Source organism: Crinia signifera, unplaced genomic scaffold, assembly GCF_055691185.1.
Source record: "Crinia signifera unplaced genomic scaffold, ASM5569118v1 HAP2_SCAFFOLD_121, whole genome shotgun sequence".
Classification (NCBI taxonomy): domain Eukaryota; kingdom Metazoa; phylum Chordata; class Amphibia; order Anura; family Myobatrachidae; genus Crinia; species Crinia signifera.
Genome location: NW_028142014.1, coordinates 5193 through 149371, shown reverse-complemented (window position 1 = coordinate 149371; position 144179 = coordinate 5193).

Sequence of the window (144179 nt, the reverse complement as noted above, 5' to 3'; positions counted from 1 at the left end):
CATCAGCATTGCAGTCTGGTCACTGATTGCCAATAGGCGGAGAAGCAGCAGTCCCCCAACAACACAAGTGTAGGATGTATGTGCTCAGTCCGGCACTAGACCAAGATCGTTTATGTGTTATTGCTAAATAAACATGTAATGATTTTACAATTGTAAAAAAAAATTAATGATTTTACAATTGTTTCTTTTTGTTTTTTTTCTAGGGAGTTCCCCATGAGCCGGAGCAGCAGTCTGGATCAGTGGCGGAGGTGGCGGGCCCTACGGAGAAGAGCAGTCCACCAGCTCCCCCGAGGAGGCGCAGGAGGAGACAGCGACCAGCACTGCTGCCAGTGCTGCACTAGATCAAGATCCTTTATGTGTTATTGCTAAATAAACATGTAATGGTTTTACAATTGTAAATAAAATGTAATGATTTTACAATTGTTTCTTTTTGTGTTTTTCTAGGGAGTTCCCCCTGAGCCGGAGCAGAAGTCTCGTTCAGTGGCGGAGGTGGCGGGCCCTACGGAGAAGAGCAGTCCACCAGCTCCCCCGAGGAGGCGCAGGAGGAGACAGCGACCAGCACTGCTGCCAGTGCTGCACTAGATCAAGATCCTTTATGTGTTATTGCTAAATAAACATGTAATGATTTTACAATTGTAAATAAAATGTAATGATTTTACAATTGTTTCTTTTTGTGTTTTTCTAGGGAGTTCCCCCTGAGACGGAGCAGAAGTCTGGTTCAGTGGCGGAGGTGGCGGGCCCTACGGAGAAGAGCAGTCCACCAGCTCCCCCGAGGAGGCGCAGGAGGAGACAGCGACCAGCACTGCTGCCAGTGCTGCACTAGATCAAGATCCTTTATGTGTTATTGTTAAATAAACATCTCATGATTTTACAATTGTAAATAAAATGTAATGATTTTACAATTGTTTCTTTTTGTTTTTTTTCTAGGGAGTTCCCCCTCAGCCGGAGCAGAAGTCTGGATCAGTGGCGGAGGTGGCGGGCCCTACGGAGAAGAGCAGTCCACCAGCTCCCCCGAGGAGGTGCAGGAGGAGACAGCGACCAGCACTGCTGCCAGTGCTGCACTAGATCAAGATCCTTTATGTGTTATTGCTAAATAAACATGTGATGATTTTACAATTGTAAATAAAATGTAATGATTTTACAATTGTTTATTTTTGTTTTTTTTCTAGGGAGATCCCCCTGAGCCGGAGCAGAAGTCTGGATCAGTGGCGTAGGTGGCGGGCCCTACGGAGAAGAGCAGACCACCAGCTCCCCCGAGGAGGCGCAGGAGGAGACAGCGACCAGCACTGCTGCCAGTGCTGCACTAGATCAAGATCCTTTATGTGTTATTGCTAAATAAACATGTGATGATTTTACAATTGTAAATAAAATGTAATGATTTTACAATTGTTTATTTTTGTTTTTTTTCTAGGGAGATCCCCCTGAGCCGGAGCAGAAGTCTGGATCAGTGGCGGAGGTGGGGGGCCCTACGGAGAAGAGCAGTCCACCAGCTCCCCCGAGGAGGCGCAGGAGGAGACAGCGACCAGCACTGCTGACAGTGCTGCACTAGATCAAGATCCTTTATGTGTTATTGCTAAATAAACATCTAATGATTTTACAATTTTAAATAAAATGTAATGATTTTACAATTGTTTCTTTTTGTTTTTTTTCTAGGGAGTTCCCCCTCAGCCGGAGCAGAAGTCTGGATTAGTGGCGGAGGTGGCGGGCTCTACGGAGAAGAGCAGTCCACCAGCTCCCCCGAGGAGGCGCAGGAGGAGACAGCGACCAGCACTGCTGCCAGTGCTGCACTAGATCAAGATCCTTTATGTGTTATTGCTAAATAAACATGTAATGATTTTACAATTGTAAATAAAATGTAATGATTTTACAATTGTTTCTTTTTGTTTTTTTCTAGGGAGTTCCCCCTCAGCCGGAGCAGAAGTCTGGATTAGTGGCGGAGGTGGCGGGCTCTACGGAGAAGAGCAGTCCACCAGCTCCCCCGAGGAGGCGCAGGAGGAGACAGCGACCAGCACTGCTGCCAGTGCTGCACTAGATCAAGATCCTTTATGTGTTATTGCTAAATAAACATGTAATGATTTTACAATTGTAAATAAAATGAAATGATTTTACAATTGTTCCTTTTTGTTTTTTTCTAGGGAGTTCCCCCTGAGCCGGAGCAGAAGTCTGGTTCAGTGGCGGAGGTGGCGGGCCCTACGGAGAAGAGCAGTCCACCAGCTCCCCCGAGGAGGCACAGGAGGAGACAGCGACCAGCACTGCTGCCAGTGCTGCACTAGATCAAGATCCTTTATGTGTTATTGCTAAATAAACATCTAATGATTTTACAATTTTAAATAAAATGTAATGATTTTACAATTGTTTCTTTTTGTTTTTTTCTAGGGAGTTCCCCCTCAGCCGGAGCAGAAGTCTGGATTAGTGGCGGAGGTGGCGGGCTCTACTGAGAAGAGCAGTCCACCAGCTCCCCCGAGGAGGCGCAGGAGGAGACAGCGACCAGCACTGCTGCCAGTGCTGCACTAGATCAAGATCCTTTATGTGTTATTGCTAAATAAACATGTAATGATTTTACAATTGTAAATAAAATGTAATGATTTTACAATTGTTTCTTTTTGTTTTTTTCTAGGGAGTTCCCCCTCAGCCGGAGCAGAAGTCTGGATTAGTGGCGGAGGTGGCGGGCTCTACGGAGAAGAGCAGTCCACCAGCTCCCCCGAGGAGGCGCAGGAGGAGACAGCGACCAGCACTGCTGCCAGTGCTGCACTAGATCAAGATCCTTTATGTGTTATTGCTAAATAAACATGTAATGATTTTACAATTGTAAATAAAATGAAATGATTTTACAATTGTTCCTTTTTGTTTTTTTCTAGGGAGTTCCCCCTGAGCCGGAGCAGAAGTCTGGTTCAGTGGCGGAGGTGGCGGGCCCTACGGAGAAGAGCAGTCCACCAGCTCCCCCGAGGAGGCACAGGAGGAGACAGCGACCAGCACTGCTGCCAGTGCTGCACTAGATCAAGATCCATTATGTGTTATTGCTAAATAAACATCTAATGATTTTACAATTTTAAATAAAATGTAATGATTTTACAATTGTTTCTTTTTGTTTTTTTCTAGGGAGTTCCCCCTCAGCCGGAGCAAAAGTCTGGATTAGTGGCGGAGGTGGCGGGCTCTACGGAGAAGAGCAGTCCACCAGCTCCCCCGAGTAGGCGCAGGAGGAGACAGCGACCAGCACTGCTGCCAGTGCTGCACTAGATCAAGATCCTTTATGTGTTATTGCTAAATAAACATGTAATGATTTTACAATTGTAAATAAAATGTAATAATTTTACAATTGTTTTTATTTTATTTTTTTTCTAGGGAGTTCCCCCTGAGCCGGAGCAGAAGTCTGGTTCAGTGGCGGACCCTACGGAGAAGAGCAGTCCACCAGCTCCCCCGAGGAGGCGCAGGAGGAGACAGCGACCAGCACTGCTGCCAGTGGCTTATCTTTTAATTTTAACATATATACAGGCATGTATATGTTACACATCCTAACAACTTAACATGCTGAAAGAACTTGTGACTCTCCTAATAACTGGTCTCAATACATGAAAATGCAATACTGGTATTTCGTTATTTAAAAGACTTGGCCACAAGCCCAGCTCTGGTATTTTTGTATATATGTAGCACTAGTAAAACTTCCTTTATTGTATTTAAGCTGCAATATATCCTGATAATGCTCTATACTTCCCTCTATGTTCTCAATAAGTATATGTTGTCTTTGCAGTAGCCACTGGATACGGCTAACTGTGCATCCTATAGTGTAGAGGTGCACTAATTAAAGTCATGTAGCTCACCAGGGTCTAGCAGCATTGGCGGATGTGGCTGGGAGGCAGATTTATTAAGCTTGGAGAAGAGATAAACTGGAGATAAAGTGGAGAAAAGTTAAAAGGAGATAAAGCACCAGCCAATCAACTCCCAACTGTCTTTTTCAAACACAGCTGATTGGCTGGTGCTTTATCTCCTTTTACCTTTTCACCGCTTTATCTCCAGTTTATCTCTTCTCCAAGCTTAATAAATCTGCCCCTATGTGATCTGTCTCTTTCTATTATTTTCCTTCCTGCTCTTTCACTTTACTCAGCTGCCTTAAATGACTGTGTCTGTCCCTGTGTTTTTCCTCTCTCTCTGTGGCTACTCTGGCTTGGGTCTGCCTGTCCTCTTTCTTCAGCCTACTGTGACGACCTGCCACTCTATCACACCACCTCCCATCTCCTGCAGGGTACTGTTGTTAATACAGACAGTCCCTGGGTGTGGAGGGGCACGACTGGGCTCTGCTATCCTACTGCCAATGCTAGCAGTGGGCGGCAGCAGCGAGCGATAACAGTGGGAGGCAACAGTGTTCTTCCCCAGCTGAATGACACTGGTGGTGGGCGGTGCTTCCTGACAGCAGCTGGATGGTTTCTTCCTTACAGACCAATCCTCCTCTCGTCTCCCGCAGGGTGCCACTGCTTACAAGTGGACCCATGGTGTGGAGGGGAATGATTGCGCGCTTTTCTGTGTTTGTGGGGGCTGCAAATCAGGAGTGCTACTCCAACGGGCAGCCCTGTGTCTTGTATTTTGTACTTGTGACTCTCCTAATAACTGGTCTCAATCTGAGGATCTACTATCATTTTGTCACCTACAACGGCTATTTTAATATACTGACAGTGACTTCCATCAGCATTGCAGTCTGGTCACTGATTGCCAATAGGCGGAGAAGCAGCAGTACACCCAAAAAAACACAAGTGTAGGATGTATGTGCTCAGTCAGGCACTAGATCAAGATCCTTTATGTGTTATTGCTAAATAAACATGTAATGATTTTACAATTGTAAATAAAATGTAATGATTTTACAATTGTTTCTTTTTGTTTTTTTCTAGGGAGTTCCCCCTCAGCCGGAGCAGAAGTCTGGATTAGTGGCGGAGGTGGCGGGCTCTACGGAGAAGAGCAGTCCACCAGCTCCCCCGAGGAGGCGCAGGAGGAGACAGCGACCAGCACTGCTGCCAGTGCTGCACTAGATCAAGATCCTTTATGTGTTATTGCTAAATAAACATGTAATGATTTTACAATTGTAAATAAAATGAAATGATTTTACAATTGTTCCTTTTTGTTTTTTTTCTAGGGAGTTCCCCCTGAGCCGGAGCAGAAGTCTGGTTCAGTGGCGGAGGTGGCGGGCCCTACGGAGAAGAGCAGTCCACCAGCTCCCCCGAGGAGGCACAGGAGGAGACAGTGACCAGCACTGCTGCCAGTGCTGCACTAGATCAAGATCCTTTATGTGTTATTGCTAAATAAACATCTAATGATTTTACAATTTTAAATAAAATGTAATGATTTTACAATTGTTTCTTTTTGTTTTTTTCTAGGGAGTTCCCCCTCAGCCGGAGCATAAGTCTGGATTAGTGGTGGAGGTGGCGGGCTCTACGGAGAAGAGCAGTCCACCAGCTCCCCCGAGGAGGCGCAGGAGGAGACAGCGACCAGCACTGCTGCCAGTGCTGCACTAGATCAAGATCCTTTATGTGTTATTGCTAAATAAACATGTAATGATTTTACAATTGTAAATAAAATGTAATGATTTTACAATTGTTTCTTTTTGTTTTTTTTCTAGGGAGTTCCCCCTCAGCCGGAGCAGAAGTCTGGATTAGTGGCGGAGGTGGCGGGCTCTACGGAGAAGAGCAGTCCACCAGCTCCCCCGAGGAGGCGCAGGAGGAGACAGCGACCAGCACTGCTGCCAGTGCTGCACTAGATCAAGATCCTTTATGTGTTATTGCTAAATAAACATGTAATGATTTTACAATTGTAAATAAAATGAAATGATTTTACAATTGTTCCTTTTTGTTTTTTTTCTAGGGAGTTCCCCCTGAGCCGGAGCAGAAGTCTGGTTCAGTGGCGGAGGTGGCGGGCCCTACGGAGAAGAGCAGTCCACCAGCTCCCCCGAGGAGGCACAGGAGGAGACAGTGACCAGCACTGCTGCCAGTGCTGCACTAGATCAAGATCCTTTATGTGTTATTGCTAAATAAACATCTAATGATTTTACAATTTTAAATAAAATGTAATGATTTTACAATTGTTTCTTTTTGTTTTTTTCTAGGGAGTTCCCCCTCAGCCGGAGCAGAAGTCTGGATTAGTGGCGGAGGTGGCGGGCTCTACGGAGAAGAGCAGTCCACCAGCTCCCCCGAGGAGGCGCAGGAGGAGACAGCGACCAGCACTGCTGCCAGTGCTGCACTAGATCAAGATCCTTTATGTGTTATTGCTAAATAAACATGTAATGATTTTACAATTGTAAATAAAATGTAATGATTTTACAGTTGTTTCTTTTTGTTTTTTTCTAGGGAGTTCCCCCTGAGCCGGAGCAGAAGTCTGGATCAGTGGCGGAGGTGGCGGGCCCTACGGAGAAGAGCAGTCCACCAGCTCCCCCGAGGAGGCGCAGGAGGAGACAGCGACCAGCACTGCTGCCAGTGCTGCACTAGATCAAGATCCTTTATGTGTTATTGCTAAATAAACATGTGATGATTTTACAATTGTAAATAAAATGTAATGATTTTACAATTGTTTCTTTTTGTTTTTTTCTAGGGAGTTCCCCCTGAGCCGGAGCAGAAGTCTGGATCAGTGGCGGGCCCTACGGAGAAGAGCAGTCCACCAGCTTCCCCGAGGTGGCGCAGGAGGAGACAGCGACAAGCACTGCTGCCAGTGCTGCACTAGATCAAGATCCTTTATGTGTTATTGCTAAATAAACGTGATGATTTTACAATTGTAAATACAATGTAATGATTTTACAATTGTTTCTTTTTGTTTTTTTCTAGGGAGTTCCCCCTGAGCCGGAGCAGAAGTCTGGATCAGTGGCGGGCTCTACGGAGAAGAGCAGTCCACCAGCTCCCCCGAGGTGGCGCAGGAGGAGACAGCGACAAGCACTGCTGCCAGTGCTGCACTAGATCAAGATCCTTTATGTGTTATTGCTAAATAAACATGTGATGATTTTACAATTGTAAATAAAATCTAATGATTTTACAATTGTTTATTTTTGGTTTTTTTTCTAGGGAGTTCCCCCTGAACCGGAGCAGCAGTCTGGATCAGTGGCGGAGGTGGCGAGCCCTACGGAGAAGAGCAGTCCACCAGCTCCCCCGAGGAGGCACAGGAGGAGACAGCGACCAGCACTGCTGCCAGTGCTGCACTAGATCAAGATCCTTTATGTGTTATTGCTAAATAAACATGTAATGATTTTACAATTGTAAATAAAATGTAATGATTTTACAATTGTTTCTTTTTGTTTTTTTCCTAGGGAGTTCCCCCTGAGCCGGAGCAGAAGTCTGGATCAGTGGCGGAGGTGGCGGGCCCTACAAAGAAGAGCAGTCCACCAGCTCCCCCGAGGAGGCGCAGGAGGAGACAGCGACCAGCACTGCTGCCAGTGCTGCACTAGATCAAGATCCTTTATGTGTTATTGCTAAATAAACATGTGATTATTTTACAATTGTAAATAAAATGTAATGATTTTACAATTGTTTCTTTTTGTTTTTTTTCTAGGGAGTACCCCCTGAGCCGGAGCAGCAGTCTGGATCAGTGGCGGAGGTGGCGAGCCCAACGGAGAAGAGCAGTCCACCAGCTCCCCCGAGGAGGCGCAGGAGGAGACAGCGACCAGCACTGCTGCCAGTGGCTTATCCTTTATTGTATTTAAGCTGCAATATATCCTGATAACGCTCTATACTTTCCTCTCTGTTCTCAATAAGTACATGTTGTCTTTGCAGTAGCCACTGGATACGGCTAACTGTGCTTCCTATACTGTAGAGGTGCATTAATTAAAGTCATGGAGCTCACCAGGGTCTAGCAGCTTTGGCGGATATGGCTAAGCGATCTGCCTCTTTCTATTATTTTCCTTTCTGCTCTTTCACTTTACTCAGCTGCCTTAAATGACTGTCTCTGTCCCTTTGCTTTTCCTCTCTCTCTGTGGCTACTCTGGCTTGGGTCTGCCTGTCCTCTTTCTTCAGCCTACTGTGACGACCTGCCACTCTATCACACCACCTCCCATCTCCCGCAGGGTACTGTTGTTAATACAGACAGTCCCTGGGTGTGGAGGGGCACGACTGGGCTCTGCTATCCTACTGCCAATGCAGTGGGCGGCAGCAGCGAGCGACAACAGTGGGAGGCAACAGAGTTCTTTCCCAGCTGAATGACACTGGTGGTGGGCGGTGCTTCCTGACAGCAGCTGGACGGTTTCTTCCTTACAGACCAATCCTCCTCCCGTCTCCCGCAGGGTGCCACTGCTTACAAGTGGACCCAGGGTGTGGAGGGGAATGACTGCGCGCTTTTCTGTGTTTGTGGGGGCTGCAAATCAGGAGCGCTACTCCCGACGGGGCAGCCCTGTGTCTTGTATTTTGTACTTGTGACTCTCCTAATAACTGGTCTCAATCTGAGGATCTACTATCAGTTTGTCGCCTACAACGGCTATTTTAATATACTGACAGTGACTTCCATCAGCATTGCAGTCTGGTCACTGATTGCCAATAGGCGGAGAAGCAGCAGTCCCCCAACAACACAAGTGTAGGAAGTATGTGCTCAGTCAGGCGCTAGATCAAGATCCTTTATGTGTTATTGCTAAATAAACAGGTACTTGTGAGTTATCCGGGCGTCCGATTTTTAAATCGGGTCGGATCGGGACATCGCATCGCATGCGACCATCGGATGCGATGCGATGACCCGATTTTTCCATAGGAATCAATGTTAAAATGGACTGAGTCCATTTTAACATGGAATTCAATGGGAAAAAGGGGTCCTTTTCATACCCCTACTATCCAAGTGGGCATGGAGTTGGATATAAACCTGTGGCGAGCGTAGCGAGCCACCGAGCCCGAAGCGTGGCGAGCGGACACGGAATACCGTCCCCTCGCGGGGCTCGCCACGCTTCGGGCTCGGTGGCTCGCTACGCTCGCCACAGGTTTATATCCAACTCCATGCCCACTTGGATAGTAGGGGTATGAAAAGGACCCCTTTTTCCCATTGAATTCCATGTTAAAATGGACTCAGTCCATTTTAACATTGATTCCTATGGAAAAATCGGGTCATCGCATCCGATGGTCGCATGCGATGCGATATCGTATCGCATCGCATCTGATTGTATGCCTTAACTTAAGGCATACAATCAAAAAATCGGACGCCCAGATAACTCACAAGTACCAATAAACATGTAATGATTTTACAATTGTAAATAAATTGTGATGATTTTACAATTGTTTCTTTTTTGTTTTTTTTCTATGGAGTTCCCCCTGAGCCGGAGCAGCAGTCTGGATCAGTGGCGGAGGTGGCGGGCCCTACGAAGGAGAGCAGTCCACCAGCTCCCCCGAGGAGGTGCAGGAGGAGACAGCGACCAGCACTGCTGCCAGTGGCTTATGTTTTAATTTTAACATATATACAGGCATGTATATGTTACACATCTTAACAACTTAACATGCTGAAAGAACTTGTGACTCTCCTAATAACTGGTCTCAATCTGAGGATCTTCGATCAGTTTGTCGCCTACAACGGCTATTTTAATATACTGACAGTGACTTCCATCAGCATTGCAGTCTGGTCACTGATTGCCAATAGGCGGAGAAGCAGCAGTCCCCCAACAACACAAGTGTAGGATGTACGTGCTCAGTCAGGCACTAGATCAAGATCCTTTATGTGTTATTGCTAAATAAACACAAATTGACATTAAAAAAATGCTAGCGTCACTCACATTTGTTATTATATAAATTCAAATAAGAAATGTTGTATAAAAAAGATTATATTTCCTATATAAGTAATTTTATTTTTGGGTGTCCGCACAGACCACTATATTTCCTATTTAGTTATTAGTCATTTCCTATTGTTATGCTGTTCTGGTGAATAAAGTTACATTCACCAAAAATCTTGGAATTATTCCCAGGAATATTAAATACTGGTACAAAGCAAAAGAAGGGAAAAACTATTCCTTTTGTGGGACACTCGTACGGCTAAGATTCAACTGTCTTGTAAATTCTTTATGGACTTTGAAAATGTTGGTGAAAAAAAGATTATATTTCGTATATAAGGTAAACATTACAGTCATTATGGTGAATACAAATGTTTGCTTGACAATTTTCACAACACTTTCGACAAATTCACTTGGCACTTAAGCATAGGTTGATTTTATTTAAGCAAGGTGAAAATTTGGGGAGTGGCTAGGATCAGAATGGAGTAAGCAGCCAGGAGCTGCATCTCCTCTCTAAAAACTACGGCATTTATCCGATGCCCTGGGACCAGCTGCGGGTAAACTTTGTGGATACCTGGTGGGGGGGCACCCCCGGACGCAGTGGAAGAGGTGTTCTGGGTTCCGTATCGCTGGGCAAGCTGTGGAGCCAAGGCGGGAGCCAGGACTGATAGCAGCTGGATTGATGGACGCGATGCACCTGGCTACTTCCGGCCGCGAGTATCCGCTTAGCTGCTGTTTGGGCTGACTGACTGCTGCCCCAGGAGCCGCTGGAACAGGGAAAGCGGCAGGAGGATCTTTTTCAAGCCGCGGACACTACAAGGGGACAAATGCTAAGGCTGGGTAAGCGCCTTGTGGACATAGCGTGTATCTGGATATCCTTGTTTAATAACTGCTTGTTGCTAAAGGGCTGCTACAAGGTTCTAATCCTGAATATAAAGGGCTGTGAATACAGCCAAGTAATGTGAGGAAGTGGTATAAACTTTTATAAGCTATACATAAAAGCCCATTGGGAGAAATAGATCGCAGAGGCAATTGTTAAAAACCCCGCTTCCACTTCTCCCCCTCCATTCTACTTTTTGCAAGGAGCTGCAGAGTGGGAGATAAAATAGGCTCAAATTAGTGGCACATGAGCAACTGTTTTTTCTCTTCTCCATAGGAAAAGACACTTCCATCAGTTTATTGGAATTGGGCCCATGTTTCAGTCTGTATAATATAAAATTGGAAATATTTGGACTCTATATATCAGAAAATGGTGAAGGGGCAGCGGCAGCAGCTGTAGCATAATTAGATCGTTCATAATTAGATCGTTCAGCACAATCCTCCACTAAACATGGAGATACCAGCCTCTCAACCTCTGTAACGGAGGAAGACACTTCTAAATCTACTGACGCAGCACAATCTACCCAACAAATTCTGCAGGCTATCTCTACTTCAGAGTAGAGAGTCACAGAAAAAAATTGGGCAGGTGCAAGTAGATGTTACAACTCCAATGCAAGTTTAAGATGACGGATATGTCCTCTCAGATGGCAAATATGCAAGCTAAACTGTCAGATATCGAAGGGCGTCTGAGACGTAATAATATTAGATTCATTGGGCTCCCTGAAAAGGTGGAAGGTTCTACTCCAGGGAATTTTTTTGAGAACTGGCTTATTCAATTGTTTGGTAAAGAAGCATTTACCCCTCAATTCTCTATAGAGCGGGCACATAGGCTTCCAACTCGCCCATTACCACCTGGTGCACCCCCCAGAACCCTAATTGCATGTTTTTTACACTTTAGGATCATGATAGTGTTCTCCAGTTGGCACGTGCAAAGGGTCCTCTGCAGTTGGATGGACAGAATGTATTTGTTTTACCAGACTTTGCTCAGAAGAGTCGCTCGCAGTTTGTACAAGTAAAAAAAAGCTCCGCGATAGTAGTATTCAATACTCAATGTTATTCCCAGCTAGATTGCGGGTTGTGTACAATAATACTACACATTTCTTTACCTCTTCTAAAGAAGCTGAGAACTGGCTTGAGAGACAGTCATGTATTAAACATTGACTATTGTTTGGAATAGGGTGCTGCCCATTATTATTGGGGGCACCTTTTACAATTACTCTTATATATTGTTTTTCTGATGGCAGGTGTACATGGCTGGATGGTCATAATGTCTTTGTGCTTTTGGGCTCTATCTATACAGTGGATAGAACTTAAAGACAGCAATATTCAAAATGTAATGCTATTTCTCGGCCAAATTATGGGCCGCTCTATTATATATATCTTACAATTTATTTATTTTGTAATAATAATAATAATAATTATAAGGGAGGTGGTGCAAACTCAAGGATGTGCGGATGTGAGTCATGATCATAATGGATTATAATATATCTTGAGGGTGGTTATCCACTATTAATATTTCGTTTTAATCCTTGTTTCATAATTTACCGCAGCAGGACCAGGGTTTAATATATTAACGGTATAGGGAGGAGATCCTAATGAAGATAGTGTAGGGGATCTTCTTTTTCTAATATCCCGTAATCTAAGATCTTTGTTTTTTTTCTCTTTTTTTCTTTATGGGGTATAGGTATACCTTAAGATTCCAGGGTGGGTAAGGGTAGGGTTGTTTTTTTGTATGTTTAATATGGGAGAATTTTCCTTTTTTGTGCATGTCCTTTTGTTTTCATTACAAAGGTTATTATATGCAAGATCTTGGCCATAGGTGTAAACTCTATAGAAATATACAGAGAATGTTATTTGCTATAAGAATACAAGGGTATTATGTTGGAGGATATTGTCTACTCCTTTTTTTTGTCTCATTCTTTTCTTCTAAAAATGTTCTATTCTTTTACTAAATAGCTACCGGTTTAGGTGAAATTCATCTGCTCGGCTGGAATGTTAGGGGATTAAGTGACAGGGTCAAGAGGTCATTGGTTCTGTCACAGATTAAAAAATACAGAGCAGATATTATATGTTTATCTGAAACACATATATATATGGTAGTAAAGTATTATCGCTGAAGAAGCCATGGGTTAGTCATATGTTTCATTCCACATTCTCCAGTAATGCAAGAGGGGTATCTATCATTATTAGGAAAATGGTACAGTTCCATTTGGAACAGAGTGAGATAGATGTATATGGCAGATATGTTTTCCTTCGTGCATATATCAACCGTAAATTAGTACATATACTTGCTATATATGTCCCTCCCCCGTATACTAATGAAGTTTTACGCCAAGCAGTTAAATTTATTGCTAATTCACCAACGACCCCTACAGTATGTATAGGAGACTTTAATAATTTTATGGATGCAGGCATAGACAGATGGTGGGAGATAGTATTAAATAACAACAGCGCACAAACTTCCCTCCCACTTCATTTGCACGATTTGTGTCAGAAATGGGATTAGTAGACGTCTGGAGGCAAAGGAATGTGGCCTTTTATTCTGCAACCTTTAATACTCTTTCACGTATAGATTTAGTCTTATTATCCCCGGAATTAATGCCAGATGTAGTTATGGTAGATTATCTTTCAAGAGGTATCTCATACCACTCTCTGCTCTCCATTGCTATCAGGGTAAATGCAGATCAGGGTATGAAATTATGGAAGTTCAACCCATTCTGGGTTACCCTGATGGGGGAGGACTTAGATATGGTATCATCCTGGGAGTAATTCTAAATAGATAATGCAACATATACAGATCTTACAATTAGGCATCTGAATAAACAGAACCCTTAATGAATACTCCTAGGGTTCCAGGAATTTTAAGGAGACCAAAGACCATATTCGTAAAGAACTTTCTTTTAAAGTCTTCACAATGTAATGTAAAATAATTGCCCACCATGTATTTATTGCAATGCTGTGTATGGTGTTAAAAGATAACTAAATATTTGTTTTTTTTTATACCACAATAAAAAAAAATACTGAAGATGTAACAGGTAAGTAGATAGGTATGAACTACAGATGGGTCATTGTACATCCTTGCTGGCGAGTCGCCAGAACGTACGCGCTGGCGACCCGCCAGCAGCCTCGCCAGCGAGGAGACTGAGACGCGCGTGCGTCTCACGCGCACGCGCGTCTCAGTCTCCGTCGCTAGCGTGGCGGAAACCCTGTCCGTCTCCGCCTCAGGGAGACGGACGGGGTTAGGGGGGGGTTAGGGGGGATGCGGGCAGGCGGCGGGGACCCCGGGTTACCGCCGGCAAGCCGGCGGGGACCCGGGGAAACGTTTGGAAGCGCCGTCGGAAGGGGGCGCGCGCGCCTCTCGTGCGCGCGCGCCCCCTTCTCACGATCGCCATGGCGCTGGCGGGGGATGGCGGCTGGCGACGCCAGCGCCATCCCCAGCAAAGATGGACCGTGACCCATCTGTACCTCTATGCTGAACTCCTCTAAATGATATTAACACTGTAGAAAGTCTAGGTGGAATACTGTCTATGCCAAATGTTAAAGCTGCTGTCCGAAATAGATTTACTTTTCCTTTGTAGAAAGAAACTGTCTATCCTGTCCTTGGATGATCCTAGCTGCAATTACTACAGATAGTTTTAGGTAAATAGCTGCCCAGCAGAATTATAGTTGCAGTTATTTAAAAGACTTGGCCACAAGCCCAGCTCTGGTATTCTTGTATATATGTAGCACTACTAAAACTTCCTTTATTGTATTTAAGCTGCAATATATCCTGATAACGCTCTGTACTTCCCTCTCTGTTCTCAATAAGTATATGTTGTCTTTGCAGTAGCCACTGGATACAGCTAACTGTGCATCCTATAGTGTAGAGGTGCATTAATTAAAGTCATGTAGCTCACCAGGGTCTAGCAGCATTGGCGGATATGGCTAAGCGATCTGTCTCTTTCTATTCTATTCTTTTCCTTCCTGCTCTTTTACTTTACTCAGCTGCCTTAAATGACTGTCTCTGTCCCTGTGCTTTTCCTCTCTCTCTGTGGCTACTCTGGCTTGGGTCTGCCTGTCCTCTTTCTTCAGCCTACTGTGACGACCTGCCACTCTATCACACCACCTCCCATCTCCCGCAGGGTACTGTTGTTAATACAGACAGCCCCTGGGTGTGTAGGGGCGCGACTGGGCTCTGCTATCCTACTGCCAATGCTAGCAGTGGGCGACAGCAGTGAGTGATAACAGTGGGAGGCAACAGAGTTCTTCCCCAGCTGAATGACACTGGTAGTGGGCGGTGCTTCCTGACAGCAGCTGGACGGTTTCTTCCTTACAGACCAATCCTCCTCCCGTCTCCCGCAGGGTGCCACTGCTTACAAGTGGACCCAGGGTGTGGAGGGGAATGACTGTGCGCTTTTCTGTGTTTGTGGGGGCTGCAAATCAGGAGCGCTACTCCGACGGGGCAGCCCTGTGTCTTGTATTTTGTACTTGTGACTCTCCTAATAACTGGTCTCAATCTGAGGATCTACTGTCAGTTTGTCACCTACAACGGCTATTTTAATATACTGACAGTGACTACCATCAGCATTGCAGTCTGGTCACTGATTGCCAATAGGCGGAGAAGCAGCAGTCCCCCAACAACACAAGTGTAGGATGTACGTGTTCAGTCAGGCACTAGATCAAGATCCTTTATGTGTTATTGCTAAATAAACATGTAATGATTTTACAATTGTTTCTATTTGTTTTTTTTCTAGGGAGTTCCCCCTGAGCCGGAGCAGCAGTCTGGATCAGTGGCGGAGGTGGCGGCCCCTACGGAGGAGAGCACTCCACCAGCTTCCCCGAGGAGGCGCAGGAGGAGACAGCGACCAGCACTGCTGCCAGTGGCTTATCTTTTAATTTTAACATATATACAGGCATGTATATGTTACACATCTTAACAACTTAACTTGCTGAAAGAACTTGTGACTCTCCTAATAACTGGTCTCAATCTGGGGATCTACAATCAGTTTGTCACCTGCAACTGCTATTTTATTATACTGACAGTGACTTCCATCAGCATTGCAGTCTGGTCACTGACTGCCAATAGGCGGAGAAGCAGCAGTCCCCCAGCAACACAAGTGTAGGATGTATGTGCTCAGTCAGGCACTAGATTAAGATCCTTTATGTGTTATTGCTAAATAAACACAATTAAAAAAATGTTAGTGTCGCTCACATTTGTTATTATATAAATTCAAATAAGAAATGTTGTGTAAAAAAGATTATATTTCCTATATAGGTAATTTTATTTTGAGATGTCCGCACAGACCACTATATTTCCTATTTAGTTATTAGCCATTTCCTATTGTTATGCTGTTCTGGTGAATAAAGTTACATTCACCAAAAATCTTGGAAATACTCCCTGGAATATTAAATAGTGGTACAAAGCTAGAGAAGGGGAAAACTGTTCCTTTTGTGGGGCACTCGTAGGGCTAAGATTCAACTGTCTTGTAAATTCTTTATGGACTTTGAAAACGTTGGTGAAAAAAAGATTCTATTTCCTACATAAGGTAAACATTACAATACAAATGTTTGCTTGACAATTTTCACAACACTTGCGACAAATTCACTTGGCACTCAAAGGGTTAAGCATAGGTTGATTTCATTTAAGCAAGGTGAAAACTTGGGGAGTGGCTAGGATCAGAATGGAGTTCGCCCAATCTCACTACTTAACACGGATTATAAAATCCTGACTAAAATCATTTCAAATACATTGAAGCTGATAATGCCTTCCCTGATCCACCCGGATGAAACTGGATTCATATGGGGAAGAAAATCAATTACCAACATATGCAAGGTCCTGGCAGTACAGCAATGGCTGGAACTCAGTAAGACCAAATACTCCAATATAATTCTATCCCTTGACGCAGAAAAGGCTTTTGACCTGGTAGCTTGGGATCACCTTTTTAACACATTACAAAAGTTTGGGGCATCGCCAGAATTTATCAGTCTACTTCAAAATCTTTATTTGGACCCCAAAACTCAAATAATAGGTACTTATCCTACCCATTTGATATAGGGAGAGGCACCTGCCAGGGTTGCCCCCTGTCCCCTTTGCTGTTTTCTCTGGCGCTGGAACCCCTGGCGGTGGCCCTGCATAACCTTACCACATTTGAGGGTATTCGAATTGGCAAGACCCAATGTAAAATTGCATTATTTGCTGACGACATGTTGTTGCTTGTATCAAACCCCATGAAATCAGTGCCTGCCATAGTAGAAATAATAGAAGAATTTGGCTCATTTGCTGGATACAGGGTAAACTATTCAAAATCAGAGATACTCCCACTTAGTGGGAGGACCGAGGAATTTAGCTCTCACCCAATAATGTCCCAGTTCCACGTTGCACAAGTGGCAATAAAGTACTTGGGAATTTATATTCCACTAACACTGGATAAAATATACGAACAAAATGTAGTGCCAGTAATAACACCAGTTATGAAGATTCTAACTAATTGGAAGGATTACCCCCTATCCACAATGGGCAGAGTAACAGTACTAAAATCAATAATTTTTCCAAAAATATCTTATGTTCTCCAGATGCTTCCCATATCCCTGTCTATATGCGAAACTAAAATTACCTAAGCAAGATGGAGGTCTTGCAGTCCCTGACCCCAATGGCTTTGGTAGGACTACACATTTCAGAAACATCACGGATTGGACATGGAGACGATTTGTGAATTATGATTTAGAACTAAAACTATACCCCTTCTCACCAATTGCATTGCTTCATACTCCAAGGAAACAATTACCACCAAAGGTTTTACAAAATGTTTTATTTAAATACACATATACAGCTTGGGTGAAGACCAATAAAAAACTGAAAATAAATTTCTCCTCATCCTCCGTCACTACGTTTTGGGGAAACCCCCAATTCATCCCGGGCCTGCATAATGTAGCATTTATCGCATGGAGAGAGCTAGGAATAAGCTCGATCAGGGATGTGTTCGATCCAGGGGGAGGGATGACTTCTTTTGAAATCCTAAAATAAAAATTTAAGGTTACTAATAGCCAGTTTTTAATTTATCTACAGGCAAGACATTTTGTGCAGACTATGCCAGTAGCCGTATCACCACCAGCTACGAATGATTCAATACACTCATTAATCCTTATGTAAAATTCCTGTACATTTAGATTAAAATACTATTCTATGTTGATAAATCAAACTGACAGCATGGGGTTGTGGAAACATATGCTCTCGATATGGCAACGAGACATTCCAGTATTAATTGATGTACAGTCGCTGATAAAGCACAGTCAGGAGGTGTCTTAGTATTTGCATTCGGCCTCCTTGCAAGAAACGTACTTTAAACTTCTTCATAGAGCTCATGTGTCGCAGGCACAAAGAGCACATACTGTATGGTGCCGGACGAGACAGGAGCATGCCCGAAATGTTCAGCAAGAGAGGCCCATTATTTTCACAACTTCTGGCAGTGCCGAAAGGCGGCTACATTTTGGAATAAAATTGTTAACTTTCTAAATAAAACATTTATGATATCAGTTACAAAACACCCCATAGCCTGCCTCCTTGCAAATTTCACTGTATGGGAGTTGGAATATTGGAAACGAGAGATCATACCGGCTCTTACGGTTATTATCACGATAGCACAAAAATGTATACTGAGACACTGGATAAAAAAATCTACACCTAGAGTGTTACAGGTAACCAATATGATTTTGAAAACAGTGTATTATGATAGACAAGCGACTCTCCAAAGATCGAAAAAGGAGTAGAAAGATTTCATTAAAAATGGGGCATGTACTTAGAGTCCTTAGATAAAAACATGAGCACGCATATATATAAGCTATTCGAAAACACAACCTGGTCTTTACTGGGAGCGATTGCAGACAATAGAGATTAAAGTGATCCCCATTTCCATGCTTGATTGAGGATGGCGGAAAAAAACAATACTTGCCCTCACCCTGGAGATTAAGTATTAGCAGATGTGATTATGATAATATATGGAATTTGGAACTCTGGATTTTAACCCCTTTTATATGTGTATCCAAGACCCTTCCCCCCCTACCCCTCATGCTAATGCCCCACTGTCTTGTGTGTTTCTGTAATCTAATTTATGTTTTTCATACATGTAATGGATAGTAAAGATTTGTTTGCACAGGATTTGTTTAAACAGGGAATATAATCATGAAACAATGAAACAATGGCTTATATGGAAAATAAGGATATTTAGAGTTCTAAGGATAGAGAGCAATACTTGTATTGATACTCATTACTAATCATTCCTATACTGACAATGGAATGTAACAACCATGAGATGTAATGATGATGTAAATAGATAGTGATGGTATAACCGGACTACGGTATGTTTGGACATCACACAATATTCCCTGTATTGTATGCTTTGGTACTTGTTTCCTAGCGCGGCGCCACCAATATTTATTATGTCTGTTCACTTAAATCGATAAAATCGCATTGCATCTGGCAAATTTGTGCGTGAAAAGATGCTTGCGATGCGATGATGCGCGTTTTTGTTATCGGCCTTGGAATGTTGGAGTAGACTTTGTTGTCATGTTGTTGATGCAGATTGTTGTGTTATGTTTTTATAACTATAGTGGTGGAACAGACTGCAGTGTCACTTTTTTCAAATGTATGAATGTTATTCCATCATTTTGTGTCACCACCAGTGTCAACGCCACCCCTACTAATCAACACCATCCCGAAGTGTGGCAAGGGGCGGCGGTACGGGTCCTCCGACCTTTTCCTACCCCCACTATCCACGTCGGCGTGGAGTTGATTTTATATAGTGTGGCAAGCTCAGTGAGCCACCGAGCCCGGAGCGTAGCGAGCCCGGCGGAATACCTATGAAGTAATCCGCAGGGGTAGGAAAAGGTCGGAGTACGCATACCTCCGCCCCTCGCGGGGCTCGCTCGTGTTACATCTCATTGTAAGTATCCATCACATGTTATGGCATGGGTGCTTGTAGAATGAAATATTGTATTGCACCATATCCCATTTGCTGGCATGCGATCCTATGCGATATTTCATTGCAAAAGCACTCCTGTGCATTTAATATGGAGACGTTCTAGGAAACAACTACCCTTTTAATTGTACTGGTTGTATTAGCATGTACTTAAATGTGATTAATATTGTACTTGATTTTTAATATTATAGTAGCATGTAATTTCTCTGCCTAAGGTAAATATTAGTGGAGCTATATTGCATATTAATCATTAACTTTACAGTGCATTGTATTTTAAAGGGAGTATAGCCTTCAATTATTCATCAATGGTTTTTTTTGTTTTATATTTTTCATAAATGCCTAAAACACTGGATCACCATTTTTGGGGGAAGATAATTTATCTGTACAAGGAAAATAGCTGCCTGTGGAACACTACACACAAGGATTATTACAACCAGACGAAGAGGAATGAGGCATACCGCAAATTGGTTAATTATGGTAGAACACGTGCCAGTGATGTGGACATTGCATGGGTTCGGAGGAAGATCGCAAATATGCGTACAGTGGTGGTGAAGGAGTACAATCGGGTCCAGGAGTCGCAAGTTTCAGGAGCTGATACTGATGACCTATACACGCCAAAATTGTGGTACTATGAGCGGATGAAGTTCATCGTGGAGCAAAGAGCAAGGAGAGGAACAGAGGGAACTCAGACGGATGATGGCTCTTCGTCCAGTCAATTGGAGAGTACGGACATAGTAAGTTTTTGGTGTGACATGTCTTGCATTTAACCGACTGTAAAATGTAATGATTTTACAATTGTTTCTTTTTTTTTTCTAGGGAGTTCCCCCTGAGCCGGAGCAGCAGTCTGGATCAGTGGCGGAGGTGGCGGCCCCTACGGAGGAGAGCACTCCACCAGCTCCCCCGAGGAGGCGCAGGAGGAGACAGAGACCAGCACTGCTGCCAGTGGCTTATCTTTTAATTTTAACATATATACAGGCATGTATATGTTACACATCTTAACAACTTAACATGCTGAAATAACTTGTGACTCTCCTAATAACTGGTCTCAATCTGAGGATCTACGATCAGTTTGTCACCTACAACTGCTATTTTAATATACTGACAGTGACTTCCATCAGCATTGCATTCTGGTCACTGATTGCCAATAGGCGGAGAAGCAGCAGTCCCCCAACAACACAAGTGTAGGATGTATGTGCTCAGTCAGGCACTAGATCAAGATCCTTTATGTGTATTTGCTAAATAAACATGTAATGATTTTACAATTGTAAATAAAATGTAACGATTTTACAATTGTTTCTTTTTGGGGTTTTTTCTAGGGAATTCCCCCTGAGCCGGAGCAGCAGTCTGGATCAGTGGTGGAGGTGGCGGGCCCTACGGAGGAGAGCAGTCCACCAACTCCCCCGAGGAGGCGCAGGAGGAGACAGCAACCAGCACTGCTGCCAGTGGCTTATCTTTTAATTTTAACATATATACAGGCATGTATATGTTACACATCTTAAAAACTTAACATGCTGAAAGAACTTGTGACTCTCCTAATAACTGGTCTCAATCTGAGGATCTACGATCAATTTGTCGCCTACAACTGCTATTTTAATATACTGACAGTGACTTCCATCAGCATTGCAGTCTGGTCACTGACTGCCAATAGGCTGAGAAGCAGCAGTCCCCCAACAACACAAGTGTAGGATGTATGTGCTCAGTCAGGCACTAGATCAAGATCCTTTATGTGTATTATATGATATTTAGAGTTCTAAGGATGGAGAGCAATACTTGTATTGATACTCATAACTAATCATTCCTATACTGACAATGGAATGTAACAACCATGAGATGTAATGATGATGTAAATAGATAGTGATGGCATAACCGGACTACGGTATGTTTGGACATCACACAATATTCCCTGTATTGTATGCTTTGGTACTTGTTTCCTAGCACGGCGCCACCAATATTTATTATGTCTGTTCACTTAAATCGATAAAATCGCATTGCATCTGGCAAATTTGTGCGTGAAAAGATGCTTGCGATGAGATGATGCGCGTTTTTGTTATCGGCCTTGGAATGTTGGAGTAGACTTTGTTGTCATGTTGTTGATGCAGATTGTTGTGTTATGTTTTTATAACTATAGTGGTGGAACAGACTGCAGTGTCACTTTTTTCAAATGTATGAATGTTATTCCATCATTTTGTGTCACCACCAGTGTCAACGCCACCCCTAGTAATCAACACCATCCCGAAGTGTGGCAAGGGGCGGCGGTACGCGTCCTCCGACCTTTTCCTACCCCCACTATCCACGTCGGCGTGGAGTTGATTTTATATAGTGTGGCAAGCTCAGTGAGCCACCGAGCCCGGAGCGTAGCGAGCCCGGCGGAATACCTATGAAGTAATCCGCAGGGGTAGGAAAAGGTCGGAGTACGCATACCTCCGCCCCTCGCGGGGCTCGCTCGTGTTACATCTCATTGTAAGTATCCATCACATGTTATGGCATGGGTGCTTGTAGAATGAAATATTGTATTGCATCATATCCCATTTGCTGGCATGCGATCCTATGCGATATTTCATTGCAAAAGCACTCCTGTGCATTTAATATGGAGACGTTCTAGGAAACAACTACCCTTTTAATTATATTGGTTGTATTAGCATGTACTTAAATGTGATTAATATTGTACTTCATTTTTAATATTATAGTAGCATGTAATTTCTCTGCCTAAGGTAAATATTAGTGGAGCTATATTGCATATTAATCATTAACTTTACAGTGCATTGTATTTTAAAGGGAGTATAGCCTTCAATTATTCATCAATGTTTTTTTTTGTTTTATATTTTTCATAAATGCCTAAAACACTGGATCACCATTTTTGGGGGAAGATAATTTATCTGTACAAGGAAAATAGCTGCCTGTGGAACACTACACACAAGGATTATTACTACGGAGGAGAGCACTCCACCAGCTCCCCCGAGGAGGCGCAGGAGGAGACAGAGACCAGCACTGCTGCCAGTGGCTTATCTTTTAATTTTAACATATATACAGGCATGTATATGTTACACATCTTAACAACTTAACATGCTGAAATAACTTGTGACTCTCCTAATAACTGGTCTCAATCTGAGGATCTACGATCAGTTTGTCACCTACAACTGCTATTTTAATATACTGACAGTGACTTCCATCAGCATTGCATTCTGGTCACTGATTGCCAATAGGCGGAGAAGCAGCAGTCCCCCAACAACACAAGTGTAGGATGTATGTGCTCAGTCAGGCACTAGATCAAGATCCTTTATGTGTATTTGCTAAATAAACATGTAATGATTTTACAATTGTAAATAAAATGTAACGATTTTACAATTGTTTCTTTTTGGGTTTTTTTCTAGGGAATTCCCCCTGAGCCGGAGCAGCAGTCTGGATCAGTGGTGGAGGTGGCGGGCCCTACGGAGGAGAGCAGTCCACCAACTCCCCCGAGGAGGCGCAGGAGGAGACAGCAACCAGCACTGCTGCCAGTGGCTTATCTTTTAATTTTAACATATATACAGGCATGTATATGTTACACATCTTAAAAACTTAACATGCTGAAAGAACTTGTGACTCTCCTAATAACTGGTCTCAATCTGAGGATCTACGATCAATTTGTCGCCTACAACTGCTATTTTAATATAATGACAGTGACTTCCATCAGCATTGCAGTCTGGTCACTGACTGCCAATAGGCTGAGAAGCAGCAGTCCCCCAACAACACAAGTGTAGGATGTATGTGCTCAGTCAGGCACTAGATCAAGATCCTTTATGTGTATTATATGATATTTAGAGTTCTAAGGATAGAGAGCAATACTTGTATTGATACTCATAACTAATCATTCCTATACTGACAATGGAATGTAACAACCATGAGATGTAATGATGATGTAAATAGATAGTAATGGCATAACCGGACTACGGTATGTTTGGACATCACACAATATTCCCTGTATTGTATGCTTTGGTACTTGTTTCCTAGCACGGCGCCACCAATATTTATTATGTCTGTTCACGTAAATCGATAAAATCGCATTGCATCTGGCAAATTTGTGCGTGAAAAGATGCTTGCGATGAGATGATGCGCGTTTTTGTTATCGGCCTTGGAATGTTGGAGTAGACTTTGTTGTCATGTTGTTGATGCAGATTGTTGTGTTATGTTTTTATAACTATAGTGGTGGAACAGACTGCAGTGTCACTTTTTTCAAATGTATGAATGTTATTCCATCATTTTGTGTCACCACCAGTGTCAACGCCACCCCTAGTAATCAACACCATCCCGAAGTGTGGCAAGGGGCGGCGGTACGCGTCCTCCGACCTTTTCCTACCCCCACTATCCACGTCGGCGTGGAGTTGATTTTATATAGTGTGGCAAGCTCAGTGAGCCACCGAGCCCGGAGCGTAGCGAGCCCGGCGGAATACCTATGAAGTAATCCGCAGGGGTAGGAAAAGGTCGGAGTACGCATACCTCCGCCCCTCGCGGGGCTCGCTCGTGTTACATCTCATTGTAAGTATCCATCACATGTTATGGCATGGGTGCTTGTAGAATGAAATATTGTATTGCATCATATCCCATTTGCTGGCATGCGATCCTATGCGATATTTCATTGCAAAAGCACTCCTGTGCATTTAATATGGAGACGTTCTAGGAAACAACTACCCTTTTAATTGTACTGGTTGTATTAGCATGTACTTAAATGTGATTAATATTGTACTTGATTTTTAATATTATAGTAGCATGTAATTTCTCTGCCTAAGGTAAATATTAGTGGAGCTATATTGCATATTAATCATTAACTTTACAGTGCATTGTATTTTAAAGGGAGTATAGCCTTCAATTATTCATCAATGTTTTTTTTTGTTTTATATTTTTCATAAATGCCTAAAACACTGGATCACCATTTTTGGGGGAAGATAATTTATCTGTACAAGGAAAATAGCTGCCTGTGGAACACTACACACAAGGATTATTACAACCAGACGAAGAGGAATGAGGCATACCGCAAATTGGTTAATTATGGTAGAACACGTGCCAGTGATGTGGACATTGCGTGGGTTCGGAGGAAGATCGCAAATATGCGTACAGTGGTGGTGAAGGAGTACAATCGGGTCCAGGAGTCGCAAGTTTCAGGAGCTGATACTGATGACCTATACACGCCAAAATTGTGGTACTATGAGCGGATGAAGTTCATCATGGAGCAAAGAGCAAGGAGAGGAACAGAGGGGACTCAGACGGATGATGGCTCTTCATCCAGTCAATTGGAGAGTACGGACATAGTAAGTTTTTGGTGTGACATGTCTTGCATTTAACCGACTGTAAAATGTAATGATTTTACAATTGTTTCTTTTTTTTTTCTAGGGAGTTCCCCCTGAGCCGGAGCAGCAGTCTGGATCAGTGGCGGAGGTGGCGGCCCCTACGGAGGAGAGCACTCCACCAGCTCCCCCGAGGAGGCGCAGGAGGAGACAGAGACCAGCACTGCTGCCAGTGGCTTATCTTTTAATTTTAACATATATACAGGCATGTATATGTTACACATCTTAACAACTTAACATGCTGAAAGAACTTGTGACTCTCCTAATAACTGGTCTCAATCTGAGGATCTACGATCAGTTTGTCACCTACAACTGCTATTTTAATATACTGACAGTGACTTCCATCAGCATTGCATTCTGGTCACTGATTGCCAATAGGCGGAGAAGCAGCAGTCCCCCAACAACACAAGTGTAGGATGTATGTGCTCAGTCAGGCACTAGATCAAGATCCTTTATGTGTATTTGCTAAATAAACATGTAATGATTTTACAATTGTAAATAAAATGTAACGATTTTACAATTGTTTCTTTTTGTTTTTTTTTCTAGGGAATTCCCCCTGAGCCGGAGCAGCAGTCTGGATCAGTGGTGGAGGTGGCGGGCCCTACGGAGGAGAGCAGTCCACCAACTCCCCCGAGGAGGCGCAGGAGGAGACAGCAACCAGCACTGCTGCCAGTGGCTTATCTTTTAATTTTAACATATATACAGGCATGTATATGTTACACATCTTAAAAACTTAACATGCTGAAAGAACTTGTGACTCTCCTAATAACTGGTCTCAATCTGAGGATCTACGATCAATTTGTCGCCTACAACTGCTATTTTAATATACTGACAGTGACTTCCATCAGCATTGCAGTCTGGTCACTGACTGCCAATAGGCTGAGAAGCAGCAGTCCCCCAACAACACAAGTGTAGGATGTATGTGCTCAGTCAGGCACTAGATCAAGATCCTTTATGTGTATTATATGATATTTAGAGTTCTAAGGATAGAGAGCAATACTTGTATTGATACTCATAACTAATCATTCCTATACTGACAATGGAATGTAACAACCATGAGATGTAATGATGATGTAAATAGATAGTGATGGCATAACCGGACTACGGTATGTTTGGACATCACACAATATTCCCTGTATTGTATGCTTTGGTACTTGTTTCCTAGCACGGCGCCACCAATATTTATTATGTCTGTTCACTTAAATCGATAAAATCGCATTGCATCTGGCAAATTTGTGCGTGAAAAGATGCTTGCGATGAGATGATGCGCGTTTTTGTTATCGGCCTTGGAATGTTGGAGTAGACTTTGTTGTCATGTTGTTGATGCAGATTGTTGTGTTATGTTTTTATAACTATAGTGGTGGAACAGACTGCAGTGTCACTTTTTTCAAATGTATGAATGTTATTCCATCATTTTGTGTCACCACCAGTGTCAACGCCACCCCTAGTAATCAACACCATCCCGAAGTGTGGCAAGGGGCGGCGGTACGCGTCCTCCGACCTTTTCCTACCCCCACTATCCACGTCGGCGTGGAGTTGATTTTATATAGTGTGGCAAGCTCAGTGAGCCACCGAGCCCGGAGCGTAGCGAGCCCGGCGGAATACCTATGAAGTAATCCGCAGGGGTAGGAAAAGGTCGGAGTACGCATACCTCCGCCCCTCGCGGGGCTCGCTCGTGTTACATCTCATTGTAAGTATCCATCACATGTTATGGCATGGGTGCTTGTAGAATGAAATATTGTATTGCATCATATCCCATTTGCTGGCATGCGATCCTATGCGATATTTCATTGCAAAAGCACTCCTGTGCATTTAATATGGAGACGTTCTAGGAAACAACTACCCTTTTAATTGTACTGGTTGTATTAGCATGTACTTAAATGTGATTAATATTGTACTTGATTTTTAATATTATAGTAGCATGTAATTTCTCTGCCTAAGGTAAATATTAGTGGAGCTATATTGCATATTAATCATTAACTTTACAGTGCATTGTATTTTAAAGGGAGTATAGCCTTCAATTATTCATCAATGTTTTTTTTTTTGTTTTATATTTTTCATAAATGCCTAAAACACTGGATCACCATTTTTGGGGGAAGATAATTTATCTGTACAAGGAAAATAGCTGCCTGTGGAACACTACACACAAGGATTATTACAACCAGACGAAGAGGAATGAGGCATACCGCAAATTGGTTAATTATGGTAGAACACGTGCCAGTGATGTGGGCATTGCGTGGGTTCGGAGGAAGATCGCAAATATGCGTACAGTGGTGGTGAAGGAGTACAATCGGGTCCAGGAGTCGCAAGTTTCAGGAGCTGATACTGATGACCTATACACGCCAAAATTGTGGTACTTTGAGCGGATGAAGTTCATCGTGGAGCAAAGAGCAAGGAGAGGAACAGAGGGAACTCAGACGGATGATGGCTCTTCGTCCAGTCAATTGGAGAGTACGGACATAGTAAGTTTTTGGTGTGACATGTCTTGCATTTAACCGACTGTAAAATGTAATGATTTTACAATTGTTTCTTTTTTTTTTCTAGGGAGTTCCCCCTGAGCCGGAGCAGCAGTCTGGATCAGTGGCGGAGGTGGCGGCCCCTACGGAGGAGAGCACTCCACCAGCTCCCCCGAGGAGGCGCAGGAGGAGACAGAGACCAGCACTGCTGCCAGTGGCTTATCTTTTAATTTTAACATATATACAGGCATGTATATGTTACACATCTTAACAACTTAACATGCTGAAAGAACTTGTGACTCTCCTAATAACTGGTCTCAATCTGAGGATCTACGATCAGTTTGTCACCTACAACTGCTATTTTAATATACTGACAGTGACTTCCATCAGCATTGCATTCTGGTCACTGATTGCCAATAGGCGGAGAAGCAGCAGTCCCCCAACAACACAAGTGTAGGATGTATGTGCTCAGTCAGGCACTAGATCAAGATCCTTTATGTGTATTTGCTAAATAAACATGTAATGATTTTACAATTGTAAATAAAATGTAACGATTTTACAATTGTTTCTTTTTGGGTTTTTTTCTAGGGAATTCCCCCTGAGCCGGAGCAGCAGTCTGAATCAGTGGTGGAGGTGGCGGGCCCTACGGAGGAGAGCAGTCCACCAACTCCCCCGAGGAGGCGCAGGAGGAGACAGCAACCAGCACTGCTGCCAGTGGCTTATCTTTTAATTTTAACATATATACAGGCATGTATATGTTACACATCTTAAAAACTTAACATGCTGAAAGAACTTGTGACTCTCCTAATAACTGGTCTCAATCTGAGGATCTACGATCAATTTGTCGCCTACAACTGCTATTTTAATATACTGACAGTGACTTCCATCAGCATTGCAGTCTGGTCACTGACTGCCAATAGGCTGAGAAGCAGCAGTCCCCCAACAACACAAGTGTAGGATGTATGTGCTCAGTCAGGCACTAGATCAAGATCCTTTATGTGTATTATATGATATTTAGAGTTCTAAGGATAGAGAGCAATACTTGTATTGATACTCATAACTAATCATTCCTATACTGACAATGGAATGTAACAACCATGAGATGTAATGATGATGTAAATAGATAGTGATGGCATAACCGGACTACGGTATGTTTGGACATCACACAATATTCCCTGTATTGTATGCTTTGGTACTTGTTTCCTAGCACGGCGCCACCAATATTTATTATGTCTGTTCACTTAAATCGATAAAATCGCATTGCATCTGGCAAATTTGTGCGTGAAAAGATGCTTGCGATGAGATGATGCGCGTTTTTGTTATCGGCCTTGGAATGTTGGAGTAGACTTTGTTGTCATGTTGTTGATGCAGATTGTTGTGTTATGTTTTTATAACTATAGTGGTGGAACAGACTGCAGTGTCACTTTTTTCAAATGTATGAATGTTATTCCATCATTTTGTGTCACCACCAGTGTCAACGCCACCCCTAGTAATCAACACCATCCCGAAGTGTGGCAAGGGGCGGCGGTACGCGTCCTCCGACCTTTTCCTACCCCCACTATCCACGTCGGCGTGGAGTTGATTTTATATAGTGTGGCAAGCTCAGTGAGCCACCGAGCCCGGAGCGTAGCGAGCCCGGCGGAATACCTATGAAGTAATCCGCAGGGGTAGGAAAAGGTCGGAGTACGCATACCTCCGCCCCTCGCGGGGCTCGCTCGTGTTACATCTCATTGTAAGTATCCATCACATGTTATGGCATGGGTGCTTGTAGAATGAAATATTGTATTGCATCATATCCCATTTGCTGGCATGCGATCCTATGCGATATTTCATTGCAAAAGCACTCCTGTGCATTTAATATGGAGACGTTCTAGGAAACAACTACCCTTTTAATTGTACTGGTTGTATTAGCATGTACTTAAATGTGATTAATATTGTACTTGATTTTTAATATTATAGTAGCATGTAATTTCTCTGCCTAAGGTAAATATTAGTGGAGCTATATTGCATATTAATCATTAACTTTACAGTGCATTGTATTTTAAAGGGAGTATAGCCTTCAATTATTCATCAATGTTTTTTTTTTTGTTTTATATTTTTCATAAATGCCTAAAACACTGGATCACCATTTTTGGGGGAAGATAATTTATCTGTACAAGGAAAATAGCTGCCTGTGGAACACTACACACAAGGATTATTACAACCAGACGAAGAGGAATGAGGCATACCGCAAATTGGTTAATTATGGTAGAACACGTGCCAGTGATGTGGGCATTGCGTGGGTTCGGAGGAAGATCGCAAATATGCGTACAGTGGTGGTGAAGGAGTACAATCGGGTCCAGGAGTCGCAAGTTTCAGGAGCTGATACTGATGACCTATACACGCCAAAATTGTGGTACTTTGAGCGGATGAAGTTCATCGTGGAGCAAAGAGCAAGGAGAGGAACAGAGGGAACTCAGACGGATGATGGCTCTTCGTCCAGTCAATTGGAGAGTACGGACATAGTAAGTTTTTGGTGTGACATGTCTTGCATTTAACCGACTGTAAAATGTAATGATTTTACAATTGTTTCTTTTTTTTTCTAGGGAGTTCCCCCTGAGCCGGAGCAGCAGTCTGGATCAGTGGCGGAGGTGGCGGCCCCTACGGAGGAGAGCACTCCACCAGCTCCCCCGAGGAGGCGCAGGAGGAGACAGAGACCAGCACTGCTGCCAGTGGCTTATCTTTTAATTTTAACATATATACAGGCATGTATATGTTACACATCTTAACAACTTAACATGCTGAAAGAACTTGTGACTCTCCTAATAACTGGTCTCAATCTGAGGATCTACGATCAGTTTGTCACCTACAACTGCTATTTTAATATACTGACAGTGACTTCCATCAGCATTGCATTCTGGTCACTGATTGCCAATAGGCGGAGAAGCAGCAGTCCCCCAACAACACAAGTGTAGGATGTATGTGCTCAGTCAGGCACTAGATCAAGATCCTTTATGTGTATTTGCTAAATAAACATGTAATGATTTTACAATTGTAAATAAAATGTAACGATTTTACAATTGTTTCTTTTTGGTTTTTTTTCTAGGGAATTCCCCCTGAGCCGGAGCAGCAGTCTGAATCAGTGGTGGAGGTGGCGGGCCCTACGGAGGAGAGCAGTCCACCAACTCCCCCGAGGAGGCGCAGGAGGAGACAGCAACCAGCACTGCTGCCAGTGGCTTATCTTTTAATTTTAACATATATACAGGCATGTATATGTTACACATCTTAAAAACTTAACATGCTGAAAGAACTTGTGACTCTCCTAATAACTGGTCTCAATCTGAGGATCTACGATCAATTTGTCGCCTACAACTGCTATTTTAATATACTGACAGTGACTTCCATCAGCATTGCAGTCTGGTCACTGACTGCCAATAGGCTGAGAAGCAGCAGTCCCCCAACAACACAAGTGTAGGATGTATGTGCTCAGTCAGGCACTAGATCAAGATCCTTTATGTGTATTATATGATATTTAGAGTTCTAAGGATAGAGAGCAATACTTGTATTGATACTCATAACTAATCATTCCTATACTGACAATGGAATGTAACAACCATGAGATGTAATGATGATGTAAATAGATAGTGATGGCATAACCGGACTACGGTATGTTTGGACATCACACAATATTCCCTGTATTGTATGCTTTGGTACTTGTTTCCTAGCACGGCGCCACCAATATTTATTATGTCTGTTCACTTAAATCGATAAAATCGCATTGCATCTGGCAAATTTGTGCGTGAAAAGATGCTTGCGATGAGATGATGCGCGTTTTTGTTATCGGCCTTGGAATGTTGGAGTAGACTTTGTTGTCATGTTGTTGATGCAGATTGTTGTGTTATGTTTTTATAACTATAGTGGTGGAACAGACTGCAGTGTCACTTTTTTCAAATGTATGAATGTTATTCCATCATTTTGTGTCACCACCAGTGTCAACGCCACCCCTAGTAATCAACACCATCCCGAAGTGTGGCAAGGGGCGGCGGTACGCGTCCTCCGACCTTTTCCTACCCCCACTATCCACGTCGGCGTGGAGTTGATTTTATATAGTGTGGCAAGCTCAGTGAGCCACCGAGCCCGGAGCGTAGCGAGCCCGGCGGAATACCTATGAAGTAATCCGCAGGGGTAGGAAAAGGTCGGAGTACGCATACCTCCGCCCCTCGCGGGGCTCGCTCGTGTTACATCTCATTGTAAGTATCCATCACATGTTATGGCATGGGTGCTTGTAGAATGAAATATTGTATTGCATCATATCCCATTTGCTGGCATGCGATCCTATGCGATATTTCATTGCAAAAGCACTCCTGTGCATTTAATATGGAGACGTTCTAGGAAACAACTACCCTTTTAATTGTACTGGTTGTATTAGCATGTACTTAAATGTGATTAATATTGTACTTGATTTTTAATATTATAGTAGCATGTAATTTCTCTGCCTAAGGTAAATATTAGTGGAGCTATATTGCATATTAATCATTAACTTTACAGTGCATTGTATTTTAAAGGGAGTATAGCCTTCAATTATTCATCAATGTTTTTTTTTTTGTTTTATATTTTTCATAAATGCCTAAAACACTGGATCACCATTTTTGGGGGAAGATAATTTATCTGTACAAGGAAAATAGCTGCCTGTGGAACACTACACACAAGGATTATTACAACCAGACGAAGAGGAATGAGGCATACCGCAAATTGGTTAATTATGGTAGAACACGTGCCAGTGATGTGGGCATTGCGTGGGTTCGGAGGAAGATCGCAAATATGCGTACAGTGGTGGTGAAGGAGTACAATCGGGTCCAGGAGTCGCAAGTTTCAGGAGCTGATACTGATGACCTATACACGCCAAAATTGTGGTACTTTGAGCGGATGAAGTTCATCGTGGAGCAAAGAGCAAGGAGAGGAACAGAGGGAACTCAGACGGATGATGGCTCTTCGTCCAGTCAATTGGAGAGTACGGACATAGTAAGTTTTTGGTGTGACATGTCTTGCATTTAACCGACTGTAAAATGTAATGATTTTACAATTGTTTCTTTTTTTTTCTAGGGAGTTCCCCCTGAGCCGGAGCAGCAGTCTGGATCAGTGGCGGAGGTGGCGGCCCCTACGGAGGAGAGCACTCCACCAGCTCCCCCGAGGAGGCGCAGGAGGAGACAGAGACCAGCACTGCTGCCAGTGGCTTATCTTTTAATTTTAACATATATACAGGCATGTATATGTTACACATCTTAACAACTTAACATGCTGAAAGAACTTGTGACTCTCCTAATAACTGGTCTCAATCTGAGGATCTACGATCAGTTTGTCACCTACAACTGCTATTTTAATATACTGACAGTGACTTCCATCAGCATTGCATTCTGGTCACTGATTGCCAATAGGCGGAGAAGCAGCAGTCCCCCAACAACACAAGTGTAGGATGTATGTGCTCAGTCAGGCACTAGATCAAGATCCTTTATGTGTATTTGCTAAATAAACATGTAATGATTTTACAATTGTAAATAAAATGTAACGATTTTACAATTGTTTCTTTTTGGGTTTTTTTCTAGGGAATTCCCCCTGAGCCGGAGCAGCAGTCTGGATCAGTGGTGGAGGTGGCGGGCCCTACGGAGGAGAGCAGTCCACCAACTCCCCCGAGGAGGCGCAGGAGGAGACAGCAACCAGCACTGCTGCCAGTGGCTTATCTTTTAATTTTAACATATATACAGGCATGTATATGTTACACATCTTAAAAACTTAACATGCTGAAAGAACTTGTGACTCTCCTAATAACTGGTCTCAATCTGAGGATCTACGATCAATTTGTCGCCTACAACTGCTATTTTAATATACTGACAGTGACTTCCATCAGCATTGCAGTCTGGTCACTGACTGCCAATAGGCTGAGAAGCAGCAGTCCCCCAACAACACAAGTGTAGGATGTATGTGCTCAGTCAGGCACTAGATCAAGATCCTTCATGTGTATTATATGATATTTAGAGTTCTAAGGATAGAGAGCAATACTTGTATTGATACTCATAACTAATCATTCCTATACTGACAATGGAATGTAACAACAATGAGATGTAATGATGATGTAAATAGATAGTGATGGCATAACCGGACTACGGTATGTTTGGACATCACACAATATTCCCTGTATTGTATGCTTTGGTACTTGTTTCCTAGCACGGCGCCACCAATATTTATTATGTCTGTTCACTTAAATCGATAAAATCGCATTGCATCTGGCAAATTTGTGCGTGAAAAGATGCTTGCGATGAGATGATGCGCGTTTTTGTTATCGGCCTTGGAATGTTGGAGTAGACTTTGTTGTCATGTTGTTGATGCAGATTGTTGTGTTATGTTTTTATAACTATAGTGGTGGAACAGACTGCAGTGTCACTTTTTTCAAATGTATGAATGTTATTCCATCATTTTGTGTCACCACCAGTGTCAACGCCACCCCTAGTAATCAACACCATCCCGAAGTGTGGCAAGGGGCGGCGGTACGCGTCCTCCGACCTTTTCCTACCCCCACTATCCACGTCGGCGTGGAGTTGATTTTATATAGTGTGGCAAGCTCAGTGAGCCACCGAGCCCGGAGCGTAGCGAGCCCGGCGGAATACCTATGAAGTAATCCGCAGGGGTAGGAAAAGGTCGGAGTACGCATACCTCTGCCCCTCGCGGGGCTCGCTCGTGCTACATCTCATTGTAAGTATCCATCACATGTTATGGCATGGGTGCTTGTAGAATGAAATATTGTATTGCATCATATCCCATTTGCTGGCATGCGATCCTATGCGATATTTCATTGCAAAAGCACTCCTGTGCATTTAATATGGAGACGTTCTAGGAAACAACTACCCTTTTAATTGTACTGGTTGTATAAGCATGTACTTAAATGTGATTAATATTGTACTTGATTTTTAATATTATAGTAGCATGTAATTTCTCTGCCTAAGGTAAATATTAGTGGAGCTATATTGCATATTAATCATTAACTTTACAGTGCATTGTATTTTAAAGGGAGTATAGCCTTCAATTATTCATCAATGTTTTTTTTTGTTTTATATTTTTCATAAATGCCTAAAACACTGGATCACCATTTTTGGGGGAAGATAATTTATCTGTACAAGTAAAATAGCTGCCTGTGAAACACTACACACAAGGATTATTACAACCAGACGAAGAGGAATGAGGCATACCGCAAATTGGTAATTATGGTAGAACACGTGCCAGTGATGTGGACATTGCGTGGGTTCGGAGGAAGATCGCAAATATGCGTACAGTGGTGGTGAAGGAGTACAATCGGGTCCAGGAGTCGCAAGTTTCAGGAGCTGATACTGATGACCTATACACGCCAAAATTGTGGTACTTTGAGCGGATGAAGTTCATCGTGGAGCAAAGAGCAAGGAGAGGAACAGAGGGAACTCAGACGGATGATGGCTCTTCGTCCAGTCAATTGGAGAGTACGGACATAGTAAGTTTTTGGTGCGACATGTCTTGCATTTAACCGACTGTAAAATGTAATGATTTTACAATTGTTTCTTTTTTTTTTCTAGGGAGTTCCCCCTGAGCCGGAGCAGCAGTCTGGATCAGTGGCGGAGGTGGCGGCCCCTACGGAGGAGAGCACTCCACCAGCTCCCCCGAGGAGGCGCAGGAGGAGACAGAGACCAGCACTGCTGCCAGTGGCTTATCTTTTAATTTTAACATATATACAGGCATGTATATGTTACACATCTTAACAACTTAACATGCTGAAAGAACTTGTGACTCTCCTAATAACTGGTCTCAATCTGAGGATCTACGATCAGTTTGTCACCTACAACTGCTATTTTAATATACTGACAGTGACTTCCATCAGCATTGCATTCTGGTCACTGATTGCCAATAGGCGGAGAAGCAGCAGTCCCCCAACAACACAAGTGTAGGATGTATGTGCTCAGTCAGGCACTAGATCAAGATCCTTTATGTGTATTTGCTAAATAAACATGTAATGATTTTACAATTGTAAATAAAATGTAACGATTTTACAATTGTTTCTTTTTGTTTTTTTTTCTAGGGAATTCCCCCTGAGCCGGAGCAGCAGTCTGGATCAGTGGTGGAGGTGGCGGGCCCTACGGAGGAGAGCAGTCCACCAACTCCCCCGAGGAGGCGCAGGAGGAGACAGCAACCAGCACTGCTGCCAGTGGCTTATCTTTTAATTTTAACATATATACAGGCATGTATATGTTACACATCTTAAAAACTTAACATGCTGAAAGAACTTGTGACTCTCCTAATAACTGGTCTCAATCTGAGGATCTACGATCAATTTGTCGCCTACAACTGCTATTTTAATATACTGACAGTGACTTCCATCAGCATTGCAGTCTGGTCACTGACTGCCAATAGGCTGAGAAGCAGCAGTCCCCCAACAACACAAGTGTAGGATGTATGTGCTCAGTCAGGCACTAGATCAAGATCCTTTATGTGTATTATATGATATTTAGAGTTCTAAGGATAGAGAGCAATACTTGTATTGATACTCATAACTAATCATTCCTATACTGACAATGGAATGTAACAACCATGAGATGTAATGATGATGTAAATAGATAGTGATGGCATAACCGGACTACGGTATGTTTGGACATCACACAATATTCCCTGTATTGTATGCTTTGGTACTTGTTTCCTAGCACGGCGCCACCAATATTTATTATGTCTGTTCACTTAAATCGATAAAATCGCATTGCATCTGGCAAATTTGTGCGTGAAAAGATGCTTGCGATGAGATGATGCGCGTTTTTGTTATCGGCCTTGGAATGTTGGAGTAGACTTTGTTGTCATGTTGTTGATGCAGATTGTTGTGTTATGTTTTTATAACTATAGTGGTGGAACAGACTGCAGTGTCACTTTTTTCAAATGTATGAATGTTATTCCATCATTTTGTGTCACCACCAGTGTCAACGCCACCCCTAGTAATCAACACCATCCCGAAGTGTGGCAAGGGGCGGCGGTACGCGTCCTCCGACCTTTTCCTACCCCCACTATCCACGTCGGCGTGGAGTTGATTTTATATAGTGTGGCAAGCTCAGTGAGCCACCGAGCCCGGAGCGTAGCGAGCCCGGCGGAATACCTATGAAGTAATCCGCAGGGGTAGGAAAAGGTCGGAGTACGCATACCTCCGCCCCTCGCGGGGCTCGCTCGTGTTACATCTCATTGTAAGTATCCATCACATGTTATGGCATGGGTGCTTGTAGAATGAAATATTGTATTGCATCATATCCCATTTGCTGGCATGCGATCCTATGCGATATTTCATTGCAAAAGCACTCCTGTGCATTTAATATGGAGACGTTCTAGGAAACAACTACCCTTTTAATTGTACTGGTTGTATTAGCATGTACTTAAATGTGATTAATATTGTACTTGATTTTTAATATTATAGTAGCATGTAATTTCTCTGCCTAAGGTAAATATTAGTGGAGCTATATTGCATATTAATCATTAACTTTACAGTGCATTGTATTTTAAAGGGAGTATAGCCTTCAATTATTCATCAATGTTTTTTTTTTTGTTTTATATTTTTCATAAATGCCTAAAACACTGGATCACCATTTTTGGGGGAAGATAATTTATCTGTACAAGGAAAATAGCTGCCTGTGGAACACTACACACAAGGATTATTACAACCAGACGAAGAGGAATGAGGCATACCGCAAATTGGTTAATTATGGTAGAACACGTGCCAGTGATGTGGGCATTGCGTGGGTTCGGAGGAAGATCGCAAATATGCGTACAGTGGTGGTGAAGGAGTACAATCGGGTCCAGGAGTCGCAAGTTTCAGGAGCTGATACTGATGACCTATACACGCCAAAATTGTGGTACTTTGAGCGGATGAAGTTCATCGTGGAGCAAAGAGCAAGGAGAGGAACAGAGGGAACTCAGACGGATGATGGCTCTTCGTCCAGTCAATTGGAGAGTACGGACATAGTAAGTTTTTGGTGTGACATGTCTTGCATTTAACCGACTGTAAAATGTAATGATTTTACAATTGTTTCTTTTTTTTTTCTAGGGAGTTCCCCCTGAGCCGGAGCAGCAGTCTGGATCAGTGGCGGAGGTGGCGGCCCCTACGGAGGAGAGCACTCCACCAGCTCCCCCGAGGAGGCGCAGGAGGAGACAGAGACCAGCACTGCTGCCAGTGGCTTATCTTTTAATTTTAACATATATACAGGCATGTATATGTTACACATCTTAACAACTTAACATGCTGAAAGAACTTGTGACTCTCCTAATAACTGGTCTCAATCTGAGGATCTACGATCAGTTTGTCACCTACAACTGCTATTTTAATATACTGACAGTGACTTCCATCAGCATTGCATTCTGGTCACTGATTGCCAATAGGCGGAGAAGCAGCAGTCCCCCAACAACACAAGTGTAGGATGTATGTGCTCAGTCAGGCACTAGATCAAGATCCTTTATGTGTATTTGCTAAATAAACATGTAATGATTTTACAATTGTAAATAAAATGTAACGATTTTACAATTGTTTCTTTTTGGGTTTTTTTCTAGGGAATTCCCCCTGAGCCGGAGCAGCAGTCTGAATCAGTGGTGGAGGTGGCGGGCCCTACGGAGGAGAGCAGTCCACCAACTCCCCCGAGGAGGCGCAGGAGGAGACAGCAACCAGCACTGCTGCCAGTGGCTTATCTTTTAATTTTAACATATATACAGGCATGTATATGTTACACATCTTAAAAACTTAACATGCTGAAAGAACTTGTGACTCTCCTAATAACTGGTCTCAATCTGAGGATCTACGATCAATTTGTCGCCTACAACTGCTATTTTAATATACTGACAGTGACTTCCATCAGCATTGCAGTCTGGTCACTGACTGCCAATAGGCTGAGAAGCAGCAGTCCCCCAACAACACAAGTGTAGGATGTATGTGCTCAGTCAGGCACTAGATCAAGATCCTTTATGTGTATTATATGATATTTAGAGTTCTAAGGATAGAGAGCAATACTTGTATTGATACTCATAACTAATCATTCCTATACTGACAATGGAATGTAACAACCATGAGATGTAATGATGATGTAAATAGATAGTGATGGCATAACCGGACTACGGTATGTTTGGACATCACACAATATTCCCTGTATTGTATGCTTTGGTACTTGTTTCCTAGCACGGCGCCACCAATATTTATTATGTCTGTTCACTTAAATCGATAAAATCGCATTGCATCTGGCAAATTTGTGCGTGAAAAGATGCTTGCGATGAGATGATGCGCGTTTTTGTTATCGGCCTTGGAATGTTGGAGTAGACTTTGTTGTCATGTTGTTGATGCAGATTGTTGTGTTATGTTTTTATAACTATAGTGGTGGAACAGACTGCAGTGTCACTTTTTTCAAATGTATGAATGTTATTCCATCATTTTGTGTCACCACCAGTGTCAACGCCACCCCTAGTAATCAACACCATCCCGAAGTGTGGCAAGGGGCGGCGGTACGCGTCCTCCGACCTTTTCCTACCCCCACTATCCACGTCGGCGTGGAGTTGATTTTATATAGTGTGGCAAGCTCAGTGAGCCACCGAGCCCGGAGCGTAGCGAGCCCGGCGGAATACCTATGAAGTAATCCGCAGGGGTAGGAAAAGGTCGGAGTACGCATACCTCCGCCCCTCGCGGGGCTCGCTCGTGTTACATCTCATTGTAAGTATCCATCACATGTTATGGCATGGGTGCTTGTAGAATGAAATATTGTATTGCATCATATCCCATTTGCTGGCATGCGATCCTATGCGATATTTCATTGCAAAAGCACTCCTGTGCATTTAATATGGAGACGTTCTAGGAAACAACTACCCTTTTAATTGTACTGGTTGTATTAGCATGTACTTAAATGTGATTAATATTGTACTTGATTTTTAATATTATAGTAGCATGTAATTTCTCTGCCTAAGGTAAATATTAGTGGAGCTATATTGCATATTAATCATTAACTTTACAGTGCATTGTATTTTAAAGGGAGTATAGCCTTCAATTATTCATCAATGTTTTTTTTTTTGTTTTATATTTTTCATAAATGCCTAAAACACTGGATCACCATTTTTGGGGGAAGATAATTTATCTGTACAAGGAAAATAGCTGCCTGTGGAACACTACACACAAGGATTATTACAACCAGACGAAGAGGAATGAGGCATACCGCAAATTGGTTAATTATGGTAGAACACGTGCCAGTGATGTGGGCATTGCGTGGGTTCGGAGGAAGATCGCAAATATGCGTACAGTGGTGGTGAAGGAGTACAATCGGGTCCAGGAGTCGCAAGTTTCAGGAGCTGATACTGATGACCTATACACGCCAAAATTGTGGTACTTTGAGCGGATGAAGTTCATCGTGGAGCAAAGAGCAAGGAGAGGAACAGAGGGAACTCAGACGGATGATGGCTCTTCGTCCAGTCAATTGGAGAGTACGGACATAGTAAGTTTTTGGTGTGACATGTCTTGCATTTAACCGACTGTAAAATGTAATGATTTTACAATTGTTTCTTTTTTTTTCTAGGGAGTTCCCCCTGAGCCGGAGCAGCAGTCTGGATCAGTGGCGGAGGTGGCGGCCCCTACGGAGGAGAGCACTCCACCAGCTCCCCCGAGGAGGCGCAGGAGGAGACAGAGACCAGCACTGCTGCCAGTGGCTTATCTTTTAATTTTAACATATATACAGGCATGTATATGTTACACATCTTAACAACTTAACATGCTGAAAGAACTTGTGACTCTCCTAATAACTGGTCTCAATCTGAGGATCTACGATCAGTTTGTCACCTACAACTGCTATTTTAATATACTGACAGTGACTTCCATCAGCATTGCATTCTGGTCACTGATTGCCAATAGGCGGAGAAGCAGCAGTCCCCCAACAACACAAGTGTAGGATGTATGTGCTCAGTCAGGCACTAGATCAAGATCCTTTATGTGTATTTGCTAAATAAACATGTAATGATTTTACAATTGTAAATAAAATGTAACGATTTTACAATTGTTTCTTTTTGGTTTTTTTTCTAGGGAATTCCCCCTGAGCCGGAGCAGCAGTCTGAATCAGTGGTGGAGGTGGCGGGCCCTACGGAGGAGAGCAGTCCACCAACTCCCCCGAGGAGGCGCAGGAGGAGACAGCAACCAGCACTGCTGCCAGTGGCTTATCTTTTAATTTTAACATATATACAGGCATGTATATGTTACACATCTTAAAAACTTAACATGCTGAAAGAACTTGTGACTCTCCTAATAACTGGTCTCAATCTGAGGATCTACGATCAATTTGTCGCCTACAACTGCTATTTTAATATACTGACAGTGACTTCCATCAGCATTGCAGTCTGGTCACTGACTGCCAATAGGCTGAGAAGCAGCAGTCCCCCAACAACACAAGTGTAGGATGTATGTGCTCAGTCAGGCACTAGATCAAGATCCTTTATGTGTATTATATGATATTTAGAGTTCTAAGGATAGAGAGCAATACTTGTATTGATACTCATAACTAATCATTCCTATACTGACAATGGAATGTAACAACCATGAGATGTAATGATGATGTAAATAGATAGTGATGGCATAACCGGACTACGGTATGTTTGGACATCACACAATATTCCCTGTATTGTATGCTTTGGTACTTGTTTCCTAGCACGGCGCCACCAATATTTATTATGTCTGTTCACTTAAATCGATAAAATCGCATTGCATCTGGCAAATTTGTGCGTGAAAAGATGCTTGCGATGAGATGATGCGCGTTTTTGTTATCGGCCTTGGAATGTTGGAGTAGACTTTGTTGTCATGTTGTTGATGCAGATTGTTGTGTTATGTTTTTATAACTATAGTGGTGGAACAGACTGCAGTGTCACTTTTTTCAAATGTATGAATGTTATTCCATCATTTTGTGTCACCACCAGTGTCAACGCCACCCCTAGTAATCAACACCATCCCGAAGTGTGGCAAGGGGCGGCGGTACGCGTCCTCCGACCTTTTCCTACCCCCACTATCCACGTCGGCGTGGAGTTGATTTTATATAGTGTGGCAAGCTCAGTGAGCCACCGAGCCCGGAGCGTAGCGAGCCCGGCGGAATACCTATGAAGTAATCCGCAGGGGTAGGAAAAGGTCGGAGTACGCATACCTCCGCCCCTCGCGGGGCTCGCTCGTGTTACATCTCATTGTAAGTATCCATCACATGTTATGGCATGGGTGCTTGTAGAATGAAATATTGTATTGCATCATATCCCATTTGCTGGCATGCGATCCTATGCGATATTTCATTGCAAAAGCACTCCTGTGCATTTAATATGGAGACGTTCTAGGAAACAACTACCCTTTTAATTGTACTGGTTGTATTAGCATGTACTTAAATGTGATTAATATTGTACTTGATTTTTAATATTATAGTAGCATGTAATTTCTCTGCCTAAGGTAAATATTAGTGGAGCTATATTGCATATTAATCATTAACTTTACAGTGCATTGTATTTTAAAGGGAGTATAGCCTTCAATTATTCATCAATGTTTTTTTTTTTGTTTTATATTTTTCATAAATGCCTAAAACACTGGATCACCATTTTTGGGGGAAGATAATTTATCTGTACAAGGAAAATAGCTGCCTGTGGAACACTACACACAAGGATTATTACAACCAGACGAAGAGGAATGAGGCATACCGCAAATTGGTTAATTATGGTAGAACACGTGCCAGTGATGTGGGCATTGCGTGGGTTCGGAGGAAGATCGCAAATATGCGTACAGTGGTGGTGAAGGAGTACAATCGGGTCCAGGAGTCGCAAGTTTCAGGAGCTGATACTGATGACCTATACACGCCAAAATTGTGGTACTTTGAGCGGATGAAGTTCATCGTGGAGCAAAGAGCAAGGAGAGGAACAGAGGGAACTCAGACGGATGATGGCTCTTCGTCCAGTCAATTGGAGAGTACGGACATAGTAAGTTTTTGGTGTGACATGTCTTGCATTTAACCGACTGTAAAATGTAATGATTTTACAATTGTTTCTTTTTTTTTCTAGGGAGTTCCCCCTGAGCCGGAGCAGCAGTCTGGATCAGTGGCGGAGGTGGCGGCCCCTACGGAGGAGAGCACTCCACCAGCTCCCCCGAGGAGGCGCAGGAGGAGACAGAGACCAGCACTGCTGCCAGTGGCTTATCTTTTAATTTTAACATATATACAGGCATGTATATGTTACACATCTTAACAACTTAACATGCTGAAAGAACTTGTGACTCTCCTAATAACTGGTCTCAATCTGAGGATCTACGATCAGTTTGTCACCTACAACTGCTATTTTAATATACTGACAGTGACTTCCATCAGCATTGCATTCTGGTCACTGATTGCCAATAGGCGGAGAAGCAGCAGTCCCCCAACAACACAAGTGTAGGATGTATGTGCTCAGTCAGGCACTAGATCAAGATCCTTTATGTGTATTTGCTAAATAAACATGTAATGATTTTACAATTGTAAATAAAATGTAACGATTTTACAATTGTTTCTTTTTGGGTTTTTTTCTAGGGAATTCCCCCTGAGCCGGAGCAGCAGTCTGGATCAGTGGTGGAGGTGGCGGGCCCTACGGAGGAGAGCAGTCCACCAACTCCCCCGAGGAGGCGCAGGAGGAGACAGCAACCAGCACTGCTGCCAGTGGCTTATCTTTTAATTTTAACATATATACAGGCATGTATATGTTACACATCTTAAAAACTTAACATGCTGAAAGAACTTGTGACTCTCCTAATAACTGGTCTCAATCTGAGGATCTACGATCAATTTGTCGCCTACAACTGCTATTTTAATATACTGACAGTGACTTCCATCAGCATTGCAGTCTGGTCACTGACTGCCAATAGGCTGAGAAGCAGCAGTCCCCCAACAACACAAGTGTAGGATGTATGTGCTCAGTCAGGCACTAGATCAAGATCCTTCATGTGTATTATATGATATTTAGAGTTCTAAGGATAGAGAGCAATACTTGTATTGATACTCATAACTAATCATTCCTATACTGACAATGGAATGTAACAACAATGAGATGTAATGATGATGTAAATAGATAGTGATGGCATAACCGGACTACGGTATGTTTGGACATCACACAATATTCCCTGTATTGTATGCTTTGGTACTTGTTTCCTAGCACGGCGCCACCAATATTTATTATGTCTGTTCACTTAAATCGATAAAATCGCATTGCATCTGGCAAATTTGTGCGTGAAAAGATGCTTGCGATGAGATGATGCGCGTTTTTGTTATCGGCCTTGGAATGTTGGAGTAGACTTTGTTGTCATGTTGTTGATGCAGATTGTTGTGTTATGTTTTTATAACTATAGTGGTGGAACAGACTGCAGTGTCACTTTTTTCAAATGTATGAATGTTATTCCATCATTTTGTGTCACCACCAGTGTCAACGCCACCCCTAGTAATCAACACCATCCCGAAGTGTGGCAAGGGGCGGCGGTACGCGTCCTCCGACCTTTTCCTACCCCCACTATCCACGTCGGCGTGGAGTTGATTTTATATAGTGTGGCAAGCTCAGTGAGCCACCGAGCCCGGAGCGTAGCGAGCCCGGCGGAATACCTATGAAGTAATCCGCAGGGGTAGGAAAAGGTCGGAGTACGCATACCTCTGCCCCTCGCGGGGCTCGCTCGTGCTACATCTCATTGTAAGTATCCATCACATGTTATGGCATGGGTGCTTGTAGAATGAAATATTGTATTGCATCATATCCCATTTGCTGGCATGCGATCCTATGCGATATTTCATTGCAAAAGCACTCCTGTGCATTTAATATGGAGACGTTCTAGGAAACAACTACCCTTTTAATTGTACTGGTTGTATAAGCATGTACTTAAATGTGATTAATATTGTACTTGATTTTTAATATTATAGTAGCATGTAATTTCTCTGCCTAAGGTAAATATTAGTGGAGCTATATTGCATATTAATCATTAACTTTACAGTGCATTGTATTTTAAAGGGAGTATAGCCTTCAATTATTCATCAATGTTTTTTTTTGTTTTATATTTTTCATAAATGCCTAAAACACTGGATCACCATTTTTGGGGGAAGATAATTTATCTGTACAAGTAAAATAGCTGCCTGTGAAACACTACACACAAGGATTATTACAACCAGACGAAGAGGAATGAGGCATACCGCAAATTGGTAATTATGGTAGAACACGTGCCAGTGATGTGGACATTGCGTGGGTTCGGAGGAAGATCGCAAATATGCGTACAGTGGTGGTGAAGGAGTACAATCGGGTCCAGGAGTCGCAAGTTTCAGGAGCTGATACTGATGACCTATACACGCCAAAATTGTGGTACTTTGAGCGGATGAAGTTCATCGTGGAGCAAAGAGCAAGGAGAGGAACAGAGGGAACTCAGACGGATGATGGCTCTTCGTCCAGTCAATTGGAGAGTACGGACATAGTAAGTTTTTGGTGCGACATGTCTTGCATTTAACCGACTGTAAAATGTAATGATTTTACAATTGTTTCTTTTTTTTTTCTAGGGAGTTCCCCCTGAGCCGGAGCAGCAGTCTGGATCAGTGGCGGAGGTGGCGGCCCCTACGGAGGAGAGCACTCCACCAGCTCCCCCGAGGAGGCGCAGGAGGAGACAGAGACCAGCACTGCTGCCAGTGGCTTATCTTTTAATTTTAACATATATACAGGCATGTATATGTTACACATCTTAACAACTTAACATGCTGAAAGAACTTGTGACTCTCCTAATAACTGGTCTCAATCTGAGGATCTACGATCAGTTTGTCACCTACAACTGCTATTTTAATATACTGACAGTGACTTCCATCAGCATTGCATTCTGGTCACTGATTGCCAATAGGCGGAGAAGCAGCAGTCCCCCAACAACACAAGTGTAGGATGTATGTGCTCAGTCAGGCACTAGATCAAGATCCTTTATGTGTATTTGCTAAATAAACATGTAATGATTTTACAATTGTAAATAAAATGTAACGATTTTACAATTGTTTCTTTTTTTTTTTTTTTTCTAGGGAATTCCCCCTGAGCCGGAGCAGCAGTCTGGATCAGTGGTGGAGGTGGCGGGCCCTACGGAGGAGAGCAGTCCACCAACTCCCCCGAGGAGGCGCAGGAGGAGACAGCAACCAGCACTGCTGCCAGTGGCTTATCTTTTAATTTTAACATATATACAGGCATGTATATGTTACACATCTTAAAAACTTAACATGCTGAAAGAACTTGTGACTCTCCTAATAACTGGTCTCAATCTGAGGATCTACGATCAATTTGTCGCCTACAACTGCTATTTTAATATACTGACAGTGACTTCCATCAGCATTGCAGTCTGGTCACTGACTGCCAATAGGCTGAGAAGCAGCAGTCCCCCAACAACACAAGTGTAGGATGTATGTGCTCAGTCAGGCACTAGATCAAGATCCTTTATGTGTATTATATGATATTTAGAGTTCTAAGGATAGAGAGCAATACTTGTATTGATACTCATAACTAATCATTCCTATACTGACAATGGAATGTAACAACCATGAGATGTAATGATGATGTAAATAGATAGTGATGGCATAACCGGACTACGGTATGTTTGGACATCACACAATATTCCCTGTATTGTATGCTTTGGTACTTGTTTCCAAGCACGGCGCCACCAATATTTATTATGTCTGTTCACTTAAATCGATAAAATCGCATTGCATCTGGCAAATTTGTGCGTAAAAAGATGCTTGCGATGAGATGATGCGCGTTTTTGTTATCGGCCTTGGAATGTTGGAGTAGACTTTGTTGTCATGTTGTTGATGCAGATTGTTGTGTTATGTTTTTATAACTATAGTGGTGGAACAGACTGCAGTGTCACTTTTTTCAAATGTATGAATGTTATTCCATCATTTTGTGTCACCACCAGTGTCAACGCCACCCCTAGTAATCAACATCATCCCGAAGTGTGGCAAGGGGCGGCGGTACGCGTCCACCGACCTTTTCCTACCCCCACTATCCACGTCGGCGTGGAGTTGATTTTATATAGTGTGGCAAGCTCAGTGAGCCACCGAGCCCGGAGCGTAGCGAGCCCGGCGGAATACCTATGAAGTAATCCGCAGGGGTAGGAAAAGGTCGGAGTACGCATACCTCCGCCCCTCGCGGGGCTCGCTCGTGTTACATCTCATTGTAAGTATCCATCACATGTTATGGCATGGGTGCTTGTAGAATGAAATATTGTATTGCATCATATCCCATTTGCTGGCATGCGATCCTATGCGATATTTCATTGCAAAAGCACTCCTGTGCATTTAATATGGAGACGTTCTAGGAAACAACTACCCTTTTAATTGTACTGGTTGTATTAGCATGTACTTAAATGTGATTAATATTGTACTTGATTTTTAATATTATAGTAGCATGTAATTTCTCTGCCTAAGGTAAATATTAGTGGAGCTATATTGCATATTAATCATTAACTTTACAGTGCATTGTATTTTAAAGGGAGTATAGCCTTCAATTATTCATCAATGTTTTTTTTTGTTTTATATTTTTCATAAATGCCTAAAACACTGGATCACCATTTTTGGGGGAAGATAATTTATCTGTACAAGGAAAATAGCTGCCTGTGGAACACTACACACAAGGATTATTACAACCAGACGAAGAGGAATGAGGCATACCGCAAATTGGTTAATTATGGTAGAACACGTGCCAGTGATGTGGGCATTGCGTGGGTTCGGAGGAAGATCGCAAATATGCGTACAGTGGTGGTGAAGGAGTACAATCGGGTCCAGGAGTCGCAAGTTTCAGGAGCTGATACTGATGACCTATACACGCCAAAATTGTGGTACTTTGAGCGGATGAAGTTCATCGTGGAGCAAAGAGCAAGGAGAGGAACAGAGGGAACTCAGACGGATGATGGCTCTTCGTCCAGTCAATTGGAGAGTACGGAAATAGTAAGTTTTTGGTGCGACATGTCTTGCATTTAACCGACTGTAAAATGTAATGATTTTACAATTGTTTCTTTTTTTTTTCTAGGGAGTTCCCCCTGAGCCGGAGCAGCAGTCTGGATCAGTGGCGGAGGTGGCGGCCCCTACGGAGGAGAGCACTCCACCAGCTCCCCCGAGGAGGCGCAGGAGGAGACAGAGACCAGCATTGCTGCCAGTGGCTTATCTTTTAATTTTAACATATATACAGGCATGTATATGTTACACATCTTAACAACTTAACATGCTGAAAGAACTTGTGACTCTCCTAATAACTGGTCTCAATCTGAGGATCTACGATCAGTTTGTCACCTACAACTGCTATTTTAATATACTGACAGTGACTTCCATCAGCATTGCATTCTGGTCACTGATTGCCAATAGGCGGAGAAGCAGCAGTCCCCCAACAACACAAGTGTAGGATGTATGTGCTCAGTCAGGCACTAGATCAAGATCCTTTATGTGTATTTGCTAAATAAACATGTAATGATTTTACAATTGTAAATAAAATGTAACGATTTTACAATTGTTTCTTTTTGTTTTTTTTTTCTAGGGAATTCCCCCTGAGCCGGAGCAGCAGTCTGGATCAGTGGTGGAGGTGGCGGGCCCTACGGAGGAGAGCAGTCCACCAACTCCCCCGAGGAGGCGCAGGAGGAGACAGCAACCAGCACTGCTGCCAGTGGCTTATCTTTTAATTTTAACATATATACAGGCATGTATATGTTACACATCTTAAAAACTTAACATGCTGAAAGAACTTGTGACTCTCCTAATAACTGGTCTCAATCTGAGGATCTACGATCAATTTGTCGCCTACAACTGCTATTTTAATATACTGACAGTGACTTCCATCAGCATTGCAGTCTGGTCACTGACTGCCAATAGGCTGAGAAGCAGCAGTCCCCCAACAACACAAGTGTAGGATGTATGTGCTCAGTCAGGCACTAGATCAAGATCCTTTATGTGTATTATATGATATTTAGAGTTCTAAGGATAGAGAGCAATACTTGTATTGATACTCATAACTAATCATTCCTATACTGACAATGGAATGTAACAACCATGAGATGTAATGATGATGTAAATAGATAGTGATGGCATAACCGGACTACGGTATGTTTGGACATCACACAATATTCCCTGTATTGTATGCTTTGGTACTTGTTTCCTAGCACGGCGCCACCAATATTTATTATGTCTGTTCACTTAAATCGATAAAATCGCATTGCATCTGGCAAATTTGTGCGTAAAAAGATGCTTGCGATGAGATGATGCGCGTTTTTGTTATCGGCCTTGGAATGTTGGAGTAGACTTTGTTGTCATGTTGTTGATGCAGATTGTTGTGTTATGTTTTTATAACTATAGTGGTGGAACAGACTGCAGTGTCACTTTTTTCAAATGTATGAATGTTATTCCATCATTTTGTGTCACCACCAGTGTCAACGCCACCCCTAGTAATCAACACCATCCCGAAGTGTAGCAAGGGGCGGCGGTACGCGTCCTCCGACCTTTTCCTACCCCCACTATCCACGTCGGCGTGGAGTTGATTTTATATAGTGTGGCAAGCTCAGTGAGCCACCGAGCCCGGAGCGTAGCGAGCCCGGCGGAATACCTATGAAGTAATCCGCAGGGGTAGGAAAAGGTCGGAGTACGCATACCTCCGCCCCTCGCGGGGCTCGCTCGTGTTACATCTCATTGTAAGTATCCATCACATGTTATGGCATGGGTGCTTGTAGAATGAAATATTGTATTGCATCATATCCCATTTGCTGGAGCTATATTGCATATTAATCATTAACTTTACAGTGCATTGTATTTTAAAGGGAGTATAGCCTTCAATTATTCATCAATGTTTTTTTTTGTTTTATATTTTTCATAAATGCCTAAAACACTGGATCACCATTTTTGGGGGAAGATAATTTATCTGTACAAGGAAAATAGCTGCCTGTGGAACACTACACACAAGGATTATTACAACCAGACGAAGAGGAATGAGGCATACCGCAAATTGGTTAATTATGGTAGAACACGTGCCAGTGATGTGGACATTGCGTGGGTTCGGAGGAAGATCGCAAATATGCGTACAGTGGTGGTGAAGGAGTACAATCGGGTCCAGGAGTCGCAAGTTTCAGGAGCTGATACTGATGACCTATACACGCCAAAATTGTGGTACTATGAGCGGATGAAGTTCATCGTGGAGCAAAGAGCTATTTTAATATACTGACAGTGACTTCCATCAGCATTGCAGTCTGGTCACTGACTGCCAATAGGCTGAGAAGCAGCAGTCCCCCAACAACACAAGTGTAGGATGTATGTGCTCAGTCAGGCACTAGATCAAGATCCTTTATGTGTATTATATGATATTTAGAGTTCTAAGGATAGAGAGCAATACTTGTATTGATACTCATAACTAATCATTCCTATACTGACAATGGAATGTAACAACCATGAGATGTAATGATGATGTAAATAGATAGTGATGGCATAACCGGACTACGGTATGTTTGGACATCACACAATATTCCCTGTATTGTATGCTTTGGTACTTGTTTCCTAGCACGGCGCCACCAATATTTATTATGTCTGTTCACTTAAATCGATAAAATCGCATTGCATCTGGCAAATTTGTGCGTAAAAAGATGCTTGCGATGAGATGATGCGCGTTTTTGTTATCGGCCTTGGAATGGCATGGGTGCTTGTAGAATGAAATATTGTATTGCATCATATCCCATTTGCTGGCATGCGATCCTATGCGATATTTCATTGCAAAAGCACTCCTGTGCATTTAATATGGAGACGTTCTAGGAAACAACTACCCTTTTAATTGTACTGGTTGTATTAGCATGTACTTAAATGTGATTAATATTGTACTTGATTTTTAATATTATAGTAGCATGTAATTTCTCTGCCTAAGGTAAATATTAGTGGAGCTATATTGCATATTAATCATTAACTTTACAGTGCATTGTATTTTAAAGGGAGTATAGCCTTCAATTATTCATCAATGTTTTTTTTTGTTTTATATTTTTCATAAATGCCTAAAACAGTGGATCACCATTTTTGGGGGAAGATAATTTATCTGTACAAGGAAAATAGCTGCCTGTGGAACACTACACACAAGGATTATTACAACCAGACGAAGAGGAATGAGGCATACCGCAAATTGGTTAATTATGGTAGAACACGTGCCAGTGATGTGGGCATTGCGTGGGTTCGGAGGAAGATCGCAAATATGCGTACAGTGGTGGTGAAGGAGTACAATCGGGTCCAGGAGTCGCAAGTTTCAGGAGCTGATACTGATGACCTATACACGCCAAAATTGTGGTACTTTGAGCAGATGAAGTTCATCGTGGAGCAAAGAGCAAGGAGAGGAACAGAGGGAACTCAGACGGATGATGGCTCTTCGTCCAGTCAATTGGAGAGTACGGACATAGTAAGTTTTTGGTGCGACATGTCTTGCATTTAACCGACTGTAAAATGTAATGATTTTACCATTGTTTCTTTTTTTTTTCTAGGGAGTTCCCCCTGAGCCGGAGCAGCAGTCTGGATCAGTGGCGGAGGTGGCGGCCCCTACGGAGGAGAGCACTCCACCAGCTCCCCCGAGGAGGCGCAGGAGGAGACAGAGACCAGCACTGCTGCCAGTGGCTTATCTTTTAATTTTAACATATATACAGGCATGTATATGTTACACATCTTAACAACTTAACATGCTGAAAGAACTTGTGACTCTCCTAATAACTGGTCTCAATCTGAGGATCTACGATCAGTTTGTCACCTACAACTGCTATTTTAATATACTGACAGTGACTTCCATCAGCATTGCATTCTGGTCACTGATTGCCAATAGGCGGAGAAGCAGCAGTCCCCCAACAACACAAGTGTAGGATGTATGTGCTCAGTCAGGCACTAGATCAAGATCCTTTATGTGTATTTGCTAAATAAACATGTAATGATTTTACAATTGTAAATAAAATGTAACGATTTTACAATTGTTTCTTTTTTTTTTTTTTTTTTTCTAGGGAATTCCCCCTGAGCCGGAGCAGCAGTCTGGATCAGTGGTGGAGGTGGCGGGCCCTACGGAGGAGAGCAGTCCACCAACTCCCCCGAGGAGGCGCAGGAGGAGACAGCAACCAGCACTGCTGCCAGTGGCTTATCTTTTAATTTTAACATATATACAGGCATGTATATGTTACACATCTTAAAAACTTAACATGCTGAAAGAACTTGTGACTCTCCTTATAACTGGTCTCAATCTGAGGATCTATGATCAATTTGTCACCTACAACTGCTATTTTAATATACTGACAGTGACTTCCATCAGCATTGCAGTCTGGTCACTGACTGCCAATAGGCTGAGAAGCAGCAGTCCCCCAACAACACAAGTGTAGGATGTATGTGCTCAGTCAGGCACTAGATCAAGATCCTTTATGTGTATTATATGATATTTAGAGTTCTAAGGATAGAGAGCAATACTTGTATTGATACTCATAACTAATCATTCCTATACTGACAATGGAATGTAACAACCATGAGATGTAATGATGATGTAAATAGATAGTGATGGCATAACCGGACTACGGTATGTTTGGACATCACACAATATTCCCTGTATTGTATGCTTTGGTACTTGTTTCCTAGCACGGCGCCACCAATATTTATTATGTCTGTTCACTTAAATCGATAAAATCGCATTGCATCTGGCAAATTTGTGCGTAAAAAGATGCTTGCGATGAGATGATGCGCGTTTTTGTTATCGGCCTTGGAATGTTGGAGTAGACTTTGTTGTCATGTTGTTGATGCAGATTGTTGTGTTATGTTTTTATAACTATAGTGGTGGAACAGACTGCAGTGTCACTTTTTTCAAATGTATGAATGTTATTCCATCATTTTGTGTCACCACCAGTGTCAACGCCACCCCTAGTAATCAAGACCATCCCGAAGTGTAGCAAGGGGCGGCGGTACGCGTCCTCCGACCTTTTCCTACCCCCACTATCCACGTCGGCGTGGAGTTGATTTTATATAGTGTGGCAAGCTCAGTGAGCCACCGAGCCCGGAGTGTAGCGAGCCCGGCGGAATACCTATGAAGTAATCCGCAGGGGTAGGAAAAGGTCGGAGTACGCATACCTCCGCCCCTCGTGGGGCTCGCTCGTGTTACATCTCATTGTAAGTATCCATCACATGTTATGGCATGGGTGCTTGTAGAATGAAATATTGTATTGCATCATATCCCATTTGCTGGCATGCGATCCTATGCGATATTTCATTGCAAAAGCACTCCTGTGCATTTAATATGGAGACGTTCTAGGAAACAACTACCCTTTTAATTGTACTGGTTGTATTAGCATGTACTTAAATGTGATTAATATTGTACTTGATTTTTAATATTATAGTAGCATGTAATTTCTCTGCCTAAGGTAAATATTAGTGGAGCTATATTGCATATTAATCATTAACTTTACAGTGCATTGTATTTTAAAGGGAGTATAGCCTTCAATTATTCATCAATGTTTTTTTTTGTTTTATATTTTTCATAAATGCCTAAAACACTGGATCACCATTTTTGGGGGAAGATAATTTATCTGTACAAGGAAATTTCTGCCTGTGGAACACTACACACAAGGATTATTACAACCAGACGAAGAGGAATGAGGCATACCGCAAATTGGTTAATTATGGTAGAACACGTGCCAGTGATGTGGACATTGCGTGGGTTCGGAGGAAGATCGCAAATATGCGTACAGTGGTGGTGAAGGAGTACAATCGGGTCCAGGAGTCGCAAGTTTCAGGAGCTGATACTGATGACCTATACACGCCAAAATTGTGGTACTATGAGCGGATGAAGTTCATCGTGGAGCAAAGAGCAAGGAGAGGAACAGAGGGAACTCAGACGGATGACGGCTCTTCGTCCAGTCAATTGGAGAGTACGGACATAGTAAGTTTTTGGTGCGACATGTCTTGCATTTAACCGACTGTAAAATGTAATGATTTTACAATTGTTTCTTTTTTTTTTCTAGGGAGTTCCCCCTGAGCCGGAGCAGCAGTCTGGATCAGTGGCGGAGGTGGCGGCACCTACGGAGGAGAGCACTCCACCAGCTCCCCCGAGGAGGCGCAGGAGGAGACAGAGACCAGCACTGCTGCCAGTGGCTTATCTTTTAATTTTAACATATATACAGGCATGTATATGTTACACATCTTAACAACTTAACATGCTGAAAGAACTTGTGACTCTCCTAATAACTGGTCTCAATCTGAGGATCTACGATCAGTTTGTCACCTACAACTGCTATTTTAATATACTGACAGTGACTTCCATCAGCATTGCATTCTGGTCACTGATTGCCAATAGGCGGAGAAGCAGCAGTCCCCCAACAACACAAGTGTAGGATGTATGTGCTCAGTCAGGCACTAGATCAAGATCCTTTATGTGTATTTGCTAAATAAACATGTAATGATTTTACAATTGTAAATAAAATGTAACGATTTTACAATTGTTTCTTTTTGTTTTTTTTTCTAGGGAATTCCCCCTGAGCCGGAGCAGCAGTCTGGATCAGTGGTGGAGGTGGCGGGCCCTATGGAGGAGAGCAGTCCACCAACTCCCCCGAGGAGGCGCAGGAGGAGACAGCAACCAGCACTGCTGCCAGTGGCTTATCTTTTAATTTTAACATATATACAGGCATGTATATGTTACACATCTTAAAAACTTAACATGCTGAAAGAACTTGTGACTCTCCTAATAACTGGTCTCAATCTGAGGATCTACGATCAATTTGTCGCCTACAACTGCTATTTTAATATACTGACAGTGACTTCCATCAGCATTGCAGTCTGGTCACTGACTGCCAATAGGCTGAGAAGCAGCAGTCCCCCAACAACACAAGTGTAGGATGTATGTGCTCAGTCAGGCACTAGATCAAGATCCTTTATGTGTATTATATGATATTTAGAGTTCTAAGGATAGAGAGCAATACTTGTATTGATACTCATAACTAATCATTCCTATACTGACAATGGAATGTAACAACCATGAGATGTAATGATGATGTAAATAGATAGTAATGGCATAACCGGACTACGGTATGTTTGGACATCACACAATATTCCCTGTATTGTATGCTTTGGTACTTGTTTCCTAGCACGGCGCCACCAATATTTATTATGTCTGTTCACGTAAATCGATAAAATCGCATTGCATCTGGCAAATTTGTGCGTGAAAAGATGCTTGCGATGAGATGATGCGCCTTTTTGTTATCGGCCTTGGAATGTTGGAGTAGACTTTGTTGTCATGTTGTTGATGCAGATTGTTGTGTTATGTTTTTATAACTATAGTGGTGGAACAGACTGCAGTGTCACTTTTTTCAAATGTATGAATGTTATTCCATCATTTTGTGTCACCACCAGTGTCAACGCCACCCCTAGTAATCAACACCATCCCGAAGTGTAGCAAGGGGCGGCGGTACGCGTCCTCCGACCTTTTCCTACCCCCACTATCCACGTCGGCGTGGAGTTGATTTTATATAGTGTGGCAAGCTCAGTGAGCCACCGAGCCCGGAGCGTAGCGAGCCCGGCGGAATACCTATGAAGTAATCCGCAGGGGTAGGAAAAGGTCGGAGTACGCATACCTCCGCCCCTCGCGGGGCTCGCTCGTGTTACATCTCATTGTAAGTATCCATCACATGTTATGGCATGGGTGCTTGTAGAATGAAATATTGTATTGCATCATATCCCATTTGCTGGCATGCGATCCTATGCGATATTTCATTGCAAAAGCACTCCTGTGCATTTAATATGGAGACGTTCTAGGAAACAACTACCCTTTTAATTGTACTGGTTGTATTAGCATGTACTTAAATGTGATTAATATTGTACTTGATTTTGAATATTATAGTAGCATGTAATTTCTCTGCCTAAGGTAAATATTAGTGGAGCTATATTGCATATTAATCATTAACTTTACAGTGCATTGTATTTTAAAGGGAGTATAGCCTTCAATTATTCATCAATGTTTTTTTTTGTTTTATATTTTTCATAAATGCCTAAAACACTGGATCACCATTTTTGGGGGAAGATAATTTATCTGTACAAGGAAAATAGCTGCCTGTGGAACACTACACACAAGGATTATTACAACCAGACGAAGAGGAATGAGGCATACCGCAAATTGGTTAATTATGGTAGAACACGTGCCAGTGATGTGGACATTGCGTGGGTTCGGAGGAAGATCGCAAATATGCGTACAGTGGTGGTGAAGGAGTACAATCGGGTCCAGGAGTCGCAAGTTTCAGGAGCTGATACTGATGACCTATACACGCCAAAATTGTGGTACTATGAGCGGATGAAGTTCATCGTGGAGCAAAGAGCAAGGAGAGGAACAGAGGGAACTCAGACGGATGATGGCTCTTCGTCCAGTCAATTGGAGAGTACGGACATAGTAAGTTTTTGGTGTGACATGTCTTGCATTTAACCGACTGTAAAATGTAATGATTTTACAATTGTTTCTTTTTTTTTTCTAGGGAGTTCCCCCTGAGCCGGAGCAGCAGTCTGGATCAGTGGCGGAGGTGGCGGCCCCTACGGAGGAGAGCACTCCACCAGCTCCCCCGAGGAGGCGCAGGAGGAGACAGAGACCAGCACTGCTGCCAGTGGCTTATCTTTTAATTTTAACATATATACAGGCATGTATATGTTACACATCTTAACAACTTAACATGCTGAAAGAACTTGTGACTCTCCTAATAACTGGTCTCAATCTGAGGATCTACGATCAGTTTGTCACCTACAACTGCTATTTTAATATACTGACAGTGACTTCCATCAGCATTGCATTCTGGTCACTGATTGCCAATAGGCGGAGAAGCAGCAGTCCCCCAACAACACAAGTGTAGGATGTATGTGCTCAGTCAGGCACTAGATCAAGATCCTTTATGTGTATTTGCTAAATAAACATGTAATGATTTTACAATTGTAAATAAAATGTAACGATTTTACAATTGTTTCTTTTTGGGGTTTTTTCTAGGGAATTCCCCCTGAGCCGGAGCAGCAGTCTGGATCAGTGGTGGAGGTGGCGGGCCCTACGGAGGAGAGCAGTCCACCAACTCCCCCGAGGAGGCGCAGGAGGAGACAGCAACCAGCACTGCTGCCAGTGGCTTATCTTTTAATTTTAACATATATACAGGCATGTATATGTTACACATCTTAAAAACTTAACATGCTGAAAGAACTTGTGACTCTCCTAATAACTGGTCTCAATCTGAGGATCTACGATCAATTTGTCGCCTACAACTGCTATTTTAATATACTGACAGTGACTTCCATCAGCATTGCAGTCTGGTCACTGACTGCCAATAGGCTGAGAAGCAGCAGTCCCCCAACAACACAAGTGTAGGATGTATGTGCTCAGTCAGGCACTAGATCAAGATCCTTTATGTGTATTATATGATATTTAGAGTTCTAAGGATAGAGAGCAATACTTGTATTGATACTCATAACTAATCATTCCTATACTGACAATGGAATGTAACAACCATGAGATGTAATGATGATGTAAATAGATAGTGATGGCATAACCGGACTACGGTATGTTTGGACATCACACAATATTCCCTGTATTGTATGCTTTGGTACTTGTTTCCTAGCACGGCGCCACCAATATTTATTATGTCTGTTCACTTAAATCGATAAAATCGCATTGCATCTGACAAATTTGTGCGTGAAAAGATGCTTGCGATGAGATGATGCGCGTTTTTGTTATCGGCCTTGGAATGTTGGAGTAGACTTTGTTGTCATGTTGTTGATGCAGATTGTTGTGTTATGTTTTTATAACTATAGTGGTGGAACAGACTGCAGTGTCACTTTTTTCAAATGTATGAATGTTATTCCATCATTTTGTGTCACCACCAGTGTCAACGCCACCCCTAGTAATCAACACCATCCCGAAGTGTGGCAAGGGGCGGCGGTACGCGTCCACCGACCTTTTCCTACCCCCACTATCCACGTCGGCGTGGAGTTGATTTTATATAGTGTGGCAAGCTCAGTGAGCCACCGAGCCCGGAGCGTAGCGAGCCCGGCGGAATACCTATGAAGTAATCCGCAGGGGTAGGAAAAGGTCGGAGTACGCATACCTCCGCCCCTCGCGGGGCTCGCTCGTGTTACATCTCATTGTAAGTATCCATCACATGTTATGGCATGGGTGCTTGTAGAATGAAATATTGTATTGCATCATATCCCATTTGCTGGCATGCGATCCTATGCGATATTTCATTGCAAAAGCACTCCTGTGCATTTAATATGGAGACGTTCTAGGAAACAACTACCCTTTTAATTGTACTGGTTGTATTAGCATGTACTTAAATGTGATTAATATTGTACTTGATTTTTAATATTATAGTAGCATGTAATTTCTCTGCCTAAGGTAAATATTAGTGGAGCTATATTGCATATTAATCATTAACTTTACAGTGCATTGTATTTTAAAGGGAGTATAGCCTTCAATTATTCATCAATGTTTTTTTTTGTTTTATATTTTTCATAAATGCCTAAAACACTGGATCACCATTTTTGGGGGAAGATAATTTATCTGTACAAGGAAAATAGCTGCCTGTGGAACACTACACACAAGGATTATTACAACCAGACGAAGAGGAATGAGGCATACCGCAAATTGGTTAATTATGGTAGAACACGTGCCAGTGATGTTGGCATTGCTTGGGTTCGGAGGAAGATCGCAAATGTGCGTACAGTGGTGGTGAAGGAGTACAATCGGGTCCAGGAGTCGCAAGTTTCAGGAGCTGATACTGATGACCTATACACGCCAAAATTGTGGTACTTTGAGCGGATGAAGTTCATCGTGGAGCAAAGAGCAAGGAGAGGAACAGAGGGAACTCAGACGGATGATGGCTCTTCGTCCAGTCAATTGGAGAGTACGGACATAGTAAGTTTTTGGTGTGACATGTCTTGCATTTAACCGACTGTAAAATGTAATGATTTTACAATTGTTTCTTTTTTTTTTCTAGGGAGTTCCCCCTGAGCCGGAGCAGCAGTCTGGATCAGTGGCGGAGGTGGCGGCCCCTACGGAGGAGAGCACTCCACCAGCTCCCCCGAGGAGGCGCAGGAGGAGACAGAGACCAGCACTGCTGCCAGTGGCTTATCTTTTAATTTTAACATATATACAGGCATGTATATGTTACACATCTTAACAACTTAACATGCTGAAAGAACTTGTGACTCTCCTAATAACTGGTCTCAATCTGAGGATCTACGATCAGTTTGTCACCTACAACTGCTATTTTAATATACTGACAGTGACTTCCATCAGCATTGCATTCTGGTCACTGATTGCCAATAGGCGGAGAAGCAGCAGTCCCCCAACAACACAAGTGTAGGATGTATGTGCTCAGTCAGGCACTAGATCAAGATCCTTTATGTGTATTTGCTAAATAAACATGTAATGATTTTACAATTGTAAATAAAATGTAACGATTTTACAATTGTTTCTTTTTGGGGGTTTTTCTAGGGAATTCCCCCTGAGCCGGAGCAGCAGTCTGGATCAGTGGTGGAGGTGGCGGGCCCTACGGAGGAGAGCAGTCCACCAACTCCCCCGAGGAGGCGCAGGAGGAGACAGCAACCAGCACTGCTGCCAGTGGCTTATCTTTTAATTTTAACATATATACAGGCATGTATATGTTACACATCTTAAAAACTTAACATGCTGAAAGAACTTGTGACTCTCCTAATAACTGGTCTCAATCTGAGGATCTACGATCAATTTGTCGCCTACAACTGCTATTTTAATATACTGACAGTGACTTCCATCAGCATTGCAGTCTGGTCACTGACTGCCAATAGGCTGAGAAGCAGCAGTCCCCCAACAACACAAGTGTAGGATGTATGTGCTCAGTCAGGCACTAGATCAAGATCCTTTATGTGTATTATATGATATTTAGAGTTCTAAGGATAGAGAGCAATACTTGTATTGATACTCATAACTAATCATTCCTATACTGACAATGGAATGTAACAACCATGAGATGTAATGATGATGTAAATAGATAGTGATGGCATAACCGGACTACGGTATGTTTGGACATCACACAATATTCCCTGTATTGTATGCTTTGGTACTTGTTTCCTAGCACGGCGCCACCAATATTTATTATGTCTGTTCACTTAAATCGATAAAATCGCATTGCATCTGACAAATTTGTGCGTGAAAAGATGCTTGCGATGAGATGATGCGCGTTTTTGTTATCGGCCTTGGAATGTTGGAGTAGACTTTGTTGTCATGTTGTTGATGCAGATTGTTGTGTTATGTTTTTATAACTATAGTGGTGGAACAGACTGCAGTGTCACTTTTTTCAAATGTATGAATGTTATTCCATCATTTTGTGTCACCACCAGTGTCAACGCCACCCCTAGTAATCAACACCATCCCAAAGTGTGGCAAGGGGCGGCGGTACGCGTCCACCGACCTTTTCCTACCCCCACTATCCACGTCGGCGTGGAGTTGATTTTATATAGTGTGGCAAGCTCAGTGAGCCACCGAGCCCGGAGCGTAGCGAGCCCGGCGGAATACCTATGAAGTAATCCGCAGGGGTAGGAAAAGGTCGGAGTACGCATACCTCCGCCCCTCGCGGGGCTCGCTCGTGTTACATCTCATTGTAAGTATCCATCACATGTTATGGCATGGGTGCTTGTAGAATGAAATATTGTATTGCATCATATCCCATTTGCTGGCATGCGATCCTATGCGATATTTCATTGCAAAAGCACTCCTGTGCATTTAATATGGAGACGTTCTAGGAAACAACTACCCTTTTAATTGTACTGGTTGTATTAGCATGTACTTAAATGTGATTAATATTGTACTTGATTTTTAATATTATAGTAGCATGTAATTTCTCTGCCTAAGGTAAATATTAGTGGAGCTATATTGCATATTAATCATTAACTTTACAGTGCATTGTATTTTAAAGGGAGTATAGCCTTCAATTATTCATCAATGTTTTTTTTTGTTTTATATTTTTCATAAATGCCTAAAACACTGGATCACCATTTTTGGGGGAAGATAATTTATCTGTACAAGGAAAATAGCTGCCTGTGGAACACTACACACAAGGATTATTACAACCAGACGAAGAGGAATGAGGCATACCGCAAATTGGTTAATTATGGTAGAACACGTGCCAGTGATGTTGGCATTGCTTGGGTTCGGAGGAAGATCGCAAATGTGCGTACAGTGGTGGTGAAGGAGTACAATCGGGTCCAGGAGTCGCAAGTTTCAGGAGCTGATACTGATGACCTATACACGCCAAAATTGTGGTACTTTGAGCGGATGAAGTTCATCGTGGAGCAAAGAGCAAGGAGAGGAACAGAGGGAACTCAGACGGATGATGGCTCTTCGTCCAGTCAATTGGAGAGTACGGACATAGTAAGTTTTTGGTGCGACATGTCTTGCATTTAACCGACTGTAAAATGTAATGATTTTACAATTGTTTCTTTTTTTTTTCTAGGGAGTTCCCCCTGAGCCGGAGCAGCAGTCTGGATCAGTGGCGGAGGTGGTGGCCCCTACGGAGGAGAGCACTCCACCAGCTCCCCCGAGGAGGCGCAGGAGGAGACAGAGACCAGCCCTGCTGCCAGTGGCTTATCTTTTAATTTTAACATATATACAGGCATGTATATGTTACACATCTTAACAACTTAACATGCTGAAATAACTTGTGACTCTCCTAATAACTGGTCTCAATCTGAGGATCTACGATCAGTTTGTCACCTACAACTGCTATTTTAATATACTGACAGTGACTTCCATCAGCATTGCATTTTGGTCACTGATTGCCAATAGGTGGAGAAGCAGCAGTCCCCCAACAACACAAGTGTAGGATGTATGTGCTCAGTCAGGCACTAGATCAAGATCCTTTATGTGTATTTGCTAAATAAACATGTAATGATTTTACAATTGTAAATAAAATGTAACGATTTTACAATTGTTTCTTTTTTTTTTTTTTTTCTAGGGAATTCCCCCTGAGCCGGAGCAGCAGTCTGGATCAGTGGTGGAGGTGGCGGGCCCTACGAAGGAGAGCAGTCCACCAACTCCCCCGAGGAGGCGCAGGAGGAGACAGCAACCAGCACTGCTGCCAGTGGCTTATCTTTTAATTTTAACATATATACAGGCATGTATATGTTACACATCTTAAAAACTTAACATGCTGAAAGAACTTGTGACTCTCCTAATAACTGGTCTCAATCTGAGGATCTACGATCAATTTGTCGCCTACAACTGCTATTTTAATATACTGACAGTGACTTCCATCAGCATTGCAGTCTGGTCACTGACTGCCAATAGGCTGAGAAGCAGCAGTCCCCCAACAACACAAGTGTAGGATGTATGTGCTCAGTCAGGCACTAGATCAAGATCCTTTATGTGTATTATATGATATTTAGAGTTCTAAGGATAGAGAGCAATACTTGTATTGATACTCATAACTAATCATTCCTATACTGACAATGGAATGTAACAACCATGAGATGTAATGATGATGTAAATAGATAGTGATGGCATAACCGGACTACGGTATGTTTGGACATCACACAATATTCCCTGTATTGTATGCTTTGGTACTTGTTTCCTAGCACGGCGCCACCAATATTTATTATGTCTGTTCACTTAAATCGATAAAATCGCATTGCATCTGGCAAATTTGTGCGTAAAAAGATGCTTGCGATGAGATGATGCGCGTTTTTGTTATCGGCCTTGGAATGTTGGAGTAGACTTTGTTGTCATGTTGTTGATGCAGATTGTTGTGTTATGTTTTTATAACTATAGTGGTGGAACAGACTGCAGTGTCACTTTTTTCAAATGTATGAATGTTATTCCATCATTTTGTGTCACCACCAGTGTCAACGCCACCCCTAGTAATCAACACCATCCCGAAGTGTGGCAAGGGGCGGCGGTACGCGTCCTCCGACCTTTTCCTACCCCCACTATCCACGTCGGCGTGGAGTTGATTTTATATAGTGTGGCAAGCTCAGTGAGCCACGAGCCCGGAGCGTAGCGAGCCCGGCGGAATACCTATGAAGTAATCCGCAGGGGTAGGAAAAGGTCGGAGTACGCATACCTCCGCCCCTCGCGGGGCTCGCTCGTGTTACATCTCATTGTAAGTATCCATCACATGTTATGGCATGGGTGCTTGTAGAATGAAATATTGTATTGCATCATATCCCATTTGCTGGCATGCGATCCTATGCGATATTTCATTGCAAAAGCACTCCTGTGCATTTAATATGGAGACGTTCTAGGAAACAACTACCCTTTTAATTGTACTGGTTGTATTAGCATGTACTTAAATATGATTAATATTGTACTTGATTTTTAATATTATAGTAGCATGTAATTTCTCTGCCTAAGGTAAATATTAGTGGAGCTATATTGCATATTAATCATTAACTTTACAGTGCATTGTATTTTAAAGGGAGTATAGCCTTCAATTATTCATCAATGTTTTTTTTTGTTTTATATTTTTCATAAATGCCTAAAACACTGGATCACCATTTTTGGGGGAAGATAATTTATCTGTACAAGGAAAATAGCTGCCTGTGGAACACTACACACAAGGATTATTACAACCAGACGAAGAGGAATGAGGCATACCGCAAATTGGTTAATTATGGTAGAACACGTGCCAGTGATGTGGACATTGCGTGGGTTCGGAGGAAGATCGCAAATATGCGTACAGTGGTGGTGAAGGAGTACAATCGGGTCCAGGAGTCGCAAGTTTCAGGAGCTGATACTGATGACCTATACACGCCAAAATTGTGGTACTATGAGCGGATGAAGTTCATCGTGGAGCAAAGAGCAAGGAGAGGAACAGAGGGAACTCAGACGGATGATGGCTCTTCGTCCAGTCAATTGGAGAGTACGGACATAGTAAGTTTTTGGTGTGACATGTCTTGCATTTAACCGACTGTAAAATGTAATGATTTTACAATTGTTTCTTTTTTTTTTCTAGGGAGTTCCCCCTGAGCCGGAGCAGCAGTCTGGATCAGTGGCGGAGGTGGCGGCCCCTACGGAGGAGAGCACTCCACCAGCTTCCCCGAGGAGGCGCAGGAGGAGACAGCGACCAGCACTGCTGCCAGTGGCTTATCTTTTAATTTTAACATATATACAGGCATGTATATGTTACACATCTTAACAACTTAACTTGCTGAAAGAACTTGTGACTCTCCTAATAACTGGTCTCAATCTGGGGATCTACAATCAGTTTGTCACCTACAACTGCTATTTTATTATACTGACAGTGACTTCCATCAGCATTGCAGTCTGGTCACTGACTGCCAATAGGCGGAGAAGCAGCAGTCCCCCAACAACACAAGTGTAGGATGTATGTGCTCAGTCAGGCACTAGATCAAGATCCTTTATGTGTTATTGCTAAATAAACACAAATTGACATTAAAAAAATGCTAGTGTCGCTCACATTTGTTATTATATAAATTCAAATAAGAAATGTTGTGTAAAAAAGATTATATTTCCTATATAGGTAATTTTATTTTGAGATGTCCGCACAGACCACTATATTTCCTATTTAGTTATTAGTCATTTCCTATTGTTATGCTGTTCTGGTGAATAAAGTTACATTCACCAAAAATCTTGGAAATACTCCCAGGAATATTAAATACTGGTACAAAGCTAGAGAAGGGGAAAGCTGTTCCTTTTGTGGGGCACTCGTACGGCTAAGATTCAACTGTCTTGTAAATTCTTTATGGACTTTGAAAACGTTGGTGAAAAAAAGATTCTATTTCCTACATAAGGTAAACATTACAATACAAATGTTTGCTTGACAATTTTCACAACACTTGGCACTCAAAGGGTTAAGCATAGGTTGATTTAATTTAAGCAAGGTGAAAACTTGGGGAGTGGCTAGGATCAGAATGGAGTTCGCCCAATCTCACTACTTAACACGGATTATAAAATCCTGACTAAAATAATTTCAAATACATTGAAGCTGATAATGCCTTCCCTGATCCACCCGGATGAAACTGGATTCATATGGGGAAGAAAATCAATTACCAACATATGCAAGGTCCTGGCAGTACAGCAATGGCTGGAACTCAGTAAGACCAAATACTCCAATATAATTCTATCCCTTGACGCAGAAAAGGCTTTTGACCTGGTAGCTTGGGATCACCTTTTTAACACATTACAAAAGTTTGGGGCATCGCCAGAATTTATCAGTCTACTTCAAAATCTTTATTTGGACCCCAAAACTCAAATAATAGGTACTTATCCTACCCATTTGCTATAGGGAGAGGCACCTGCCAGGGTTGCCCCCTGTCCCCTTTGCTGTTTTCTCTGGCGCTGGAACCCCTTGCGGTGGCCCTGCGTAACCTTACCACATTTGAGGGTATTCGAATTGGCAAGACCCAATGTAAAATTGCATTATTTGCTGACGACATGTTGCTGCTTGTATCAAACCCCATGAAATCAGTGCCTGCCATAGTAGAAATAATAGAAGAATTTGGCTCATTTGCTGGATACAGGGTAAACTATTCAAAATCAGAGATACTCCCACTTAGTGGGAGGACCGAGGAATTTAGCTCTCACCCAATAATGTCCCTGTTCCACGTTGCACAAGTGGCAAAAAATGTAGTGCCAGTAATAACACCAGTTATGAAGATTCTAACTAATTGGAAGGATCACCCCCTATCCACAATGGGCAGAGTAACAGTACTAAAATCAATAATTTTTCCAAAAATATCTTATGTACTCCAGATGCTTCCCATATCCCTGTCTATATCAGATTTAGCTAAAATAGAGCAGGCTTTTAAATTGTATGGGCTGGCAAGAAACCTAAGATCGCATATGCGAAACTAAAATTACCTAAGCAAGATGGAGGTCTTGCAGTCCCTGACCCCAATGGCTTTGGTAGGACTACACATTTCAGATACATCACGGATTAGACATGGAGACGATTTGTGAATTATGATTTAGAATTAAACCTATACCCCTTCTCACCAATTGCATTGCTTCATACTCCAAGGAAACAATTACCACCAAAGGTTTTACAAAATGTTTTATTTAAATACACATATACAGCTTGGGTGAAGACCAATAAAAAACTGAAAATAAATTTCTCCTCATCCTCCTTCACTACGTTTTGGGGAAACCCCCAATTCATCCCGGGCCTGCATAATGTAGCATGAAACAATGGCTTATATGGAAAATAAGGATATTTAGAGTTCTAAGGATAGAGAGCAATACTTGTATTGATACTCATAACTAATCATTCCTATACTGACAATGGAATGTAACAACCATGAGATGTAATGATGATGTAAATAGATAGTGATGGCATAACCGGACTACGGTATGTTTGGACATCACACAATATTCCCTGTATTGTATGCTTTGGTACTTGTTTCCTAGCACGGCGCCACCAATATTTATTATGTCTGTTCACTTAAATCGATAAAATCGCATTGCATCTGGCAAATTTGTGCGTGAAAAGATGCTTGCGATGCGATGATGCGCGTTTTTGTTATCGGCCTTGGAATGTTGGAGTAGACTTTGTTGTCATGTTGTTGATGCAGATTGTTGTGTTATGTTTTTATAACTATATTGGCGGAACAGACTGCAGTGTCACTTTTTTCAAATGTATGAATGTTATTCCATCATTTTGTGTCACCACCAGTGTCAACGCCACCCCTAGTAATCAACACTATCCCGAAGTGTGGCAAGGGGCGGCAGTACGCGTCCTCCGACCTTTTCCTACCCCCACTATCCACGTCGGCGTGGAGTTGATTTTATATAGTGTGGCGAGCTCAGTGAGTCACCGAGCCCGGAGCGTAGCAAGCCCCGCGGAATACCTGTGAAGTAATCCGCGGGGGTAGGAAAAGGTCGGAGTACGCATACCTCCGCCCCTCGCGGGGCTCGTTCGTGTTACATCTCATTGTAAGTATCCATCACATGTTATAGCATGGGTGCTTGTAGAATGAAATATTGTATTGCATCATATCCCATTTGCTGGCATGCGATCCTATGCGATATTTCATTGCAAAAGCACTCCTGTGCATTTAATATGGAGACGTTCTAGGAAACAACTACCCTTTTAATTGTACTGGTTGTATTAGCATGTACTTAAATGTGATTAATATTGTACTTGATTTTTAATATTATACTAGCATGTAATTTCTCTGCCTAAGGTAAATGTTAGTGGAGTTATATTGCATATTAATCATTAACTTTATAGTGCATTGTATTTTAAAGGGAGTATAGCCTTCAATTATTCATCAATTTTTTTTTTGTTTTATATTTTTCATAAATGCCGAAAACACTGGATCACCATTTTTGGGGAAGATAATTGATCTGTACAAGGAAAATAGCTGCCTATGGAACACTACACACAAGGATTATCACAACCAGGTGAAGAGGAATGAGGCATACCGCAAATTGGTTAATTATGATAGAACACGTGCCAGTGATGTGGACATTGCGTGGGTTCAGAGGAAGATCGCAAATATGCGTAAAGTGGTGGTTAAGGAGTACAATCGGGTCCAGGAGTCGCAAGTTTCAGGAGCTGATACTGATGAAGTTCATCGTGGAGCAAAGAGCAAGGAGAGGAACAGAGGGAACTCAGACGGATGATGGCTCTTCGTCCAGTCAATTGGAGAGTACGGACATAGTACGTTTTTGGTGTGACATGTCTTGCATTTAACCGACTGTAAAATGTAATGATTTTACAATTGTTTCTTTTTTTTTTCTAGGGAGTTCCCCCTGAGCCGGAGCAGCAGTCTGGATCAGTGGCGGAGGTGGCGGCCCCTACGGAGGAGAGCACTCCACCAGCTCCCCCGAGGAGGCGCAGGAGGAGACAGAGACCAGCACTGCTGCCAGTGGCTTATCTTTTAATTTTAACATATATACAGGCATGTATATGTTACACATCTTAACAACTTAACATGCTGAAAGAACTTGTGACTCTCCTAATAACTGGTCTCAATCTGAGGATCTACGATCAGTTTGTCACCTACAACTGCTATTTTAATATACTGACAGTGACTTCCATCAGCATTGCATTCTGGTCACTGATTGCCAATAGGCGGAGAAGCAGCAGTCCCCCAACAACACAAGTGTAGGATGTATGTGCTCAGTCAGGCACTAGATCAAGATCCTTTATGTGTATTTGCTAAATAAACATGTAATGATTTTACAATTGTAAATAAAATGTAACGATTTTACAATTGTTTCTTTTTGGGGTTTTTTCTAGGGAATTCCCCCTGAGCCGGAGCAGCAGTCTGGATCAGTGGTGGAGGTGGCGGGCCCTACGGAGGAGAGCAGTCCACCAACTCCCCCGAGGAGGCGCAGGAGGAGACAGCAACCAGCACTGCTGCCAGTGGCTTATCTTTTAATTTTAACATATATACAGGCATGTATATGTTACACATCTTAAAAACTTAACATGCTGAAAGAACTTGTGACTCTCCTAATAACTGGTCTCAATCTGAGGATCTACGATCAATTTGTCGCCTACAACTGCTATTTTAATATACTGACAGTGACTTCCATCAGCATTGCAGTCTTGACAAAGGCTGTCTCACAGCTGAAACGCGTTGGACCATTTAGCACCCACAGGCACATCGCCGCTCGACACATCCATTCGCCTCCGTTTCCTCCGTGTCAGCCCGAGACGCTGACGTCATCACAGCGCGCCGGGACACGCCGCGTCCTACAGACCGGCAACCCGGCACCCGCTAGGAGCGGAGGAAGACGACACATCTACGCTGCAACAGCAGCATTAACCCAAGGACTCCGGCACTCCCAGTGAGCCCAGGACGTCCGAACAGCAACAGATAACAGGGTAAGAAGCAGGTTGCGGGACACCGCTACCTGCGCGATATTCTTCCCTGCACAACTGTTTTTTCAACACAGAGTTTTGTATTGCTCAGCACACGAACATTGTAGGAGACATAAGTCCGTCAGATTTATGGTATAAAGGTACCTGTTGGCACCCTGATTCCCAAAAGGGACTCCTCACCACCAGCACGCTGACAATCACCTCAGAGACTCCACACCTCACTGTATCCCTATAAGAGACATATGTCCATTTAGGACATATGGTAAAAGGGAACCTGTTGGCATCCCAATTCCCACAAAGGGCTCCTACAGGGACAGTAAAGTGTGCAACGATCCATATCGACATTGCTCAGTTGACTGTGTCGACACCAGCCATAGCGGAACACCCGCTTATTAACATTAATACTGTATATATTAAATAAATATTCCTTATTTACTACCTCTTCTCCTGACTGTCATTAGATACCGTCACACCCCCCGACATAACCTCCCCCACAATTCATTCCCCATCCCCTTTTTTTCCCCTCCCCCCCCAAAACCCCCCCCCCCCTTTTTCCACCTTACCTCCCCACCCATTTCACTATACATACCACACATAGAGTGCGCTATCCATTCTTCTATTTAAATTATAACTAAGGGTTTCTGGACAAACCCCGAGGATTAAGCAGCACCACGCACATTTTAGTAGGTAGAGCGCAATATACCGCCATTTTTTCATCAATTGGAGAGTACGGACATAGTAAGTTTTTGGTGTGACATGTCTTGCATTTAACCGACTGTAAAATGTAATGATTTTACAATTGTTTCTTTTTTTTTTCTAGGGAGTTCCCCCTGAGCCGGAGCAGCAGTCTGGATCAGTGGCGGAGGTGGCGGCCCCTACGGAGGAGAGCACTCCACCAGCTCCCCCGAGGAGGCGCAGGAGGAGACAGCGACCAGCACTGCTGCCAGTGGCTTATCTTTTAATTTTAACATATATACAGGCATGTATATGTTAAGCATCTTAACAACTTAACATGCTGAAAGAACTTGTGACTCTCCTAATAACTGGTCTCAATCTGAGGATCTACAATCAGTTTGTCGCCTACAACTGATATTTTAATATACTGACAGTGACTTCCATCAGCATTGCAGTCTGGTCACTGATTGCCAATAGGCGGAGAAGCAGCAGTCCCCCAACAACACAAATGTAGGATGTATGTGCTCAGTCAGGCACTAGATCAAGATCCTTTATGTGTTATTGCTAAATAAACATGTAATGATTTTACAATTCTAAATAAAATGTAATGATTTTACAATTGTTTCTTTTTGTTTTTTTTTCTAGGGAGTTCCCCCTGAGCCGAAGCAGCAGTCTGGATCAGTGGCGAAGGTGGCGGGCCCTACGGAGGAGAGCAGTCCACCAGCTCCCCCGAGGAGGCGCAGGAGGAGACAGCGACCAGCACTGCTGCCAGTGCTGCACTAGATCAAGATCCTTTATGTGTTATTGCTAAATAAACATGTAATGATTTTACAATTCTAAATAAAATGTAATGATTTTAAAATTGTTTCTTTTTGTTTTTTTTTCTAGGGAGTTCCCCCTGAGCCGGAGCAGCAGTCTGGATCAGTGGCGGAGGTGGCGGGCCCTACGGAGAAGAGCACTCCACCAGCTCCCCCGAGGAGGTGCAGGAGGAGACAGCGACCAGCACTGCTGCCAGTGGCTTATGTTTTAATTTTAACATATATACAGGCATGTATATGTTACACATCTTAACAACTTAACATGCTGAAAGAACTTGTGACTCTCCTAATAACTGGTCTCAATCTGAGGATCTTCGATCATGTTGTCACATACAACTGCTATTTTAATATACTGACAGTGACTTCCATCAGCATTGCAGTCTGGTCACCGACTGCCAATAGGCGGAGAAGCAGCAGTCCCCCAACAACACAAGTGTAGGATGTACGTGCTCAGTCAGGCACTAGATCAAGATCCTTTATGTGTTATTGCTAAATAAACACAAATTGACATAAAAAAAATGCTAGCGTCACTCACATTTGTTATTATATAAATTCAAATAAGAAATGTTGTATAAAAAAGATTATATTTCCTAAATAAGTAATTTTATTTTTGGGTGTCCGCATAGACCACTATATTTCCTATTTAGTTATTAGTCATTTCCTATTGTTATGCTGTTCTGGTGAATAACGTTACATTCACCAAAAATCTTGGAATTATTCCCAGGAATATTAAATACTGGTACAAAGCAAAAGAAGGGAAAAACTCAGGGCCGGCGCCACCACTAGGCAAATCTAGGCATTTGCCTAGGGCGCCAGCCACTGGAGGGCGGCACTTCGCCCCTCGCCTCTCGCATGGAGGCTGCAGGGGTGTCCGTGCCGGGTACCTGCGGAACTGTGTGATCTGGCGGTGGGGTCCCTGCAGTGATGTGCACTATCCGGCAGCCAGGCGGCGGCGGCGCGGGAAGCGCTGCTGGGTTTGAAAACATTCCGCATGCTGATTGGCTGAGATTCAGCCAATCAGCGCGCGGCGAGTTTTTAAACCCATCAGCGCTTCCCGCACCGCCGCCTGGCTGCCGGATTGTGCGCATCACTGCAGGGACCCCGCCGCCAGATCACACAGCGCCGCAGGTACCCCCCCCCCGGTAGGCACCGGGGTGCCCCACCCCCCCTCGCCTGGGGCGCTCCGGTGCCTTGCACCGGCCCTGGAAAAACTGTTCCTTTTGTGGGGCACTCGTACGGCTAAGATTCAACTGTCTTGTAAATTCTTTATGGACTTTGAAAATGTTGGTGAAAAAAAGATTATATTTCGTATATAAGGTAAACATTACAGTCATTATGGTGAATACAAATGTTTGCTTGACAATTTTCACAACACTTTCGACAAATTCACTTGGCACTTAAGCATAGGTTGATTTTATTTAAGCAAGGTGAAAATTTGGGGAGTGGCTAGGATCAGAATAGAGTAAGCAGCCAGGAGCTGCATCTCCTCTCTAAAAACTACGGCATTTATCCGATGCCCTGGGACCAGCTGCGGGTAAACTTTGTGGATACCTGGTAGGGGAGCACCCCCGGACGCAGTGGAAGAGGTGTTCTGGGTTCCGTATCGCTGGCAAGCTGTGGAGCCAAGGTGGGAGCCAGGACTGATAGCAGCTGGATTGATGGACGTGACGCACCTGGCTACTTCCGGCCGCGAGTATCCGCTTAGCTGCTGTTTGGGCTGACTGACTGCTGCCCCAGGAGCCGCTGGAACAGGGAAAGCAGCAGGAGGACCTTTTTCAAGCCGCGGACACTACAAGGGGACAAATGCTAAGGCTGGGTAAGTGCCTTGTGGACATAGCGTCTGGATATCCTTGTTTAATAACTGCTTGTTGCTAAAGGGCTGCTACAAGGTTCTAATCCTGAATATAAAGGGCTGTGAATACAGCCAAGTAATGTGAGGAAGTGGTATAAACTTTTATAAGCTATACATAAAAGCCCATTGGGAGAAATAGATCGCAGAGGCAATTGTTAAAAACCCCGCTTCCACTTCTCCCCCTCCATTCTACTTTTTGCAAGGAGCTGCAGAGTGGGAGATAAAATAGGCTCAAATTAGTGGCACATGAGCAACTGTTTTTTCTCTTCTCCATAGGAAAAGACACTTCCATCAGTTTATTGGAATTGGGCCCATGTTTCGGTCTGTATAATATAAAATTGGAAATATTTGGACTCTATATATCAGAAAATGGTGAAGGGGCAGCGGCAGCAGCTATAGCATAATTAGATCGTTCATAATTAGATCGTTCAGCACAATCCTCCACTAAACATGGAGTACCAGCCTCTCAACCTCTGTAACGGAGGAAGACACTTCTAAATCTACTGACGCAGCACAATCTACCCAACAAATTCTGCAGGCTATATCTACTTCAGAGTAGAGAGTCACAGAAAAAAATTGTGCAGGTGCAAGTAGATGTTACAACTCCAATGCAAGTTTAAGATGACGGATATGTCCTCTCAGATGGCAAATATGCAAGCTAAACTGTCAGATATCGAAGGGCGTCTGAGACGTAATAATATTAGATTCATTGGGCTCCCTGAAAAGGTGAAAGGTGCTACTCCAGGGAATTTTTTTGAGAACTGGCTTATTCAATTGTTTGGTAAAGAAGCATTTACCCCTCAATTCTCTATAGAGCGGGCACATACTGTAGGCTTCCAACTCGCCCATTACCACCTGGTGCACCCCCCAGAACCCTAATTGCATGTTTTTTACACTTTAAGGATCATGATAGTGTTCTCCAGTTGGCACGTGCAAAGGGTCCTCTGCAGTTGGATGGACAGAATGTATTTGTTTTACCAGACTTTGCTCAGAAGAGTCGCTCGCAGTTAGTACAAGTAAAAAAAAAAGCTCTGCGATAGTAGTATTCAATACTCAATGTTATTCCCAGCTAGATTGCGGGTTGTGTACAATAATACTACACATTTCTTTACCTCTTCTAAAGAAGCTGAGAACTGGCTTGAGAGACAGTCATGTGTTAAACATTGACCATTGTTTGGAATAGGGTGCTGCCCATTATTATTGGGGGCACCTTTTACAATTACTGTTATATATTGTTTTTCTGATGGCAGGTGTACATGGCTGGATGGTCATAATGTCTTTGTGTTTTTGGGCTCTATCTATACAGTGGATAGAACTTAAAGACAGCAATATTCAAAATGTAATGCATTTCTCGGCCAAATTATGGGCCGCTCTATTATATATATCTTACAATTTATTTATTTTGTAATAATAATAATATTAATTATAAGGGAGGTGGTGCAAACTCAAGGATGTGCGGATGTGAGTCATGATCATAATGGATTATAATATATCTTGAGGGTGGTTATCCACTATTATTATTTCGTTTTAATCCTTGTTTCATAATTTACCGCAGCAGGACCAGGGTTTAATATATTAACGGTATAGGGAGGAGATTGTACTGAAGATAGTGTAGGGGATCTTCTTTTTCTAATATCCCGTAATCTAAGATCTTTGTTTTTTTTTTCTCTTTTTTCTTTATGGGGTATAGGTATACCTTAAGATTCCAGGGTGGGTAAGGGTAGGGTTGTTTTTTGTATGTTTAATATGGGAGAATTCTCCTTTTTTGTGCATGTCCTTTTGTTTTCATTACATGTTGGAGGATATTGTCTACTCCTTTTTTTTGTCTCATTCTTTTCTTCTAAAAATGTTCTATTCTTTTACTAAATAGCTGCCGGTTTAGGTGAAATTCATCTGCTCAGCTGGAATGTTAGGGGATTAAGTGACAGGGTCAACAGGTCATTGGTTCTGTCACAGATTAAAAAATACAGAGCAGATATTATATGTTTATCTGAAACACATATATATATGGTAGTAAAGTATTATCGCTGAAGAAGCCATGGGTTAGTCATATGTTTCATTCCACATTCTCCAGTAATGCAAGAGGGGTATCTATCATTATTAGGAAAATGGTACAGTTCCATTTGGAACAGAGTGAGATAGATGTATATGGCAGATATGTTTTCCTTCGTGCATATATCAACCGTAAATTAGTACATATACTTGCTATATATGTCCCTCCCCCGTATACTAATGAAGTTTTACGCCAAGCAGTTAAATTTATTGCTAATTCACCAACGACCCCTACAATATGTATAGGAGACTTTAATAATGTTATGGATGCAGGCATAGACAGATGGCGGGAGATAGTATTAAATAACAACAGCGCACAAACTTCCCTCCCACTTCATTTGCACGATTTGTGTCAGAAATGGGATTAGTAGACGTCTGGAGGCAAAGGAATGTGGCCTTTTATTCTGCAACCTTTAATACTCTTTCACGTATAGATTTAGTCTTATTATCCCCGGAATTAATGCCAGATGTAGTTATGGTAGATTATCTTTCAAGAGGTATCTCAGACCACTCTCTGCTCTCCATTGCTATCAGGGTAAATGCAGATCAGGGTATGAAATTATGGAAGCTCAACCCATTCTGGGTTACCCTGATGGGGGAGGACTTAGATATGGTATCATCCTGGGAGTAATTCTAAATAGATAATGCAACATATACAGATCCTACAATTAGGCATGATGCATTTAAGGCCTATATGGGGGGTCTATTCATTAAGCGTATATCCAAAATTAAAATGGAAAGGGAAGGGAAGAAGAGAGGTTAGAAAATACGAGTTGACAACTGGAATCTCAATATCTTGTTTCTCAATTAAAGGCCAACAGGATATTATGGCAGGATATGCAACGAAAGTGGGTGGATAACATTTATGAAAAATCTAGGCGCTGGCTTCTTTTCTGAGAAATACCTACAGGCTGAAATAAATGGTAGCTATTCGGCATATTTGGCGCGTTCCGACCAAGCTAGTAGCAATATAATTCAAGGTATACAGAAAATCAATGGACCGATGTGTTTGCAATTTTTATTCTTCTTTGTATGCAACTAGGGCCTCATACTCCAAGATACTGTACAACTAGAGGAATATTTGGAGTCAATAAAACTCCCACAATGATCTTGGATGGAGGCAGAGGCTCTAGATGCTCCATTTAAGAAATTGAAGAGGATGTGATGGGTTACCAGTTGAGATGTATAAAATATTTAACAAATTTTTAATCCCGTACCCGATTTATTCAATTCCCTTTGTTAATGGGGATCTCTTCCAAAGTCTATGGCTGAGGCCAATATAATTGTATTAATAAAGCCGGGTAAGGACCCCACCCTCCCTGAATCTTATCGTCCTATTTCTTTGCTAACAACGGATGTAAACATTTTGGCAAAATATTTTCGGCCAAATTGAATACAGTAAATAAGTGTATAATTCATCCAGACCAAACTGGTTTCATGCCGGGAAAATCTACCTCTCAGAATTTGAGAAGATTATTCTGTCATCTTCAGAGGGGGGTATGGGGGAGTCGGAGGCAGTGGTAGCATCTCTTGATGCTGCCAAGGCCTTCGACTCTATAGAGTGGAGATATCTTTGGGGGGTTCTTTGGAGGTTTGCATTTGGGCCGCGATTTACTAGTCTTGTACAGCTACTATATTCCAATCCCAGAGCTAGAGTGGCAGTAAATGGATTTACATCCGATATAATTTCACTGGAGAGAGGGACTATTCAGGGGTGTCCCCTCTCCCCGGCATTATTTGAAATTGCTATTGAACCCCTGGCAAGTTTATTACGTGGAACAGAGGAGGTTCAAGGAATTAGAATTGGGGAAGTAGAGGATGTAGTGGTTCCGTATGCAGATGATGCCCTCGTTTTTCTACAAGATTCGGAAAGATCATTAAGAGCTGCATTTCAGATAATAGAGAGATTTGGTATATTTTCTGGATTATTAATTAATTGGGACAAGTCATACATACTTCCAATATCTGGCCAGATTCCCAATCACGAATGTGTGGGTTATCCCATAAAATGGACATCTCGGTTCAAATATCTTGGGGTATGGATTACGCCTCAGGCTACTGAGTATGTAACACAAAATATTGATCCTATTGTTCAAAATTTTAGCGGCAGGGCTCATGCCTGGAAAAAACTGCCTTTGTCTGTCCTGGGTCGCATTAATCTATTCAAAATTGTAATCCAACCCAAATTATTTTTGCAGAATTCCCCAATTTATATACCAAAGAAAGTATTTAGTAGGATTGAAAATGTATTATTATCCTTTATTTGGAATAATGGCACAGCTAGAATTGCAATTAAAACTTTATACAAAGCCCAGTCATCAGGAGGTCGGGGACTTCCAAACCTGCGATTGTACTACGTGGATTCGCAATTGGTGCATCTGTCCGAATGGGTGAAGGGAACGGTGGATATAACAATGGCTAGTTTTCTAGTCAAGCAGGTGGAGTGTTCCACCACTTTCTGCTTTTCTCCCCTTCAATTCCTACTTTCAGGTACACCAACGGTTAAATTCCCACATTTGCTTTGTCAAGCCCTAATGGTCTGGCGATTTGCTCATACCCTTTACGATTGGGTAGACCAGGATGAAAGTACTCCGCTATGGTTCATAAATGCGTACCCAGAAATGTTTAAATTATCCATGGACAATTTTTGGATTGTCCAGGGATTATCATAAGTAGGTCAGATACATGGCGAAGGTGAGTTGAGGACCTTTCAACAAATAAAATATATACTTGGGGTTTCTAACACTGCTTTATAGCGTTACTTTCAGCTGTGCCATGCTGCGGCAGCTCAGTTTTTTCAGGGCCCTCCAGTAATTTCAGACTCACCTGTTAAAAATTTTTTTTTTATCTAATTTAGGGGGGAGATATCTGCTATATATGCAGTTATAGAAATGGGAGGGGTTGAGGTGAATTGCGCTGCTGAGTAAAATATAATAACACTATAATAGGCTGGAGAAAATTAATGATGGACACACTGTTGCTGTTTCAAAATTTATATAAAAATAAATAAACACATAAATACACAGATTATACAGTACATAGAAATAATAAAAATCAAGTATATGGCAGATCTATTGCTGAATTGGGATCCCAATTTTATATGCTGTAGTGGATTTAAAAAGTTCAGCAACTTTCAATTGGTAGGCAAAATGTTGCGGTATTATGCATATATTGATAGGTTGTTGGTACCAATGTGAAAGGTCCAATTTGTGCAAAAACTAAATAAATGTTCAACTGAAAAATAAACTGACCGGTGCCTTTGGTATTTAAAGCACAAAGGAGTTTTTAACAGCCACAGGTTGATGTGATATGCTCACCCTTATAGTAGCACTTTTTCCGTGCTAATTGCTGTATGATGTCTCAGCACGCGATCCCGGTTGTTTAGGGGATGGAAATTCCTCTCAGACCTGTCGCTCACTCGTTTCGGCAGTACGCCGGTGTGACCCGCCTGCAGTTATAAATGAAAATTTAAAAACTTAGATTGAAATGGGAAACAGATTTAGGGCCCCTTAATGATGAATGGTGGAATCAGATCCTGGGGTCATTAGAACATACCACTCCATGCATTAGATTCAGACAAATATCTTTTTATATACTCCACAGAGTTTATCGGACTCCGGCATATTTGCAGATAAGATTTGGCACTTGATGTGCCATTTTTTACATGTGATAAATAGTATGTGATTTATCACATGTAACCCAGAGGAGCTGCAGTCGGGGTAGCAGCAGGAGAGCAGGGTCTTAGGTAGCGGCAGGCAGGGAGCTGGGATGGGAGAGCAGGGTCTGGGGTAGTGGCAAGCACCAGGAGCCAATCAGCGGCCACCCAGTCTTTTGAATAGGATTTTTTACATTTTCCCACTACCCCGGACCCTGCTCTCCATTAATAGAATATAATGTATACAGTAATTGTAGATGGTGCAAAAGATGCTGCCCAAAGTGCCACAAAAGATGTCTGCTAGAAAAGTCAGTGCTTGGTCTAGGGACACTAATTTCTTACAGTTGATGAGTACGCTTGGTATCTATCTGGATACTGTTCCTTTTCACTATAATTCTTTCTATGTATCTGACGTCAGATTTGTGGCTAATAATTGTCATGGATGTTAGGAAGACCATAAAAAACATCCTGCCAGGGGGTGTGGCCAGGACCGGCATGAAGTAGTACACATTTTGGCTGAGCTCTCCCACATATATCCTACTGACCCATCCTGTGGCGACCCTTCCCAGGGCATATTTGAAGTTCCTGCTGCGGAGCACCACAGCTATCTGAGGCACTTGCTCCCTTCCTCCTGCCGCGAATGGTACCCGAGATACAAGCAGCGTTCTGACACTGCGCTGCTGCGGGCTGTGTGCGCCGCCATCTTCCGTCTGCCTGATATAGCTGCCGTCTCTCCTGCTCTTGGTGAGAGTGCTGCCCGTCCAACGCCCCATGCTTGGGTATGATGTGGCATCTTGCCCTGCCTCCGGACCATGATAAGGCACTCTACAGGCCCCCTGGTGTCCCTGTGTGAGACAGATAGCCTCATCCCTGCACCAGAAGCTGCAGGCTGGATGCTGGCAGCAAGTGAGTAAGTGCATTCACTCTTACTAGTACCACCTTGCCGCATCAAGCACTCTTTCCTGTGCTCTGAACTGATATCCTACATTAATCCAGACTCCCTATAGTTCCTCTGTCCCTGCAGCCAGAAAGTCCACTTTCTCCCACATTATTCTTTGGCTCATTTAAAATAACCCTTACGGAGGGACCGTTGCTAAAAGGTATCTGCACATTCAAAACTAGCCCTTCTCCCTTTGCCTCTTATTACGATAACATGGGGAAAAACCATCAAGCTACAGCAGTCGCTAAATTGGAGAAATTCTCCAGGCTCCCCCCGCAACCTAAACAACCTGAAGACCTGCAATCTGCACCCCCTCCCCCTTCTGATGCATCTCCCCCTACTGAAATCTCTGCTGATCCCTTCCAAAGGGTCCTGGATACAGTTACAGCCACCAAAACCAGATTGGCAGACAAGATAGCCCAAGTACAATCAGATCTGAATACAAGAAAAGAGAAGGTGTGTCTTGATGTGGTGTACTTCTGTGTGCACTGTCTCTGCTCTATAAAATATATGTGTTATTAGCGTCTTCCACCTTAGCCCTTTTTATGGCTGTAATCATACTGCAGCACTGTCAATTATTTAGCATTGTGATCCTATTGTCTGACAACAGCAGTGGGTACACTCCTTGTGTGCCACTGCTACTCCCTAACTGTGAGATTGCAAGCGGACACGCTAGCCATCAGCGTGTACCGCCAGATATACTGACAGTTTGCTTCGCAAACTGAACATACTGCAGCACTGTCAATCAATTTAACATTGTGAGCCTAGTGCCTGATAACAGCAGCGGGTACACTCGCTGTGTGCCACTGCTGCTGCCTAACCGCGAGATTGTAGCAGACACGCTAGCCATCAGCATGTACCGCCAGATACACTGACAGTCGCTTCGCAGACAAGTTATAATAAGGCTATAGCGAACGCTTGCCTAATATTACAGCATAAGCGTAAAACTGCACATCATATACGCATTGTATTAATTACAATCAACTCAGTGTGTACCGCTCTAAATTGTGGGGATTATTGAGTCAACTACTGCCTGAAAATATAAGCCAAGGCTCCACATTATATGCTCTTCGTAATCATTTTAAAATAATCAGGCAGATACATGATTTCAAGTAATACCCACTGGCAGCCTGTATACTAAAATTTACAATCTCTAACAGTAAAAATCATCGACACAAAAGTGTCGACACATTAAGACTATCAATCTAATTGGCAACAAATACTAGGATTCTGCAAACACAATCATATTACTTAAGTGCTAGCAGCTCATCCATGTAGCTTAAATAGCAGTAACAAATGTAACAAGAGGAAACTGTCCCACATTTGTAATGGATACTGTTTACTAAAGACGTTACACAATACAAACGTATCATTAAAGAGACCTATCATAGACACACAAGCAAGTTCCCACACATGCTGTTTTAAACACGCACGATTTTTCCGCTGTGTTTGTCTATTTTTGTGTTTATTTTATATTTTCGCAGTTTTTAGAATGAAACATATAAAGGTAATTTTTATTGGCTTGAATTAATTCCTTACGGTGCACCACATCAAGACACATCTTCTCTTTTCTTGTATTCTGTTGTTTCTGTGTCAGTGGTAGCACACCCCTAATAAATACGGTCATCTATAATTACCATAATAACAGGGGGTCACTATAATATACTAACTACAGAAGGGTCTGGTCCCATCTTGGCAGGGGATGGCGCTGGCGTCGCCAGCCGCCATCCCCCGCCAGCGCCATGGCGATGGTGAGAAGGGGACGCGCGCGCACGAGAGGCGCGCGCGTCCCCTTCCGACGGCGCTTCCATCCGTTCCCCCGGGTCCCCGCCGGCTTGCTGGCGGTAACCCGGGGTCCCCGCCGCCTGCCCGCATCCCCCCTAACCCCCCCTAACCCTGTCCGTCTCCCTGAGGCGGAGACGGACAGGGTTTCCGTCGTGATGGCGACGGAGACTGAGTGTATTCGCTGGCGCGGCTGCTGGCGGGTCGCCAGTGCGGACGTTCTGGCGACCCGCCAGCCAGGATGGGACCTGACCCATCTGTATTACAATACCGAATCCTGTGCGGTAGATTACCCCACTCTGTCTTCTACAATCAGATCTGTCCATCATCCATCATTATCTGCAACGAGTAAGGGAGAGGGTGGATGAGGTTGAGGCATGAACATCCACGTTGGAGGATTCGGTTGCTCCATGGGACAGATGAACCACTACTTTGGAATCCCAAATGCGAGAGGTCCATAAGAAAATGACTGACATGGAGGGTCCCCTCTGGCGTATTAATATTCGCTTTGTGGGCTTACCTGAAAAGGAGGAGGGCAACTCACCAGAACAATTTCTAGAGAAATGGCTCACTGAATTCTTTGGAGCAGAGGCATTCACAAACCACTTTGCAGTGGAACGTGCAAACACAGTGCCTATGCACCCGTTACCACCTGCGCTCCTCCTCACACTTTTCTGGCTAAATTCCTACACTATCGGGAACGTGACACAAACCTTCAGATGGAACGCACCACGGGCCCTCTTAAATGGAATGGATCACCTATCTCGGTATTCCCTGACTTCCCGGTGGATGTCCAGAAAGAAAGGGCTCAATTTGTCCCGATAAAGAGAAGGCTTATAGACATTAACATTCAATATGCTATGCTATTTCTAGATTGAGAATCATTACTGATGGAGAGACTACATTTTCCGCAACACCGCGGAAGGCGGCAACAATGCTTGACAGACACAGACCGCAGAGACGTGCACTTGCCAATGACTAATCATTTACACCAGTCAGCTTACTGATCTCTTTCGGATAAGTAATTGCTTCACTACTGTAATTTTACGATATTGCTAGTTTCCTACTGTCACAAATCACTATGTATACTAGCGAGTAATTAGATCTCAAATTATGATGTGATTGTTTATCTCAATTTTGCCCTTCTTGATATGTTGAAGCCCCAGGAGGCTTTGCCTTTTCCTATATATTATGATAAGGTGGGGAGATCTCAGGCCGGTAGCCATTAGATTCTTTGTCCCCAACCTAGTTAATAGAGTTTTAAGTTGTTAATGTTTTCCAGGTGATCTACTCGCCTGCATTCCAGTTCTGTATTTTTGGGATCCAGGTATGCCGCAGTTGGGTAATGGTATACAGGGTGGGGGTAGGGCAAATTTTCCCCTGTCTGGGGTTTTGTATTTTTATTCCATTACTTTTTCTTTATTATTTCATTGTCATTTGCTTGTGTGGTTCTCATTCATCAATACTGTTGTACAAAGGTCCCTTAACTTCTGGCGGTGTAGCTACTGGTTGGCCAAACTGCTCACACCTTATAATACTAATTTTTTAATATGGGTTCACTAAATTTCCTTTCCTGAAATGTGAGAGGCCTTAATGACAAAATAAAAAGGTCTCTAGTTCTTAGGCAATTAAGACAGTATAACTCTGATGTGCCTCCTAGAAACACCTTTAACAGGTAGTAAAGTGTTGACACTCAAGAAGCCCTGGGTCGGCTGGAGCTACCATTCCACCCACCCCTCCTCCTCCAGAGGGGTGTCTATACTTATTAAAATATCAGTTTCCTTTTCTCTGGGTAATGTACAAATTGATCCCTGGGGCAGATATGTATTTATAAAATGCCATATAAATTCTCTCCCTGTTCTATTACTGGCGGTCTATATCCCAACCCCATATTCTCCTTTCGTCCTCAAAAAGGTGGCTGAATTCATGACGTCCTCTCCTGGGGTCGCTACTTTATGTATGGGTGACTTAGGGCCTTATTTTGGTTCATTCTTTCTGACAAAATCCTTCTTAGATGGGCAAAACCATGTGCACTGCAGGTGGGGCAGGTGTTACTTGTGCAGAGAGAATTAGATTTGGGTGGGGTTTTACTTCAAAGTGAGATCTATATTGCAGTGTAAAAATAAAGCAGTCAGTATTTTCCCTGCACAGAAACAAAATTACTCACCCAAATCTAATTCTCTTTGCACATGTTACATCTGCCCCCCCTGCAGTGCACATGGTTTTGTCCATCTAAGAAGGATTTTGTCAGAAAGAATGAACCAAAATAAGGCCCTTAATGACCTGTTAGACCCCACAATAGACAAAATTTCTATGAAGACTTCTTTAGCCCAACCCAGACCATCCCACTTTCCGGGCATTGTTGCTGAATTAGGCCTTAATGATGCTTGAAGATTAAAATATCCAGACACTAAGCAATTCTCGTGCTCTTCACACTCCCACTCTTCCTTCTCTAGGATAGACATAGCCCTTGTCACATTGGATCTGGTACCTAGGATTTGTCACACTAAATATGAAAGCAGAGGTATCTCAGATCAATCCCCTCTCACGCTACATCTAGATCTCAACTGTCGCCGAGGCCAGGCGTTATGGAAATTTAATCCCTTCTGGCTGACACGTATGGGTGCAGGATTGGAGTTGGAGGCGGCATGGAAGGAATTCTTTGATAAGAATACTGATGGTGTATCTGTGGATCTTTTGTAGAATACATTTAAGGCCTTTTTTAGGGGGACGTTAATTCAAAGGGTTTCTAACCTAAAATCGTTCTATAAGAAACAGGAAATAGAATTAGAAACTTGCTGTGTCACAGCTGAGCTGAAATTCCTTAATGACAAATTAGATACCTCTAAGGCATTGTGGCTGGATGCTCAAAAAGAATTGAAAAAGTATTTATTAGATAAGACTCATTACAAACTCCTGTTTACCTGACACAACTTATGTGAGGCTAGCGTGGCCCCTGCACTGTCGCGGAGCTTCATGCGGCGAGTGGGGGTACAATTACTCATACCCCTGATATCGCTAATGAATTTGATTCATACTATAGTAATCTCTATGCTTCCAAATCATCATGTGACCTGGATGATCTCTGGGCATACCTGCACAGTATATCACTACCCTCTCTATCTAGAGAAGATCGCAACTTCCTAGAGTCGCCTCTCTCATTGGAAGAAATAACGACAGCCATAATGACTTCTCCTAACGGCAAGGCCTCAGGCTCCGATGGTGTCCCTTCCGAATTATATAACAATCACCTACATTTCTTCTCTACTCTTTCACTTAATATTTATCAACAAATATTTGATAATGGTTTTCTTCCACACTCTATGTCAGAAGCCATTATTATCCCCAAACCTGGCAAAGACCCCAATTACCCTGATTCATACCGCCCTATATCCCTACTTCCAACTGGTGTTAAGATCCTAGCCAAGGCACTGCCTGCCAGACTAAATCAGATTATAACACACATAATACATCCAGACCAGGCAGGCTTTATGCCCAATAAAACCACCTCCATTAACCTTCGCCGTCTATTTACACACATACAAGCTCCCAGGGAAAACCAGAATGATTTGGCTATAGCCTCCCTAAAAGCTGCAAAAGCATTCGATTCAGTAGAATGGGAGGTAATGGATAGATTCGGCTTTGGTCCTAAGTTTATTAGATTCATCCAAACCTTATACACTTCCCGATGGCCAGAATTGCGGTAAACGGTTATATATCCCATTCTTACCCCCTATTTAGAGGTACAAGACAGGTCTGCCCCCTGTCCCCTGCCCTGTTTGCTATCATTATTGAGCCCCTGGCTTGCTTAATTAGATCAAATGAAAACATTGTTGATTTAAAAGTAGGTTCAAGAGAAGATAAAATAGCCCTATATGCTGACGATATTCTCCTTTTTGTCCAAGATCACTCTAAATCCTTACCCTTGATATTTAATATCATTACAACTTTTGGACCATTTTCAGGTTTATTAAGTAAATCCTCTATTACACCAATTTGGGCGGTATTCCGAACTCTCTCCCAATGCAACTCCCATTTCCATGGTCCGATACCTTTAAATATTTAGGAATATGGATTTCAAATGAACCCGATTCCTATATCCCTCTAAACCTGCTCCCGCAGATTACATACCTTCGCTCTAAAATATCAATATTGAGTAAATTACCACTAACCGTAACTGGCAGAATTAATGTGTTCAAAATGATATTTCAACCCAAACTACTTTATATTCTCCAACAAGCCCCAATTTATATCCCTCAGAAATATTTTAAACAACTTGAAAGCCTGCTTTCGTCGGCTATATGGGCAGGCAAACGCCCTAGAGTTAATCTCCGGGCTCTCACAAGACCCAAGGATTCTGGTGGGCTAGCTCTACCAGATTTTAGACATTATTACTATGCAGCGCAACTTTGCTTTATATGGGAATGGCTAAATATAAACGATGATACATCTCTACATGTGCAGCTGTTTGTCCAGCAATGTCCTGAACTCTCACCTCTACAAGTCTTACTAGGGGGCGCTATTAAAAGTGTTCAAGTCCCTTCACTAAAACAAGCAATTATTATTTGGCGACTGGTGCACAAAATTAAGGGGGCCATGTCCGCCATCGTCCTGCATGTATGGGCGACGGAGGAAGGTAATAGCAGAAAGCTGGGAATGCAGATCCGTCCTTTTAGCTTCCAGTTCATGTTTGTGGTTTATACCAATGGTTCCATTCCTAGGCTGGCAATCAGTGCTTCTTTCAGGCCATCTGCAATAGTAGGATTTCATTATCACTAGAGATGAGCGGGTCCGGATCTCTGGGATCCGACAGATCCGAATATCGTGATCCGAGTCAGGATCCCAGTCTGTTCGGGAGTTCCTGCCTGAATTTCGGACTGAAAACGAGGCAAAATGTCATCATCGCGCTGTCGGATTCTCGCGGGACCAGGATATTATAAAAGACACACGCGCGCCCCGCCATCTTCACTCCAATCTACGAGAGGGATGAGGGTGGGTGGGAAAATCCGTGCTCCGTGGCCTGTGCCCCGTGCCCCGTGCCCTGTGCTCCGTGCCCTGTGCTTCATGCTCTGTGTTGTAGTGATTTATGTAGGCCTGAGCCCTGTGTTGTGTGATTTAACTAACTAGGTGCTGCAGTGCTCACACGCAGGGGCTGCAGTGCTGCTGAGTGTACACACTGTGTACAGGGACTGCAGTGTCCATAATACAAGGGGCTGTGTCCAGTGTGTCAGGGGCTGTGTCCACTGTCCAGGGCATACTTGCCTACCCTCCCGCATTTAGCGGGAGTCTCCCGTTTTTCCAATCATTCTCCCGCCTCCCGCAAATCCCTGGGGTTCTCCCGCTTTTTTGTCCCCTTTCCAATAAAAACGTAATGCGCATGCGCGAACGCGTCATTGTGGGGGCGGGGCCTAAATGCGCGACGCCGTGACGTAATTAGGAAGGCCACCGCGGGGCTGTGTGGGTAGCGCTGGCCTGAGCGTGCAGGAGCGGCACTGGCAGCGGCAGTGGACTGAGGCATTGGCAGACAGTGAGTCGGGCAGCAGGAGCCGGGAGCACACAAGAGTGTCACAGTCAGACACGTCTCAGCTGTGTATGGAGCAGCAGCCGCAGCAGCCAGTAAGTAAAAGCTTAAAGTTAACTGACTGTTTCTGACTGTAAGCTGCATTCCTCTCCCCCACTCACTACGCCTGCTTCTTATCGATCACCTCTCCCCCCACCACTGGTCCCCGACTGGCTTCCGTCCCAAGACATGCTCCACTCCTCCTGTCGTCATGCCACATTAATTTTCTAGCTGCCTGCCGGCCTGCCTTCCTACAAGGGGCACTTAAAAGATATATATATATATATATATATATATATATATATATATATATATATATATGGTGTAAGTGTATGTAGGTTGCAGTGTGTGCCACTGACAAGCTTTCATACAGCTTGTCACCTGTTTGTCATGTTCCCATGACTACTGTTATGTGAAATAATAATGAACATGGGATAGCTTACTATAGTCATTCTGTCATTTCTGCTTTTTGGGCGGGCACGGTCTAAGCCACTATATCGCTAAACTTCTCAAATCAGTAGGGCAGCTGTTGGCAAGAACATGTGGTTGACTACCGGAGCCGTCTATTTTGGTATGTTTAATAAGCATCACGGTCTGTGGCATGTGTATAATGGGTATCACGGTGTGTGGCATATGTATAATGGACATCACGGTGTGTGGCATATGTATAATGGACATCACGGTGTGTGGCATATATATATAATGGGCATCATGGTGTGGCATATGTATAATGGGTATCACGGTGTGTGGCATATGTATAATGGGTATCACGGTGTGTGGCATATGTATAATGGGTATCACGGTGTGTGGCATATGTAAAATAGAGCATCACGGTGTGTGGCATATGTATAATGGGCATCAAGGTGTGTGGCATATGTATAATGGGCATCACGGTCTGTGGCATATATATATATAATGGGCATCACGGTGTTCTGCATATGTATAATGGGCATCATGGTGTCCGGCATACGTGTAATGGGCATCACAGTGTTTGGCATATGAATAATGGACATCACGGTGTGGGACATATGTGTAATGGGCATCACGGTGTGTGGCATATGTATAATGGAGCATCACGGTGTGTGGCATATTTATAATGGGCATCACAGTGTTTGGCATATGTATAATGGCCATCACGGTGTGTGGCATATGTATAATGGGCATCACGGTGTGTGGCATATGTATAATGGGCATCACGGTGTGTGACATGTATAATGGACATCACGGTGTGTGACATATGTATAATGGGCATCAGGGTGTGTGACATATGTATAATGGGCATAACGGTGTGTGGCATATGTATAATGGGCATCACGGTGTGTGGCATATGTATAATGGGCATCAGGGTGTGTGACATATGTATAATGGGCATCACGGTGTGTGGCATATGTATAATGGCCATCACGGTGTGTGGCATATGTATAATGGGCATCAGGGTGTGTGACATATGTATAATGGGCATCACGGTGTGTGACATATGTATAATGGGCATCACGGTGTGTGACATGTATAATGGGCATCAGGGTGTGTGACATATGTATAATGAGCATCACGGTATGTGACATATGTATAATGGGCATCAGGGTGTGTGACATATGTATAATGGACATCACGGTGTGTGACATATGTATAATGGGCATCACGGTGTGTGACATATGTATAATGGGCATCAGGGTGTGTGACATATGTATAATGGGCATCAGGGTGTGTGACATATGTATAATGGGCATCACGGTGTGTGGCATATGTATAATGGCCATCACGGTGTGTGGCATATGTATAATGGGCATCAGGGTGTGTGACATATGTATAATGGGCATCACGGTGTGTGGCATATGTATCATGGCCATCACGGTGTGTGGCATATGTATAATGGGCATCAGGGTGTGTGGCATATGTATAATGAGCATCACGGTGTGCGGCATATTTATAATTATTATTATTATTATTATTGTTATTATAATTTTATTTATAAGGCGCCACAAGTGTTTGGCAGCGCCGTACAAAGGAACAATACAGGGAGACAAAACTTGGCATAGCATTGAATAAATAACAAAAATACAGTACAAATAAAGAGCACCACAGTTTAATACACATTACAGCTTAAATGTAAGTAGTGAGGACCCAATCAACATACAACTAGAGGCTTGAGGCCAATGATGGAGATGAGTATGTGGACAAAGATGGTCACTGAGTGTTGGAGTAAAGGAGAGCTGTGAGTGACATGTGAAGAGAAGAGGGCTTTGACAACAGGAGGGATGAGGGCCCTACTCGGAGGAGCTTACAATCTAGTAGGAAGGGGAGACAGACGGATTACAAGAGGTGCAAGCGAGGGGGTGGTGGTTAGATAGCAGGATGTAAACAGGCAAGGGGTCGGAGAACCAGCTGGTTTATGCAGTGGAAGGGTACGCTTTGATGAATAGGTGAGTTTTCAGTGCCCGTATGAAGCTTTGCAAGGTCGGGGAGAGTCTAATGGAGCGAGGGAGTGCGTTCCACTGAAGTGGTGCAGCACGGGAAAAGTCCTGTACTCTAGCATGGGAAGCAGTGATCAGGGTGGAGGAGAGACGACAGTCGTCAGCTGACCGTAGAGGGCGGGAGGGTGTATGAATGGAGATGAGGTTAGAGATATATGGAGCAATGGAATTAGAGATGGCCCTGTATGTGAGTGTGAGGTGTTTGAAGAGGATTCTGTAGGGGAATGGAAGCCAGTGCAGATTTTGTTGAAGGGGAGTAGCAGAGTTAGAGCGGCGGGAGAGGAAGATAAGCCTGGCTGCAGCATTGAGGACAGATTGGAGAGGAGCCAGTTGGGATTATAATGGGCATCACGGTGTGTGGCGTATGTATAATGGGCATCACGGTGTGTGGCATATGTATAATGGCCATCACGGTGTGTGGCATATGTATAATGGGCATCAGGGTGTGTGACATATGTATAATGGGATTCACGGTCTGTGGCATATGTATAATGAGCATCACGGTGTGTGACATATTTATAATGGGCATCACGGTGTGCGGCATATGTATAATGAGCATCATGGTGTGCGGCATATTTATAATGGGCATCACGGTGTGCGGCATGTATGTATAATGGAGCATCACGGTGTGTGGCATATGTATAATGAGCATATGCCACATACCATGATGCCCAATATACAGTACATATGTGGCTGTCTGTGTCCCTGCTGTCACTCTCTCTGTGTTCCCACTGTCTCTCTGATGTCACTCTCCCTGTCCCTTTGTCCTTGAATTTTGTCTCATACTGTGTGGTACAATGTGTAAGGGCACTAGTACTAGATAGTATAAAGAGTCCGACTAGTGTGGTGTATAAGTGGTATGTGGTGTGGTACACTTCACATAAAGACACGCCCCTTTTCCCGTGGCCACACCCCCTTTTGCAGAGCGCGCGCCTTCGGCGCGCGCAGAACTAAGTCCTCTGGTTTGTTCCATACTCCGACTTTATAATTTCATCTATCTATATATATATATATATATATATATATATATATATATAATGTATGTATATATGTAGATTGCTGTAGAAAGCGTCACTTCAGAGCTTGTGATCGAGTGATCAAGGGGAAATTTATTGTGTCAATGCAGTTTCGGGCCTCAGCCCGTCATCAGGAGGCCCGAAACGGCGTTGACCCAATAAATGTTAACTTGATCACAAGCCCTGGAGTGACGCTTTCTACAGCAATCTACATTGGCACACATGTACACTGAAGCAGGCACCCAGGCAAGCATATTGACCCCGGCAGCAGAAACAGAGTGCCGGTCCACTGATCTCTATATATGTATGTATATAATGATGCGCGACGCTGCTCTCAGTGCATTTTGCGATCATCTAAAATCTCCCTCATTTTGCTTTTCAAAAGTAGGCAAGTATGGTCCAGGGGCTGTCCTGTGCCATGTGCCCCATGCCCTGTGCCCTGTGTTGTGATTTATTTAGCCATGAGCCCTGTGTTGTGTGATTTAACTAACTCGGTGCTGCAGTGCTCACACGCAGGGGATGCAGTGCTGCTGAGTGTACACTGTGTACAGGGGCTGCAGTGTCCATAATACAAGGGGCTGTGTCCAGTGTGTCAGGGGCTGTGTCCATTGTCCAGGGGCTGTGTCCAGGGTGATGGGCTGTATCCAGTGTCCAGTGTAACGGGCTGTGTCCAGTGTGACGGCCTATATCCATTGTCCAGTGTGACAACATATATCCAGTGTCCAGTGAGACGGCATATATCCATTGTCCAGTGTGACGGCATATATCTAGTGTCCAGTGTGACGGCATATATCTAGTGTCCAGTGTGACGGCATATATCTAGTGTCCAGTGTGACGGCATATATCTAGTGTCCAGTGTGACGGCATATATCTAGTGTCCAGTGTGACGGACTATATCCAGTGTCCAGTGTGACGGACTATATCCAGTGTCCAGTGTAACGGGCTGTGTCCAGTGTGACGGCCTATATCCATTGTCCAGTGTGACGACATATATACATTGTCCAGTGTGACGACATATATCCAGTGTCCAGTGAGACGGCATATATCCATTGTCCAGTGTGACGGCATATATCTAGTAGTGCAATAGGGTTTGTATAAAAAATCAAATGCGCCCTTCCCAGCAGCCTATTTCCTCCCTCCTGCTAGTGCAATCCTCTAGCTGTATATTATGGAGGCAAAAAAGGGGGTGTGGATGGGGGATCACAGGCGCTCGGTCTGGTGTTCAGAAAAAATTATATTCCAAATGAAAGTTGAAAAAAACAAGTACTGTTTATTTAATAACATATGTATGGACAGTCCCGGATGGACAACAAAGTTAAAAAGTCCAGAAAAAAGGGAGAAATAAAAAATGTCACCTAAAAAAAGAAACTGTCTCTTTAAAAGTTAATTTAAAAGATTAGCACAATCCTGATACAAAGTTTCGTTTTAACTCAAAACAATCAGTGATATTGCAAGAAGTAGTAATAAAACACGGGGTGGGAAAGAGAGTGAACAGTTCGTACCTCCACTCCCGTGTTCTTCTGTTCCTGATCGTAGTGGATAATTTTCTGTAGGTAGGGGAGATGTCTCTTTCACCGCCGCAGCCGTGGATCCGGCTTCCAGCGGTAGTGGGAGATATGCGCTTCCCCGACTTGTAATTAGGAACCCGCCTGTTGAATACACGGGCGCTGAGGCGAGCAGGTGTTCCGTTAGTGGACGCTTGCAGGCTTTAGTTGTTCAGGATGCGTGTAACAGCTCCGGCATCATTAGGGGATTTTCTTTGGATAAAAGACTTCTGTTGGAGTTTAAAAGTTAAAAGATAGGGTGACCACATCCACCCGCTGCCGTCAACGCGTTTCAATCCTTCTAGGCATATATCTAGTGTCCAGTGTGACGGCATATATCTAGTGTCCAGTGTAACGGCATATATCTAGTGTCCAGTGTGACGGGCTATATTCAGTGTCCAGTGTAACGGACTGTGTCCAGTGTCCAGTGTGACAGCCTATATCCATATATATATATATATATATATATATATATATATATATATATATATATGTTTTGCTCTTTTTTAGGGGGTAGTTTATTAAACTGCCACCCTGTCTGCCCCTGCAGTGCCGCTCTGCTTCCAAGATGTGAAGGGTTGGAAGTGTAAGGTCCACATGTATGTGATGCCCACTGCTGTCACCTAGCTTAGTCATCCAGTTACCTCGGTATAACCTTTTGGCCCAACTACAGTAAATTAAAACAATTTTGTGAGCTGTGAAGTGATCAAAATTGACTAGAAATTAGTGGAAATTAATGTTGTTGAGCTTAATAATACTTTAGGGGCAAAAACAGGCCCAAATTCTGTTATTTTAGCCATTTTTAGCATTTTTCCAAAATAAAATCTAGATCCAAAACCAAAACCCGCAAGGGTGGTTTTGCCAAAACCAATCCAGATTCAAAACACGAAGGGAGATCCAGATCCAAAACCAAAACCTGAAAAAGTGCCCGCCGCTCATCTCTAATTAACACATAGACCATCCCTAGGCAAATATGTAACGGCTGAAGGGAATTATTCTGCAGTGTGGGATCATGTACTCAGAACAAGAAAAAAAAATACTCAGATATGTTTTCATGGTATCCGGATAGTAAATACACAGTGTCTAGGTCAACAGTCAGTGTGTCAACACCATATGGTGAAAAGGTCGAAAAAAGCAAAAACAGTTGACATAGTGCTATAGTCGATGCATGAAATGGTCGACATGGACTTTTTTTTGGGGGGGGGGGGGGGGTCTTGTTTTTTCATATTTTGCCATCCACGTGGATTTCAATTAGGAGTCAATGTGGCCCAAAGCATGGTGACTGAAGCAGTTCACTAATTGGGTGTCCACGTCCTCAGTTGTTGACCTTTTTATGAGTCAGCCTTTTGCATGTGGTTTAGTTTTTCCAGTGTCGACCGTGTGGAGTTGATCTAGACATTGCCAATATACCACACCGAGTTTTTAGAAAGGATGCCTCTTTCACCTTGATATAGGCATAGTACCTGTAATTCGGAGTTTACTCACAAGGGGGCACTTGTGTTCTGTATGCATCAGCTGATTTAATCAAGCCATATCACATTAAGGGGGAAATTTACCAATATGAAAAACCTAGTTTTTCGTATTGGTATTTTCCCTACGACTGCATACGACTGTTTAAGTCGTATGCAAAGTCGTGTTCCGGAGGGGGATTTACAAAGCAGTCATATACGACTGCTTTGTAACCCACCGATGTCGTAGGAATTCGTATTAGCGGCCGTATATACGGCCGCTAATACGAATTATTTCTAGCAGTCTGCACGGATCAGTTAGATCCGTGCAGGCTGCAATGTGTAAAAAAAAATAGAAAAATAAATAAATAAAAAAAAAACCGGCGTGGGGTCCCCCCCACAGCCGAAACCAGCACCAGGCTGACAGAGCCTGGAGCCGGTAATTAAAAATCAGGGAACCCGACAAATAGGGGTTCCCCGATTTTTAACAACCAGCCCCAGGCTCCTGCTCTGGGGCTGGTTCCCAAAATACGGGGGACAAAATGACTAGGGGTCCCCCGTATTTTAAGAACCAGCCCCAGGCAAAACCAGCCAGCAGGCTAATGCCACAGCCGGGGGGAGACTTTTTATGCAAGTCCCCCCGGCCAAAGCATTAACACTACCGACCAGTCAGCCTGGCCAGGGGCCCTGGGGGAGTGGGGACCCCCCCAATAAAGGGGTCCCCCCCCTCCAGGACTTACCTGACCAGGCTGAAGCCTGGTGCTGTCCTCGATGCCCCTGGGCGGTGGGCATCGAGCTGATAGTTGTGTAAAAAATAGAAGAAACCATTGTTTTTTACTGTGGCACTACAAGTGCCAGCAAGCCTCCCCAGCAAGCTGGGACTTGGAGAACCACAAGTCCCAGCCTGCTGGGCATTAAAGGGCCCGCTGGGTCTTGTAGTGCCACAGTAAAAAAAATAGTTAAATAAAACACACTGACACACATTTTAAATAAAAGTTTAATACATACAAAACACACATACTGATACTTACCTAGCTTGATCCCGTTGGTAGGTCGCTGGCTCCGGTGTCGGCGGCTCCGTGTCGGCGGCTCCGTTGTCGGCGGCTCCGTGTCGGCGGCTCCGGGGTCGTCGGCGTCCTGTCCGAAGATAATCCATGTTGGACCTGTGGAAGGAAATCCTACTCACCCAGGTCCTGCATGGATGGTCTTCGTTCTTCATCCGTCGACATCCCGGTCTTCTGACAGCTGCTGGCGACTTCCAGCAGCTGTCGGCATCTTCCGCGACGCTCCCCGGCTTTCAGAGCCGGAGAGAGAACCTTCCTGGTCGGCGTCTGGGCTCAGAATGAATTCTGGCCAATCAGGAGCCGCCTAGCCGCCTAGCGGCCAATCAGGAAAGACCTTTCCTGATTGGCCGCTAGGCGGCTAGGCGGCTCCTGATTGGCCAGAATTCATTCTGAGCCCAGACGCCGACCAGGAAGGTTCTCTCTCCGGCTCTGAAAGCCGGGGAGCGTCGCGGAAGATGCCGACAGCTGCTGGAAGTCGCCAGCAGCTGTCAGAAGACCGGGATGTCGACGGATGAAGAACGAAGACCATCCATGCAGGACCTGGGTGAGTAGGATTTCCTTCCACAGGTCCAACATGGATTATCTTCGGACAGGACGCCGACGACCCCGGAGCCGCCGACACGGAGCCGCCGACAACGGAGCCGCCGACACGGAGCCGCCGACACCGGAGCCAGCGACCTACCAACGGGATCAAGCTAGGTAAGTATCAGTATGTGTGTTTTGTATGTATTAAACTTTTATTTAAAATGTGTGTCAGTGTGTTTTATTTAACTATTTTTTTTACTGTGGCACTACAAGACCCAGCGGGCCCTTTAATGCCCAGCAGGCTGGGACTTGTGGTTCTCCAAGTCCCAGCTTGCTGGGGAGGCTTGCTGGCACTTGTAGTGCCACAGTAAAAAACAATGGTTTCTTCTATTTTTTACACAACTATCAGCTCGATGCCCACCGCCCAGGGGCATCGAGGACAGCACCAGGCTTCAGCCTGGTCAGGTAAGTCCTGGAGGGGGGGACCCCTTTATTGGGGGGGTCCCCACTCCCCCAGGGCCCCTGGCCAGGCTGACTGGTCGGTAGTGTTAATGCTTTGGCCGGGGGGACTTGCATAAAAAGTCTCCCCCCGGCTGTGGCATTAGCCTGCTGGCTGGTTTTGCCTGGGGCTGGTTCTTAAAATACGGGGGACCCCTAGTCATTTTGTCCCCCGTATTTTGGGAACCAGCCCCAGAGCAGGAGCCTGGGGCTGGTTGTTAAAAATCGGGGAACCCCTATTTGTCGGGTTCCCTGATTTTTAATTACCGGCTCCAGCCTCTGTCAGCCTGGTGCTGGTTTCGGCTGTGGGGGGGACCCCACGCCGGTTTTTTTTTTATTTATTTAATTTTTCTATTTTTTTACACTGTAGCCTGCACGGATCTGACTGATCCGTGCAGGCTAAAACGCAAATACGACATGAAAATGGTGTTCTATTTTCCTGTCGTATTTGCGTGGGTGTTTCACACCACTAAGCAGCCGTATTGTCAGTACGGCTGCTTAGTAAATCAGAAACCACCATTCTTTGAATGGTGATTTCTGTCGTATTCTATCGATGGTGTAGACATTCGTATTTGTAACTACAAATACGAATGTTCCATCTTTAGGACTACGAATTGGTGTATTTTTGGGATTGTAAATCCCGAAAATACAAATTCGTAAAAAAAAGGTGTATTTCTCCCTACGAATACACCTTTTTTCTACGAATCCATTTTGGTAAATGTCCCCCTAAATAGAGCACAACATATGTTTCCAAAAATTGCTCTGAGGTTCAAACCCTTTTTAGATTTGCTGTTGCTTACTATGTGAATGCTGAATGCTGTATTCCGCGGTCTCATCTTAGATACAATTCATATATATATATATATATATATATATATATATATATAGTGCAATTGCAATCTCAGTTTTGATTTCAGGGTCAGACCATACCTCCCAACTTCTTGGCTGCTGGAATAGGGACACTCGCGCGGCGAAGCCGCGCACGTTCCCGGAAAGGGGGTGGGGCCTATGCAAATGAGAGTGTGGCTTATGCAAATTAGCCGTGACCCCATTTTCATCCGTGAATAGACGCTGTGCGCATGCGCACAGCGTCTATTCAATCAGCTTGGGGGGCTCCCAACTGCCACCCCCGCAGTGGGACAATGCCGGCCGCGGGTGGGACAGCGGGACAGGACCCGAAAATCGGGACTGTCCCGCTGAAATCGTGACACTTGGGAGGTATGCAGACCCATAGTCTTGCTAATGACTTTCACTATGTCTTCCTTTAGCCTGTAGCTCCAGGCCACTTGTCAGATGCAAGGAAATTCTGCTGTACTTTTCTAAGCTGCACATAGACATAGCTTTTCTTCAGGAGACCCATCTCACAGCCGAGGAATCCCTTAAACTCTCTATTTTAGGAAGGATAGGCCTCCTCTCCTTACACTTCTAAAGCAAGAGGCTTGGTGATCCTGACGAAGGCTTCACTCCCAATAACGGTCACTAATATTAACGCGGACCCAGAAGGCCACTACTTAATGTGTCACCTCACAATATCTGATAAGGTTTATGTCTGTGTAAACATATATGCAACTAATGTTTATTCTAAGGATTACCTGTGTAAACTCATTTCTTTGATTTCTCCTTACCTGCATTTACCGATACTATTGTGTGGGGATTTTAATATGTTAGCTTACCCTATGTTAGACAGACAAATTCAAAACACTAGATTGTAAGCTCCTCTGAGCTGGGCCCTCTTCCCTCCTGTTGTCAAAGCCCTCTTCTCTTCACATTTCACTCACAGCTCTCCTATACTCCAACACTCAGTGACCATCTTTGTCCGCATACTCATCTCCATCATTGGCATCTAGCCTCTAGTTGTATGTTGATTGAGTCCTCACTACTTATATCCAAGCTGTAATGTGTATTGAATTGTGGCGCTCTTTATTTGTACTGTATTTTTGTTATTTATTCAATGTTATGCCAAGCTTTGTCTCCCTGTATTGTTCCTTTGTACGGCGCTGCGAAACACTTGTGGGGCCTTATAAATAAAATTATAATAATAATAACACCACAACCAGACGTCAGCCAAAATTTGGGGTGATGGCTCTAGCTTCACGACTGCAGCTCTTAGACATATGGCGAGCGCTACATCCCGCTGAAAAATAATTCACCTGTCTCTCTGCCTCTATTGGAAAACTATCCCGAATCGATAATGTCCTCACCTCAGCCTCCCTGCTACCTAAGGTGGAAGAGGCAGGCATTGAAACGATTTTCCTATCTGACCGTGCGGGTTAAACTTTATCTACAGAGAGCTCATCGTTTATATCATGGCGATGCCCAGCCTCCCTGGCAACCTCTGCCACACTGAGGGTTGCAGTACTGAAGGCCTTGGAAAATTATCATGCCAATAATGCTGAAATTTTAAAAAATAACCCCCTCTTATACTGGCAAGCCTTGAAAGCAGTACTTTGGGGGGCCATAAGATCATTCTCCGCCCATAAAAACGTAAATTGACATCTGAATATGTTTCTGCCCAAAATAACCTCACTTTATCATTCCAACTCTTTAAATCCCACCTGTCCCCAGAGGCCCGCTCCACCCATGTAAAAGATAAAACTCTATTTGACAAACTCCTTTCTAAATTAGAGGCATGGTACAGTCGAGTAGGCTCTTATCTAACTTACTACAAGGCCAAAGAACCCCATCCACAATACACCCGCTAAAACAACCTGATGGCACCCATACTACCTCAAATAGTCAAATTGCAGCTGTTCTTAATAAATTCTATTCCTAATTATGCTCACTCCCTGCATCAGATGACACCCAAAAACTCAATTTTTGGGAACAGGTTACTCTCCCCCAGCTGAGCAATAAATTAACGCCGTTTCTCACATCAGATATTACACTACAGAAGGTGACTTCCGCTATATCACACCTTCAGTCGGGCAAAGCTCCTGGTCCAGGCGGTTTTACGTCTGACTATTATAAACTCCTTCATCACCAAGTGGCTCCATGTATGGTTTCCATGTACAACTCCCTTCTTCATACTAAAACTATCCCTACCCATTTTAATGCGGCAAATAACCAAGTAATTCCCAAGCCAGGGAGAGACCCCTCAGACCCCGCCTCCTACAAGCCTATCTGCCTCCTAAATTTATATTATAAGATACTAACAAAAATTCTATCTGACAGGCTTAAAACTATAGTCCCCACATTGGTCCACCTCGACCAAACGGGCTTTGTTACGGGCCGTCACCCAGTTATGAATATTAGACGGGTTCTCTCAGTGATGTGTGAGTCCCAGGGCACCATGTCAGGGACCCAGAGGGCCATACTCAGGGCCGGATTTGTGCCTAGGCCAGTGAGGCACCGGCCTCAGGGCGGCACCAATTAAGGGCGGCAGGCAGGCTGACATTCTGTTAAAGTCACAGCGGGTGGGCAGCGCCGCCGCAGACATGAATTATCACATGTCGGCGGCAGCGCCACTCGTCACCCACCACTGCCCACCCACTCTGCCATGCACATTACTTCACCGCTTAGTGGCTGGGTCCGACGGTCCCCCTCTGCATCCGGAAATGGCTCAGGCTCACTGCTGCCGGCTTCCGCCCATTGGCTACTCTATACACACACAGTCTATTGGCTGCTGTGTATCCAGCAGCTGAGCTGAGCGGCGCGCAGATCCTCCCTGCGCTCAGTCAGTCACAGTGTGTGAGCCAGAGAGAGACTGACGGAGACACTGTTCTAATCACTGTACTAATAAGTGCCGCCCGCCCTCCGTGTCCTCCGTACAGTGAGCAGTCCAGAGTGCTTAAAAAAATATTAAGGTGGGCTACAGTTACATTTTTATGAAATATATAAATAACAATGTATATACATATATGATTACATTAAAATAGGGGGAGGGGGGGACACAAAAATGTTGTGCCTAGGGGCGGCCTGACCCCTAAATTCACCCCTGGCCATACTCTTCTTGAATGCAGAGAAAGCCTTCGACATGGTGCACTGGGAACACTTATACTTCACCCCACAGAGATTTGATTTCCCAGAACTTTTTATTTCCTGGTTAAAAACCCTATATAATGCCTCACCCTCCAGAATCATCTGCAATGGTACTATCGCAGAACCTTTCCAAGTCTTAAGAGGAACAAGGCAGGGGTGCCCCCTGTTGCCTCTACTATTTGCCCTGACACTAGAACCCCTCACAGTAGTCCTCCGCTCGTCCCCCCAATATACTGGCATACCCCTTGGTGATAATAATATGCGCCTATCTCTTTTCGCAGATGACATGCTGCTGTTTCTTACAAAAAGGTTTTTCTTACAGGCTGCACGGTTGGTGGTGAGCCAACCCGCTGCCAGCAAGAGCCCCAGCGCTTGTAAAATTAATAATTATTAAACCTGTTGGTAGTTTAATCTAATGTATATCAGCTGCTGCAAATAACACCTGTGGGTTTGCCTTTACCCACAAATATTCAGCACGAGAAAAAAGAAAAAGGGAGGATTGGTGTTTTTTGCCCTGCTGGAAATACACAATTTAAAAGATCATACTCCGAGCAAACAACCAGTGTGCAGAAAATGAATGACACGGACACACTGCTTAAACAGTATAAATTTTATATTATATTAAAAAGGCATCAGATGCTACATAAATATACAATATATAAGAAAAACAAAAAATTATATAAAAAATATATATAGAAAAAGCAAATAAAAATACAATAAAATGATGGTAAAAAACCATACAATGTATCTGTATTAATTAGAAAAATATGTATACTGTGAATACAGAACTTAAGTTCTAAATAGAACTGCAATTGGAAGAGTAATTTGGGGCACTCCGCTGTTGGTAAATCACACTAATAGTTAGAAGCCAGTTGGTTAATAAGCACCTAGCAGGAATTTATGTAGTTAATGATTTGAACAATAAATTGTGAATCCAGAAATCAATTGATGTTAGTGCATTAGTGTAATATGGGGTCCACAGTCTTTTAGCATGTGAAGAAACACGCTTTGGGATGGATTTAAGACCGAACTCCAATCATATGTTGGTTAGTATTTAGTAAGCTTGAACAGGGTATTAAAGATTTTATCTCACCCCGTTTGTAGTATAACACTTGCACGATTGCTCCGTTCGTGGGAGAAGGGATGCGGCCGGTAGTTTTCCTCTGTGGGTCACCTCCTGCTGACCGCTGCTCGCTGACCGCTGGTGTTCACTGACACGCTGCATCCACAGCGTCCCGGCGCTTTACTGGGTCTTGCGCCCAGCAGCTGACCACACTGTTTGTGTACTCGGGAAGTCTCCATTATCCCTGAGAAGGATCTGCTAATTGCCGGCACCAAGGAGGTGACCCATCAATGCAAGATTCCCTATTCAAGATAATTGATGTACTGTTCCGGCCTTAATGGATCACAAATGGCTTTTTTGTTATACTGTTTGAGCTGTCTTAATGTTCATTTTGTGCAAGTGACAAAACCCAATAAACAAAATTTGAAAAAAAAAATTATATATGGGTTCTTTTTCCACCTGAGACCCGCAGAACCATTCTACACAGAGTACATGACTGGGCCTGTCAAGAACTTCAGTATGAAAGTGGTCAAGGATCAGCTCCCCCAAATATGGACATACAGCCTGCTGCTTCTCCGGCTGCCAGCTCTCCTCTTTATTGACCTCTGCAGATACAAACCAGTCATCATGTATCAGGGCCTGTGCCATGTCATCACCTACAGACTACTGTGCTTTGCGTCCAGTTTCCAGGCCATGCAGTGCCTTCAGGTTACCTCAGCTATGGTCACTGCATGTGATGTTGCCATCTTTTCTTATGTATACAGTGTGGTGACAGCTGACAAGTATGACAAGGCCTTTATCGGTTGTAGAACATATAACTTGCTGGGATACGCCATAGGAGCTCTGAGTGGTCAGCTTAAGATAATGTACAGTTGTAGCCACTGTCATGTTTGCAGGGGCCGGCAGTGAATTCGCCACCCGCCAGCCCCGCCAGCTGACGGAAGGGGACACGTGCGCACAAGATGCAAATGCATCCCCTTACAACGGGGCCCTCCCGGGTCCCCGCCATCTTGCTGCTGGTCCCCGCCACGTTCCCCCACCTCACCGCCCCCCCCAATCCTGCCTGTCTTCCTAAAGCGGAGAAACTGTGTCAGATGTAGCACCGCTCGCCAGGGGGGGTGGTCTGGCGTGCTGAATGAGCGGCGCTACATCTGTATGGCCACTTCTCCTACTACCACCTGAACATTATTACCTTGGGAAGTGCGTCAGTGGCTTTTATCATCTCCATTTTCTTGCCCACGCCCAGCATCAATGAGCCAAGTTCAGAGTGTTTAAATGACCAGATCAAGCATAAAGACAGGAATGCTGTGCACTGCTGCTGCAAGGCGGTGGTCAGGTTCCTCAAGCAGCAATGGCAGGACATCTGTAAGTGCTGTACTTCCAACACCAGATACTGGTCAATATGGTGGGTACTTGTGACAGTAGGCTCCCACCAAGCGACAGGTGCTTCCCATATGCTCTGGGAACATCTCTTACAAAACACAGATAGCGTTTTTATGCTTAATGGAGAAGTGGAAATTGTAGCAGCTGCGCTAGGACTAGCTGCATTCTGCATAATGGATCGCATGACAGCAGATTGGAGCTTCTGCTGAGAGCTGGCTGTGTCTGTCCTATGAGCAGTGGACGGTTTTGCCACATTAGCCATGGCCATGACAACATCCATCTGGGTGGCCTATGCTGGCTACATTGTATTTAAGATATCCTATATGATCAGCAACACAATAATAATGCTGAACATCGCTGTGACCGTCACTAGGAGCAGATACGCTTTTGTATTTGGGATGAACAACTTCACATCCACTCTGCTGAAAGAACTTGTGACTCTCCTAATAACTGGTCTCAATCTGGGGATCTACAATCAGTTTGTCACCTACAACTGCTATTTTATTATACTGACAGTGACTTCCATCAGCATTGCAGTCTGGTCACTGGTTGCCAATAGGCAGAGAAGCAGCAGTCCCCCCACAACACAAGAGTAGGATGTACGTGCTCAGTCAGGCACTTGCACAAACTGGTTTCCCTTACTGAGGGCTAGAAACTTTAATGCTTTGATGAAAATAATGCTCATTCTAGCACCATTGAGATACTGACCAGACTGTGCTAGAAGCACCAGGCAGAAAAGAATAACTGTATGGGTGCTAAACTGAACACTAGATCAAGATCCTTTATGTGTTATTGCTAAATAAACATAAATGCAAGCATTGCTCACATTTGTTATATAAATTCAAGAAATGTGTAAAAAATATATTTACTATATAAGGAAAACATTACAGTCATTATGATGAATTAAAAAGTTTGCTTGGCAATTTTCACACCAATTTTGACCATTCATTTATCACTCAAAAGGTTATATACATAGGCGATTTGAGTTAAGCAAGGGGAAAAACGTAGAATGCTATTGTTTATTTCAGGAAACACGGGCGATGTGCAATCTCTGACTAGATTTATACTGCATGCAGTCTCTACATGTCCCGGCGATATCGATGCACGGGGCCGCATATCTCTTTGGGCCCTACACATACCGTGATGTGTGCTTAATTTCTAAGCAATCTAGTCATATGTAGTCAGATCGCTTACAAAACAGGCCAAAATGTGTGTAGGCCCACAGGCAACCCGTGCTCTGAAAATATGCACTGGGCCTTGTACATCTCTGACTCCATCAACTGACACTGCCTTCAAACTGTCACTGACCTTACCACCTGACACTGGTCATGTGACCGTCTCCTGACCTCCTATGCAACTCCTAAGGCTGCTGGGAATTCACAGTGACAGGTGTAATATATTGCTTAGCAGGGTATTTCATATCCTTTTGTGTCTGATTTTTTTTTATATAAAAGGTTCATTCTTTTAATATAAGTAATGTTCTACACGCTTTGCCTACAGCAACCTTCTGATACACCCAGTGCCACAAAGAGTACGAAGGACTCCTGTCCAATTGCATTCTCTCTGCCCGCAGTGTCAGTGCAGCTTACACCCCTCAAGCTGTCTACATTCAGCTCAGAGACACTGCTCCAACTGAAAGTAAAGTCTGCCCCAGCCACCTTATCGCAGCCTGATACTGTCCGGGGGCCAGACAGGGGCGGGCTGGGCCGGGGGGCAGAGTGCAATGTGCCCCCCAGGCCGCTCTGGCTGGACTGCCGGCGGCCATGTTCCTGTAGTCTTTTAAACATGGCTGCGGCTACATGAACATGGCCAACGGCCTCCACAGCTATGTGGAGGAGGGCCCGGGCCGGCCGCCTGTTCCCCAGAGTTGCAGGCGCGACGCCATGGCGTATGTCCGGTGTCATGATATCTAAATGCCGGCCACCGCGGGGTTGTGTGGGAAGCAGCCGTGCTGCCGGAGCAGCGGAGACGAGTATCTCTGCCTTCGGCAGCCTGAGCAGGAGAGCCCAGAGTTGAAGAGGCAGCCGTAGCAGAGAGGGAGAAGTGCGCAGTGTCAGTGAGCAGGACCTGGACCAGGAGAGCCGGGCAGTGGGAGTGTCCGACCCCAGAGTTGAAGGCAGCAGAGAGGGAGCCGTGCTGCAGCAGCAGCAGTGTCAGTCAGCGGGACCAGGAGAGCCAGGCAGCAGGAGGACGAGTGTGGCAGTGACTGTATGTGTGTGTAACCAACACCTCTTCCCCCACCCACTATGCCTTGGCTGCTTTCTTGAATTCCTCTCTCCCATCACCCGAGCCCCGACTGTCACCCTATGACTGTCACCTGAACATGTGGCTTGCATAATAATTCACTATCTGTCTGCCTGCATACTGATCCTGTTAAGGATAAAAAAAGTATTCCTAAGTATGCCTACAAGGGGCACTTAGGAAGTTAGCTATCTATATATTTATTTAGAAATTTTTCATTAAAATAATGAGGCCTTCCCACGGCCTCTGTGTCCTCCCCGGGTCCTGCATCCCCCTCCCTCCAGTCCATGTGAACCCCTGATCCCTATCCCTGCATGCCCCCCCGGTGCCTGCGTCCTCCCCGGTCCCTGCTCCCCCTTGGTCCCTGCATCCCCCCTGTCCCTGCATGCCCCCTGGTCCCTGCGTCCCCCTGGCCCCTGTTCCTTCGTCGATCCGGCCCATGAACCCTCCCGGTCCCTGCATCCTCCCTGGTCCCTGCGTGTGTGTGTGTGTCCCCAGTCCATGAATCCCCCCGGTCCCTGCATCCCCCTGCCCTGGTCCATGCCTCCCACTGGTCCCTTTTCCTACGTCCCTGAAATATATGTATTTTTCTCAATCCATGTGGCATAACATGAATTTTGTCTCAGGCCTGGTGGCATAACATGATGTTTGGCCCAGTCAGGGTGGCATGACGTGAATTTTGGCTCGGTCAGGGTGGCATGATTTATTATACAGGGGGAGCAGCCTGCCATGATGACACCACAGGCTGCTCCCCCTGTATAATAATAATGCCATTACACCACAGGCTGCTCCCCCTGTATAATAATAATAATGCCATGACACCACAGGCTGCTCCCCCTGTATAATAATTTATGTGTCATGGCATTACTTTTATTATATTATACAGGGGGAGCAGCCTGTGGTGTCGTTATATTTTTAACGAAAAACTCCATTTTAAGGATGCACTGTTACTTATGGGCCAGTGCTCTGGACTTGCCTCCGGGCTAAAAGTTGCCAGCCAGCCCCTGGGGCCAGAACCTACTGAACAATTGCACAAGTCTCCCGTGGTGAGTCCTCTTTCCACCAGGAACTGTTCAACTATTATTGGAGCCCCCTTGCCTACTTTGTGTGTTCTCATGATGACACAAGCTAGAACTGGAATGCTTAGGAGTGGATGCTAATCAAGTGCTGATGGGATCGATGTTTTGGTGCTGCAGCATTTCAACATTGGCAACGGCACCGGAACTTGCACCGCTCGCAGCATGAATTTAACCCAAATTGTCACTAAACTGCTTGGAGCCCAAGGGGCAACCAGCCATAACTTTCTTAACTCACGGCGGCCTAGAGTATCAGTGTTTTTTTTTTCACAGCAACCCTAGGTTAAAATTTGGTAAGTTTGCAAAAAAATAAAAATAAGTACATTTTACTTATATGTCACCCTCAGGGCCAGTTATGGGGTGATAGACAGTTATGCTTCAGATTGTCTACATATTACATGATTTGCAGCCACCAGCCCTAGTTTTGCCTACCACTTTGACTATAAGACACTTGACTTGGTCCTGGACCACCAACCAAGGCACCCCTACAAAAGCCTGGCAGTTTGGGAACCACTGGGCTATGTGTTGTATTGGTAAAAAAATATATATATCCGTTTTAGAGGTGAGTTTGGGACCTGGGTTCCCCTGAGTTGGTGTGGACAGGCCTCATTGGAATGACACATTACATAATTTATTTTTTCTACTAATACAACACTTTTAGTATTTTAATGAATTCCTTTCACCTACAGATTGTAACACTCATTAACAAATAGATTTTACTTCTTAACACTTACTAACACCCGAGCCTCTCATTAGTGTACTGGCTTTGTGTGTCCCACGCCCCTCACTTAAACATAGTGATCGCTGATTGCTAATCAGCTTGCCCAGGGCTATCTAATTAGCGCTAATAATCTAATAAGCCAACTTGTTTTACGGCATACCTCTCAACATGACCCTCTCCAGGAGGAACAAAGATATTTGTCCCTCCTAGAGTGGGTCATGTTGTTGGGTAGCCTTGACTTCCCCTGAGCTCCCTGGGAAAGCTTACTAGATGTGGCACTTGATGTGCCATTATTTTACATGTGATAAATAACATGCAATTTATCACATGTAAGCCCTGGAAGCAGCAGAATTTAAAAATCCTATTCAAAAGACTGGGTGGCCGCTGATTGGCTGAGAGAGCTCTCTCAGCTAATCAGTGGCTGCCCAGTCTGAGAGCTCTCTCAGCTAATCAGTGGCTGCCCAGTCTTTTGAATAGGATTTTTGGTACTTATGTAATATCTGGGCTCCCGTTTTTCTTATGACACCGCGTCACCTCGCGGGGCTCCCTGCGCTCGCCACACTATATAAAATCAACTCCATGCGTAGTTGGATAGTAGGGGTATGAAAAAATGGGGTGCATTTAACATGGGAGCCCAGATAATACATAAGTACTGGATTTTTCAATTCTCCCTCTGCTCGTTGCACCCAGCCCGCTGCACCCCTCTCTGTATCAGATGCAATACATTGCAGGTGCTTAGCACCAACAATGTGCAGCAACTTCGAGCCTATTCGCACGGGACCGCACATTGGATCTGATGTCATACACTTGCAATTTGGCCCAATTTCTCGTCCCAATCTGCCAAAATTGGGTGAAATCTGGCCCAAATTGTGTAGTACAGGTTGAGTATCCCGTATCCGAATATCCCTTATCTGAATTATTCCAAAAACCATACATTCCAGAAATTGAAAATAATTTTTTTTTCCGCTAAAAACTTATTTGGGACATCTGTAACAGCGCTACTGAGGACATGATATGTAACTGGCACTATATATGTGCAAGAAAATTATTGCTTGGCATTCAAATTCAGTGCCTGAGATACAACACAAATTTTGTTTCAGATTTTGAAACCTTGATTTTTAAACAAATAAAATATATTTGTGTGTAATTCATGTGGTTGATGTGTTTATACAGCATAAATGCAAGATACTTCAAAATACAAAATGTTTTTTGCCCAGAAAGTATGCCAAGCACCCCCAAATGTAGTCTATGTTAGATTGCAGAGTTTATTAGAATTATTCTGATTGGCAGTGCTGAGTACAAAAGAGTTTGCATGGGCATTATGAATTGCCATATTTTCGGGATAGTAAATGTCAAAAATAAGTGTATTTCTTTCTGGATACAAATACACCTATTTTTTTTACAAATTTCCTTTAGTAAATTTCCCCCTGTATGTTCTCTTTCTTTGTGAAACTACAATTCTCAGGATGATAGCACCTCTATATAATATTTGTTAGGGTGTGCAGCCCAAGGTTCCACTCCACAAAATATTCAGTAGTTAAATTCATATTTGAGAATGCGGAGGCTGAGAAAGAGCAGTATTGTATGTACACCTGTATATATTAGTGGAAATCTGCGGTTCTGTCACTGTTGTTGGACTTACTGTGATTCTTTGCAAATCAGTATCACTAAGGCTGGGTACACACCTGAATGTCATGTCTCTGGAACCAATGTTGCAAGGTCCAAGTAGATGTTCAAGGTAAGTATATTAATAACGATCAGACTATCAACGAGTCAGGATCCCAAGCTTGGTGGGCATTTACCCGGCCAACTGTGATTTCAGCCACCTCCAAGTAAGTGTATGGGAGCTCAGCGGACCAATACTGTATATCAGCTATCAGCTGTGCCAAACAGTGGTGGTCCCATCCCATAATACGCCACCACCGTCGATATCCAGTGACTCTGTCATTCCTCTCTCATGTCCCTATCACATAACTTCACTGTATTAGAATCTTGAGATGTCACTTTTGATATTCCCTTTTTATATATACAAATGAATCCACATACATATAAGCCCCCTGGCAAGTTAAACCAGTCTGCATGTGCATAGCAACGCAAATAAGATGCATTTTGCAGCATAAAAAGATGCCTGATGCCAGGGGCAGCTCCTATCATAGGAGAGAGGCTCCGGCTGTCCGTGGTGCCTGGTGATCTGGATAGGTGCTGCCACCGGGTCCCAGCAACTGCAGAATGGAGCGGAGAGGCACCGGGAGCAGCGAATATGCAGTCAAGCATTGGCTTCTATGAAACTCTTGGCTTCTAGGGACTGCATCAGCTGCAGTCCCTAGAAGCCAGCTAGGGCTGACGATCAGGCAGGGGATGGTTGCCTATAGGAAGCCAGCTCTTTGCTAATCGTAGCATGGTCTAGCAGTACTGGAGTTAGGAAACACATCCCAATGGGATGCTTGTACTGCATGTGACTAGCAGGTATGACTTCTTATTGGAATATACCACTGTATCAAAAAAAAGAAGAAACACAAAAAAAGCAAAGAATGACTAATATACTGTAATATTGTTTTTCATAAAAATAAATGAGAAGCACAAACATAAATGAGTTTAGTTCTTTAGCTTGTTAGAATTAGACCCCCACTACTTGTCATGAGCTGGCTAAGGGTTTGATGTTGTAGCGGTGACTATATCCACGATTTTTGTTTTACAGCCCCACGGGAATCAGTAGGACACCAGTATTTTAAGCAGTGTATCCAGTGTTTCATGTGTCCAGTTCGAACAGTGTTCATTTGTAAGAACATGCTGTATTTCTCCATAGTGACCAAGATCCCTATTCCACATGTGCTTTATGGACCACCAGCTAGGTGGGTAGGTAGCCTATAGTTCTGAATGCTATACATGTAAGATACTTGAACTGAATACACATTAGTGGAAACCGCTTTCATAAATTCTCATGAAAATGATAGTTTTATTTTTACAAAAATTGAGCAACATATATCGTCTTGGAATATTGTTTATCTCAAATGTTATTTTTCATTTACACTTGTGTTTATTTTACAAACATCACATTCTGTATTTATATAAAAATAAAAATATATGGACCTCAAAAGACCGCTATAAAGCCTGTCAGTCTCAGCAAGTCCACCTAAGACAAAAGTTCTCATCAGCACCAACGGTGGAGAATAACAAGTTCTTCATAATCCAACTCTGCTCCCAAACCAGTACAGTCATGGGGAACTGCGTAGAGCACAGGCATACTGTTATACAATGGTTTGGCTACTGGCAGCTGCAAAAACAATCCACATGCCGGGAGCTGGAACATGCAAGCTTGGTTTGCTGGGAATCAAATACAAACTTGTCTTTTGGCAGATGGTAAAAAGTAATCACTGTAGTGTCTTTAGATGTCCATGTAGTCATCATCCTCATCTGTGTCACTCTCCAGCGATGATTCTTGGCTGGAGGTGTCCAGTATCTCGAGCGCTGGCTGGCATAGATTCTCTTTCTTTACATTGGCAGCAGACTGAGAAGATAGGATGACAGACTGTGGGAAATGAGAAGGGAAATAAGATGAGAGATCTGCGCTGAGAGAAGTTCTGTCAGACCACCTCCCCTGCTACACTCCACAAGAGATTTCTAAAGGTGAGTCCACACTACAGGGATGGCCAACCAATCAGAGGCAAAGAGCTAAAAAATATCTTCTGGTAAGACAAAGAGCCGATACCCACGCCATATCTCTCCGTTTCAGAGCTCCAGGCCGGATAGATGAAACTAGCTCCATCTATATAGTTGTATATAGTTATATCTACTGTATTAATCTATTATTAAAAAATAGTGTCAGCAAAAGTCAACAGATTGGCCTAATTTCCATAGGACCATAGAAGACTTACAAAGGATGGTGTGACTTCTGCGCCTTCAGTGTTCAATAAATAAAATTGTGACAATCCTTTTTAGTTTGTTAGAGATGCGTACCATTGTTAAATATTGGTACGCATTTCTATCAAACTAGAAATGATTGTCAACATTTTATTCATGCACTAGATCGTTAACGATGCACACTTCCGTGGGCCATTAACTATGTCCTCTGTCATCTGGATATTGCTAGCGACAGCCAAGCTGTGGAATGCAGCAAGGCCACTGCTCTCCCCCATTGTTTGTTGCACCCTGCAACGGCAAGTGTGTAGGCATTTGCCAGTGCTGACTACCCAGTCGGGTACTATCTCTTCTGATATCACGCTGCGTACACATTGTCTAATGTGCAGGGGCACAGCGAGGGCGGACCACGAGCTCCGGAAGATCACAGGTCCCCAGAGCCATGCCTGCATATCCAGCTCCCCGCTGTGTCAGGGTGGCGTGTTGTCCGCTGCTATTTTCAGTTCACATCACCCGCTGGACCACTAGCCAATAGGCGCTTGTGGTCCAGCAGCCAATCAGAAGCAGCATTGGTGGCTGCTGGACTGTGAGTGCCTATTGGCTAGCGGTCCATCAGGAGACTTGAATTGAAAATAGTGTCGGGGAGCGGGCTGCTGCAGAATTCAGTCCCCCTTGGCAAAGAGCAATTTAGTTCCCCCTGGCAATGAGCAATTTAAGTCCCCCTTGGCAACGAGCAATTTCAGTCCCACTTGGCAATGAGCAATTTTAGACCCCATTGGCAATGAGCAATTTTAGTCCCCCTTGGCAACGAGCAATTTTAGACCCCTATAGCAACGAGCATGAAGCCTCTGTCATCAAGCATGAAGTTCCTAGCAATGAGCATATAGGTAAGTGGCACTTATATGTCAAATGTGTAATGGACATTACGGTTTGTTATATAGTATGCATTGGGCATCATGTGTGGCCTTATGTGTAATTGGCATTACGGCATGTGGCTTTATGTGAAATGGGTATTACAAAGTTCACAAAAATGTGTAATGGGCATTACTGTGTGGTATAATTTTAGGCCACGCACCCTTTTCACTGCTACAAATCGGGGGTGCGAAACATGCCCTTGCGCCGGGCACCATGGCACCTAGCTACACCATTGCTAATGTGTACACAATTTAAGTAATTGTGCATAAGCCACAGTTTATTTTGCATGTGGAGACTGCTCACCTTCAGCTTCTGTTTGGTTTCCTCAGAGATGCTGCCTTTGGGAGAAAGGAGGGTTGGGGTAGGGGGTGTGACTGTGATCGCTGGAGGAAATTTGGCAACACTGGATGTGGGAAGTAAGAGCATTGGCACATGTGGGTGCAGGGACAAATGCAGGACATGTAGAAGGGGGTTTCCAGAGGGGCGGAGCAAAGCATGGAGATGAACACTTAGGTGACCCAGTATATGCCGGGTCAGTTAAAGTATTATAGATAGACCAAATGTATATAAATAATATATATATATATATATATATATATATATATACTAGGTGATTCATCGCGCCCTACGGGCGCTCTTCACACCGTCGTAAGGGGCTGCGCCCCCTTAATTTGTGAACGTTTGTATATGAGAAATATGGTTAGAATTGTATGAAAGATGCCCTGTATTGCAACTTAGGTGTCCGCGAATCGCGGGAGGGGGGGTCACGGAGGGTGCCGCGAATTGCAGGAGGGGGGGTCGCGGGGGGTGCCGCGAATTGCAGGAGGGGGGGTTGTGGGGGGGTGGATGCTGCGAATCGCGGGAGGGGAGGGATTGCAGAGAATCGCGGGAGGGGGGTCGCGGGGTGGGTTGCCGCAAATCGCGGGAGGGGGGTTACGGGGGCGGGGGTTGCGGCGAATCATGGTAGGGGGGGTCGCGGGGGGTGTGCCGTGAATCACGGGAGGGGGGGTCACGGGGTGGGGTGCCGAGAATCGCGGGGGGGGGGGGTGTGTGTGCCGTGAATCGCGGGAGTGGGGGTTGCGGGGGGTGTGACGCGAATCGCCACAAGAAAAAATCAACACAGAAAGGTCAACACATGTAAATGTTGACATAAGTGTGGCACTTCATTGGTGTCCATGTCGACACATGAGAATGAATATGAAAACATTCAAAAAATGAAAAAAAAAACTTCAAAAACTCATGTCAACCTTTTTCATTGTCGACCATAGCCATGTCAGTGTTTTCCATGTGCAATTTAATTCTGGAGCTGTCGCGAATCGCGGGGGGGTGCCGCGAATTGCGGGAGGGGGGGTCGCGGGGGTGGGTGCCGCGAATCGCGGGAGGGGGGGTTACGGGGCGGGGGTTGCGGCGAATCATGGGAGGGGGGGTCGCGGGGGTGTGCCGTGAATCACGGGAGGGGGGGTCACGGGGTGGGGTGCCGAGAATCGCGGGGGAGGTGTGTGTGTGCCGTGAATCGCGGGAGTGGGGGTTGTGGGGGTGGGGGGTGTGTGACGCAAATCGCCACAAGAAAAAATCAACACAGAAAGGTCAACACATGTAAATGTTGACATAAGTGTGGCACTTCATTGGTGTCCATGTCGACACATGAGAATGAATATGAAAATATTCAAAAAATGAAAAAAAAACCTCAAAAACTCATGTTGTCAACCTTTTTCATTGTCGACCATAGCCATGTCAGTGTTTTCCATGTGCAATTTAATTCTGGAGCTGCCGCGAATCACGGGGGGTGCCGCGAATTGCGGGAGGGGGGGGTCGCGGGGTTGGGTGCCGCGAATCGCGGGAGGGCGGGGTTCACAGGGGTTCCGGTGGGGGGTTGCCGCGAATTGCGGGAGGTGGGGGGTCACGGGGGGTGCCGCGAATCGCGGGAGGGGGGGTTGCGGGGGGGTGTGACGCGAATCGCCACAAGAAAAAATCAACACAGAAAGGTCAACACATGTAAATGTTGACATAAGTGTGCCACTTCATTGGTGTCCATGTTGACACATGACAATGAATATGAAAACATTCAAAAAATGAAATAAATCTTCAAAAACTCATGTCAACCTTTTTCATTGTCGACCATAGCCGTGCCAGTGTTTTGCATGTGCCATTTAATCCTGGGGCTGCCGCGAATCGCGGGGGGGTGCCGTGATTTGCGGGAGGGGGGGGTTGCGGGGGGTGGGTGCCGCGAATCGCGGGAGAGCGGGGTTCATGGGGGTTCCGGTGGGGGGTTGCCGCGAATTGCGGGAGGGGGGGGGGTCGCGGGGGGTGCCGCGAATCGCCGGAGGGGGGGTTGCGGGGGGTGTGACGCGAATCGCCACAAGAAAAAAATCAACACAGAAAGGTCAACACATGTAAATGTTGACATAAGTGTGGCACTTCATTGGTGTCCATGTCGACACATGAGAATGAATATGAAAATATTCAAAAAATGACAAAAAAACTTCAAAAACTCATGTCAACCTTTTTCATTGTCGACCATAGCCATGTCAGTGTTTTCCATGTGCAATTTAATTCTGGAGCTGCCGCGAATCACGGGGGGGTGCCGCGAATTGCGGGAGGGGGGGTCGCGGGGGTGGGTGCCGCGAATCGCGGGAGGGTGGGGTTCACAGGGGTTCCGGTGGGGGGTTGCCGCGAATTGCGGGAGGTGGGGGGTCACGGGGGGTGCCGCGAATCGCGGGAGGGGGGGTTGCGGGGGGGTGTGACGCGAATCGCCACAAGAAAAAATCAACACAGAAAGGTCAACACATGTAAATGTTGACATAAGTGTGCCACTTCATTGGTGTCCATGTTGACACATGACAATGAATATGAAAACATTCAAAAAATGAAATAAATCTTCAAAAACTCATGTCAACCTTTTTCATTGTCGACCATAGCCGTGCCAGTGTTTTGCATGTGCCATTTAATCCTGGGGCTGCCGCGAATCGCGGGGGGGTGCCGCGATTTGCGGGAGGGGGGGGTTGCGGGGGGTGGGTGCCGCGAATCGCGGGAGAGCGGGGTTCATGGGGGTTCCGGTGGGGGGTTGCCGCGAATTGCGGGAGGGGGGAAGTCGCGGGGGGGTGCCGCGAATCGCCGGAGGGGGGGTTGCGGGGGGTGTGACGCGAATCGCCACAAGAAAAAAATCAACACAGAAAGGTCAACACATGTAAATGTTGACATAAGTGTGGCACTTCATTGGTGTCCATGTCGACACATAAGAATGAATATGAAAATATTCAAAAAATGACAAAAAAACTTCAAAAACTCATGTCAACCTTTTTCATTGTCGACCATAGCCATGTCAGTGTTTTCCATGTGCAATTTAATTCTGGAGCTGCCGCGAATCACGGGGGGGTGCCGCGAATTGCGGGAGGGGGGGTCGCGGGGGTGGGTGCCGCGAATCGCGGGAGGGCGGGGTTCACATGGGTTCCGGTGGGGGGTTGCCGCGAATTGCGGGAGGTGGGGGGGTCACGGGGGGTGCCGCGAATCGCGGGAGGGGGGGTTGCGGGGGGGTGTGACGCGAATCGCCACAAGAAAAAATCAACACAGAAAGGTCAACACATGTAAATGTTGACATAAGTGTGCCACTTCATTGGTGTCCATGTCGACACATGACAATGAATATGAAAAAATTAAAAAAATTAAAAATAAATCTTCAAAAACTCATGTCAACCTTTTTCATTGTCGACCATAGCCATGTCAGTGTTTTGCATGTGCCATTTAATCCTGGGGCTGCTGCGAATTGCGGGGGGGGGGGTGGTGCCGCGAATCGCGGGAGGGGGGGTGCCGCCAATCGTGGTGGTTATGCCGCGAATTGCGGGAGGGGTCGTGGGGGGGGTTCTTTTTGCAGCGAATCGCGGGAGGGGGGGTCGCGGGGGTGTTTTTGCTGCGAATCGCGGTAGGGGGGGTCGCGGGGGAGCGGGTGTTTTTGCAGCGAATTGCGGGAGGGGGGGGGCGCGGGGGGGAAGGTTTTGCCGCAAATCGCGGGAGGAGGGCGCTCACCTGGTGGCTGTGGAGTAGCAGTGCTGGGCAACATGGGAAGGCAGTGGGTGTCTGGCACTGTCTGTGGGCTCACTGGGCTGGTTCTCTGTCACATACCTCCCAACATGACCCTCTCCAGGAGGGACACAATGCTCTGTTTCTAGACTTCCCCTTAATGTATGATTGCCATCACCTGTTTTAAACAGGTTAATTTCTCAGAAAGGTGTTCAGCACAGATGAAGGCAATCACACATTAAGAGGAAAGTCCAGGAACAGAGCGTTATAGACACAGACACCCACTTTGAGTGACAGATGTAGCCAAATATATAGGAGATATATACACACACATACATACACACACACACACATATATATATGGATCAGTAATTTCCACTAGGGCCTGGATCAGTAATTTCCACTATTTACCCCTTTCTGCACAGATGGTGGGAGATGGGGTGGGAGAAGGGGGTATTGGGCTAAATGAAGGGGCCCTGATACATAACTTCCAGAGTGGTAGAGGATGTTTAATATGCAGAGGAGGGGTGTATAGTGGAGTGGGCTTATTATTCATAATTTTCTGGTGGGAGGACAGCTTGCTTGACTGCAGATATCTCCAATTCCTTGAAATAGATTTCTTAATGGAATTAAAAACTAGAGAATTCCTCAGAAAAACAAAACTAAACTAAATTGGGAAAAGCAATTAATAGGCTTGGATGGGGACCACTGCTTTGAAGTCAGATATCTCCGGTTCCCAAGGGCTGATTTTTAAAATTCTTGTACCCATGAAAAGAGGGGACTCTCAGCTTTCAGTCTAGGGCCCTTAGACTCCTGGGAGGGGGGGGGTTCTGGCTACTCAGAAACTCCCCCTGCGGGCGCCACTGGGGTGGACCCGGGGCTTGTTTCGAGCACTGCCCCTTTTACTGGGCTGGACACTTAGATCTGACAATGGTCTGGAGCTGCAGAAGACTAAAGGCCCATACATACTAGATGATTTTCAGCTGTAAATCTCTCATTTTGGCCGATTTTCAGATGAAAATCGCCAAGTGTGTATGGGCCACCGATGGGAGTCTAGCGATGATGCGCGCTTCCGCATCATTGCTAGCAAAGTCTCCCATCTGCTGGTTTTACATGCATGCCAGCGATGATGGCTGGTTTATGAGCCATCATCGCTGTGTGTGTACACCCTGCCGGGCTGAAAGATTATACACTTTCAGCCCGCGGACCACCCCAAGGCCACACCTGACCGGCTGCCCGTCCTTCCCCGACCTCCCGACCGTCCATAGCCAGCCGCAGCTGGAATTCTAGGACACAGATCCCCCCCCCCCCCCCGCCCGCAGCAGCAAGCCCATCCTTCCCCGACCTCCCGCCCCAGTCCGCCAGACTCACCCGCCGCAGCAGCAGTCAGCTCCCGGCCGAGGCTGTCATCCCGGTACGCTGATCACCCGCAGCAGCAAAGTCACCTCCCTCCCATCCGCAGCTGTCCGCCGTCTGTGGCTCGCCTGCCCTCGTCCGCAGAAGTAAGTGACATTTCTTCCTCCCGCATGTCCATACCCGCCCACTGCCACCAATGTAAAAATAAATGACAAAATAAATAAAACTCACTTTGTTAAGTGAGTAGCCACTGCCACCAATGTGTATAGTATAAAATGGTATCCTATACAGAATATACACAAAACTGCATATTATATGGCGGCAACACATACAATGTATGTGTTACCGCCGCCACTGCCCGCCAATGTATATTATGTTATGGATGCCTGCCAATGTATATTGTGTTATGGCGGTAACGCATACATTGCTGCCGTAGGCCTGCAATGTATGCGTTACAACTGCCACTGCTCGCCAATGTATATTATGGTGGTAATGCATACATTGTTGCTGGAGGCCAGCAATGTATGCGTTACCATCACCACTGCCCGCCAATATATATTATGTCATGGCGGTAATGCATACATTGCTGGCGCAGGCCAACAATGTATGCATTACTGCCGCCACTGCCAGCCAATGTAAATTATGGCTGTAACACATACATTGCTGGTGCAGGTGAATAGATTTCTCCTTACATGGGTGGGATTTTTGCCCGGACGGGTCAGCATGGGGTGGTGTTTACCTGATCGCTGGGCTCTGAATATATGCAGCACAGCGATCAGTTCTGAATCAGGACCCAAGCTCATAAATGCACTGAATAATATGGTCCCTGCTCCCACACCTTGGTATTTAAACACCACCCATTATGTAAATAGCCTTTTATAATAAAAGATTTTCGTCACCTGAAAATCTCTTGCTCTTTGGGGAAAATAGCTCAGTGTGTACAAACTACTTTGGTTTGGCAAAGTCTTTTGAAATGAAAATCTTCTGGTGTGTATGGGCCTACAGTGAAAGTCATTAGCAAGACTACAGGTCTGACCCTGAAATCAAAACTGAGATTGCAAATGCACTATATATGAATTGTATCTAAGATGAGACCGAGGAATACAAATTCAGCATTCAAATAGTAAGCAACAGCAATTCTAAAAATAAAGGGTTTGAACCTTTTGGAAACATATAGTATGTTGAGCTCTATATAATGTGATATGGCTCGCTTTATTGTGAGCAAACTCTGCATTGCACCTACTCTCAGAAACATGCCTAACACAAGGTAAAAGCGGCTTTCTGAAAACTAGGTGCGGTATATCAGGTTGACAAAATAAAATATGAGAAACTAAGAACCCCCCCCCCCCCTCCAAAAACAAACAAACAAACCAAAAAAAACTCATGTCGATCTTTCCATGTGTTGACTATAGTCATGTTAGCTTTTTTTGCTTTTGTCTACCTTTACACCATATTGTGTTGACAAACTGACCCTTAGGGGGAAATTTACTAAGAATACGAATACAAATAATTGTATTCGTATTCTAGCTACGAATGAATACGACTGCATACCTCGTATGCAAAGTCGTGTTCCGGAGGGGGATTTACCTACTCACCTGGTCCTATTTCGAAGATCTCTCCTCTTGATCCGCCGTAGTCCAGGTATTCTTCAGCATGTTGGCGCTCCCCACACTCTCCGCATCGGACTGAGGAGACACGCAGAGATGTTTCATCTTCCGCGCCTCTCCTCAGAATGATTTCTATTGGCTGCCTAGCGGCCAATCAGGAGCCGACTTTCTTGGGTCCTGATTGGCCGCTAGGCGGCCAATAGAAATCATTCTGAGAAGAGGCGCAGAAGATGAAACATCTCTGCGTGTCTCCTCAGTCCGATGCGGGGAGCGCCGACATGCTGAAGAATACCTGGACTACGGCGGATCAAGAGAAGAGATCTTCGCCATAGGACCAGGTGAGTAGGATTTCCTTCCACAGCTCCACCATGGATTACTTCGGACCCCGGACACCGACATGGACCTGGAGGACGACACGGACCACCGACAAGGACCTGGAGGACGACACGGATGCCGACACAGGACCAGGACACCAGGACCGAGGGCTACCTACAGGCTCAAGATAGGTAAGTATCAGTATGTATGGGCTTTGGGTGAATTAAAGTTTTATTTTCATTGTGTCAGTGTGTATTTATTTTACTATTTTTATTACTGTGGAACTACAAGTGCCAGCGGGTCCTTTAATGCCCCGCAGGCTGGGACTTGTGGTTCTCCAAGTCCCAGCTTGCAGGGGAGGCTTGTTGGGACTCATAGTTCCACAGTTTTAAACAATAGTTTTTCATCTATTTTTTTACCCTGAAATCAGCCCGGTGGCCACCGCACAGGGCCACCGGGACAGCATCAGGCTTCGGCCTGGTCAAGTAAGTCCTGGAGGGGGGGACCCCTTTATTGGGGGGGTCCCCACTCCCCCAGGGCCCCTGGCCAGGCTGACTGGTCAGTAGGGATGAATGTTTTGGCCGTGGGACCTTATATAATAAGTGTCCCCCGGCTGTGACATTACCCTGCTGGCTGGTTTGGCCTGGGGCTGGTTGTTAAAAATTGGGGAACCCCTATTTGTCCGATTCCCTGATTTTTAATTACCGGCCCCGCCTCTGTCAGCCTGGTGCTGGTTACAGCCGTGGGGGGGACCCCACGCTGTTTTTATTTTCATTTATTTAATTTTTTTTATTTTTTTTTTACACTAAAGCCTGCACGATCTGACTGATCCGTGCAGGCTAAAGCCAAATATGACAGGAAAATAAGGTGTATTTTCCTGCCGTATATTCGTGGCTGTTTCACGGCAATTAGCAGCCGTATTTTCAATATGGCTGCTTAGTAAATCAAGAACCACCATTCTTTTTTTCCTAGGAAGATACGATTTTTTCCCACAAATTCATATTAGTAAATTTCCCCATAACCTAGATACTGCCTAATAGCCAACCGGATACCATTTATTTTCTTGTTCCTATACTGCAGAATAATTCCCTTCAGCCTTTGCATGTTCGCCCAGGGATGCTCTTTGTGGAACTGCTAGCCTGCAAAAGAAATATAGGTGCCAGCTTATTAGGTTATCTGTTCCCAAAATGAAATCCTACTATTACAGATGGCCTGAAAGAAGCACTGATTGCCAGCCTAGGAATGGAACCATTGGTATAAACCACAAACATGGACTGGAAGCTAAAATGACTGAACTGCATTCCCAGCTTTTCTGCTATTACCTTCCACCGTCTCCCATGCATGCAGGACGATGGCGGATATCACTGCAGAATGCAGCATGGCCCCCTCTCATGTACCTGCCATTCAGGGGAGGAACTACCGCCGATGCAGACGGTGCAGTGCACCGGGGCCCGGTGCTGCCACCTGCCCCGCATGACAGAGTTCCATGGTTTTTTTATATTGTGCATGGCCGCGCGCGGGTGGCGGGGGGTACATGGCAGGGCAGCAGGTGCGCGTATGTGTGGGGCAGACATGGATGCAGAAGCAAAGGCAGCAGCGACCTGCATCCATTCTGTCCGGCGGTGACCTTTCTCCTTCCAACAGGCAGCCAATCGCAAGGCTGCCTGTTGCTGCTCTCAGTCTTGGAGCCTGACAGGAAGATAATTCCTGTCTGCTCTGAGGCTGAGCACGGAGGGCTCCAGGAGGAGTGGCGGAGCGTCACACTGCAGCCTATAACCCTAACCCATACTATCCCACCCGTAGCAGTCTATAGCACTAACCATGCAGGCACACAACCTGCAGCCTATAACCCTAACCACACACCCTGCAGCCTATAACCCTAACCACACACCCTGCAGCCTATAACCCTAACCATACACACTGCAGGCTATAACCATAACCATACACACACACACACACACACACACCCTGTAGCCTATAACCCTAACCATACACACACACCCCACAGCCTATAACCCTAACGACACATACACACCTGGCAGCCTATAACCCTAACCACACATACACACCCGGCAGCCTATAACCCTAACCACACATACACAACCCACAGCCTATAACCCTAACCATACACACATACACACACACACACACACACACACACACACACACACACACACACTGCAGCCTATAACCCTAACCATACACACACACACCTTGAAGCCTATAACCCTACCCATACACACTGCAGCCTATAACCCTAACCATACACACACCCCACAGCCTATAACCCTAACCATACACACACACACACACACTGCAGCCTATAACCCTAACCATACACACACACCGCAGCCTATATCCCTAACCATACGCACTCACCCCACAGCCTATAACCCTAACCATACACACACACCCCACAGCCTATAACCCTAACCATACACACACACACACACCCCGCAGCCTATAACCCTAACCATACACACACACACCCCACAGCCTATAACCCTAACCTTACACACACACACACACACACACACACCACACAGCCTATAACCCTAACCATACACACACCCCACAGCCTACAACCCTAACCATACACACACATCCCACAGCCTATAACCCTAACCATACACACACATCCCACAGCCTATAACCCTAACCATACACACACACCCCACAGCCTATAACCCTAACCATACACACACACACCAGGTCCACAGATGTTAGAAGGACTGAAGATTGGGGTCCAGAATAAAATCCTTTTCATACACCAACGCTTTTCAAACACAGTTTGTTCTTCCTCAGGGTGTCACATTAAAATGATCCCGGGGGGGGGGTTTAAATACCCTAAAGCCTCCCGGTCACATCTAAAACCCGGCTAAAATCCACAGAGTACACACTTCAACAGTACCTATTTCCATACAGAAATCATGGTCTTGAGGGTCCTCAAGATGTTACAGTAGATCAACAACAGAATACAGTGATCTTTATTTTAAGTTCTCACGTGTTGAGTGAACATGAACAAAAAGTCCTCGAGAAGGGACTGAAGTTTTCCCCCACTAGCACCCCGGATAATTTCGAGGTGTTTATTGATCTTCAAAAAATGGTGAGGAAACTCGCCTTAAAACGCTTTTTTGAAGAGAAAAGCACAAATGTGGAACCAATAGAAGGAGAAGAAGTTTTCTCTGTCTTTAAGAAGAAATCCACATTTTATCCTTTGCATAAACGGGGGTGCTTTGTAGACACGTTTGAGCGCCTTGTCCGAGATGACCTGGAGAAATTAGATCTCAAACCTATAAAAAATCCTAATTTTATAAAAAAAGAGAGGGAGGCCGTGAAAAGTCTAAAGGACAATAAACTAATCACTATAAAACCAGCCGATAAGGGGGGTAGCATAGTGATTATGGACACCAATAAATACCAGGAGGAAATTAGTCGACAATTGTCAGATGCCCGCACGTATAAGAGATTAAGGGGTAACCCCACAGATAAAATAAAATCTAAATTGGAAACTTTTTTAGATACTTACCATAAGAAAAACGTGATCACCAAAGATATTAAGGAATATATTGCTGTCTCTTCACCTTCAGTACCGGTGATCTACGTGTTACCCAAGATCCATAAGTGCAAGGAAAATCCGCCAGGACGCCCAATTGTGGCTGGGACAGGTTCTATACTATCTAACTTATCCCACTACCTGGACTCATTACTCCAACCCATGGTACAGAAAGTGCCCTCGTTTCTAAAGGACACCATTTCTGTCCTTCAGATTATACAAGAAACGGCATGGGAGGAGGGGAACTTTTTGGTTACTGCCGATGTGACCTCTTTGTATACAATAATTGGACATGACCTGGGTCTAAGAGCGGTCGAATATTTTTTGAATTTAAATTTGACATCCCCTGATTTGAAGAATTTTATCCTAGAGGGCATATCTCTCATTTTAACCAACAACTACTTCTGGTATGAGGGATCCTACTATTTACAGTTGACCGGGACAGCGATGGGCACCAGGCTGGCACCGAGCTATGCCAACTTGTTTATGGTGTGGTGGGAGGCCACCTCCGTGTGGGGTGGTCACCCATTCGGTGCCAGCCTGGTGTCCTGGTCCCGGTACATTGACGATATTTTGTTCGTGTGGAGAGGTGATGAGACTTCATTAGATGCATTCTCACAACATCTAAACAGTAACTCCTCATCCATTGTCCTCACTTTTGAAAAGAGTAAGCAAGAGGTACATTTTTTGGATTTATACATATACATAGATAATAACATTGTGAAAACTAAGAACTATGTGAAAAGTACCGACTGTAACTCGTATATTCCCTTTGTGAGCAACCACCATGAGAACTGGAAAAAGAGTGTCCCGAAAAGTCAGTTCTATAGAGTTAGGAGGAACTGCACTGATCTAGAGACTTATGAAGAGCAAGCTTATGTGCTAAAATCCCAATTTATAGCGAAAGGGTATGATCCGGACAAAGTGGGGAATGCTTTAAGGGAAGGGGCCCAATTGGATAGATTGGAGGCCATTAAGAAAGGACCTAAAAAGAAAAAAGAGAAATTAATGGGAATACCTTTCATCACAAAATTTAATTCCCAACATAAACAAATCGAACAAATAATTAAAAAACACTGGGGTATACTCAGTAGTGACCCGCTTTTGGAGAAACATGTGGGACCTGTGCCCAAATTCATTTATAGGAGGGCTGATAACATCAAAAATATGGTAGTGAGAAGTGCCATAAATGTCCCTAAAAATGGAACTACCATCAAATCCAAGGGTTTTTACAGATGTGGCACTTGTAGCAACTGTAAAGTATGTAAATCAAACAATAGTAAGATTCCTGAATATAAATCAAATCAAACAGGAGAAAGTTTTTTAATAAGAGATTTTATTACGTGTGATTCAAAATACTGTGTTTACATGCTATGTTGTTCCTGTGATAAACAGTACATTGGGAAGACATCTAGAGCTTTGAAAATACGTCTTGCTGAACATGTAAGGAACATCAGAAAAGGGGTGGAGACACATAATGTGTCACAGCACTTTAAAACCCATCATGGGAGTGACCCAAGCCAAATAAAAGCTTTTTGTGGCATAAGGGTCATCAATCCAAATTGGAGAAAGGATGACAGAGATGTCAGACTTTCTCAGATGGAAATGCGCATGATTTATAACATGAAGACTCTGACTCCCCGTGGCTTAAATGCCGATTTTGAATTAAAGTGTTTTCTCACGTGAAATATGTATTTTAAGTGTCTAATGACTCCCTTTTATATTTCTATTTTATGTACATCGTGTGATGATCCCGAATACGGGACCTACAAGAATATAAGAATCCCCAGCTCCGTGGATACCGGAAGTCCGTATGGTATCCAGGAGACTAAACCGCTTGCGTTCCATCCGCAGCAGGAAACTCCGGAATACAACTCAATCCGGAAGTGGAGGAAGTCCCGTCTGACACGCATATGCGTTACAGAGAACGGATGTGACGCTCGTTCCCGGAAGTGCAAGTACGGGAATTGACGTCGCACAGCGTGGAAGTTAAAGAAATATGAACTGGATCTCCTGTTTGTAATATAATTATCTGTATGTATTTATTGTTTTATGCTGATTTTTATCAAGTTGGGGGATTGCTGAATAATGGATTCTGTTTAGTCCGTAGGATGATTTTCTGTATGGAAATAGGTATTGGTGAAGTGTGTACTCTGTGGATTTTAGCCGGGTTTTAGATGTGACCGGGAGGCTTTAGGGTATTTAAACCCCCCCCCGGGATCATTTTAATGTGACACCCTGAGGAAGAACAAACTGTGTTTGAAACGCGTTGGTGTATAAAAAGGATTTTATTCTGGACCCCAATCTTCAGTCCTTCTAACATCTGTGGACCTGCTGCCCCCGACTAGCCCCCATTCCGGGTGAGGGTTTTAAGACGTGGCTGTATTTGGAGATGTGGAGTGTCCAGTTTTACTATTAAAGTGTGAACTTTTTACTTTGAAAAATTTACGAGTGTCCCAGAGTCTGCTTCATCTGAACGAAAGAAACCTTTGGATGCATATAGGGCATTTACCCTAGGTGAGTCCTGTTTCATAAGTACAGTGTTTGATGATCGTTAAAAAAAGAAACCTTGATGTGAACCTCTCCTAGCTTGTCTGGGTGAGTGACGTCAGGTGGTTGACCATCTGATTAGAATATACTATATATACTGGTGGTAACCGAGAGATTTCTCTTTCTTTTCCTGGTGGCCTCAATATCCCGGATGTGAATGGCCTATTGAAAATTATTCTTGAGAAAAATCCTGTGAACAGCGCTGAAGGGACACACACCCCACAGCCTATAACCCTAACCTTACACACACCCCACAGCCTATAACCCTAACCACACACACACCCCACAGCCTATAACCCTAACCATACACACTGCAGCCTATAACCCTAACCATACACACACACACCCTGCAGCCTATAACCCTAACCATACACACACCCCATAGCCTATAACCCTAACCATACACACACCCCATAGCCTATAACCCTAACCATACACACTGCAGCCTATAACCCTAACCATACACACACACACCCTGCAGCCTATAACCCTAACCATACACACTGCAGCCTATAACACTAACCATACACACACCCCACAGCTTATAACCGTAAACACACATACACACCACGCAGCCTATAACCCTAACCTTACACACACCCCACAGCCTATAACCCTAACCTTACACACACCCCACAGCCTATAACCCTAACCATACACACTGCAGCCTATAACCCTAACCATACACACACACACCCTGCAGCCTATAACCCTAACCATACACACTGCAGCCTATAACACTAACCATACACACACCCCACAGCTTATAACCGTAACCACACATACACACCACGCAGCCTATAACCCTAACCATACATACGCATCCCACAGCCTACTGTATAACCCTAACCATACACACCCCACAGCCTATAACCCTAACCATACACACATATCCCACAGCCTATAACCCTAACCTTACACACACCCCACAGCCTATAACCCTAACTATACAAACACATCCCACAGCCTATAACCCTAACCACACACACCCACAGCCTATAACCCTAACCTTACACACACCCCACACCCTATAACCCTAACCATACACACACCCCACAGCCTATAACCCTAACCATACACACACACCCCGAAGCCTATATCCCTAAGCACACACACCCCACAGCCTATATCCCTAACCACACACACCCCACAGCCTATAACCCTAACCTTACACACACCCCACAGCCTATAACCCTAACCACACACACACCCCACAGCCTATAACCCTAACCATACACACTGCAGCCTATAACCCTAACCATACACACACACACCCTGCAGCCTATAACCCTAACCATACACACTGCAGCCTATAACACTAACCATACACACACCCCACAGCTTATAACCGTAACCACACATACACACCACGCAGCCTATAACCCTAACCGTACACACACCCCACAGCCTATAACCCTAACCTTACACACGCCCCACAGCCTATAACCCTAACCATACACACTGCAGCCTATAACCCTAACCATACACACACACACCCTGCAGCCTATAAACCTAACCATACACACTGCAGCCTATAACACTAACCATACACACACCCCACAGCTTATAACCGTAACCACACATACACACCACACAGCCTATAACCCTAACCATACATACGCATCCCACAGCCTATAACCCTAACCTTACACACACCCTGCAGCCTATAACCCTAACCATACACACACCCCATAACCCTAACCATACACACACACCCCGCAGCCTATATCCCTAACCACACACACCCCACAGCCTATATCCCTAACCAGGCTCGGACTGAAGAAGCCTGAACCCAGGTGAAACGATCGTAGGTGAAACTTTGAGTGACGCCCTTACAGCGCGCCTCCACACAGCAGCAGTAACAGCCAGCAGCGTCTTAACGGACCCACCCGCACACTGAGTAGACGGGACTTGACTACCGGTGCCCAGGGCGGGCAGCAGCGGCGTCCCGACCGCACAGACGCCCACAGAGAGGTAGCCAGTGACGGGGATACGATAAGCAGTGCAGGAGATCACAGGCGCAGCAGCGCACCTAAAGGTACCATCCTATGGCCGGCATGTGAATAGTCCTGCGTGCAGCAGATGCCGACTAAATAGCACAGCAAGTATATGCCAACCACCAGGCTACATAGTACCCCCCTTTATTGGCTCACATCTGGGATTCATAGTCACAGCCTTAGTGGGAGTAGTTACCCTACTCCAGGTGTCACACCCTGTCATTCCCTACAGCCCCTGTCGACACAGGGACCACCACCTTTACTAATTTTTCTTTTACCCACTTATCTCCTCCGTCGGAATCCTTCAGTATCGCTCACCCTCCACCTCTGTACCTAGTTACATGTGGAGGACAGCAGCATACGACCCGACATCATTTCTTAGCCCCTCCGGGGTTTCTCCCTGCTTCGGGGGCCACTCACCCACAAAATATTCCTAAAAACCACCCTGTGTTTGAGTTTCTCTACACAGGAGGGCATAGGGATATTACTGGATAGCAGTACCCCCTCCTTTCTGGCTATACAGCTAGGAATCCCCTTTATGTGCACACAGGCCCGCTCACCCGCCATACCCTAAGGGCCCTCCCGGACAGTACGGGTGGCAGCCAGTCAGTGGTGTTGAAAGCACTTTCTGAAGAAGGGAGACCTCTTCAGAAAACTATGTATTAATTCCACCCTGACAGAGAGGTATACAAAGCTGGGCAGCAGCCGCCTGTCACCAAAGGGCCCGCTGAGCCAGCTGTACTTTCCCTGAGAACCCCAGGGGGAGGTATTCCCCCACAATACCCATAAAAGCCCACTAAGGTGGCAGCTGGACCATTGGACGAGGGACCTGCCTGACGGAGAGGGAGACCTTGACGTCAATACCAGGCCCCACAACCTTTTTTGCTCGGGTATATAAAGTCGGTTTGGGAGTACCTCACCACAACCCCAAGGATCTTCAGACCTTTTTCTTATACTATTCTATACCCTCACATACCCTTTTCTGGAATATCAACAGGCGACACCTAAATTGGCATACTAATCTATCCCACTATTAGACCCGGGGTCCACGTGGGTAAGTAAGCGGCTAACAAGTATACAGTCATTTAGACAGACGGGACTAGATACCATATACCGATATCCTCCAAAATAAGTGTGCATATTTTTTGATATATTGTTGTTACATATACTGACTGTTCTGCTGTACTGTATATTGGATATAAGAATTTTAGTGAATTTCATGCCCTCCGCGGCAGCAAACTGATTGTATTGAACACAGGTACCAGAAATATTTCAACGGTGGTTGTCTATGCCCTCCGTGGCAGCGACAGGACCATCAATACAAAGGAGAAAATGATGATTATGTATTTTTCTTGTGTGTATACATGAGGGGAACAATTGATGGGCACATTTTTCCCCTACCTAGGATTATTTGTGATCAGGGCCGGTGCAAGGCACCGGAGCGCCCCAGGCGAGTCGGGATGGGGGCGCCCCAGTGCCGGGGGGCGAGGAGGTACCTGTCCTGCGGCGCTGTGTATTTAAATCTGGTGGCGGAGGCAGCGGGGGTCCCTGCAGTCCATTAGAAATCATGAGCGCTATCCGCCGGGCTATGCGGAAGCGCTTCTAGTGTGAAAACACTGGCAGCACGCTGATTGGCTGAGATCAGCGTGCGCCGTGCTGCCAGAGTTTTCACACTAGAAGCGCTTCCGCATAGCCCGGCGGATAGCGCTCGTGATTTCTAATGGACTGCAGGGACCCCCGCTGCCTCCGCCGCCAGATTTAAATACACAGCGCCGTAGGACAGGTACCCGGGCGGCACAAAATGCCGCCCTCCAGTGGCCGGCGCCCTAGGCAAATGCCTAGATTTGCCTAGTGGTGGCGCCGGCCCTGTTTGTGATAGCAATTTTGCTGCGTAACCTCAGGAACACATGTTGAATGTGCCTAAACTCATGATACACACTATCCCTTGGACAAAGGCCTTCTAACCGTGCCAGACCTAAGGGACTAGGTGCGCACTGGGACAGAGTGTGAGTGTGAGTAGCTTTGTAAGGAGCCCCAACACTCGATACATACCCTTCCTTTCTCCCAGTCCTAATTACATCTTAGCTCTATTCTGCTTATACATGAAGCTACATATAGAAGCAATTCTCCAGCAAAATATTTGACTACATTTAATACTGGTACCAGATTATTTTGAACTGTGGTTGTATATGCTCTTCGTGGTAGTGACAGGACCATTAATGCAAGGGGGGATTTTTTGACGTGTGTACATATGAGGGTTACATTCCTTACCTATTTAGGAGTAACATTATTAGAAACAAATTTTGTTGACAGAAATCTTTTGTTACAGGATTTTAGCAACATTTGTTGAATGTATCAAAACCTCTGCATACCATATCCTCCCAAACAGGCCCAGTCACATCTAAACTGAGGAACTTATTGGCTGCTGGGACGTAGGTGAGTGTGAGCAACCTTGCAAAGAGGATCACACACTCACCACACTCTCCTTCCCTGTCCCAATAGTCCTCAGGGTATATTTGGCCACACACGCGGAGACATACATACTGCTACATACATGTTTGTCTATATGTATATATGTCCATGTTTGTTTACATGTCTGTCTAGCAATTTTTAATAAAGTAATTATTAAAAGTTATATTTTAATCAATTCTATCCTTACATAGACAGGACTAAGAGGGAGTCCCGCCTTAGGGAGCTCCAACTCTGCTCTCCTGTTAACACTGTTTTCTAGTATTTACAATCCGATGCCGTTTGGGCAACGTAACGGTGAGTGATTTGTGTGGTTCACCACCCTCCATCAATGTGATATTTCTATATTAATATTTAAACTTTAAATCAGCAAAGAGTGCCCCAACAAAGAGAGAGTCTTTTCTCTTTCCCCTCCAATCCCCCGGTGGGCCCAGCTGATTTCGGACCCCGCCCACTTGTTTAGGGGGGCGGGGCTATTGTTCTTTATTTCCCCCCGCCGCCACAGTATCAATATGCCGGCGGCTGCAAGCAGGGCAGAGGAGCTTTGCCTGGGAGCCTGTCACACTGCTGCGCTGCGTCGTGCGTCATGACATCAGACGCCATACGCCACGCCACAGTTGACCCGACTCCCGCCGGCGCAGCACAGGACTCTGCACGGGACGGGAGCAACTGCCACCAGGGCCCCAAATACAGATCCCCGCCTGCAGGATAAGAACTGCGGGGGTAGATGAGAGGAGGAGACCTCCCGGCTGGTGAAGAGGGAGCTGCTTGCTTTTGGACCCCTTCTGCAAAATGGTAGGTAACTTACCTAACCATTTGCTGTATTAACTTTTTAATATTCCCCCTTTTTTTTTTGAGGGGTATGTGCTGTATTGTGTATGTGTGTGTATGTGTGTGTGTGGGGGGGGACATCTATGTGCCACATTATCTGGGTAGGGAGGACCTATGTAATGTACTATATGGGGGGGCTATGTGCTGTACTATATGGGGGCCTATGTGCTATGCTATTTGAGTGGGGGACCTATGTAATGCACTATATGTGGGGGACCTACTGTATGTGCCATATTATCTGGGTAGGGCGGACCTATGTGCTGTACCATATGGGGGGGGGCGCTATGTGCTGTACCATATGGGGGGGCCTATGTGCTGTACTATATGGGGGCCTATGTGCTGTACTATTATCTAAGTGGGGGACCTATGTATTGTATTTTATTGAGGGCCTACGTGCTGTACTATTTGAGTGGGGGACCTATGTAATGTACTATATGGGAGGGCCTATGTGTTGTAATATTTGAGTGGGGTGACCTATGTAATGTATTTTATTGGGGGCCTATGTGCTGTGCTGTACTATTATCTGAGTGGGGGGACCTATGTAATGTATTTTATTGGGGGCCTACGTGCTGTGCTGTACTATTATATGAGTGGGGGGCCTATGTAATGTATTATATGGGGGGGCCTATGTGCTGTACTAATATCTGAGTGGGGGGACCTATATATGTAATGTCCTATATGGGGTGCCTATGTGCTGTACTATTTGAGTGGGGGGAACTATGTAATGTATTATATGGGGGGGGGGGGCATAGGCAAATCTAAGAGGTGGTGTGCACCGGACCACCCATTAGACCACCAGCCGCTTCAAATTTAAAGAAATGACCCCCAGGCAGAAAAGAGCTGTGTGCTGCCTGGCTGTTTAGTCTAAGGAATTGCTTATTGCCAAGGGGGATGTCTCACGCCGCTGGACTCACCCAATTGAAAGGAATGACAGCCGGGCAGAGAGCGATGTATGCTGCCCGGCTGTAGTCTAAGCAGTGGCATCGATATTTTAAATTTTCCCTTTGGACCGCCGGCAGCCAATTAGGAGTCGTATTGGTAGCTGCTCCTGATTGGCTGCCAGACCCCAGAGCGAGAACTGAAAATATTGATGCTCCTGCAGAGACTACAGCCGGGCAGCGCACATCGCTCTCTGCCCAGCTGTCATTTATTTAAATTAGGTGAGTCCAGCGGCGTTTAACATCCCCTCCTAGGCAACAAGAAATTCCTTAGACTAAACAGCCGAGCACAGCGCTCTCTGCCCGGCTGACATTTCTTTCAATAAAGTGAGTCCAGCGGTGCGAGACATCCTCCCTTGGCCACAAGCATGTATTCCCACATGGCATCGAGCATGAAGCCCCCTTGTTATCGAGCATGAACCCCCTAGCAATGAGCACGTAGGTAAGCGGCACTTATGTGTCAAATATGTAATGGGCATAACGTTTTGTTATATAGTATGTAATGGGCATTATGGTGTGTGGCCTTATGTGTAATTGGCATTACGGCATGTTGATTTATGTGTAATGGGTATTACGGAGTGTGGTCTAAAGTGTAATACCACGCCTCTGTCCCATGAGGCCACGCCCCTTTTTCGTCACGCGGCTTCGCCGCGCAAAGGTCCCGCCTACTTATTACATAGTGTGTAGCCACCGCTCTCAGGTCACAGCCACACCCCTTCAAAAAGACCACGCCCCTTGGTGGGCCCCTGTGAGTGCATTTCCCTGGTGGGCCCTGCATGCCCCAGTCCGACACTGTCCCTAACCACTCACACCCCACAGCCTATAACCCTAACCACACACACACCCCACAGCCTATAACCCTAACCATACACACTGCAGCCTATAACCCTAACCATAGACACACATCCCACAGCCTATAACCCTAACCATACACACCCCACAGCCTATAACCCTAACCTCACTCACACCCCACAGCCAATAACCCTAACCATACACACACACACACACACACACACCCTGCAGCCTATAACCCTAACCTTACACACAGCCCACAGCCTATAACCCTAACCATACACACTGCAGCCTATAACCCTAACCATATACACACATCCCACAGCCTATTACCCTAACCATACACACCCCACAGCCTATAACCCTAACCTCACACACACCCCACAGCCTATAACCCTAACCATACACACACACCCTGCAGCCTATAACCCTAACCATACACACCCCACAGCCTATAACCCTAATCTTACACACACCCCACAGCCTTTAACCCTAACCATACACACACCCCATAGCCTATAACCCTAACCATACACACACACCGCACAGCCTATATCCCTAACCAAACCATACACACACCCCACAGCCTACAGTATATCCCTAACCACACACACCCCACAGCCTATAACCCTAACCACACACACACACCCCACAGCCTATAACCCTAACCATACACACACACAACCCACAGCCTATAACACTAACCATACACACACCCCACAGCCTATAACCCTAACCATACACACACCCAGGGCCGGCGCCACCACTAGGCAGCCTTAGGCATTTGCCTAGGGCGCCGGCCACAGGGGGGCGGTGCAGAGCTGCAGATTAAAAGCAGAAAACCAGGTACCTGACTGACGCGCGAGGAGCAGGAGGAACAGGAAGAAAGCAGTCACCAACCCAGCCTTCTGGGAAACAGCAGGTGAGTCCGCAGCACCCCCACACCTGGAGGCTGGTCAGTGTCATCAGCGGGAGGCAGCGCCTGCATCGCCCGCCCCCTGAAGCTGTTCAATTTCATCGGCGGGAGGTAGCGCACGCACCCCCCCCCCCCCGCCCCCTGGAGATGATCAATGCCATTGGTGGGTGGCAGCGCCGGCATAACACCCCCACTGCCCCGTCCGTGTATCTGAATCTGCGGGTGGCAGCGCCCGCCGCCCGCATAACTCCCCCACCCCCTGTCCATGGATCTGGATCAGTGGGTGACAGCGGCCAATCTCTCAGCACCATTTAAAAAAAATTGCTGGCTGCCTTAGCCTGCGCCTGTCATCATCATAACTGTATGACAGGGCAGGCTGCAGCAGCGCTGGCAGCAGGATCCCCTCACCACTCGTTCCCTCTCTCGTCTCATGCACTTGGCTGCCCACCTGTCAGTGTCAGCTAGCTACAGGCAGTAGGGATGGGTAATCATATGATGTTTCATCGGTAACATCGGATTTATGGTTCCAATGTTCGATGTTCAACCCTGCAATGTTGAGGATCCAATGTTTCATCGACATCGCTAGATTTCTCCCCCGATGTTTTTCTCAATCTTTCAATGTTTTTTCTTTTGTGTGTCAATGTGTGCTGATTTCAATGCTTTGCAGCCAGCTCACTCTCTCCTTGATTTATATTCATTAAATACTAAAGAGACTGATAAAAAAAAAAAAACATTAACAAAAATGACAGTATCACTGCTGGCTGGGCTTTCATATGTGTGTGTGGCTGTGTGCTGCTGCTGTGGGTGGTAGCTGACAGTGAAAGACAGTCTGGCCAGCCATTCAGCAGCAGCACACAGGACAGCCCCACCCCTGCCTCACTGCAACTGGTGCTGTTAGTGAGTCACTGTCACTGTCTGCTGTGGTGTTTCTAGCACAAGTCTGGTTTGCATATCAGTCTGATATACAGACCACACTGTGCTAGAAGCACTACAGCAGACAGTGACACTCCAGGCAGGGAAGAGGAACTGCATGGGTTTTCAAAGATAGTGGGTGCTAGAATGAACAGTATAATACGATAGTCACTAGTAGTGACATTGTGGTGAACTCCCTTCATATTTATTTATTTATTTATTTATTTATTTATTTATTTATTAATAGTTTCTTATATAGCGCAGCATATTCACTTGCGCTTTACAATAGGAGACAGTGATACAACAAACTGGGTATTTACAGTCAGTCAAAGGTATGAGGGCCCTGCTCGCAAGCTTACAATCTATCAATTGATTTATTATTATGCAGCAAGCATATCACAGCAAAGGGCCTGATTCAGTTGTGGATGCAGACATTTGCACAGTTTATTTCTTTGAAATGCAATGTCAGTCACACTGCAAATGTGCAGTGATTTATTAGTAACAGCGGACGCAGATACTGAGTGACAGGTACAGTAGTTTCTATTTGAGGGAGGGGATGGGGGCTGGTTTGTCAAATGCAGATGTGTTTCAAACCTTAATTTGCAGTTGCACTGGCTCCAGCGTCTTTGTTCTGATGGTTATTCTAAGCAGCAATGTAGTATGTTCTATGTTGCACTGTGTGTACAGTTTTTTTGCTATTTTCTACGACCAACATGTTATTAGCCTGTTGCTACAGTTAAAAATCTAGGTAAAAATAGCAGATTGCGAGTTGTTGCAATAAAGTTTTGATAGTTAACGCTTCATGTTTTTCCTTCCGTAACAAATTTGATATACCACAAAACATGAATCATATATCCATTGTATGTGTATAAACTGTAAGCCTCCAACAAGATAAACTCAATAGAGGGATTATTTATCATTTCAGAAGCTTATTAGTGTATTATATGCTTTGGTAACCAGTTTATTTTAAAAAATATAGAAACATCGGTTAACATCGGTTAACATCGGGTTCACAGTACCAATGTTTAGGTCTAAATGATGTTTTGCAACCAATGTTGAAAAACATCATTTGACCGATGTTTTCTTTCGATGTCCCATCCCTAACAGGCAGGCAGCGTCCCTCACTCCCCGTGTGTCTCCGGCTTCCTGATCTAAACAGGAAGTCACATGCACACGATGTAACTGTGCACTGGAGGAGCCCTGCTGCTCAGCCAGCCTCAGCCCAGCAGTAAGGAGAAGAGCTGCAGCAGCCACCCATAAGAGCAGAGACCAGGCAAGTTCTGCTAAATATAATAGGGGGTGGGGGGTGCCACATTAAGGATTGGGGAGGGCTGAGAGTGGAATATTAAGCTATTTTTTTGGGGGGGGGGGTGTCACATTAAGGTTTAGGGGGAGGGAGGGGGAGCGGGGCACATTAATGTTTGTGGGGAAAGAGTCACAGTAATATATGCTGAGGGGAAGAGGGAGAATATCACAGGTAATGCTGCCTGGGGGGGGGGGTAATGTGCCCCATATATATATACTATAGCCCTGTCCTTAGCACCACCGGTAACCCTGCCCGGTGTATGTATGTATATATGTATGAGAGCGGCAGGGTGTATGTATGTATGAGAGCGGCAGGGTGTATGTATGTATGTATGAGAGCGGCAGGGTGTATGTATGTATGAGAGCGGCAGGGTGTATGTATGTATGTATGAGAGCGGCAGGGTGTATGTATGTATGAGAGCGGCAGGGTGTATGTATGTATGAGAGCGGCAGGGTGTATGTATGTATGAGAGCGGCAGGGTGTATGTATGTATGTGAGCGGCAGGGTGTATGTATGTATGTATGGAGCTGCAGGGTGTATGTATGTATGTATGTATGTATGTATGTATGTGAGCGTTGGATGTATGTATGTATGGAGCTGCAGGATGTATGTATGTATGTATGAGAGCTGCAGGGTGTATGTATGTATGTATGTATGTGAGCGTTGGATGTATGTATGTATGTATGTATGGAGCTGCAGGGTGTATGTATGTATGTGAGCTGCAGGGTGTATGTATGTATGAGAGTGGCAGTGTATAAGTATGAATGAGAGTGGCAGGGTGTATGTATGTATGTATGAGAGCGGCAGGGACTGGGTGTATGTATGTTTGAGAGCGGCAGGGTGTATGTATGTATGAGAGTGGTAGGGTGTATGTATGTATGAGAGCGGCAGGGTGTATGTATGTATGTATGTATGAGAGTGGCAGCGTATAAGTATGAATGAGAGTGGCAGGGTGTATGTATGAGAGCTGCAGGGTGTATGTATGTATGTATGTATGAGAGTGGCAGGCAACAGGTGTATGTGTGAGAGCGGCAGGGTGTATGTATGTATGAGAGCGGCAGGGACCAGGTGTATGTATGTATGAGAGCGGCAGGGACTGGGTGTGTGCATGTATGTATGTATGAGAGTGGCAGGGTGTATGTAAGAGAATGGCAGGGACCATGTATGTATGTATGAGAGCGGCAGGGTGTATGTATGTATGAGAGTGGCAGGGTGTATGTAAGAGAATGGCAGGGACCATATATGTATGTATGTATGTATGTATGTATGTATGAGAGCGGCAGGGACCGGGTGTAAGTATGTATGTATGTATGTATGTATAAGAGCGACAGGGTGTGTGTATGTATGTATGTATGTATGAGAGCGGCAGGGTGTATGTATGTATGAGAGCGGCAGGGACCATGTATGTATGTATGTATGTATGAGAGCGGCAGGGTGTATGTATGTATGAGAGCGGCAGGGTGTATGTATGAGAGCGACAGGGTGTATGTATGAGAGCGACAGGGTGTATGTATGTATGAGAGCGGCAGGGTGTATGTATGAGAGCGACAGGGTGTATGTATGTATGAGAGCGGCAGGGTGTATGTATGAGAGCGACAGGGTGTATGTATGAGAGCGACAGGGTGTATGTATGTATGAGAGCGGCAGGGACTGGGTGTGTGCATATATGTATATGTGAGAGTGGCAGGGTGTATGTATGAGAATGGCAGGGACCATGTATGTATGTATGTATGTATGTATGTATGTATGTATGTATGAGAGCGGCAGTGACCGGGTGTAAGTATGTATGTATGTATAAGAGCGACCGGGTGTATGTATGTATGTATGAGAGCGACAGGGTGTATGTATGTATGTATGAGAGCGGCAGGGTGTATGTATGTATGTATGAGAGCGGCAGGGAACAGGTGTATGTATGAGAGCGGCAGGGACAGGATGTATGTATGAGAGTGGCAGGGACAGGATGTACTGTATGTATGAGAGCGGCAGGGTGTATGTATGTATGTATGAGAGCGGCAGGGAACAGGTGTATGTATGAGAGCGGCAGGGACAGGATGTATGTATGAGAGTGGCAGGGACAGGATGTACTGTATGTATGAGAGTGGCAGGGACAGGATGTATGTATGAGAGTGGCAGGGTGTATGTATGTATGAGAGTGGCAGGGTGTATGTATGTATGAGAGTGGCAGGGTGTATGTATGTATGAGAGTGGCAGGGTGTATGTATGAGAGCGGCAGGGTGTATGTATGTATGAGAGCGGCAGGGAACAGGTGTATGTATGAGAGCGGCAGGGTGTATGTATGTATGAGAGTGGCAGGGTGTATGTATGAGAGCGACAGGGTGTATGTATGAGAGCGGCAGGGTGTATGTATGTATGAGAGCGGCAGGGAACAGGTGCATGTATGAGAGCGGCAGGGTGTATGTATGTATGTATGTATGTATGTATGTATGTGAGCGGCCATAATTGAATGGTTGCCGCTCACATGAAGCCACTGCCAGAAATTTTCCAGGGCCACTTTTAGTCTCCAATCCGCCCCTGGCTGTAACAGTACTGGGGCATTAATCAAAGAGCAGCCTTCCCCCCCACCAATGTTCAGCTTCTTCTTGTTAAGGTATGGCACATTGGCACTTGCAGTAGTGGCTGCCTGGGGGAGGGGATTATAATATATTTGTGTATGATATATATATATATATATATATATATATATATATATATATATATACACACACACATGTATATGTATATACACACATGTCTAAAATATCTATCATCTGAAATATACACACAGAAGATTTGGAATGTTTCCAGTTTGCAGCAGGGCCCTCCTTCCTCCATGAATGTCTGTTTTACCCAGTTTGTTCTTGCAGAGTTCTCAACATTTGTAAAACGCAACGGAATCTGCTGCGCTATATAAGAAACTTTAAATAAATAAATAATGCCTCTTTCTTAAGGGTTAATGGGGGGGGGGGGGGGGGAGTCAGAAGAGGTTTTGCCTAGGGTGCCAAAAACTCTTGCACCGGCCCTGCACACACCCCATAGCCTATAACCCTAACCATACACACACACACCCTACCGCCTATATCCCAAACCACACACACACACACACACACACACCACACAGCCTATATCCCTAACCACACACACCCCGCAGCCTATAACCCTAACCATACACACACACAACGCAGCCTATAACCCTAACCATACACACATACACACACACCGCAGCCTATAACCCTAACCATACACACACACACACTGCAGCCTATAACCCTAACCATAGGGGGAGGGGCCCTAAACTTAAATTGATTTTAATTAGGTTGGAGTCCCAACATTCAAGACTGCACACCTCAGCTTGGCACTATGAGGGTAAGTCCTACTGTACATATATGCTGAGTGTTGGTCTGTGGGACTGTGTTTGGGGCGCTGGGCTCTTTGGGCTGCTGTTGCTGGGCTGCTCCATGGCATCATATCGCACACTTTCAATCACCCCTTTAGTTTGTTTAATATATATGTAGCACCCTTCACATTTATTATTACTTCTTACCTAGGTAAGTCCTGTCACATATAATTTCCCCTATCCCTTTTACTATCACTTTAATTTCACACTAATGTGATGCCATGGGGTGGTTCTGCTGGGCTGGCCTGGGGGGCCCTGTGCCCTGGACCTGTCCCAGAGTAGTGTTAGGGACTTGTCCTATTGAGGTAACCTGGATGCGGTGGACAAGCCCATACTAATGGCCATTACTATGCTAATAACCTCAAATGCAATATAGCAAGATATTAAAAGGTCTAGCATATATATTTAGTGTGCACCTGCAAACTTCTCCTCCTGCTTGCTATAACCCTAACCATACACACACACTCCGCAGCCTATACCCCTAACCATACACACACACACACCGCAGCCTATACCTCTAACCATACACACCCCACAGCCTATAACCCTAACCATACAAGCACCCCGCAGCCTATAACCCTAACCATACACACACACCCCACAGCCTATATCCCTAACCACACACACCCCACAGCCTATAACCCTAACCACACACACACCCCGCAGCCTATAATCCTAACCATACACACACCGCAGCCTATAACCCTAACCATACACACCCCCCGCAGCCTATAACCCTAACCATACACACACACACCCCACAGCCTATAACCCTAACCACACATACACACCACGCAGCCTATAACCCTAACCACACATACACAACCCACAGCCTATAACCCTAACCATACACACACACACACACACACACACACACTGCAGACTATAACCCTAACCATACACACACACACCCTGCAGCCTATAACCCTAACCATACACACTGCAGCCTATAACACTAACCATACACACACCCCACAGCTTATAACCGTAACAACACATACACACCCCGCAGCCTATAACCCTAACCATACACACACACCCCGCAGCCTATAACCCTAACCATACACACATACACACACACCGCAGCCTATAACCCTAACCATACACAAACACACCGCAGCCTATACCCCTAACCATACACACACACACCCCCCGCAGCCTATATCCCTAACCACACACACCCCACAGCCTATATCCCTAACCACACACACCCCACAGCCTATAACCCTAACCACACACACACCCCACAGCCTATAACCCTAACCATACACACTGCAGCCTATAACCCTAACCATAGACACACATCCCACAGCCTAGAACCCTAACCATACACACCCCACAGCCTATAACCCTAACATCACACACACCCCACAGCCTATAACCCTAACCATACACACACACCCTGCAGCCTATAACCCTAACCTTACACACACCCCACAGCCTATAACCCTAACCATACACACACCCCACAGCCTATAACCCTAACCATACACACTGCAGCCTATAACCCTAACCATAGACACACATCCCAAAGCCTATAACCCTAACCATACACACCCCACAGCCTATAACCCTAACCTCACACACACCCCACAGCCTATAACCCTAACCATACACACACACCCTGCAGCCTATAACCCTAACCATACACACCCCACAGCCTATAACCCTAACCTTACACACACCCCACTGCCTATAACCCTAACCATACACACACCCCATAGCCTATAACCCTAACCATACACACCCCACAGCCTATAGCCCTAACCTTACACACACCCTGCAGCCTATAACCCTAACCATACAGACACCCCACAGCCTATAACCCTAACCATACACACACACCCCGCAGCCTATATCCCTAACCACACACACCCCACAGCCTATATCCCTAACCACACACACCCCACAGCCTATAACCCTAACCACACACACCCCACAGCCAATGTTCCCTCTAATTTTATGAAGGCTGTGTGCGGCAAAAGATTTTGGCTGTGCAACTTTGGAAGGAAATATTTATTTTTCTGTGTCACCTCTATACATAACTGGAAAACGACAGTCAGCATTTGTGTTAACTTTCCTTCAAAGTGATATTAAACATTCAAAACATTTAAACATTCAAAACACAGCACATGATGTAATTAATAGGTGAAACATACATTAATTTAGTCCACAACTGCAAAAAGGGGACCACTGCTGCTTTGTGCGCTCTGTTGTTATGTCTGTGCGCGTGCTCGGCGAGTTGTGTGCGCGCGCACAAGCGCACAGCTTAGAGGGAACACTGCCCACAGCCAATAACCCTAACCATACACACTGCAGCCTATAACCCTAACCATAGACACACATTCCACAGCCTACAACCCTAACCATACACACCCCACAGCCTATAACCCTAACCTCACACACACCCTGTAGCCTATAACCCTAACCTTACACACACCCCACAGCCTATAACCCTAACCATACACACACCCCACAGCCTATAACCCTAACCATACACACTGCAGCCTATAACCCTAACCATAGACACACATCCCACAGCCTATAACCCTAACCATACACACCCCACAGCCTATAACCATAACCTCACACACACCCCACAGCCTATAACCCTAACCATACACACACACCCTGCAGCCTATAACCCTAACCATACACACCCCACAGACTATAACCCTAACCTTACACACACCCCACAGCCTATAACCCTAACCATACACACACCCCATAGCCTATAACCCTAACCATACACACACACCCCGCAGCCTATATCCCTAACCACACACACACACACACACACACACACCCCACAGCCTATATCCCTAACCACACACACCCCACAGCCTATAACCCTAACCACACACACACACACACACCCCACAGCCTATAACCCTAACCACACATACACACCCCACAGCCTATAACCCTAACCATACACATACACCATAGCCTATAACCCTAACCATACACACACATACACACCCCACAGCCTATATCCCTAACCACACACACACACACACCACAGCCTATATCCCTAACCACACACACCCTATAACCCTAACCATACACACACACACACACAACGCTGCCTATAACCCTAACCATACACACATACACACACACCGCAGCCTATAACCCTAACCATACACACACACACACCGCAGCCTATACCCCTAACCATACACACACACACCCCCCGCAGCCTATATCCCTAACCACACACACCCCACAGCCTATATCCCTAACCACACACACCCCACAGCCTATAACCCTAACCACACACACACCCCACAGCCTATAACCCTAACCATACACACTGCAGCCTATAACCCTAACCATAGACACACATCCCACAGCCTATAACCCTAACCATACACACCCCACAGCCTATAACCCTAACATCACACACACCCCACAGCCTATAACCCTAACCATACACACACACCCTGCAGCCTATAACCCTAACCTTACACACACCCCACAGCCTATAACCCTAACCATACACACACCCCACAGCCTACTGTATAACCCTAACCATACACACTGCAGCCTATAACCCTAACCATAGACACACATCCCACAGCCTATAACCCTAACCATACACACCCCACAGCCTATAACCCTAACCTCACACACACCTCACAGCCTATAATATATATGTAGCACCCTTCACATTTATTATTACTTCTTACCTAGGTAAGTCCTATCACATATAATTTCCCCTATCCCTTTTACTATCACTTTAATTTCACACTAATGTGATGCCATGGGGTGGTTCTGCTGGGCTGGCCTGGGGGGCCCTGTGCCCTGGACCTGTCCCAGAGTAGTGTTAGGGACTTGTCCTATTGAGGTAACCTGGATGCGGTGGACAAGCCCATACTAATGGCCATTACTATGCTAATAACCTCAAATGCAATATAGCAAGTTATTAAAAGGTCTAGCATATATATTTAGTGTGCACCTGCAAACTCCTCCTCCTGCTTGCTATAACCCTAACCATACACACACACTCTGCAGCCTATACCCCTAACCATACACACACACACACAACCGCAGCCTATACCTCTAACCATACACACCCCACAGCCTATAACCCTAACCATACAAACACCCCGCAGCCTATAACCCTAACCATACACACACACCCCACAGCCTATATCCCTAACCACACACACCCCACAGCCTATAACCCTAACCACACACACACACACCCCGCAGCCTATAACCCTAACCATACACACACCGCAGCCTATAACCCTAACCATACACACACCCCGCAGCCTATAACCCTAACCATACACACACACACCCCACAGCCTATAACCCTAACCACACATACACACCACGCAGCCTATAACCCTAACCACACATACACACCCCACAGCCTATAAACCTAACCATACACACACACACACCCGACAGCCTATAACCCTAACCATACACACACCCCCAGCCTATAACCCTAACCATACACATACACCATAGCCTATAACCCTAACCATACACACACATACACACCCCACAGCCTATATCCCTAACCACACCACAGCCTATATCCCTAACCACACACACCCCGCAGCCTATAACCCTAACCATACACACACACACACACAACGCTGCCTATAACCCTAACCATACACACATACACACACACCGCAGCCTATAACCCTAACCATACACACACACACCGCAGCCTATACCCCTAACCATACACACACACACCCCCCGCAGCCTATATCCCTAACCACACACACCCCACAGCCTATATCCCTAACCACACACACCCCACAGCCTATAACCCTAACCACACACACACCCCACAGCCTATAACCCTAACCATACACACTGCAGCCTATAACCCTAACCATAGACACACATCCCACAGCCTATAACCCTAACCATACACACCCCACAGCCTATAACCCTAACATCACACACACCCCACAGCCTATAACCCTAACCATACACACACACCCTGCAGCCTATAACCCTAACCTTACACACACCCCACAGCCTATAACCCTAACCATACACACACCCCACAGCCTATAACCCTAACCATACACACTGCAGCCTATAACCCTAACCATAGACACACATCCCACAGCCTATAACCCTAACCATACACACCCCACAGCCTATAACCCTAACCTCACACACACCCCACAGCCTATAACCCTAACCATACATCTCATCTCTTCAGGCAAGCTTATCAAATTCCAGAACCAGTCATAGAACCTTGCGTTCTGGTGGAATCGATGCAATAAAGAATACAGTATCTATCCTTATGTATCAATGCCTATTTCCCTATAGATTGTAAGCTTGCGAGCAGGGCCCTCCTACATTTTGACTGTCTGTAAATACCCTGTTTTGTTTCACTGTCTGCTATTGTAAAGCGCAACGGAATATGCTGCGCTATATAAGAAACTGTTAATAAATAAATAAATACACACACACCCTGCAGCCTATAACCCTAACCATACACACCCCACAGCCTATAACCCTAACCTTACACACACCCCACTGCCTATAACCCTAACCATACACACACCCCATAGCCTATAACCCTAACCATACACATACACCCCGCAGCCTATATCCCTAACCACACACACACACACACCACAGCCTAATGGCCATTACTATGCTAATAACCTCAAATGCAATATAGCAAGTTATTAAAAGGTCTAGCATATATATTTAGTGTGCACCTGCAAACTCCTCCTCCTGCTTGCTATAACCCTAACCATACACACACACTCTGCAGCCTATACCCCTAACCATACACACACACACACACCGCAGCCTATACCTCTAACCATACACACCCCACAGCCTATAACCCTAACCATACAAACACCCCGCAGCCTATAACCCTAACCATACACACACACCCCACAGCCTATATCCCTAACCACACACACCCCACAGCCTATAACCCTAACCACACACACACACACCCTGCAGCCTATAACCCTAACCATACACACACCGCAGCCTATAACCCTAACCATACACACACCCCGCAGCCTATAACCCTAACCATACACACACACACCCCACAGCCTATAACCCTAACCACACATACACACCACGCAGCCTATAACCCTAACCACACATACACACCCCACAGCCTATAAACCTAACCATACACACACACACACCCGACAGCCTATAACCCTAACCATACACACACCCCACAGCCTATAACCCTAACCATACACATACACCATAGCCTATAACCCTAACCATACACACACATACACACCCCACAGCCTATATCCCTAACCACACACACCCCGCAGCCTATAACCCTAACCATACACACACACACACACACACACACACACACACACACAACGCTGCCTATAACCCTAACCATACACACATACACACACACCGCAGCCTATAACCCTAACCATACACACACACACCGCAGCCTATACCCCTAACCATACACACACACACCCCCCGCAGCTTATATCCCTAACCACACACACCCCACAGCCTATATCCCTAACCACACACACCCCACAGCCTATAACCCTAACCACACACACACCCCACAGCCTATAACCCTAACCATACACACTGCAGCCTATAACCCTAACCATAGACACACATCCCACAGCCTAGAACCCTAACCATACACACCCCACAGCCTATAACCCTAACATCACACACACCCCACAGCCTATAACCCTAACCATACACACACACCCTGCAGCCTATAACCCTAACCTTACACACACCCCACAGCCTATAACCCTAACCATACACACACCCCACAGCCTATAACCCTAACCATACACACTGCAGCCTATAACCCTAACCATAGACACACATCCCACAGCCTATAACCCTAACCATACACACCCCACAGCCTATAACCCTAACCTCACACACACCCCACAGCCTATAACCCTAACCATACACACACACCCTGCAGCCTATAACCCTAACCATACACACCCCACAGCCTATAACCCTAACCTTACACACACCCCACTGCCTATAACCCTAACCATACACACACCCCATAGCCTATAACCCTAACCATACACATACACCCCGCAGCCTATATCCCTAACCACACACACACACACACACCACAGCCTATATCCCTAACCACACACACCCCACAGCCTATAACCCTAACCACACACATACACACACCGCATAGCCTATAACCCTAACCACACATACACACCCGACAGCCTATAACCCTAACCATACACACACCCCACAGCCTATAACCCTAACCATACACATACACCATAGCCTATAACCCTAACCATACACACACATACACACCCCACAGCCTATATCCCTAACCACACACACCCCGCAGCCTATAACCCTAACCATACACACACACACACACAACGCTGCCTATAACCCTAACCATACACACATACACACACACCGCAGCCTATAACCCTAACCATACACACACACACCGCAGCCTATACCCCTAACCATACACACACACACACCCCCGCAGCCTATATCCCTAACCACACACACCCCACAGCCTATATCCCTAACCACACACACCCCACAGCCTATAACCCTAACCACACACACACCCCACAGCCTATAACCCTAACCATACACACTGCAGCCTATAACCCTAACCATAGACACACATCCCACAGCCTATAACCCTAACCATACACACCCCACAGCCTATAACCCTAACATCACACACACCCCACAGCCTATAACCCTAACCATACACACACACCCTGCAGCCTATAACCCTAACCTTACACACACCCCACAGCCTATAACCCTAACCATACACACACCCCACAGCCTATAACCCTAACCATACACACTGCAGCCTATAACCCTAACCATAGACACACATCCCACAGCCTATAACCCTAACCATACACACCCCACAGCCTATAACCCTAACCT